The sequence below is a fragment of the Danio rerio genome, chromosome 4 (assembly GCF_052040795.2).
Source record: "Danio rerio strain M-AB ecotype USA chromosome 4, GRCz13ab, whole genome shotgun sequence".
NCBI classification, from domain to species: domain Eukaryota; kingdom Metazoa; phylum Chordata; class Actinopteri; order Cypriniformes; family Danionidae; genus Danio; species Danio rerio.
Window position 1 is genome coordinate 32,859,765 of NC_141024.2, and position 144,179 is coordinate 33,003,943.

General features: G+C 39.6%; 2 protein-coding genes and 1 long non-coding RNA gene across 7 annotated transcripts; 2 read left to right on the plus strand and 1 right to left on the minus strand.

Moving 5' to 3' along the window:
- Window positions 1-34,128: 34,128 nt before the first annotated feature.
- On the plus strand, window positions 34,129-89,730 carry LOC103910467 (NLR family CARD domain-containing protein 3). 2 transcript variants are annotated; one of them, XM_088650016.1, is made up of 8 exons: window positions 64,348-64,472; window positions 65,700-66,390; window positions 66,455-67,253; window positions 68,630-70,463; window positions 70,955-71,128; window positions 81,928-82,101; window positions 86,342-86,388; window positions 88,065-89,730. In XM_088650016.1, exons 3-8 carry the CDS (start codon window positions 66,995-66,997, stop codon window positions 88,592-88,594), a joined length of 3,018 nt encoding a protein of 1,005 aa, XP_088506142.1. In that variant the 5' UTR covers window positions 64,348-64,472; window positions 65,700-66,390; window positions 66,455-66,994; the 3' UTR covers window positions 88,595-89,730. The 2 variants fall into 2 exon arrangements, with proteins under 2 accessions (XP_088506141.1, XP_088506142.1); XM_088650015.1 differs by lacking the exons at window positions 64,348-64,472; window positions 65,700-66,390 and adding an exon at window positions 34,129-34,169 and having other exon boundaries at window positions 66,975-67,253.
- A 12,765-nt stretch (window positions 89,731-102,495) lies between these two features.
- LOC103910472 (uncharacterized) lies at window positions 102,496-131,865 on the minus strand. 4 transcript variants are annotated; one of them, XM_087249001.2, is made up of 3 exons: window positions 130,656-130,719; window positions 116,034-116,181; window positions 102,496-104,454 (listed from the first exon to the last, which is right to left on the minus strand). In XM_087249001.2, the coding sequence occupies exons 2-3, from the start codon at window positions 116,116-116,118 to the stop codon at window positions 103,445-103,447; spliced, it is 1,095 nt and encodes a 364-aa protein (XP_087105127.2). In that variant the 5' UTR covers window positions 116,119-116,181; window positions 130,656-130,719; the 3' UTR covers window positions 102,496-103,444. The 4 variants fall into 4 exon arrangements, with proteins under 4 accessions (XP_087105127.2, XP_087105126.2, XP_087105125.2 ...); XM_087249000.2 differs by lacking the exon at window positions 130,656-130,719 and adding an exon at window positions 116,864-116,955; XM_087248999.2 differs by lacking the exon at window positions 130,656-130,719 and adding an exon at window positions 116,769-116,892.
- LOC148680257 (uncharacterized) lies at window positions 110,764-114,851 on the plus strand. Its single transcript, XR_015942510.1, has 2 exons — window positions 110,764-112,033; window positions 113,838-114,851. It is a non-coding gene; the product is annotated as an uncharacterized LOC148680257 (long non-coding RNA).
- Window positions 131,866-144,179: the final 12,314 nt, after the last annotated feature.

Sequence of the window (144,179 nt, forward strand, 5' to 3'; positions counted from 1 at the left end):
CAGCTGGCCAATAATACATGCATGTGTACATGCTTTCTGCCAGCAAACAATACACAAATACTTGCAGGAGTGTCTTCTGGCGTGGGAGGGAAAAGAACATTGTTCATTCCTTGTAGTGCACATTTGTGCAGCACACATGCTCAAAATATTCTGCTGCAAGGTAGCCCGTATAAAACATCAAAACCCACCAAACAGCTTTTCATATACTCGATGGCATTGATGCAGAATGCCACAACACTACAGGAGATTCAAGCACTGGTTGGGGACATTTTCACTGTTTTTACAGAGGAAAAAAACAGCATGCCGCCAGGATAGTCTAAAAAATCTGCAGAATGCAATCCAAAACCAGGCCATAGTTGTGGATTGGGGAAACTTCAGAAGTGAAAAAGAAGGATTTCTATGCAGACATCACAAAAGACAATGAGGCATGACTCTTCCTTTGTTCAAATGTTTGAATATATCCTCTCAGATAGGAGAAAACATTTGAAACATAAAACCGTTGTAGCTCCTACCACTGTCTACTTTTGATTAATGTGCTTAGGTCATACATAGGCACATTACTACTCTGGACAAGCATCATGTTGAAACACCTTGGCTAGACTCGTGACACTAATGCAACAGCCGAAAATTGGTTCAGGACAACAACAAAAATGAATTTCAATTTCTTGAAAAATAAACTACACAGGCGGTCAGGAAATTTCATACAGGAAATGCATGAATTCATCTGTGGTCGCCTGTGTGGTATTCAGATAACTGCAATCTGAAAAAAAAAATACTACTGAGGACAAAAATAGACGAAATTGACCAAACACTGAGTCTGGAGGAGAAGTACTGAAAAAAGACACAGAAAAAAAATACTACAACCCCCCCCCCCTCAAGGAAGAATCTTTCGCATCTCCTCCATGGTCTGGTCATGGACAGCTGGAAGGTCGCTCTTTGACGCTGACCAACACATGTACCATTTATAATCTGTTGTACATCATGCACCTAACTTTCAGGGACAGGCCACTCATTCTTTACGACGTAGAGGAAACAAAAACAAAGAGAAGTGGATAGATACATTGCTTAAGGTTCATCAGAAGTTCATGGCAGGCCAGTGGTCTCAGATGAAGATCTTATGGCTAAAGGGAATGGAGAGATTTGAAGGAAAGGATCGATGGGATGCTTTTGGAACAGAAGATGACTTTGTTGTGTGTCGCCTTGATTACATTCATGCTACATCATGGAGAACCTACACCAACCAGAGGTTTATTCATGAAATTCCTCCTTTTGTGGTCATATCAGTTTATTCAACAGTCTACAGTTATGGTCATCCGGAACTGCAGCCACCAATGCTTTCCTCATCGGTGTTAATTTGTGGCCAAAGGCAAGACTCCTTTTAACTGACAGATTATACACATGTAAAGATTCAATTTAAGTTTCAACACAAGTATAAATACATATAATTTTTACTAACAACAAAAAAATACAATAATTACAAGTTATCTTATACCTTTGTTGACAATCATTAATATAAAAAAGCTAATTATATAAAACTAAGGTACAATATTACATTTAAACAATATGATGTTATGTCCCTTCTCCTTTTTGGTACAGGGTTGGTTAAGGAAAATAACAAAAAAAATTAAAATTTAGAATTTGAGAAAAAGAAGACCAAATTAATTAATTTTGTATAAATTCAATAAACAAAAATTGAGGGAACACTTCAATTCTGCCTCAGAAATGTAAAACAACCACACGAGTAAAACTTAAATATTTGATTATTTGGTTCTCTATCAATAAACAAGAAATGAAGCATAAATCTTCAGGAAAAGGATTAACCAAAAAAAACAAAACAGATCTAGCTCCGGAGGAGTACCAAGTAACCTAATTTCAGGTAAAAGAAAAGAAACAAAGGCTTTCCTCAACTCCCTTACTTTGAATAAACACAGTCAAACAAGTACCAAAATAAAAATGGCACCCTCTCCCTACAGCTTCAATTTGTAAACCAAAAAGTCAGACAAAGAAACAATACAATTACCTTTTACATGCCACACACAAAAAACATATATTTAAAATCACACAACTAAGAAAACAGACACACTGCCTTTAAAATTCCACAATGCAAAACAAACAAGTTTCTCAACAGACAGAAGTTAAATTGAACTCAGTAGCCTATTAAACTTCTTTCTATAATTAACAAGTTCAAAACCCACAACGTATGACCACAAGTCTGGAGCAGGGGAAAAGTGAACCTCTCCGTGAGTTGAGACAAACTGCTCTTTTGTAGCAGCGCATTACTGCAGCACGCTCCAATGATGAGCACCACCTGGGCCCAATCAGCTCTACCTAGAGCGCAGGTAGAGAGACACATTGGAAGTAAAAGAGAAACACACAACATACCCACTCCCAATGGCCAGTAAACACACAAATAAACAATAATAATAAATAATAATGATAAATACATCCAAGGGATATAACAATAGTTATAGGTAAATTTTATATTATTATAATTAGTCAGATTTTTAAGTAATATTGTACCTTTGTTTTCAATCGTTTTTGCATTATTATGAATAATTATTATTATTACTTTTATGTAATCTACAACTTTTGTTCATAATCAGATATCAACCTGCTGCTGTGACATAATCTGGAGACAAAAAGTCTTTTTGTTTCCTTTTACAGACTTACTGGTGGCCACTGGAATTTCTATGATGGCATAAAGGATCTACGTCAGCCAGGCTCTGGGGACCGACAGGCAACAAGTCAAGTGATAAAAACAGTGTTCCCCCAAAAATGCACTGTGGGTCATGTTGTGCTTGTGAGAGTAAGTAACCACTTTGCTCTGGCAAATGTATAACCCTCTACGAACATTATGTTATTGATTCATCATGGCTCTATAGTTTGATTAAACAATGGAGTTTGCAAGGCATAATATCCTTCTGTTTCATCACTACTGATAATGAATTAGAAAGTTTAACAACTGTCGAATACATACAGATGTTACTACTTCAATGTGTTCCTTATGCCGCCATTCATACCGCGGCGACGGCGGTACTTGATGCGCCAGCAGCTTTTGACCGCTGGGTGGCAGTTTAACCACAGATATTCAGCTTTGCCTTTTCACAACACTAAACAGACTTTTCTGTGCGTACCTTATGTGATCAGATGTGGTCAATTAAAATATAATTTTGATTTAGTTTTCTTAGTGATAAACATGATCTTACCAGGGCTTAAAGTATTCCGGCACCATGCCGGTTCTCCAGCGTGCGGCCGTGAGAGAAAAAAAAAATAGAGCTTGCACATGCGGTTTAGTTGGGGATGCTCAAAATAACTGATTAAGCAGTAACCGAAAGGGTGCGTTTGTAACCGATGAATGGTATCAGTTAAACGATTAAAATATGCTTTATACATTTTTAAAGTTTGGCTGCATACGGGGCATCTGTTTAATGGTTTACTGACTGCCGCCAGTGTTTTACGCTCTGCTTATGCTTGCTCAGCGCGCTTAAAGTTTTGCCGTTGCGCGCTGTGTGCTCGAGTGGAAAAAGCGTGTTACCTCTGTTTCATTGTTCAGTCAAATGAAAGCACTGCAGGGTTTCTGTTGAGGTGACAGCGGGGTTTGGGTTGTCAATGTGAGTACAGTAAACTTTTAAAAATTGAGGAGAGACTTGTGGTCGCTGTTTCAAGTTATCCAGAGCTGTATTTATAGATCTTGAATATCACAATATTATTAAAATTACAGTTATAACATCGACAGCAACTCGACTCGCGCACACCAGCTGATTCAGTCGTTTTCTAGTGACATACAAAAGAGGCTTCTTTTTTTCTTGTCAACCATAAAAGGCAGCGCGGTACGTCGCGCGTTTTTGCAACGTAAAGGCGTGCGCTTTGTGATCGGCCCCTAAATGTACAACAAATATTTGTTAACTCTTGGGATGGTAACACATGCAAACACACGTTTCTACAGACACATTTTGCCAAAGAAGCAAAATGAAAGAAGGATATTTCTCGTCACAGTTTCACACAGTGTTGACAATAACCAGTGCTGATGCAGATCACCTCTGTGCTGTCTGGAGCCGCTTCATAAACTTAAAAAAAGCAGGCTGTTGATGATTTAGGGTGGGCTACAACCAACAAACCCCTTTTTTATTTAATTTTTTTTTTTTGAAAATTACAGTTATTAATAGTTTTTATATAATATCAGCTTTTAAAATAGCCTACAATCTACGAATCAAACAAATCCAAAGATTTTCTTGATTTTTGTATAATAATAACTCCGCACCAAACTGAGGCTTTCATTTTATAGCTTAAAACATGTATGCAAATGTATGCAATGTCATATGTAAGGGCTGTGACGGTCACCGTGACGACAATCACTCTAGAACACACATTTTCTGTTTTGTTGCCAAATAGCCTATACATTTATGAACATAACGTTAACTTAGACGTGATACAGCAAGTTCAAGTTCAGCCATGAACCTTGCTGGAAAACTTATATTAAATCGCCAATCTAGAAACATTTTGGATTCGTGGCGAACGAGTAAGGCGAATCAATAATTAGGATGAAGCTATTTGTAGGGCTTGTTTAGAAAAAATAAGTGTTAAATGGACAAACACGTCGAACCTCCATAGCCATCTGTGGTAATGTCACCCAGCCATGACATGCGGAGCCAGCTCCGGTGTCATCTACTGAACGCAAATGCCCAGCTAGTCAGCCAGGTATGGTAGGGAGGCCTTTTCAAAAATGGGCAAATACAAAAGAGAAACTGATAAATAGTAGAGGTTGATGAGAAATGGAGCAGCATATTTGGTAGTTGAGAATGTAGAGCTGGTTTCCGAGAAATGCGGGCGGCGGAGCAAGATACTCTCTTTGCAACGGTTGCGAAAAAGTATCTGTATGGGCTACAGGCACACAGTCTCAGTGCTGCTGGAAACATTGTAATCTCAAATAAGTCTCCGCTGTACAAATATTTAGCATACTTCGGTCTTTTTTTATTTCTTAATTTTTACATGAAGTGTAAATTAACTTAGGTAGGCTACTTGGGTACAGGGGCGTAATTTGTTGCTAGTATACCGAGGAATGTTTAGACAGTGAATATTGTTATGATTATTTTAAAAAATTATAAATAAATAAATTAAATAACAAAAAATAAATAAAATAAAACACCTTACGGAAAGGATGCAATGAAGGAAAAGCATGCTCTTAATCATTCTTCATAATCTGATTCGTACCCTATACATGCAATAAACTTATATTGCGCCAACAAGAACAAGCTCTAAAAGGTAAAGTCTAAAGCAAGAGGAGTTATTGATATGATATTAATATTAGTAGTATTAATGTTAGTTGTTAATATCAATGATCGTAAACACGACCTGCGTTGTATAATAAACGGCGTCATTGTGTCCTGTCTGCGATTTTTTTTTTTCTCGTTGAAGAACAGAAAATTCATGTTGTCACCATCTTCCCAGCCAGGTTTTCATCCAGTTTCCGCTTTTGTTTCTTCTCAAACAATAAAGTTTCGCTACAGCAGGCCCGGCGGCAGGATATCATAACTGAGGGCGCAAGGGCGCAATCCCATTGCACTTGACTGAATATGGTCCTTTCTTGGTTCTTTTATTTAGGCTATTTATTCATTCATTACTTTGCATTACCGATATAGTCTTTATATATACTTTTTATAGTAATAATAATATGCAGTTTTGCTATTACCGATTTTATTAATGAAGGCAACGATACCGTTTACATTAATGCAGAAAGATAATGTTTAAGCACCAAACAAGTGGTTTAAATTATGTTAGTCTCTTTATTTCTTTCCGTTTTATTTTAAATATTATAAATGTGTAAAGTTTTAGGTAAAGACGTCAAAATATGCCCACACACGCAAGCTAAACTAGATCATATCTGAGTCATCATGCTTTATTACTCAACCAAAATCAGCGAGGAAAAAATAAATGTTTTAAATTAAATTATATTTAAATGTTACATTAAATAAAAAATAAATTTAAATGTTAAATGCCATTTAAAAATAGTTTCTAAAATTAATGTGTTACTTAGTTACATTTTTAGGCATTAGTGTAGCCAAACAGAAAGCCATGTCTACCTATATTATTCAGCCAGCAGCGCAAGAGGTGGATCCGCGGTAAATCCACACGCACTAAATAGCCTACCTTTTTCTTTTACAACACTGTAAACATAACTTCGCAGGTCGATCATCTTTAAACGCAAAAGACATTTTTAAGTGTCCTAAATTGACTGCTGCTGTAGAAGGGGATGTTTTTTTTACATAACTGTAAACGTGTGCTTTAGCTATGCCAAAATGAAAGCAAATATTTTGTTCTGCGTTTTGTCAATTGTATAGCTTAATAATAATAATTAAAATAATAATAATAATAATAATGGATATAATAAATTATAATATTATTTATAGTATAGACATTTTTACTAGGCTACTTTAATATTAATCCCTAACTCAAAAACTAATGTGAAAATGAATGGCAGCTGTGCTAAAATTAATGTAATGGGAAATTTCTTCTGCGTTTTCCCCCTTAATAGCTCAATAGTTTTATTCAAAGAATTAGTTAAGCAAAACATGAAATAAATTAAACTGCGTGTCTTTGTGATATCCACTAGTCCAGTTTTCTCCAGTGTGAGTTTAGAGTGCGCCTCCACCACATGCGCATTTATGCCTGCACCAGATCAAAGCAGGTGTAAAGTCTTAAAGTTGTGCGTTCAACTAACAATACCCGCTCCACTGTCTCCAACACACAAATACTCGAACTCTTTATTTGTGAACTTACTTTTGATAATAGGCTACCATCATTACCTTTATCATGATTTTATTTTTATTTTTATTATTCAATTTTTTATTTTATTTTCTTTATTATATGTTATATCCATAATTGTTTGCACTACTGCCCTTTTTGCACTGTCTTTGTACGCAGTGACGCTGCACTGCTTTGGCATTACGAATGTACAGTTATTTGTCATGCCAATAAAGCACCTCAAATGTGAAAATAGCCTAGGCAACAAATAACAAATCGGAGTCTAATAATAACAAATGCCATTTTCATTATCATACACGTGTGGGTTTTGACAATATGTGTTTAATTAAGCTATAAAGATTAGCATATCAGATGAAATGCATAGTGAAATATGAAATAAATGTCAATTTTGCTGAATAATTAATTAATCTATATCTTTAATATTTTTAAAATCACCTGGCTTTGGCCCAGAGAAAGAGGCGCGCGGCACTATTAACCCTGCTTTTATTTATTAAATGCTTCCCAACGCCGCATTTCTGTTGCGCGAAAAAAAGCTGCTGAAAATAAATAAAGTTATGCCAATGCATTGAGAACATTGACGTTTTGAAAAAAAAAACTGAACTGAAACTAAATTATTAAAAATAAACCTGCGAGACTTAATTTATGTTATGTCCTGCAGCAAAATTAGTTTTATTATACTTTCAGTGATCTCCTTAAGGTAGGTCAATTTATTTATTTATTTATTTGCTTTTGATGAAGCAGCATTCAACTTAAGCTCTTTAGACCATGCCCCTGACCGTTTCTCAGTGTTTTGCCGCAATATCTTTAAATAAATTATTTATTTAGGCCTATTTTCATTATTAATTAGTTTTCATTATTCGTTTATTATTATGTGCAATTGTTGAGACATAAAATAAGATAGTAAAATATAATCAACAACGAAAATTAAAACAAAAACAGAAATAAAAACATAAATGAAAATGTCTTGTCTTAGTCCTATCAAAATAGCAAACACTGAACATCTCTCTATATTTAGGCTCAAAGACTGCTTTATTTATTTATTTAAGACTACTCATTTGTACTGAATGTTTGTGCTTTCATGTTAGTTGTCTTTTATTTCTTCAATTCTATTTTCCAAAACTAGTCCTCTTTGCACTTAAAAAGTTTACAATAAAGTGTGTTAACAAATTTTAAATGATTAATGAAGGAATTATAATGCTTTGACTTATTGTTTAATCTCATTTACAAGCACAGTAGCATATTTAAAGCTGCTGTGAAGGCTATTTCTGTCCGTTCGCATCCCGTCCCTTTGCGCCCCCTGGCGGCTCATTCACAAGCTGTGGTCATATACTAAAAACAGAGCGGCAGTTATTTCAAACGGCGGCGGTATAAGGCGCGGCGGTAATAGTCACTTTGAACTCTCACCTACTGTATAACTTAGATAAACAAGACTTTTTCCCTTACCTTCAAGTTAGAGACTACTTCAATAAAAACATAAGAGATTCAGAAGAAAAACAACAGTAGTGCAGGTGTTTATAGATGCTTACAAAAAGAAGGTTAATGAAAAAAAACTAGTATCAAGAATTTATTCCTGTCTGACATTAACAAAGAAACACTCAACAATGTATATCAAACAGAAATGGGAAAGGGAAGCCAATATAATAATAACAAATAAGGAATGGTTAACTATTTGGGAAACAGATGATCACAATTAATTCAGATTTATAAAAGGAATTTATAAATGTAATCAGGTTCTTTATAACACCTAAAATACTTTCAAACTAGAGAAAAAAATGGTGAATGCTGGAGAAAATGTGGAAATGTATTGGCAGATCATTTCCACATATTTTGGAAGTGTAATATGCACACGCCTATTGGCAAGATTTAAATAAAGAAATAAATGCTATAATTGGATTGAATTTGGAATGTAATTTTAAAAGTATGTACCTGGGAATTTACTCTGCAGAAATAACAAAAAATTATGTTTCTTTTTAACACACTACTAACAACTAGCAAAAAGGCCATTACAAAGAAATGGCTCAAGAAAGATCCTCCATCTGTAGGCGAATGGTATGATATTGTTAAAGAGGTGAATGACATGGAAGTACTGACATTTACCCCGAGACAACAAGCCTATAACAATTCTGCATACTGGGGCAAATGGTTGAGAAAAAAAATCTTGTTTTAATTTTTGTTGTAGTGCTTTTATTTTAAATATGTTTGGAGCCCTTTGACATGTTACCCTTTCAAAATTTTATATAGCAACATTTTATCAACGATAAATACGACTTTAAATAAGATTGTATTTGGTGACCTTTGCAGAATCGCGCCACTTTTCAAATCTCCCCTTAGGTAATCCAAGAATCCCCTCAGGGAAGGGGGTGTGTAGATAACAAAAGGCATTCGCATTTAGTGCTGCCTATGGGAAAGGCACACCCTTCACAATGGTTCAAAAGATGCCTGAAGTTATATATTTATTGTTTTGATTATGTCTATTTCTAAGAGAATGAGACCATTGTACCAGTCGCACTGAGACATTTCAAATGATATCAAACATGATAGATAAAGTCACTTGGGTTAATTTAGAACGTTCAGGCCCCGTTTACACTAGTGCGTTTTAGTTTGAAAACGGCGTTTTAGATCAAAAACGATCCGCGTCCACACTAGCGTTTCACCTAGCGTTTTAGAAGTTATCTCCGTCCACACTACGCCACCAAAAACGTATATCATGTGACCATTCGCGCACTCTGGGCATGCGCGTCCTAGTATAAACAGGAAGCATGTGTCTCGCTCGGCATTTGGTTATTGTTAGTCAACAAACACCGCTTGAACAATGAACACGATGGCAAAGAAAGCAAGAGAGGTATTTTTGTGGAGAGACGACGAGGTCGAGTTACTAACGAGTTACTAACGAGGTACTAAACGTAACAAATGAATATAAAACGGCCATGGCTATCGAAAATGTCGACTGGGAGTCATGTCAGACTAAATACAACGACATACTCAACCGATTTTTGGAGAACTATCCGACATCGGAGGAAGCCATGGCTACGGGAAAAGATTTTCCTCACAAAAAGGAGGACATAACAAAAGGTACGTTGTTTATTCACTCGTTTTTTGTTTTTGTTTTTTTGCTTATAAATACTACAAATCCAGACAAACATATGTAAATTTAAATGGAAAACTATTAGTTATGCAACAAAACATCTGTTGTGTTGTCGAGATGGAGAAAGGGGCTAGACCACGTGTCTTTGTTTGTATCAGTATGTGTTTGTTTCAATAATTATTATAGTCCAATAATAGAAACATCAAAACGATTTCAAGTGTTTTTGCTTTGAAATGTAGACTGCACACACACTGTCGTGTGATTTCTATTGTATAAATATATTAATGGTAAATATGAGAAATATACCATTCTCTAATCTCATGCTTACAGTATGGGTATTTTACATTGTTCAGGAAAACTATGTAAAAGAACAAATTTAACCAGTTTGTGTAAGTGTGTGTTTTTATTTATTTAATGCTTGCTATGTAATATTTTGTATTTATTTAAATGTGTATTTATTTATTATCTGACCTTATTCAATTGGTTTGTGTTTTGTGCTTATAGGTCACGTGACAACAAAACTGAAATCAATACGCCTCCGTTATCGGCAAGCTGTTGATTGTGGCCGGAAAAGTGGGCATGGACGGGTGGTCCTACTCATCTTTGAGCTTTGTGAGTCGGTTTGGGGAGGATCTCCAGCAACAGTTGCTTTGTTGGAAGGCATAGAGACTTCTTGCATTGGTTCAGAAGTCTCAGAACAGTCATCTACAGGGATGTCAATTTCTGCTGGAGAAAGTGTTACAGAGGGTTCTCCGTCCGCAGTAAGTGGTCATCGTCGCCAGAGACTTGATGCCACTCTCAGCGGTCACAGAACCGAAAGGTTAAAGCGCAAGCTCTCATCTGATGCCCTTGCTCAGGAGGACCTGGAACTGAAAAGACGCCTTCTTCAGCAACTCAAGTCTTCTGACAATGAGTTTGTTCAGACGTTGAGCAGGTGGTCATCAACCATGGACCGCCTGAATACAAACATTGAAATGCTGGTGCAGCATATTGTAGGTTCGGGAAGCCGTGGTCACATGCCTCCTCCATCACCACACCCACCATTTCCAAACCAGTACTCATACGACCGCACGCCCACAAGAAGACCACTTGGAGAGTACAATCCACCAGCAGCACATACAACCCAACACAGCACCTCGCCATATGGCGACTACACAAATTTGTAGTTTTTTTTGTTTTGTTTCAGAGTGTACATACACTTATGCAACTTATATGCACAGCTGTACATAGTTAAAAGTGTGATTTGTTTAGAAATGTTTAAAGTATTTTGTTTATATTTTATTTTGTTTATATTTTAACTTTTACTGTATACATTTGATGTGTAATGTTTACTGTTTATGCCACTGTTTATTGTACTAACTTGCACATAGTACATACTTATGCACAAACCAACTTGCACATATCTCTCTTCATATATATATATATATATATATATATATATACACTTCTATAAAACTTATAAGTGCGCTTTTGTTTTAAAATGTTATGTGTTATATTTTCTTTGTATTTCATTTAAAATGTATACTTTTTTGTATTTTTTTTTTGTGTGTGTTGTGCAATGTTTACATTATATCATATGCAAATTGTTTGTCTATAAACCACTTTCTATTTATTTTAGTGTTTATGTCGTTTTTGTAATTAGATCTACGTGGTCTGTACTAAATGAACTGCAAAACTGATTGTTTTGTTTGTATTTCATTTTGTATTTATACTCAACACGCCTTAATGCTTGTTGCGATGTTTCAAGTTTACTTATATTCACTCTAACAAACAAATTATATTGTCCATGTAATCAGGTGTAATATATACAAGCACACATCACTTTGTCATGACTTTATTTTGACAGTATATTGACATTGTAGTAAAAAGACAATACTCATGATGAAAAGTTAATACAAATTTCAAACTTAAACATGTACATGCTTTAAAAAAAAAGGCAGACAGCTAAAATGGCTCAGGGGTCAAGAAATCTTGTTAATACGCATCTCACTCGTTTTCCTTCAGCTTCTTTGTCTGCTCTCTCAACTATTCTGTTGGATGGCTGAAAGTCCCTTTCATATTGTAATGCAGCATCTATGCAGTGTTCGATTATGGGTTCGTTAAGCGTTTCACAGTAGTTTTGTAACACAAAGCACGCATAAATAACAAAAGGAAGATCATATTTATGTCCATTGCCCTTCTCAGAGCCGCAAATCGTGCTTTCAAACGTCCAAACGCACACTCGATCACCATGCGTGCCTTGCAAAGTGATAGCCCATAATACTGCTCTTGTGGTGTAACTCCGCCGTTTGGGTATTCTTTCATGAGATACGGCATCAGAGGATAAGCACGAAACACGGAAACAGCCTCCTCATCATCCAACAACTTCTTAGGACAGGGGGGTATCGTTCCATCCTTTAGGTCGCTACTCAGTTGAGAATTGGCAAATATACGCGCATCATGTACGCCCCCCCCATCTCGATGTGTGTGCAGTCAATTGCACCCAAGCACTGCGGCATTCCGTGTGTCTTATAAAAGTTGGAGACCAGTTCATTAACTTTGGCCTCTGTTTTCGGTGTCTTGATGTATTCGGGGCCCAGGGTGGTGGTAATAGCTTTACATACTTGTCGAATGATGATTGAAACAACCTGTCTGGACAGTCCAAATGCATTTGCAGTTTTTCTGATCCTTCCCTTGTCACTCAGGTAATACAAGGTACACGCAACCTTTGTGAGTACATCCACTGGCGCCCGCAATCTCGTCGTCTGTCCTTTCACAAACGGACGAAGTTTTACGCTGAGGTGGATCATGCCCAACTTAGACATCCGAAAGTTCTTATGCCAATCCTCGGGAACAACTACTTTACTTACAAACATGTCCCACCATGCACTGGTTCTTCCCGGTGTAATCCAAAATCGGCGTTCTAAATAGGGCTTACGTCGCTTGAAACGCGAGCGATTAGCGAGAGCTCGAACGATAGCTTGCCTTTTGCGAATATATGCAGCTGCTGTAGCAAAAAATGCAAAGTTTAACTGCACAATGGCACCTAAAACAGACAATAATGCAAACAACGCTCCCATTTTCGTGTCCATGTTGTTGTTTACAGTGAAGGCTGGTCAGCTGTCTTCATGTGTTATAGTCATGTGATAGGGGCTTGACGAATAGGGGAAGGATACGCAATGGCACTAAAGCCCCAATCAGGTAGCGAATCTTAGCAGCCCCGCCTCCGTTTTCAGATGTCTCCGTTTTTCCTCATCCACACTGCGACGGAGCAGCAGCGTTTCAGAATGAAAACGGCCTCTCCAGCGTTTTCGAAAAGCTCCGTTTTCGCCGCTTGAGAACTCCGGCGTAGTGTGGACGGATGGCGTAACCGTAGCAAATCTTATGCGTTTTAAAACGAAAACGCATTCGTGTAAATGGGGCCTCAGACTTTGAAATGACCATATGTGTGAGTTGAGGTGGTTAAAGTCGAGTTTCAGGGGATTCAAATGTAAATGGAGTGGGAGCTGGTTCTTTCCCGCACTCCCGCCTGTTGGGTTGTGGAGTCAATTGTCTTTGTTTTCGGCTCATGTTTGAATTGTCAAAGACATCAAAGTATATGTGATATCTCATGCCTTACATAGCATAGACCATTTTTCGAAAAGTGACTTTGTCTTTTGACTTTTACCTTTCACATACAAACAGCAGTATCAACAACAAAACAAACAATATAACAAAAAACACAACGAAACACACAGCACTTTTAACTCAACTGAAAGTGAAAAAAAAATGCTAATGATTGTAGGCCAGCAGATTTGTAAGATTTGAGAACTGAGAAAAATAATAATGTTAATAATAGTACAAACGTGTATATATATATATATATATATATATATATATATATATATATATATATATATATATATATATATATATATATATATTTATATATACATATATATATATATATACACATATATATATACATACACATATATATATACATATATATATATACATATATATATATATATATATATATATATATATATATATATATATATATATATGTACATATATATGTTCCCTAAAATTAAAACATTTAATCATTTATTTAGATTTTGTTAAAAACTAAAAATCCTTTTATAAGATACTGGAAATAATTCCTGTTTTTAAAGAGTTTTATTTCTTAACTTTTTGAAATGTAAAATAGACATGCTATATAGTCACCCATATTGCTTTTAATGCATATGATAATCTTTACAATAACTGTAGTGTTGCCACTACGCTGGAATTTACAACTTTGAGATGATACCTTAAAAAATATCAACATTCCATACCATTTTTTTATATTTTATGATTTAAAAAAATCTTTATATTATTATTAATTATTATTTAATGCACCTGAGACAATATAAACATTAGTATTTTTTATAACTAACAAACATTTTTATGAATAGCAGATCTTTGCATATTAGCCTACTTGTTAGTGGTAGATAGCTAATACAAAACCATTTAGCATATCAAAAACATTTTTTAGCATATTTTTTGCATATAACATGTTTTAATCGACACGCATATGGAGTTTTGCGTGAATATTATTTGAATATTATTAATATTCTATTCATTATTGAATCCTGATTTTTCAGTATTGCATTACACTACCGTTAAGCAGTGAACAGTAACAGTTTAAGACATCTTGTGTACATTGTTTTTGACGTTTTTCCCTTATAAGTTAAAAAGTCAAATAACTGAGATCACATATGATAATTTGAGAGATTTAAAGGGAAAAAGGGCAACACGTCAATCGACAGCACTTTACACAGCTTTCGTATTTAATTAAATGAGTCAGTGATATTGAAATGTGTTCAGTTACTAACTTCTCGATATTGTTTATACAGATGAGGGACACACAGTAGTGCGCGTCAACAGAAAAGTGCGCGTTTAGAAAGAGCAAAGCGAAAGCAAGATTGTGTGGATATCTTTTGAAATATTGATATTTTTACTCAAACAGCAACAAATTGTTTTGCTCTCGTGTTTAAATTTTGTATGTGGCACTTTGACGAACTTTACTACTGAAACTGCTTGTGATTTTTCCGTTTCTGTGCGTCATTAACAGATAGTGAACTCAATATCTGCTCTTTCCATGAGAAAAATGCTATAATGTTTAAGCGGGCCCAATACATGTCCCGATTATCCTACTCAGTGCTGCTAAACTTTTTGTGTTCTTTAAGACTGTCTATTGTGTGAATTAGGGTGCGACTGCATAAAAGGATATAAAAGTGAAGTGCGTTTTATGCACGTTTAGATGCATTATGCACACAGAAACCTGCGCTCTATGCTGAATTTGTTTGTCTTTCATCTTTTGAGGCCTGAATGGTTTAAAATTATTAAAAATTAATACTTAAATCAAGATTGTAAATGAGTCTGACTTGCCAAAACATGTTTTTAAAGCTCACGGTCACATCTTATGCTGCATTCACGGTTATGAAACGCATGGCAAAAAAAAGAAAAGAAATTGTTGTTATCTGATGTTGGGCCAAGCTTCTGATTGGGTGGGACACACGGTGGACTGGACTGGACTGGACTGACGGTTTCAATTTACTCTAACTTTTATGTTAAGCGGCTTTGACACAATTTACATTGTAAAAGCACTAAATTTATAAAGATGGGTTGGATTGAATCTGCTGAAATGTGCACACGTTAATGGAACGAACAAAATATGATCTGATTTATTTTACATTTAATGTACATCAAATTTACAGTGTGTAGCCAATGTTTCCAGTGTCTTTTCACTTTTCAGCTTTTGATGAGAGTTTTAAAGACTTAATGAAAACTAATGTTTTATTTATTTCAGACCTAATTGAAGAAAATGAGGGGAGTAAAGAGGAGGAACATCATGTCAAAATTGAGGAAAAAAGTAATTTACAGACTGATGGTATTTTGGAAAGAAGAGACAAGAATCGTTTCACCTGCACTCAGTGTGGAAATAGTTTTGGAAAAGAAGTGATCTTAAGATTCACTCGAGGATCCACACTGGAGAGAAACCATTCACATGCACTCAGTGTGGGAAGAGTTTCAGCAAATCATCATCCCTTAATCAACACTTTTTAATGTCTAATCATCTTGTTTAATCCCCCCCCCCTTTTTTTTGCAATGCCTTACAACAGAATTTCGCATGCTCAACGGTGTTGCCAACTTAGTGACTTTGTTGCTAGATTTAGCGACTTTTCAGACCCCCCTAGCGACAAATTTTCAAAAATGCGACTAGCAACAAATCTAGCAACTTTTTTTGTGTTTTACTCATGCCGCCGGCCCCTCCCCTGCCTCAGAGCACTGACAGGTAGCCCAGTCCTCGTACAGCAGTCTCTCTCAACTGTAGCCTGAAAGCAGATCACATCTCTGCGCACGACGGCAAATGATTTAGCACTGGTAGTGTGAAGGTATTTCCTTGGTACAGTCAAACCGATCTGCTTCTCATTTATTTTAAGTTTAATTTGACCGTTTATTATTTTCTTGTTTACAATCACAGATATTTTAAGTGAGAGTGTCAGAACTTGTCTGATATTATTATGCCTAAGAGATTACTGCAAATTCACTACACATTAGGGATGCAACAATACGGTTAGCTCACGATTCAATATATACCTCCGTTCTTTAACACGGTTTTCAGTTCGGTTTCCATGGCTTGACACGTTTTTTTTATTTTTATTCTATAGGCCACAGGAACGGTAAGAAGTTTAAAAGAACAAAAATGAAAACAAAAGCCAATCTTTAGCAATAAAAACCCTCAATGCCTTTGTTATTTTTATGTGTCTCTCGGAACCAGTTGGGTATGTTTGGTTGAAAGATTCAGCGTATGATTGTTGCTTTATGGAGGACTTTATTACCTTCTCTGCTATCCTGCCTTCAGACAGTGATATTGCTGGGTGATGGTGCTAAAGAGGTGCAGTAAAGGTTAAACGTGTAAAACAATGCTTGCACAGTTATTTTTTGTTCACTGCTTTTATCTTTTATTGGCATTATGCTTACCGGCAAAACCCGAAATGTCCTCACTCCGCAGATTTGAAAGACGCCGGCGATTTCTCGTACTGTTGCCTCACTTCGCCGGCGCTTCCTTGTTCTGTGGCCTCAGCCTCACTTCACCCCCGCTCGCAATGTTAAAGTGTGGAATGATGGTCAAGTGCCCCCGAACTTTATAGCATAGTGATTGGATATTTACTCACGGGGAGGAGTTTCCTTATCTCAGCTCATGGATTTAGAGGCACACACAGTCAATTCAGGGAGATATAAAATGCACATAAATTATTTAAATGCAAAACCGAGAAAACACAAGCGCTAATTGAACCGTGGAGGGCGTACCGTACGGTTCAATATTATATTGAGAACTGTGGCATCCCTACTACACATCTATACTGTATTCAAACAGCAATAAATTTAGTTACATTGACATGCTTGCAATAAGCATAGTGCAAATATAAATACCCCTTTATTGACCATAGGCTGTTAAACAGAAATGGTAGAATGTGATGACGGTAGTAATATGCAAATTAACATATGATGTAATATATAGACTTTTAGCGACTTTTTGGGCAGAGTTTAGTGCCTTTACGTTAAAAATATTTGACAACAATGATACTTAAAATCTAGTGTGACGGCAACTTCGGTGTGGGATGGGTTTCAGCAACTCCTCAGACCTTAATAAACACATGGAGACCCACACTGGAGAGAAACCATTCACATGCACTCAGTGTGGGAAGAGTCTCAACCAATCAGCAAACCTTTATGAACACAGGAAGATCCACACTGGTGTGAAAGAGTATGTGTGTGCTTGAGTGTGAGAAGACTTTTGTTACAGCTGCAAAATTGAAACTGCATCAAATGATTCACATTGGAGAGACCGTTCAAGTGTTCACACCATGACAAGAGATTTAATCAGTTAACACATCTGAAAACACAAAAGAGGATTTACACTGTTAAGAAACCGTACAGATCTGATAAGTGTCTACAGAGTTTTGCTCCTTTGGCACATCTTAAGAAACGTATGGATAAAAAGTTGCACACCTGACATGAATGCAGCAAAACATTCTCTCATGTGCACAGGATGTTTCATGTCTAAATAGTGTTTGAAAAGGCTGAGTGACGGTATACTGTTTTCCAACACTCCTACACTGCAGTAGGTGGGGTTGTAAATGTGTTGCGCTCCTCGCTTTTATCGTAAACACGTTGGTGGCGGCTGAGAGAAGAACATACAACTGGCAAACAGCACCTCTGCGGCTTAAAATCTCTTTGCAAGTGATTGTACAGGTGCGGATACATCTGTACTCTACTCTTCAGTGTATTCATGTAGCTAGTGTTGTTTTGGATGATGTTCTCTGTCTGACTCCCTGAATGAGAAACAAATCACTAGGAAGACACCGCACATCAAAGAAGGTGGAGCTCCAGGACAGTTAGTTTGCAATATACCAGGGCCTCAAGTTTAGAAAGCCCATTCAATTGTCCTGTTGCAGCTTTTATTAGTGAAGTTTCTTTACTTTTAGATTCAAGATTCATATTAGTTTACTACATTTACTTTTTTTTAGTAAAATACAAACTTTATGAATATTTTATGATTTAGGCAGAGCGACAGATATTAAGTTTTACAATATTAATACACTGTGGTGATCCCAAGATTCTAAATTGGAGTATGTGGTAAATCCTGATTGGATGCCTGCATTACTCATCAATGGGTATATAAAAATTGTTTGGGCTAGCTACCCCAGGGCGCTGTGGTAACTCAGGAGTCTTCCTGTCATGACCTGAAATCTCATTGACTCTTTAACCTTATGGTTTTGTTTTACATTACTCATATCATGTAGTTAAAGTGTTGTTGTGATTATATCCTAAGTTCTTTATCTTCATTATTATCCCTAGACATTTCTTGGTTGCTTTGATTGATTGTTTTATGAGTTAAGTTTTATAATAAATAATTTGCATTCAGGCTATTTTGTTGGTTCATCTCTCTTTTATGTTGCGACTCAAACAAGCGAGTCATAACACTTTGTAAAATGTGTCCGGTTGTATCCAAGATCTTGTCCTTTCAGTCATGATCGTGAGTGAGAGTAGGAACCTAGATTGAGCAGTAAATTGAGAACATTGCCTTTCGTCTCAGCTCCTTCACCACAACAGACAATCACATCAACTGCATTACTGCTGCCCCTGCACTGATCCATATTTAAATCTCACATTCCATTCCTCATGAAAAAATAAAATAAAAAAAAACGCAGATACTTGAACATTTGGGGTATGGACTCTCTTCCAAACTGGACATGGCCACCTTTTTCCAGTTAAGCACCATGGTTTCTGACTTAGAGCTGCTGTTTCTCTCCCTGCCATGGCACTCAGCAGCAAACCGTCCCACTGCATGCTGAAGGTCCATATCCTATGAAGCCAAAAGGACATCGTTATCAGCAAATGGCAGAGACAGTCCTAGCCTGCACCTAAAATTATGCCAGTAAAAATTATTATATTTTTGAGATCAGCCTAAAAAATACACACTTTAACAAAATAAAATAAATAAATGGATGGATGGATGGATGGATAGACATTGTAGTGGTGGAAGGGGAAGTAGGATGGCTTAATCAACCATAAACCAAAATGGAGCCCTCTCAGGAGGGATGGACCAGTGTGGAAGATGTCTCAGACTGAAGGTATAATAATGAAATAAATGCTCAGAAAGCCCCAACCCTTTTTTATCAACTGGCTGTTTCATTGTACTTCTATGCAACCAAGGGTGCTCATTGTTCCAGAGAAATCAATTGACTAAATTATCAAACTTTTTAAAATATTGTAAAGAAATATTTACAGGATATACTGAAGTAGAGAAGTAATTTTAGGAAGACATTTCATTTTGAGTATGATAGTTTGTTATTTTGAGTAGTCAGAGCAGTGGTTCTCAATACTACTGCTTGTGCAAAATGAGTTGACAACCAAATTAATTTTAGCTTTTATTTCTAGATCTTAGAATGGCACCTGAGAAACCACAAAAGCTGAGATTTGGCTTATCTTTATCTGGTTATCAATTTGCACCAGATCAGCAAGAGACAACATATGTTTGTTTCCTTCGCCGACTGGCCTCGACGAAACACGGCGTGTTTCTTACTTTTGTAAGTTTGTTACTATTTTGCATTAAATGTTACAAACAAATACTGTTTCTGATACTAAATTGTCATTTACACCAACGTATTCCAAATATCACTAGCTTTTGTTTAGTACCAAACTTTATACATTTCAGACACATACAGAAGGATTCATCTGCAATAAGGGTTAAAAAACAATTAAATAACTTGGTTGCAATAAACACATGTAGTATTCAAAGAAAGCCACTGACCCAGAGGGACGAATTTAGTGATCTTCTTAAATCCCTGGAATTTTTTTGAAGTAGCACACAATTCTTAAATTAACAAATCCAATATTTGTTAGTTCAAAAAATGTCTTGAATTTATGGCTAGAATTTTGTAAAGGAATAGTGCTGTGCATGGATTAATGTTATTTTAATATTTTTAAGACTGAGAATCTTACATTTACATTTAGTTGGGAATGGGAAGACATTCCTCCAGCATGGAACAGTCAATGAAAAGGTTTTGGTTATTGGAGGCTCCTGGAGGTAAAGGTAAGAGGGTGCAGTGCCAGTGATTTGAACTTGATACGAGCCTTGAGCTTTAACTAATGCAGAGAGATAAAGAGAGGAGTTACATTGAAGACCAGGGGCCACATGTATCAATGCTTGTATGCACAAAAACCTTGCTTATGCCAGATTTAACGCTCACGTTTGGATTTACTAATGATGAAATTAACGTGAGACTGTGTTCCACACCAACTTCATGTCTGGCGTACGTGCATTTCTTGTGTGTGTTTGTTTTATTTCCGTTGGCAACTCCTAGAGGCAGTTATGTTAAATTCCAAACTACAAGGTATGTTTGAGCTGTGCAATGGCAGCTGTATGGGACGGGATTATCTGCATGTCTAGCAGGTATATAAGGTTTCCTTGCCATGCTGTTGAACCACGGTAAAGTTAATTTGACGTTTGACAAAAGATGGCAGCGGCAGCACTTGCTCTTAGTGGTTTGGTTGGCGTCACTCATGAGCTTAAAAATTATATATTTTTTATCATAATTTTTATGTTAATTTAAGCTCTCTTAAGCTTATTTATTGTCTTTTGTCGAACTCATTGTGTAATAATTTGAAACGAAGCAGCAAAAGCAAAGGCAAACAAAGCAAAATCGGCTTGTACCTTGTTTTCTGTGGTGTCCTAATATTAACGCCTGTTTTACTCAAGTGCAGCTCACTGCCAAGTATTAACACAGACAAAGGATTGTATCGGTATAACAGGTTGGTCTTTGGCATTGCCTCAGCACCCGCGTTACAGCAGAGAGCCATGGATCAGGTGCTTCAAGGCTGCCCTGGTAATCAATGCTGTCTCGACGATATCATAGTGACAGGGGAAAATGACCGTAGCCATTTGGAGAACTTGTCATATGTGCTAAAGAGAAGATTATGGTTTACGCACAAAACGCAACAAGTGTGAGTTCTTCAAGGACCGCATTAAGTACTGTGGACATCAAATTGATGGAAATAGCCTGCACAAGTGTTCTGACAAGCTGAAAGCCATTGCCGAAGCTCCACCACCAAAAGACATCTCACAATTGAGATCGTTCTTGGGGTTTGTCAATTACTACAACAGGTTTTTGCCAAATCTAGCCACCGTTCTCCATACCCTTAATGCTCTGTTGCAAACAGGAAACAAATGGATGTGGACAAAGCAGTGTATGGAAGCTTTTCAGGAAGCGAAACGACTGGTGATGGCAGATACTGTGTTGACTCATTATGACCCCAGTAAATAACTGAAATTGGCTTGTGATGCCTCACCATATCGTATCGGTGCTGTGTTGTCCCATGTGATGAGTGATGGGGCCGAATGACCTATAGCCTTTGTTTCACGTTTTCTCACCTCTGCGGAGAAGAATTATGCACAGATAGAGAGGCACTGAGCTTGGTCTGGGGGATTAAACGATTTAATCAGTAACTGTATGGAAATGAGTTTACCTTAGTCACTGATCACCGGCCTCTGGTTTCCATTTTTTGCCCACAGAAGGGAGTGCACACTGACAGCTGCAGCCCAAATGCAGAGGTGGGCTTTGTTCTTAGGAGGGCACAGATACCAGATTGAATTTAAGAGAACAGACATGCAAATGCTAATGGACTTTCATGCCTGCCGATGGACATGCCTAGCACAGGGTCAGAAGAAAAAAGTGTACCATTGGATGTGTTCACACTGGCACAGCTGGAAAGCTCCCCTGTTACAGCTGAAATGGTCTAAAGAGGTACCAGGCAGGATCTTACTTTGTCTGAGGTATACGCGGCTACACAAAATGGCTGGTATGCTGAAGCAAAGCACAAGTTCGTGCAATACTATCAGCGCCGTGATGAACTGAATCTGGATGGAGGGTGAATCATGTGGGGTGCCAAAGTAATTATACCTCCGAAGTTGTGAACTAGAGTTTGAGGAGCTTCACGTTGGACACCTCGGAGTTGTAAAAATGAAGTCACTGGCTAGCAGTTTTGTCTTGTGGCCAGGAATAGATCAACAGATTGAGCAGCTCGCCATGCATTGGTCAGAATGTCAGCATGTTCAGAAGATGCACAAAACTGCCCTGTTACATCCGTGGGAGTGGCCTGCTTTGCCATGGCAAAGGATACATGTTGATTTTGTTCAGTATGACCTCCACCACTGCTGCTCAAACTGTAACAGTACTGAGAGAGCTTTTTGCAAGAACTGGTGTTCCTGAACAGCTGGTGAGTGACAACAGGCCGCAGTTTATATCTGCTGAGTTCCAATTGTTTCTCAAGAACAATGGAATTGAGCATGCGACCTCAGCGCCATATCATCCTGCATCTAACAGCTTAGCAGAGATTTTTCCAAAGCTTGAAAAATGCACTGCGTGCTATGACTACTGACAGAATAACACTAAACCAGAAGCTGCAAAACTTCCTGTTTGCCTATCGAAATGCCGCTCATGCTACCACGAATCGTACCCCTGCCATGATGTTCTTTGGAAGACCCTTACATTTTAAACTAGATTTGCTGAAACCAAATCTGAAAAGAACCGTATAGGACAAACAATTGAAACAATCGCAAGCAGGAGGAAAAACTTGTTGGTTGGGGATACTGTGCTTGCAAGGGATTACAGAGGGGATCGTAAGTGGATGCCTGCAAGAGTCAAAGAAAAGACTGGTCCACTTTCATATACTGTGGAAGTTGCTCCTGACACCTTTTGGAGACAACATATTGATCAATTTAGAAGTTCAAATGTTCATCTGGAAAGTGTCCCAGTGTATGTTCCTTCTACACTGTTGGACACTACTACTGATGGAAGTGACACACCACCATTACAGGATGGAACTGTAATTGTCTCTAAAGATCCACAAACACAAATTACTCCACAGTCACCAATTACTGTGTGTGAAGAAAGACGTTACCCTATCAAACCTCCAAACCGAGTTGATTTATAAGACTTGGAAATAAAAGAAAAACATTAGAATATACATATACACACATTCTGGAAAACTTCCACTTTTTAGTGGGGAGGAACTGTATTGAGTGTGAAATGGAACTCACATATGGAGTGTGTGTGTTTTGTGATTTGAGTTACTTTTAGGTTGGCCATCTGCCTGTTCATCAGTCCAGTTTAATAAAAGATAAAGAAAAGAAGAAAATGCCCACATGTGTTAAGCCTCTTTCTAAAGGCAAACACAACAACCCCTATTTGGGAACCGCTGGTTTAGATGATACAATGACCAGGTCTCTTTTCAAATAGGATTCTTTAAGTGTCTCATTATAGAAGCATTATATAAAAATAATGTACAAGAATCTTTGAAACTAAGTGTTGTTAATTTATGAGCTGGGAATAGTGGGCTGTATAAAACTGTGATAAATGTAAATGCATTTATATGACTAGGTGATCTTCTTAAACAGATACAGTCTTTAAACTATTATCTAAAATTATTTGTTATTCTTCTGTTCCCTCTAGTAGAGCTTGACATGTTTACTAAGAATGAACGTGTTTATGAAGTTTTGAGAAAGTATAAATTTAAACACTACAACTGGTCTGCCTTTATAACTCAAGCTGGTCATTTTAAATGTAGCAGTTAAAATTGACACTGTTATATTCACATCATTTTTGTATTTATCCTTTATGTCTGTGATACACACACACACAAACTGGAGAGGTTCTCCTTCACAGACCACCTCGCTAGTGCCACATTGCTGCAGGCAGACAGGTTTGAGCAGTATACAGTAGCATTTCCAGAAGATGCACTTAGCAGGACTTTGAAAGCCTATCCAGTGCTTGATGGAAGTAAGCTAAAGACAGAGCTTAGTCTCATCTACTCCAAGGATGAGTTCAGAGCCTATTGTGGTGATTGGACCTACTCCAGCTGTTTATGGAGAACAATCTTGAGGAAGTCTTTTCAGAGACTAACTCTCCTAAAGATTCTTGTAACTACACCTTTGACTACAGCAGAACCTGAGAGGTGCTTCTCAACCTTAAAAAACAGTGACATTTCTAAATTTAAGACACACACATACACACTTGTTAACTAGGGATGCACAATATATTAGTGCCCATATCGTTATCGGCCGATAAATGCTATTTTTAAGATTATCGTTATCGATCCGATGTCATAATTAGGGCGATATATTTAAGCCGATAAATTACGTAATTGTACAGACCTGCTTGCCGCGCACGCGTGGACGGAACTTGTTCAGACTTGCCCAGTGCACTCTAATGGAGCTCTCCTCACACTGTTTGTTCCTTCAAAGTCCGCCCTTTCTTCAGGTGGCATTGCTGTGCATTAATAACTCAGTAAGTAACCACGTTCCTTATCATTGTAGATATGTTTGATTGAGTGTTATTGTGTATTTTGCTTTAAATCGCCTCAGGAAAAAATATTACATGTGTACATGTGTACACCTTTTCTGCTCTGTCTCTTTATTGTGTTAGATATAGCAGGGGAAATTCACATATTACTCCAGGGCCGAATAATATTAGTTTCGGGGTGACCTCTTTTCGTTGAAGCTAGTGAATGAAAGAGGACACATGTAACTTGTTCCAAAATATTTATTACTTTCTGTGTGGTACAACAAATAAGTCACCAAAGAGGAAACATCACAGAAAATTGTCTCATTGCGTAAAAACAGCTCCTCTTTTCTCTCTCCCTCTGCTTCACACACACCCCAAACTGCAGCCCAGTCCCTTAAAGGATCCGCACATTTTACAACACATGTAACGGTTGTTTGTAATCTGATTATTTGTTATTATCAACGTGTTGCTTGCCAAGTGTTTTGGATGTATAATTGTATTCAGTTTTTGATTATAACGAGCTCGCGTGAGAGCTGTCACCACACAAACACACACACACACACTGTAGCACAGGTGAGAGGTAAATCCAGTCAAAGGGGCTCTTAACTAGCCGCTCATTCTGTCTGTATATTCAGCTCTGTGTTTGTCATAAAGTCAGCTCAATGCAGGCTTTGTATCAAAATCTGACTCTGAAAACTCTGCCTCTACACTTAAGTAACACTTTCAGCGGTTTATCATTAACTTTTAATCGACCATTTTTCCCGCAATTGACAGCAAGAACAAGCGCAGAAGTGTTGTCCGATTGACAAGCAGCACCTACATGTGACATGTCAAAACGCCGAATAGGATGAATCTGGGCCGCATTTTCTAAACGTACTAAAATGTACTATCTGTGTTTAGCTGTTCGCTTGTACGGTGGCTCTAAACTGTCCAAACACCTCTAAAAAAAGGCTTTTTCGGACATGACATATTTGTACATGTGTACATTACTGTAACACATTTTATTCAAGACCATTTGAGCTGGTTTCAGTCCTTAGCTCTTTCATTTTCATCTTATTTAAATATATTTATCTTGCTTGTTAATTAAATACCAGTTTGTTATTTAAACTATTATTTTTATGCAACAATCAAGTTGCATGTTAATTTGCTATGAAGAAAAGGAAATCATTTTTTGCATGCTGATTTATGTGAAATGGTGAATATAGGTCTATAATAACCTTGCAATTTTGAAATTATAGCTTTTTTGCTTTGAGTATAGACTTTTAAGTTCATAAGAGCATTTCAATCTTTAATGAAGTTTGCTGTAAAAATATAACCATTTAAAATATTTATAATTATCGGCCTATACATATCGGCTATCGGCCTCCAAGTCTGAAGAATTATCGGTTATCGGTATCGGCCAAAAAATCCATATCGGTGCATCCCTATTGTTTTTTTTTTGTATATATATTTTTATTAAGTTTTTGCTTTTATATACATATAAACAAATAAGAATAAATAAATAAAATAACATCCTTGCAAAATAATGATGATTCAATGGCAACAACAGTTAAACAAATAACAAAAAAAAAACAAAACAAAAACAAAAAGGTACAGTTCAACTCACAAACAAAAATAGGGCTTTACAGGTGCCTATGTACATACATGGGAGTTCAGTAGGTCTGGAAAATTTAAAGAATATTGAAGTATTAATAGTAAGTGTGAAACAATCAATAAAACCAACCATGACATTCTTAATTAAATCCTCTTGTCAGGATTGAAGCAATGTCAAAATCAATATATGCCAGGAAAGGTTCCCAGATTTTATGAAAAACTCCACTTTTGTTATGTACAATACAGGTCAGATAATCTAACGACACATATTCAAGAATAGTTCGGTGCCACATCCTAACAGAGGGAGCCTTATCTGAGATCCATTTTAAAAGTATACATTTTCTTGGATTAAAAAGAAGGAAATTGAAAAGCCTCATTTTGTACTTATCAAGACTTACAGGAGGGGACATTCCTAACAGAAAAGATGCTGGATCTGGAACCACAGAAACACCCAAAACCTTACTCACTTCTTCTGAAACCCCCAACCAGAACCTCTGTATTTTGTTACAAAACCAGAAACAGTGGGTAAGGTTACCCATTTCTGTCTTGCACTTGGGACAGAGTGGAGAGAAATCAGCTCTAAATTTACTACGCTGGAGAGGAGAAATATGAGCTCTATGAAGAATCTTAAGTTGGATAGCTCTAACTTTATTACATATGCTCAAATTCTTTGCATTTTTCCAAACTATATTCCAATCTTCATCTGTTACTTGAATATTAAGTTCCTTTTCCCAGATTATTTTAAGAAAATGAGTAGATGTATTAGCATACTCCGATAACAGACTATAGAATGAACTTATAGATTTGATCAAGTGCATCTTAAATAGCTGCTTTTCAATTTCTGAAGAAATTGAATTAGTAAGAAGTGTTGTATCTTTTTGAATATAATTTCTTATTTGTAAATAGCGGAAAAAGTCTCGTCCATCCAGAGAATATTTTTGTGAAATCTGACTAAAAGACATGAGAACATTATTATCAAAGAGATCTTCTAGTTTAGAAAGTCCCTTATGATCCCACTGTTAAAAAACGTGAATCACTAAAACCTGGGGGAAAATCTAGATTATTACAAATTGGAGTATAAATTGATGTTAAACATGACTTACCATCTAGTCGTCTAACCGAATGCCAAGCCTTGACAGAATTCAAAGTTATAGGGTTTGTGGAAGCTACTCTAACAGTCTTCATTCTTTTGAGAAAGAGCAAATTGCAAAGGGGAACCTGTGATTGGGAAGACTCTATATCCAGCCACAATGAAGCTGGGTCTTCTGAAATCCAAGTATTTATGTAACGTAAATGGGCACCCAGTTGATATCTTCTAATATCCGGAAGACCAAGACCACCCATATCCTCCGGTAGACGCAATGTATTAAACCTAATACGAGGTCTTTTACCAGCCCATATAAAATAACTAAAACATCTGTCCAGATCTTTAAAAGTTTTCTGCAAAAAAATTACTGGGATCATCTGAATCGGATATAACAATCTTGGAAGAATGTTCATTTTCAAAAGAGCAATTCGCCCCAGCCAGGATAGAGGAAGAGTATTCCATCTCTCTAGATCAAGTTTAATCCGATTAAAAAGAGGGGTAAAATTTGATTTAAACATCTGGTCAAATTTAGGGGTTATTTGTATTCCTAGATACACAAAGCCTAGTGGAGACCACTTAAATGGAAAAGAAACTGAACTTGACGGGATAGTTTTTAGACTACCTAAAGGCATTGCTTCAGATTTACTAAAATTAATCCTATAGCCTGAAAAGGCACTAAACTCTTTAATAACATTAATAAGATTAATTATAGATATTTCTGGTTTTGATAAGAAAACAAGAACATCATCAGCATAGAGATTAATCTTATGCTGGTTATCAGCTATAGTTAAGCCATATATGCCTAAAATCTGACCTAATTGATTCAGCGAGAGGTTCTATTACTAAAGCAAAAAGAAGCGGAGACAATGGGCAGCCTTGTCGAGTTCCTCTACTGATCTCAAAACAAGAGGAACGCAGACCATTAGTTATTACTGCAGCAAGAGGGCCAGTATATAACAATTTGATCCAACTAATGAAATTGTTACCCAGACCGAATTTAGATAGTGTGAGGAACAAATAAGGCCACTCAACTCGATCAAATGCTTTTTCTGCATCCATTGAAATGACAAGACTCTCCATCTTCTGCTGATGTGAAAGTTCAATAATATTTAATAATCTGCGAATACTGTTACCAGAGCTACGTCCTTTAATGAAACCTGTTTGATCTTCTTTTATAAGTTGAGGTAGTAATATATGGAAGCATATGAGTAGCATAATTCAATTCAAAATGTAATATGCAAAATGGCAATGCAATATGTTAAATGGCAATGTATTTCTGTATTTGAATTTGCATTTTCCAAGACATATGAGCAATGTTTGGTGCAGAATGAAAATGTAAATTAAATTGCATTGTTTGCATTTCTCATTTCAAACACTGTTTTAATATGTAAATTGTATCCACATTTTAAAGCTTTATAAGTAGCAAAATTAAATTGAAAATGCTATACACAAACTGAATTTGATGTGAATAAAGTACAAGCAGAAACTGTAGCAAAATGATAATTTAAATGTTATTTGTCCTAAATGCATTTACACTCGCGTCTAGGAAACGCAGGATTACATTTTCAGCATAACAGCATGGGATGTGTGTAGCAAAATTAATTTTGAAATGTAATATGCAAAACGATAATGCAATATGTAAAAGGCAGTGTATTTCTGTATTTCAGTTAGCATTTTCCAAGACATATGTGCAATGTTTGCTGCAGAATGAAAATGAAAATGAAAAAAACATAATGCATTTTCATTTAACACATCGCGATGAATGAAAGCCGATTTGAAATTGAAAATGCATTCTGGCCTGGCCACGCCCACAGACGGCCACCGTTGCTGCCAGGCGGGTTTTAGGTTATGTCGTCACAGCTGCCGCGAGGACTATTTGGGACATTTGGCAGCATAAACATGGCGAAGTCTGTTCCTCAGCGGCTTCGTGAAGCTGCACGAGCCCTCGAGCTTGAACTGGGAAATACTTTAGAAAACCAATCACCTCCTAGCTCAGTAAACTTGGCTTAAGGTTTGATATTCGCGCACGCAGTTTTAGGGATCATCTGCAAATTACATCAACAGAACCAAAACGCACAGTAACGCAAAGCAGAAAAAAATTGAGGAGATTCCAATAAATGGTTAGAGGCCAGACTGATTTAATACAGGTAGCAAAGCTACTATACCTCTAACTATATGGTACATACAATGCAGAAATAGTCAATAGCTCTTGTCACAAGCATACAGTACACATCAGCTAAAGCCCCTTTAGGTTCTGTCGATGTAATTTGCAGATGATCCCTAAAACTGCGTGCGCGAATATCAAACCTTAAGCCAAGTTTACTGAGCTAGAAGGTGATTGGTTTTCTAAAGTATTTCCCAGTTCAAGCTCGAGGGCTCGTGCAGCTTCACGAAGCCGCTGAGGAACAGACTTCGCCATGTTTATGCTGCCAAATGTCCCAAATAGTCCTCGCGGCAGCTGTGACGACATAACCTAAAACCCGCCTGGCAGCAACGGTGGCCGTCTGTGGGCGTGGCCAGGCCAGAATGCATTTTCAATTTCAAATCGGCTTTCATTCATCGCGATGTGTTAAATGAAAATGCATTATGTTTTTTTCATTTTCATTTTCATTCTGCAGCAAACATTGCACATATGTCTTGGAAAATGCTAACTGAAATACAGAAATACACTGCCTTTTACATATTGCATTATCGTTTTGCATATTACATTTCAAAATTAATTTTGCTACACACATCCCATGCTGTTATGCTGAAAATGTAATCCTGCGTTTCCTAGACGCGAGTGTAAATGCATTTAGGACAAATAACATTTAAATTATCATTTTGCTACAGTTTCTGCTTGTACTTTATTCACATCAAATTCAGTTTGTGTATAGCATTTTCAATTTAATTTTGCTACTTATAAAGCTTTAAAATGTGGATACAATTTACATATTAAAACAGTGTTTGAAATGAGAAATGCAAACAATGTAATTTAATTTACATTTTCATTCTGCACCAAACATTGCTCATATGTCTTGGAAAATGCAAATTCAAATACAGAAATACATTGCCATTTAACATATTGCATTGCCATTTTGCATATTACATTTTGAATTGAATTATGCTACTCATATGCTTCCATAGTAATACTTCAAGCCTTGTAGCAAGGATTTTAGCAAGAATTTTTAAGTCACAATTTAATAAAGATATTGGCCTATAAGAGGCACAGTCCTCTGGTTGTTTCCCTTTTTTAAGTAACAAGGATATATTAGCTTCCCTTAAAGAAGGGGGGAGAATACCATTCTCCAAGGAATGATTGAACATTTCTAAAAGAGGATCCACTAAAATGTTTTGAAACTCTGTGTAAAATTCCTTACTCAATCCATCTGGACCAGGAGCTTTCCCAGTTTGTAGGTTCCTGATTGCTGTTAATACCTCCTCCCTTGTAATAGGACCATCAAGAGTGATTTTCTGATGTTCAGCTATAGAGGGTAATTTAATTTTAGAAAAAAATACATCCATAAGTTCTAATGAATTACATGGGGATTCTGATTTATACAGGGTTTTAAAAAAGTTAGCAAATGTATTATTGATGAGTGTAACATCAGAGGATGGATGCCCCCGATCATCCTTGATAGAAGACACCAACTGAGAATCTGCTTTTTTCTTAGTAAGATAAGCCAGGTATTTCCCTGGCTTATCACCATGTTCATAGAACCTTTGCTTAGCAAATCTAACTTTCCTCTCAGCAGACCTTATATGCAATGACTCTAACGCAGAGCGTAAGGCAGTAATTTCTTTTAATTTATTTGATCTAGGATTCTGGACATAATCCCCCTCTGCCCGCCTAAGTTTTGCATCTAGAATGTCCTTTTGTTCTGTTTGTCTCCGCCTCTTACTAGCTGTAAAAGAAATTATAAGACCCCTTGAAAATGCCTTAATCGTTTCCCATAGCAAAGATTTATCTTCTGTAGAAGAAGAATTTATAGTAAAAAATGACTGGAATTCGGACATAAAATAAGAACAAAATTCACTATCTTTGAGAATTAAAGGGTTAAATCTCCAATACCTAGTTTGATTTATAGAGCTCCGTAACCTTAATTGTAGGAAAAGGGCAGCATGATCTGATATTATAATATTACCGATGCTGCTTTTATCTATAAATTGTAGTATCCCTTTAGGCACAAGAAAATAATCTATTCTCGTGTGGCTACTATGTTGTTTCGAGTAGAAAGTAAATTCTTTATCAGCAGGATGCTGTGCTCGCCACACATCCACATAGTCTAAATCTTCACATAAGGAATTAATGAATTTGGCCTGAAATGAGGGAGCTAAGCCTGAAGGAAACTTGTCCATAAGTGGGTTTAACTGACAATTAAAGTCTCCTCCCACCACAGAGTGAGCGGTGTTGCATTCCAGAAATTTACCAAATGCACTTGTTAAAAAATCACATTGATGGCCAGGGGGAAAATATACATTCATAATAGCAATTTCTTCCCCCTGCAACATACCCTTCACAATCAAATAACGCCCATTTTTATCTTTAATACAATTTACCAATCTAAATGGTAAAGACTTTTTGAATAGGATGGCCACTCCTCGGCTCCTTGATGTAAATGAAGAAAAAAAAACTTGACTAAAACCTAACTGTTGCAACTTAAGATGTTCTTTATCATCAAGGTGAGTTTCTTGAAGGAGGGCTATATCAACGTTCTCCTTCCTAAGAAATGTGAGCACTGATTTCCTCTTCACAGGTGTATGTATCCCATTAACGTTCCATGAGCAAATCCTAAGCATACTAACTGACATGTATAAAATAAAAGAAATAAAGGCAAAATCCGACCAAAGAGATTTCCCATAAGAAAGAATATAGACCCTTATTTATATTGGAGGTGAGCTGAATAGCACAAAAACAGGAAGAAAAAAAAGAACAAATAACTATAATACAAAGAACAGTGCAAATTGGATTCAAACTCAAATCGGTCATTACCCTGAAATGGTTAGAATAAACGCAGTTCAGTGTAGGGGAGATCCTGAACGACAAAAGAAAGTCACTTCACCTGTAACGCCAGCAGACATGTGCACCTTTAACACGTAGGCATGTCCAAATGACAGAGGGCTTAATATACAACAGACCCAGTCAAAGACGCGAAACAAAATAGAGACTACCAGCATAAGCACACATGGCATTTATTGTCTCCATGGCAATAGAAAGGAGTTAAACGCATAGAAACAAGATCCTCGTCAAACATATGGGGATATTTATTCCAGTGATGATAAAAACGTGTCCACTTCAGCTGGATCCTGGAATACTTTAGTAATTCCCTGATGTGTAACTTTGAGAGACGCAGGATAAAGTTGAGCATAGGTCGCGCCGGCCGCCCTCAAACGCTTTTTGACCTCGTCAAACTGCCTCCGTTTACGCAAAACCGCGGCAGAAAAATCTTGGAAAATCTTCACTTTAGCATCTCCAAACTTCAAAGCCTGGTCGCCGCTCCCTAACCCCCTCGCTGCTGTGATGACCCGTTCCATATCCGCGTAGTTATGAAATCTCACTATAACAGCCCTTGGATACGGAGATGTTGCCTTGACAGCTCTGCTTGGAACGCGATGGGCTCTTTCGATCTTCAATCGGTCGGATTTCGTTTGAATGCCCAGAGAGCTCGGTAGCCAGGATTCAAAAAACCTGAGAGGGCGATCACCTTCTACATTCTCGGGAAGCCCAACGATACGTATGTTCTTCCTTCTTCCTCTATTTTCCAAATCGTCTAAGTGTTCGGTTAATTCCAGAATTCGCCTCTCTATCGCTTGTAATTTACCCTCTGTTGGGGCAGCAGCATCTTCCATGGCGGAGATTCTGTTCTCAGTTTCGGCGATTCGTTTTTCATGGTCATCAAGTTTTTCGTTCTGTTGTTGCAATAGTTGAGAGAGTGGACTCAGCTTTTCATCGATTATTTTGGAGATGTTTTCCGTGATTTCCGTAATAACCTGCCGCGTGCCAGGTTCAGGGACGCTGGTGTTAGCATCCGAGGTGATAGTAACGTTAGCATTATCATCCTGACGGTTACTTTCGGTCTCTGATTTGCTGGATTTTTTAGTGTTCCGTTGAGGCATGGCGATCGGTTGCTTCAAAAAGTATGCGTCCAAACTCATAGCAAAGTGTGCTGCAAGTCCCACAGAGGATAATGAACTCCTCCGTCAATAATAATGATAATTAAATTTCAAAGCATGCACCGTCTGATAAACGTGACCGTTCTCTAAGCCGCCATCTTAGATCTCCCCTGCATCCCTATTGTTAACTGAATAAAGATGTTTATTAAGTCTCAAAGAGATGTGAAAACACTTTCATTCTAACCATTTTATCGTCTGAGAAAGACTTTGCTTTGTAGGTAACCAGTATAGTGGAAAACAGCTCTGCTTAATGCTGTGGTTTATCTGAATGCCTATACTTGATGAGGCCAAACACAGCTCATATGATAACATAATCTATTGTCTGTGAGCTGTTGAACTTTATACCTCTCATTATACCCTTCCTTTCATGACACATATCCTTCTTGCAATAATTCATTAACCAAATAACATACAGCAGATGCACAGATATATTCAGCTCCAGTGGTTTGTGTGTTGTCTTAAGGACAGGCCCACAGTCAGAAGAATCTCATGAATATTCATGTCAGCACCACTCAGTGAACCAATAATATTTTAGATATACCTGAAGATCACACAGGAGTATTTTAGTGAAGTAAACAAGTCAAAGAGCTGAGATTGTGTTCCTGCTGCACGAGCGTCTGTACTTCTGCAGGTAAGTTTATTACTTCTACCATTACACTTATTTGTGAAGATGATGAAGGGATTTTAGATGTGTGAGTGGGATTTAAATGTCTGTCTGATCCATGATTAAGTTAAATAATATATAGTTAAACTCCAACACATCAATGTAACATATTGTAACCTGCATTCTGGAAATAAACATTCCATTTAACATTCCAGAAAACAATCTGGGTGAATCGCCAGGACAATAAAATCACTTGGCGACGAAAAGTCTGGCTTAGTAATCCGTGGTGACATGTTAACAAGTCTGGGAGACTTTACAGAACCACTCTCTGCCTACTTCAAAAGAACATGACAGATAAGATAAGAAAGAAAAAAAAAACTCTCTTTAGCCAACGTTCTGCTCACAGACAAGACATTCCTCAAAATTAAACAAAGACATTTAGAACCCAAATCTCTTGTTTAATTTCATTTAACTTTTGTAATGTGTACAATCCCTGATATAGACTATACACATTCGTACTTTCAGGCCTTTTTAAAAGCATCAATGATGTAAGGATATGGGAACTATGTTAATGTACCTTTAAGGTGATGTACTTGTAGAGTGTTTGGTGTCAATAGAATGCCCTCGACATTTTACAACGCATGATGCATAGATCGAGACCATAACTCGCATTGCTTTATTCTTTAAAGCCCTGTATTAAATGCCTGTCCGCATGCTTTAGGCGGACGCTCAAATTTGCATACGCGCAGCCCAGAGACAAAGGAAGGTTCGCGCGCAAACTTTCCCCTGAAATCATTGGTCAGAATGTTGAACGGGTCGTCACGTGACCCGCAGGTATAACTCATTCTGCCCTCCCAAACATCTGTGCAGAAAGAGAACGTCCCAAAAAAAGGAACATCATTGACGGTGGTCCCTTTAAGGGCCACACGGCTCTTCACAGCCGCATGGACTTTCCCGCCACGCTTTCTTTATTTTCCGGCAAAAGTAACTCAGTTTAAAGTTTGCGATCGTGTTCGTCCGAACTGCATTACAAACTTCACGCATCAAAGGACATCAAGAGTAGTTTTCATCACGACGGAAGAGAGACGCATAAGAGAGACCTCCAGACATGAAAACCCAGGTGATTTTAGTTATGCGATTAAGCTGTGCCCCTTTTTATCAAAAAGGTGTTTTTTATTACCTTGGTGGTCCTTAATGGTGCGGGGGGAACTGAAAGTTTTGTCACTCCTTTATCTGAAATCTCTATCTCCTCGCTTTACTATTCCTCTTTGCTGTTACACGTTCTTTAGACCCGATATCTCTGCGTGGTTTACCTTTGTTCTGTGTTAAATGTATGTTTGTGCGTTTGTTTGTTCGTTACGTCTGACTAGTCAATAAATTCCATTATAATCAAATGAATTGTATTGTTTGCCTCACGAGAAAATGTCACTGAAATACAGATTCCCCTGCCTAGCTATTATAAGTTGTTTAAAACTTTTGAATGATTAATCTACTTCACAAGAAGTAGCAATTAAATTCCCTTTTTCTAAATGAATAAATTACAGTGTCCGCTCGGAAGAGCGGCGGCTCTGCTTGTGTTTGTTTGGTCAAATTAACAATAAATTGATCCGGAATTTTAATGATTAATAATAATTCGTTATTGTTGATAATTAATATTCATAATCTGGGAATCCGCTCGGTCGCGCGAGCATGATCATTTACAATCATATGTTTGTTTGACCAAACTGACTGAAGCTTAAGCCGGAATATTAATAATTAAGAATAAACCGTTATTGTTGATTATTAATATTCATAAAATGAGCTAATTTCATGCTACATATATTGGTGGAGAGAATGCGGGCAGTTTTCCAAACATTTTCTGTGAAACAAACTTTTCAATTCATGGTGATTTATTAAGCGCGCTATAGAAGAAAAAAAAGGACCGCGAGAAGCATTTCCTTTTCTTAGAAACTGGGAGGACGAAAATCCTGCTCCAGCCATTCTGTTCACTAAACACAGCAGAGAGCTGCCCGTGTAGAGTGTAACAATTTAAACTGCAGTTCATATATATTTTGAATCGATTTTGCTGAGACGCACGTTCTGCAAATCATTTAAATATATTAGTGTGCCTGTCGGAGGAAAAGACACCTCTCTCAGCACTTGTAAGACAGTTTGGAAACCCCAAACCTGTCCGTTTAAAAGGCCTTTATAGCTAGAAAACCTCTAGACTATTTTCTCCCGTGGTTTCAAACTGTTAGATTAGCTGCCTAACGTTTAACCTCTTTGCTTCGCCGCCGTGCGAAATTAATTTCAGAACTGCTGGAGCTGCAAGCTTGCCTGTTAACCGCTTTCTGACGAAAGGAATTCTCAGAACCATAAGCGTGTTTTTAAATGGTACCAAAATCTGATATGGATGTGAATTCCCATATTTCAGTTATGTTCGTCCGGACCAAATCTGTGTACAAACGTGCACCGCCTCGAGAGACGTCTCGCATTTTATGTTTGTTTGTCTAATTGTAATGGTCGAATATTATTATCAATGTTACGGCAACATGATATATAATGACCGCTTGTGCGAATCTTAGTGGTTCGCGCTTTGCCTTCGTGAAGTCAGCCGCATACCAAGTTATGAATGAGAACTCCTCCCATTCATAAATCGGCTCTTCGAGCGCTCATTGACTCCTCGTCCACGTAACTCGTGCGCGCGCACGCATGCGTGAATGACGTAGTCACCACCCCAAAGCATAAGATCCGCCTTTCAGGAGGCAGAGTTGGTGACGCGGTTTACTTCACAGGGCAAAACCACTCGCTAGCTTCTAACGACTAGCCTTAAAGTAAACTAACCCTTCGCGTCTTAATATTACCAAACTGTTAGCACAAGGCTAACCGGATGCGAAGCGTAACTCGTAACAACTTGCTAGCGGCTAACGCCAGCTAATGCTTAAGCAAACCAACCCTTCACATTTTGTAACATTAACAAACTTTAGCACAAGGCTAACCGAATGTGAAGTGCAACTCGGAAACATCTCCCCGTCTCCTCCTGCTCTTCTCACATCAGTTCCGCCCACCATTGTGTCTCAAGTGGTCTGAAATGGTCAAACAGTTTAAAGTTAATTTGTTTTAATTTCGATTAAGCATTTTATTTTCCCTGTTATCATTTTATCCAAACAATAGTTTAGTTACCTAAGTATAGATTATTGGTCTGTTTTTATTTCTTTTGGTATTATGAATTATTTTGTTACTTTCAATTTTTTTTAATTAATTTTCTGCCTTCTGTCTTTTTTTTTTATTTTAATACCGTTGTCCAGTTTATTTTGTTATTACTTGATTTTTAATCAAGTTCCAAATAATCTATTCTAAACTTAGGTCATGTTTAATTTTAATTTTGTTGGTTTTGCTATTTGGGGAATAGCCTTTAATCTCTCTATAATTATCATTAATAGGCATAATTTTTCCTCCCTTTTGATTTTTTTTTTTTACTCCATCTTTTCCTCATGCCTTATTCATTCCCTCACCTCTTAGGTTATAGGGAAAGTATAACTATATTAGGGCAAGTATTAGTCTGAAGCTAAATTCAGAGCTATCAATCTATAGATCCCACATCTGATCAAAACATGTTGGGCTAACCCATTAATGTTTGTAGATGCCCCTGAATACTAAGGCACTCTTTCTACTTTTTCTAAGCCGTCCTGTACTGCTTTTACCTATAGGGGATTATTATGATTATTCTTTTAGATTCTTTTATGCCGATTTAATTTTCCTTTAGCCTCCCTCCATCACAGGGTGATAACCTTCTCTATCCATCAGATACTACAGCATACTAAGATTCCTACTCCAACTGGCTCGCCCAGAATAGTAGATCCATAGTACTGCCCGTATCCGGACCCGAGTCCTCTGTGCTTGTGTGGTTAAGCGTACAGGTTATTCAGGTTGCAGATCAAAAGATGGGGTTATCTGTCTGACATAACTGACCCCTGCTGAAGGATGCGTTAGATACCTTGGCGTTTTGTCTCTCCGGCTTGTGTGGATCACAGTGGCATCAGCAATCGTACTCCAAGAAGCACCGTCCGTGTCAACTGGCATACGATCAATCTTGGTTAATTACCCTGTCATGATTCTACACACGTGCCCGCCTGAGTGAGATTGGCCACCTCATTCTACAGGCCTAGTGCGGCACCGGAATCATCAGGCAAAACCCAATTTTGAATCATGCCAGGCGGTCAGTGACTTTCTTGAGTGCTACGTATTGTGCTAAAAGCCTACGCTGTGTGAGTTCACAACCGAGTTACATTATAGGCAAGTGATCTGATAGCGACTGCAGTAGGAGTTGGGGAAAGTCTAACCAGATAGCACGCTCTTGCGACCTTCTTGCGACGATCTGATTGCCTTTCACTCACCACCAAGTGTAAATAGCATGTAAAACCTAGTCTAAACCTAGCCCACTACAGGACTATAAAACGAACATTTTAGACATGCCCATAGGTTTTGCTATTCTCTCTCTCTCTCTATCTCTCTCTCCCTCGTTTCTCTTCCTTGTCTGTCTTTCAGTTTTATTTCTATTCATATTTACTGATATCCATATTAGTATTTTCTTTCATTTTTCTTTCCCTGTACACTCGTTCATCCGAGCGAGGTGCCTTTTTGTCTAACTTATCGTTAGTATTATTCATTTTTGTTTTTTGGGGTTACTGTTATTTTTATTTACTTAATTATTTTTATTTACTTTGACCTGCTCAGAGACCACGCTATTGAGAACCACCAGGGTGATTTAAATAATTGATTGATAATTTGCACAGCCTGGCGCATGACTAAAAGCCTTGAGGCCAGTACGTAGATATCAACTGTTATTTAGTCACCCAAATTCGGCATCCGAATTGTCCGGCCCCTAGTGGATCCTTAGAAGGACCAACGTCTAGCCGGCACATACCCCCTAGCTGACAACCCTGTCAGACTAATAATATAGCACAATGCTAACATCCACTCGATTTGGCCATGTGGGTCTCTCTCTCTCTCCCTTGTGATCTCTGTCTCACCCAACAGACCAGCATGTCAAGTGCGCCCAGCCCGCTGCTCACTGGGACCAACTGGAGGCCTGGTTAAGTGCTTAACCCACAACCTCCTGCCCAACAACGCCATGGAGCTGCAGCGGCCAAGCAGAGAACAGCTGGACGTCTGCATTAATCCGCTGAGGGCGAACGACCTAGCCCGGAGCCATGACAGCCAAGCCCAGACTCAACTCTCCAGGGCCCTGACACACCTCACCCTTGCACCGGCCAGACCCATAGGAAAGGGTCTCAACCAGCTGGAGCATCGAGCCCAGGACGCCTGCAAGACGACGAGGGAAAAGGACGCCGAACTTCTGGAGCAAATGGACGGACTACACGCGCCCCGATGGAGCTACAAGCGGACAACGCACACAAGGAGCGACGAGAGGAGAAAGCCAAAGATGAACTGAGTGTAAAGCTACAAGCTGAAACACTATTGTAAAGAGCAGAACTAAAGACAATGAAGCTCGGGTCAAAGCCTCTAAAGTCAACGGCTGAGGGCCCGAGCAAAATTCCAACACGGAACCCAACGAAGAGACTTTTGTGCATGAACTTGACAGAGTTCACCCAGAACTGTCACATTCCTACAACCCATGTGACTACCTGAAAAGGGAAGTGCCACAGTCAGCCCCAAAAGCCAAGACTGGATAGACCAGCAGAGGGGGGTTCATCCAACTCATGCTGCCCCGCCAGCCAGCATTCCAGCAACGCCCGTCAGCAACACAGGGCCAGGACTCCCTCCAATGGGGTCCCCCACGACAGACACCATCTGTCAGCCAAAGACTTTGAACCAGCTGGCCAGGGAAATGCCAACTTTCACCCCAAACCTTGCTGAAGGCGACGACACGCACTCCCAATTCTAAGACATTGACTTTTACACTTTTACACAGAGGCCAAGTGCCACTCTGTGACAAACTGTATCTGCTAAGAATTACTTCGAGCCGTGAGGCAAGAAGTTTCCTGAATCAACAGTGCCGTGCCATCAAAGCAGATTACGAGCCGATGCAAGAGCTCTTACTAGAGTGTTTTACCTGACCCCGTGTCAGAGTAAGGACTGATTATCGCCATGGGTCTCAGAACAGCCACGAGACCTCACAAGCATACTGCAGTCGACTACACCAACCCTACTTCAAGACAGGAAATGAGCCACGGACGGAGGAGGATTTCAACTTCCAGATCCTCTCTCTCCCAAAAAACCTGCTTTCTGTGGTGAGTCCGCACTCGGGCAATGCCCTGCCCCCACGCCCTGACCACCCAACAGCGGCAGAGTTTAGCTCACAAAATCTGTTCAAAACAAAGACTGCTTTGAAAGACTATCAAACACCTACGAGCTACCCTGTCTCAGAATCTCATCTGGAGCTGACTTTAAAAGGCACGTTACTGTTTCCCAGCCGCAAGACTTCCAAACAGTGAGTTAAAGCCTTTCTCCGCTAGCAGAGGACAGCACCACCAGGAAGGCGCATGTCCCAACACCAGACAGGATGCTCAGAGACACACTGGGACAAACCACTCACCACAAGCAGCCCAAAAGGAGCCTAACAGCAACCAAGGAATGAACAACCTGCAGCAGCTAGGAGCTCAAGCAACCAGCATCCAGCTAGTTACACGCCAGAGAAAGCCAAAGGTGAAAACCTGACACCAAACAACGGCACAGTGGCGTCATGAGCAGCAGAACTGCTAAAAAGCTTGAAGGGGCCCTACAGGAAGTCAAGCCAGACTCCTTATGACTAGAGGGGGGTCCAAAACCATTTAACCCCCCTGAACACCTGCTTTCTGCTCCATCCCCGCAGAGTACTGCGAGTCCAACACAAGCTAAAGACTGTGTATCTAACTGCAGCATCACGCTTCCCCCAAGAAGCAGCCAGTGCCACCATGCTTGCAACCTCAGGTACCAGGAAACACTGGTCTGGTTGTCTGTTTACCTCCCGAGCCACAGCCCACCAACCAGCCACACCTGAGTACAAACAACTGCTCAGGCCCCTGCACTTCAACTCTTGGGGAACCTGAACAAAATGGCGTGGCAACAACGCGCTACTTGGCTGTAACCGTGGAGATGAAAGAAAGATGAAAAACGTGCGTCAGCACGGGAGCAGACCTCACATTAATGTCATCTTTCCTGTTTGAGTAACTCAAAGCAAGAGCTCAGAGACTAAAACGAACACTTAATTGCCAACCAGGCAGGCTGATGGTGCAAATCATACAGCCAAACTGAGGTTCAACTCACATACATCGCTCCCATTCAAGTAACGACTGTCCCCATGACTGCAGTGCACCCCGTGTACCCGTCGCCAATGGGCACATACCTGCTGCTGAATGGTAAAGATCCGCTGGATATGTTTGAACCTCTTTCGAACTTTGAACCCCTTTAAATCTGGGCCCAAGTGCGAGAACTTGCTCACAGCCGTCAGGTCAACCCCAACAGACTGTCAGGTCACCGAGGTCGCGGAAAACTGCTGGAACCCGCGAGAACCCAAATTCAACAACATAGACGGGGTCAAGGTCGCTACTCTGCAGCCTTCAAACCAGCTAGCAACCCCAACGCTTGCTGCCCCAGGCCTCAAAGGGCTTAATGTTGAATAACCGGACTGTGAATGACACTGTACTTGCATTGTGAGCAGACAACCCAGCAGCCATCAGCCTCGCACTGTGCGACACTCTGCCTGAACACACCCCCAGACCTGTGTTCAACTAACAAGCATACACACTACTGTCCAAATGCTGAACTCTCACACATGACAACTGCCAACAGCATTTGCACATTGAACTTGAATCGGAACGGCGGATGGTTGACCCATCCCGTCCTAACTCTCACCGCCCCGCCGCACGATGTTTACATCAGAGCTAATAGCCTGATACATCTTCAGGCATATATATAGACACCTTTAATGACCGGTGATAGGCACCCACACTTCTCACAGCCAACAACGATGGCTGTCACCCTCAAGAAGCCCCACTCAGACCAGACCATGCCAGAGGCCTGCTCTGTCATCATCAAACAAGACTCTGTGGTGCCAGCCTATACAAACAGGTGCTCTATATGGCTCTCCATACGAAAGGCCGAACTCTAAACCATACATTGGGTTTCTTCCAACCAACGACAGAAGGCATAAAACTGGGCCTCAACCTGGAAGCCGTACCCTAAATTGAACTGTCCTCATGAACAGTATGTGTCTTGTGTAATAGCTGCATGGCAACTGACATAAAAACCCCCAAAGACTACCTACTGGGACGATTGGTCAGCTACGAGTTCCATGACTTTGAACTCTTGGGCCAATTAGTGGCCTCACCCTACATGCAACGACACCAGAGGGGAGCTTAGAAAACACAGACTATACTGTTCCATTCCAGCTCGCCACACTCACGTCTGTCTTACCAGTAAACAAAGAACCGGTAGGCAGAAGTGAGCTCACAGAGGACTAACTCCTTGCCGTGTGCCCAGCCACTCGTCACCCCATCACTAACATGGATGAAGACAGGGCACTTTCCTCAACAGAACAGACATGCTGAGGCCACGCAGGATGAGGCCAACCGACAAACGTCAGCACATCCTGTATAACTACCACGGTGCCCTCACTAAAGACTCTTTAGACTGCAAGTCCCACTGACCTTCACATGGAAATATCCAACTCCATGCTGGAAAAAGGACATCGGGCTACGCAACAAAACCTGCTCGGCACCCATCTGGCCCGTCCTCAAGCCCAGGGTCGAAGGGTGCCTGACCATAGAAAGCTAAATCAGCAAATGCCATTGTCACAAGGGCCAATGACACCACTGGAACAGGAAGTGCCCAGAATTTAAGGACCAACCATCTCCTCAACGCTTAATGTGGTCCCCGCCTTATGGACAATACCTGTACATCCAAATAAGCTAGCTTTCACCTTGAACAACAGACACTAAACGATCATGAGGTGCCCTGTCGGCTAGGCCAACTCACCAGCCGAAAGCAACACCCTCCTGAACAAAGCATATCCCGATGCTTATGTTAGAGGTAACCTCATCTACGTTGATGACATCCTTAATGAAAGTACCACCGTGTCTGGCCACTCAAAGGAGATAGACCATGGCCTACAACAGTTGACTGTGGCTAGCGCAAAGACTACCGCCTAGCAAGGTCTCTGAACTGAGCGGCTCCCTAAGGGGGTGCAACTACTCCAGACACGTCATTAAGAACTGTTCAAAGACTTCTCGACCCGTGACCACCCTGTCAAAAAGGGCTGTCCTTCTGTTTGACGGAAGGTCAACAGCTGGCCACGATTGAAGTGAAACAACGTCTGGGCATATGCAAGTAAGACACTCCTTGCACCAGAAGGCAAATACTAAGACTGTGTAACAACATCGCTCTGCACGGTGGGTGCCATTTCAACAGCTATTCTCCAACTTCTTTGGAGCACAAAAACCATCATAGACACCTGCCACCAACCTGTCATGTTACCGAACAGTCAGCACATCCGGGATGGCATAAAGACTAACGCCAGTACGGCCATGCGGCCGATGGCCCCCTAGGGCCACTGTATTGACACGCGTTACACCTTAAGCCACAAATCCACGCTGGGTAACAGCCTAGCTGTTTACCAAGACTGTACAACTGACAGACCAAGTGCAACGCCGTAGAGGAGGAACCCCAGCCACTTTTGCCAACCTGTCATTCTAGTACTCCAGGGACTGGGATGAGAATGCGTGCCAAGGTATGCCCACAGCCCGTGTCGATGGATGCTCCCACAAACATCGCAGTATGGAGAAATGGCAGTCAACACTGCAACCCTTCAAAGCACAGCAGCCCATGACATCAGAGTGCACTTAGCTGCAGACTCCAACTTGCTAGACTCTGTTTCACGTTCCACCACCCAGGGTGGAAACAAAAGGCTTCAGAACTGCCCACCACAAGCCCGTGAAACGGCAACACTTTTTCTTCTTCCCAAGTAGGCGACCACAACACTGACAACCACATCATGGTCGTCTACAGAAGAAGATAAGAACAGTTCAAACTTTCAGGCACTGACAAGGACCTGAATGACTGGACCGATGCCCTTACCAAGAAGGTGCATCACACGGTGGACCATGGTCACCACCCAACCAAAACCCCGAGATCTGGCAGCTGTAACAGGCAGCCAACAACCCTGCCTAGCCTAGCTGCCACATCCAATCTCACCAGCCCGACAAATGTCGCAAACGACATTGCGACCACGTAGGCATCTGACTCCTCACGTCAGACCAGTTTTATTTTTTACTTTTACTTTGTCTCTTGTTTTGTTAGTTTTCCACCACTCACCCCACCTACCACCCGATCCTTCTGTCTGACCTCTGCTTCAACACAGATGTCACTCAACACCTCCTACATCTTAAACAGGTGCGTGTGAATCATTTTTGGGTTGTCCCTGAAGACCCCACGACACCACAGTTCGTGCTGCCTCAGAGCCAGAGGGGGGTAATGTACTGACCCTGCACACAGCAAAACATGCCCAGGGCGCTGATTCACCGAGCACCACAGCAACAGAGAAACCATCCTCTCATGATCAGACACCCAGATGGATCGGGCGGGACACTTCCATGGGCTCACAAGGAGCAACAATTTTTTTTTTTGTGTTTTCCTCTCCTTTGCTTTCTCTTCCCCTTGAACTCATATGCCAGTACACCAAATGGGTAGAGTGTCTCTCAGCACCGACGACACAGCCCAGACCATGGCATATCTTCTGATGATGTAAACAACTTGGACAGAGGCACCCACCCTGCACTACCAACATCACACAGGAAGGGCAAAGACTCCTGGTTGTATACGCTCAGCTGCATAGCAGCCAACCCTCAAACCTACGTATCACAACCAGAGTAACAAACACTGGGCCACAAGCCAGGAAAGGGGGTAGAGACCCTGCAACCGGTGTCACAGTGGAATGCCCAGCCAAGCACAGTCATCACAGACACCACCTACTCTCTCCCCTGTTCCCTCTCTCTCTCTCTCTCTCTCTCTCTTCCTTTCCTACACAGGATACAGCCACGATCCTGTACCTCAGTCTCACCAGAAGACCACTGCAACCTCACAACTATACTCCTCTATCACTCATCTCTGGAAAACTGCGGAACAACTACCACTCTGTGCCTCCCGACAACAGGAAAGCACACATTAACAAGGGCCTCGCCATTCAATAAGATGCAAGCACCAGTGAACAAGTGCACCGCCGTACTCCCACGAGCCTTTCAGCGGAAAGCTGGGAAAGGAAAGGAACGCCAAGGAGCTGTACCCACGTTGATTGAAATGAAACTCCGTCCAGCCGACTCAGGAACGGACATGGAGGGGCCCTCACTTCCTGCCCAACCAACAAGTTAAGTTAGATCCCAACCAACCGGGTTTTCTCCGAACCACGTTGTTTGGGAAGAGGGGGACTGTAACATATTGTAACCTGCATTCTGGAAATAAACATTCCATTTAACATTCCAGAAAACAATCTGGGTGAATCGCCAGGACAATAAAATCACTTGGCGACGAAAAGTCTGGCTTAGTAATCCGTGGTGACATGTTAACAAGTCTGGGAGACTTTACAGAACCACTCTCTGCCTACTTCAAAAGAACATGACAGATAAGATAAGAAAGAAAAAAAAAACTCTCTTTAGCCAACGTTCTGCTCACAGACAAGACATTCCTCAAAATTAAACAAAGACATTTAGAACCCAAATCTCTTGTTTAATTTCATTTAACTTTTGTAATGTGTACAATCCCTGATATAGACTATACACATTCGTACTTTCAGGCCTTTTTAAAAGCATCAATGATGTAAGGATATGGGAACTATGTTAATGTACCTTTAAGGTGATGTACTTGTAGAGTGTTTGGTGTCAATAGAATGCCCTCGACATTTTACAACGCATGATGCATAGATCGAGACCATAACTCGCATTGCTTTATTCTTTGCATACGCGCAGCCCAGAGACAAAGGAAGGTTCGCGCGCAAACTTTCCCCTGAAATCATTGGTCAGAATGTTGAACGGGTCGTCACGTGACCCGCAGGTATAACTCATTCTGCCCTCCCAAACATCTGTGCAGAAAGAGAACGTCCCAAAAAAAGGAACATCATTGACGGTGGTCCCTTTAAGGGCCACACGGCTCTTCACAGCCGCATGGACTTTCCCGCCACGCTTTCTTTATTTTCCGGCAAAAGTAACTCAGTTTAAAGTTTGCGATCGTGTTCGTCCGAACTGCATTACAAACTTCACGCATCAAAGGACATCAAGAGTAGTTTTCATCACGACGGAAGAGAGACGCATAAGAGAGACCTCCAGACATGAAAACCCAGGTGATTTTAGTTATGCGATTAAGCTGTGCCCCTTTTTATCAAAAAGGTGTTTTTTATTACCTTGGTGGTCCTTAATGGTGCGGGGGGAACTGAAAGTTTTGTCACTCCTTTATCTGAAATCTCTATCTCCTCGCTTTACTATTCCTCTTTGCTGTTACACGTTCTTTAGACCCGATATCTCTGCGTGGTTTACCTTTGTTCTGTGTTAAATGTATGTTTGTGCGTTTGTTTGTTCGTTACTTCTGACTAGTCAATAAATTCCATTATAATAAAATGAATTGTATTGTTTGCCTCACGAGAAAATGTCACTGAAATACAGATTCCCCTGCCTAGCTATTATAAGTTGTTTAAAACTTTTGAATGATTAATCTACTTCACAAGAAGTAGCAATTAAATTCCCTTTTTCTAAATGAATAAATTACAGTGTCCGCTCGGAAGAGCGGCGGCTCTGCTTGTGTTCGTTTGGTCAAATTAACAATAAATTGATCCGGAATTTTAATGATTAATAATAATTCGTTATTGTTGATAATTAATATTCATAATCTGGGAATCCGCTCGGTCGCGCGAGCATGATCATTTACAATCATATGTTTGTTTGACCAAACTGACTGAAGCTTAAGCCGGAATATTAATAATTAAGAATAAACCGTTATTGTTGATTATTAATATTCATAAAATGAGCTAATTTCATGCTACATCAATGTTCCTTAAACTCTGAAGTGACCTTTTTCGGTACATTACAAACACATCAAAAACTTGTAGGGACGGTTAAATCTCTCCAGGAACATGAGAATTCATCTTCTCAGCAGACCCTTGGCCTCTAAGAGCTTGATTTAGGATTTTTAGAAAGTTTCAATTCAGCATTTGATTTAACCCTGACTGTGAATGTCTTGTGTGCACGTGTCGTGAATGCGCGGCGCTCATGCAGGCAGGCATGGTGGATATGAGTGAACAGAGATGCGCTGAAGTCCAAATCTATATTTGTTGACAGGCAGTTTAAGCTACTTATCAGAATTATGGGAGATGTCGGCCCGACAATATTTAATTGGATAAACATTTTTTTTTGTTTTATGCCTTACCCAGAATATAAAAATGCATATAAATACATTGATATCATTTACTGTAATCATTGCTATTGGACTGTGAAGAGATTTTCAACCAGCACAACAAAACATGTTTCTGAAGACAATTACCTACTGCATCTTTAGTTTATTCTCTTAAATAAAGAAAAAATTACCAAGTTTTAAGTGTCAAATAGTCTATGGAAAAATTTATGTTTTAAGTCTCTCCGGAACATTTAGACTGATTGTTTGACAGTGTCTACCAAAGCGAGGATGTTATGAAATACATTTTATACCGAGTTATTACTACAGAACTTCTGTGTTTTTATATTATGGATGATGCGCTGGGTCATGCCTCTGTTAGGGGCGAGAGCACTCGATGCACAAAGCCAACAGTCAGTCAGCGAGTAAACAAATATAATGAATGAAAACACATAGGCCTGTGTGTGTATAGACATATAATGTAACATGTCATTTGTAGTCTCGGTTGTCTTCATTTTAATCGTTTTGGGATTGTGCGATGGTGTGCTTTATCTGCCTGCCTGATTCCTGCTGAACTGGGTGGGTTGTGTGACATTTGATTCGGTGAAGAACAACAAAGAGACATTTGATTCTGGGGTCGGGTGACACGCTGTGAGCTACTAGCCGACAATGGAAATGCAACATGATTTCAGCCTCATTGCTCATGCTCCTGGGCTATTGGCATGGCCGGGCCCGATAAAGCCCTGGCTCACACTGGCCCGATAGTGGAAATGCGGCTAGTGACAAACTTTAGCCAGAAGTTAAGTGGTGTTACTTATAGTGTTGTGTCTCTGATACTAAATGTCTAAGATAAGAGAGTAACAGAGAAAAAGAGTAAAGTAAAATGAGTTGAGGTGAGCAAGTAGCAGTTCCCCTTCGGATGGGGAACTTCAATGCTATAAGTGCATTTTAATCCACGAAATAGGGAATTTCGTTTCAGAAAGCCAATTGTCTGAAAGAGTATATAAAAGGGCAATAAATGCCAAATGAGTTGGCAGCGTAAGCTTGTGCACATGTGCCTTATTGCCAATTAGCTCTGCATATAAGCACAGGGAAAGTAAGCAAACGCCATCTTTTTCGCTTCAGAGACTATTACAGCCTTCTGAGAGAGTCAATGAGGGTTCCTCCTGCTGTGATCCAGCGATTTCGAGCGAACGAGAGCATTCTCCCAGTCCATAGTGTGTACACGCAGTGGCAGACGGTTGAGCTGTGTTTCTCCCTTGCCTGGCGATCTTTGAGTCCGGTCCTCCAGAGCGGTGCGTATAAAGCGCAGCACGTCCTTTTCAGGATGGCGCTCCGACCTTGCGTTTCTGGATGCGGTGGTTTCCTGTCCCCGAATGATGGGCAAGAGCACTGCGTTGCATGTCGAGCATGTTAATGCTGTGTTTGCAGGCAGTTTATGTCGTCATTGCGATGCCATGACTTTTGCGCAGTTAAGATCGCGGCTAGCCTTTGCAAAAGGGTAAACTACCCCAGCTGTCCCCTGCACTGCAGCGGGCACTCGGGCAGATCTAAGGGTTCCAGTGGGAGATTATTCGCCTCTGGGCCCGCGGACCTCCCGCTCCTCCAAGTGCTCCATCCAAGCTTCGAGTGGAGGAAGTGATCTGTCTAAACAGATGGTAGCCCTTACGTTTGATGACACCGGGGACCAGACGTCCACCGCTGAATCGGAGGGTGGGCTTTCATTGTCCTACGGGAATCCAGGCCCGCTCGCCCCCCTCGGGCAGGTAAGCGCTGTCAAAACGGATCCTGAAACGGACATGTTAGCCATGCTTTCCCGGGCGGGACTGACTAGATGGGTGCTCTATAGAGGACCAGAGGGCTAAGTCTTCGAAGCCTCTCGTCCCCTTCTTCCTGGAGGTGCCCGTGCTGCATGTCCCTCTGTCCTCACCACTCTTGACAGTGGAGCGGCCAGGGGGTATGTGGCGATTCCTCAGGTCTAGCATGTGATTGTGGTCAATCTTTGTCCGTGTGGTGCCTCTTCTTGGCGGGGTCCGCCTTGTCTCCCGTCCAAAGCCTGTAAGTTATCTGCCTCCCTCGGAGCTAGAGCTTACAAGGCTGTGGGCCAGGCTGCTTCCGCCTTGCACGCGATGGCCACCTACCAGCCCTACCAAGCGCTGGCCGAGCTGCACGAGGGTGGTTCCAACCCACGCTTGTGAGCTTCGCACCGCATCTGACTATGCTCTTCGGACCATTAAGTCCGCTGCTTGTGCGTTGGGGAGGACAATGTCCACCTTAGTGGTTCAGGAGCGCCACCTCTGGCTAAACTTGGCTGATATGCGCGAAGTCGACAAAGTCCGCTTTCTTGACTCCCCATATCCCAAGCTGGCCTGTTCGGCGACACCGCCTATGAATTTACCCAGGAATTCAATCTGATTTTATGAATTGAATCGCGTAGCCGAGTATGATTGTGCATATGAGCCACCGCGAAGGGCTGGCTCGTGCTAACCAGGCAGGCAAAACCCCCTGCTAATGGACTCATCGCTACAATCACTGCAAACCAGCAGTGGGGCAGCACGGAGTAGGTGTGCTGATCCAGGGAGCTCGAGGGTCCCGTGGAAGAGCTGGAGGCGGGAGATTCACTTTCACCTCGCACCCAAATTCTGGAGGGGGGCCTCGAGGAATGGGAGAAAGGAAAGCGTACCCCCAGTACCTGTGAGTCACTGGTGAAATGCACGGAACCTGCGAGCTGGAAGGCATAGCGTTCCAGTCTGGCAGAGTTTGGGCTGTCACATCTAGGGAAGTAGAAAAGGTGCTCTTTCTGAGGAGCCCGGCCCCCACCGGGGAGAGGGCAAGTTCCCTCTTCTCCAGATGGCCTGCCTCAGGAGCGCTTTGTGGTCGATTTTACTGGACTTAGCGGCGCCCTGGGGTGGGGAGCACTAGTTGTCTGCGAGGTGCTTGATGCTGCCATTTGGCAAGAGGCACAGGCGGGGCAGGTCTCGTAGGCTAGTTCTCATGGCGACAAACAGTGCATGTGAATGGTTCGGCGGGGATGTAAAACCACTTTCCCCCGCCGAACCATAGATAAAAAACTCCCATCGTATCCGACTGCACCGCCGTGAATTCCTGGGTGAATCTACTGACAGTGTCACCGAACAAGCCAGCCTGGGATATGGGGGAGTCAAGAAAGTGAACTTTGTTGATTCCACGCATATCATCCCTTTCATTTTCCAGTACTTCCCTTTTGTTTAATCTTTCTCTGAAAAGTAAAAGTAGCTACCATCAACAAAGCCGATCTCAAATGTGATAGAACTGCAAGAGCTGTTCAAGAGAACTGTGCTTTTGCTTTATTTTGGATTGAAAACACGTTAAAATGAATTAAAAACCTCTGCGTTTACTTACTTTCCATTACAGCTGTGCGTCGATTGTCACAATTTCTGAATCAGTGTAGCCTGCATGATGACTGACAGACGCCATCTGTATAATAAACTTAGCCAGATCAGCTTCTGATTTTGGGGGTAGGTTTAGGAGAGTATAAAGAGTGTGTAAAATTACAGGAATTAAATGATGAAATAGCAAAAATGTAATAATGTTGCTAGGAGTTGCATATTATATTAAGTCAATATAAGCACAAATGGTTTTAATGTAGAGTTATATTTAATAATCAACATTCAGAATGGATGATCACTGGACTAAGTCTACTAATTCAAGCAATAATATAATCTTTTTAAGGATAGAATGAGGTTTGTGAAAAAATTAATATTCAGGTAATATTTTGATGAGAAACATCGGAGAGATTGAGTGTGCCTGTGTCCACAATGCAAGTCTTTTGTGTGAGAATAAACAATACTAATTGTAATTGGCAGTATATATCTGCCCTACATGTTGTCTATTGAGGAGAGAATCTGATAATGACAAATTTCTGATTTGAAAATAGTCTATTTATATGTAGTCAATGAGTGCAAGAATATGTGTATAGCATAATTAATCATCTCATAGTTTCATTTTGAAATTATTCAGAATTATGCATTGTTGTATTCTGATGTCATTACTGTTTTTTAAACTGAGGACCAGGACCATGACCTATCCTCAAAAGCCCCCCACCCTCCATTTATTTGTAATATTTTTATAAATATAAATTAAAATAGTTAGATTTATTTTAAATAAAGTATTGTTATCATTATTATTATTAAACAATTAATATTCTAAATAAATAACAGAATTTTGTCCTAATTGTAACTGGAACACAACGACACAACTGGAGTGAAATAAGATAATTTAAGAAGTCTTTTGCAAGAATATTAATTTTATTTATTTGACAATTCCATAAGATACAAAAAAAATGTTTTGGGCTGCACAGTAGCGTAATAAGTAGCGATGTTGCCTCACAGCAAGAAGGTCGCTGGTTCAGGCAACAGCTGGGTCAGTTGGTGTTTCTGTGTGGAGTTTGTATGTTCTCCCTATGTTGGCGTGGGTCTCCTCTGGGAGCTTCGGTTTCCTCCACAGTCCAAGCACATGTGCTATAGGTAGGCTTGGGTGGTATCCAAATTTTTATACCCTCAAACCTCTTGGCTATTTTACCCCGGTATCCGGTATTACCAAGCATAATTAAAAAAAAATGATGTAAGGCTCAGACAGCGTCACCAAGCTTTTGGCTTGTGCCTAAACCATTCAGAATCTGAATACCGTATATGCGACCTTATTCGCGGTCACCTGTTTGTCTTGTTTGTATTCTTCTGCACGGGACACTCCTCTCATTCGCACACACACAAACACATGTACATACACAGAAAGAGAGAGAAAGAGAGCCTAAGCGACGCACATCACCGCAATTTATTCAGAAATTTACTCCTGCACCACAAGAAATCTGCTCAGCTCCCGTGGTACAGCAGCATGAATGCAGACTAGAGCTGTAATCGAGCCATAAAGATTAGGCCTGATGGGGCCCGAGCCCGACAGGTACATTTTGACTGACAGCTTTTTAAAAGCCCAAACTCATTTATAGTCAGACATTATTCAAATGTGCACAGGCAAACAGCTCTTTTGCCTTTTTTCAAGAATGAGTCATTTATATGTTTTAACATAATTTATTCGTAACAAACGTAGACTATATGCCACTTGGAAGCTGGAACAAAGAAATAAAATAAGTCCTCTTTAACATCGTAACATTTCAGCACTCTAAGGGCCTACTCACACTATGCTATCCATACCGTGCCCAGGCCGTACCGTGAGTGCGCTGAATCGAGCTCAGGCACGGTTCACTTGGCCTGCCCTGGCCCAGTTGGAAGAGGTTGGTCTGAGCGCGGTTAACTTGGTCTTTGGCGTGGTACGCTTGTAGTGTGAGTGCAAAACGCACCAAAGCCCAAAACTGAAAGAGAGACGTGATTTTTAAGGGACTTTTTCATATGGATTAATTAATCATTCTTACTGTTCAATGAACGCAAACTGCCGTAGTTTATTAAATACGCAAACCCCTCACTGCACCACAGCTGCGCACCTTCAGCAGACTTCCTCATTCCTGCAGCACGAGGGCTTTATGATTGTTTATGAGCGCCAAAAGTGGCGGATCTGGTCGGCGAAATATCTGACTGGGTGTCACCGCAACCCTAAGGGCTGTTTGGTGAAATATTTGACTGCATGTCACTGCATATCAAACGACTGAAACGATATAACTAGAGAAATCTCCACTGTGGTGAGTGCTCTCGCTCACTGAACAGCGCAGCATCGATGATGTAAGTGCGCCCAGGCCTGAATGTAATGTGAGTGCGGGCCGTCGGGGGAGACGGGAGTGGGGACAAGCGTGCTTTGGCCCGGTTCGAGGCAACTGTACATAGTGTGAGTACAGCCTCAATAGGCTTAGGTACATTAGTCTTTAAATTGACTGACACACCAATGAAAAGAAGTCTTTCTTAACAAATTAAATTAAAATAAATTATGACGGGTATTTTGGCAATAACGAAATTAACATAAATGCTGTGCAAGATTTGTTTCGCCCCTTCTCTTCACAATCTGGCCTTAAGGCAACGGTGAAGCTGAATATTTAAAGAATAATGCCAACATTATCCTGTATACTCTGTCTACAATATAATTATATAGTTTAATTAATATTCATTTATATTTTTAAAACCCTCTACTCACCAAGATTAGGCTACATGTTTTTGTGGAGGAACATTATTGAATCCACTGGCTTTAGTGCAGTCCTGTGCTCAGGATGATGCGTCCAACAGCACTGAACACACTTTCACTGCTGCTCCTATACAGGCCGAGATGCAGAGTTCTGATCTGGCTAATTTTGCCAGTTTTGGGTAGGATTGTTTGTTCATTTTCTATCAGCCAGAAACATCCATTTAATTTTCCATGACAGCAGTTTCAATGTAGTAAGTGACCTCGTCTTTTTACCTGTCAGCTTGCGGTTTTGTGCTCTACTGTAATACGCAGTGTATGAGCGACAGCCGAAATACCTTGGCGGCTAGAATGACCGCTCTGAACTGGTGACTGGCTTGACCACCGTCAAAATTCGCTCTTTTTAACTTCTCCGTCATCATATGTTTTATTTGGACATGCTGTCCCGGGAGAGAACCCTGAGTGCAGAGATAGTTCAGCCCAGGGCTCCCACCTGGTCCATAGAACATCCGGACTCCTGCGGGAGTCGAAGCTCGTGGGCACTCCTGCGGGCTGTAAGTGCCATCTCCAACTGGAGTCGGGAAAGAGGGAGGGCAGGTGAAGGCCCCAGCTGAGAGGTGAGTGGCAGTTGGGCGATGACTTAGTCGAGTGCTCGGGACCAACTCCTGCTAGAGTTAGAGCTTGAGGGTGACGGCACTATATATAAATATTTATTTATATGAGTGGGTGCATTTAGATGTATATATGTATATTATATATATATATATATATATATATATATATATATATATATATATATATATGTGAATTAAGATATATAAAATATAGATGTAAAAAAAATGTAAAAGAAAATAAATGTAAGCTTGGCAGCTCCGGTGGAAGTCGGGAGAGAAGAGGGGGAGGTAAGGATTCCTGCTGGATGGTGACGGGCAAAATTGGTGCTCTGGGGGTGTTCCTGTGGGAACAGTGCGTGAGGGTGGCAGCACTATATATAAATTAGTATTTATATGCGTGGTTGCATATAGATATGAATTTATATAAATAAAATCAAACAGAGAAAAATAAATAATGCTAAATTGTATATCATTATTAGAAATTGATGGGGGGGGGGGGGGGGGGGGGGGGGGGGGGGTTGGTTGACTGGGGTGCCTGGGCGGGAGGAACTCCTGCTGGAGTTAAGTGAGTGGCTAGGGAGAGAAAGCTAAGTGCAGCTCAGAGCTAGAAGGAAGAAAGAAGGGTTAGGTGGCTGGGTTGTGCCCGCGCCGTTGCGTGGTTGGGTAGCTGTTCCGCCCTTGGGGAGCTGGGATAGCTGGGTCTTTTCTTCTCCCGGGATTAGGCCCGTGCCCTTGGCTGCTGGGATTAGTCTGTCTGCTGGTGAGAGTCCTCTGGGCTTCCTTGAGATGGCTGTGGCTCGGTCGAATGTAAAATTTAAAGGTGTCAGAAGACCACCTTCCAACTTTTTGTATGTGTTGTTGAGATAGCCCTTTGTGTGCAGCTGTGGTGGCGGCTCCGATTCTGAATGAGTGACTGGAATATGATTCTGGTGGGAAGCCTGAATTGCATCAGCGTAGTTGGTGGAGACATGGATTTGTAAGGTCTTTCGGGTTTAATGCAGCGGCTTGGAATTATGGTTGCGGCGTCTTGGCATTTGAAGGAGTTCAATGGCAATCGTTTGTTGAATATGAGAGACGCATGATGATGCTGGAGAAGGTATGTGGCAGAGATGGGGATTGCATTGTGTTCTGGCTGGAGTGGATAGGCCTTAGGCCTCTTGCTGGAGCCTCGGTCTCGAGCCAACTTCACGGCGTCACTGTTGTTGTTTTCGTGGATGCTGACGTTGATGGTAATGGTGGTCTGGTATTGTAGTTGAATAATAGTAGGAGGTTGGTTTGTCCGTGAGTAGCTTTCGAAGGGGCTAGAACTGACCTGTCGACCGCATCTTCGGAAAAACGAAGAAAAGGGAGTAGTTCTAACTAGGCTACTTATAGTGAGTTTGGATCAATCTGATTGGCTAGCTAATGAGTGTGGATAAGTGGCCAGCTGCAGTCAATCATATCACGTGCTTCTCTCTAAATAAGTTTGTGAATGTTCACCTAATCAAAATACATCACACGATTATTCATTTACCTACTGCTCAAGCAAAGCCAAGCCCGGCCCGACCCTGTCTAATCATCATCGGCTTCTGGTTCAGGTGCATGCTGGCACTGTTAGCTGCCGCTACCCACGGAGAATATTTTTAAATAACTTTTTAAATAATTTCTGTTTGGACTACACAGTTGACAGTACATATACTGTTTAACGCCTAGCACTATATGCTAAACATCTGCACTTTCCACTGCATCGGTCTTCTTTAAGGTGCTAATCGTGACTTTCTTGTCACAGCCACTGTCACTCAACTCAAACTCATCACACGTAGGACTAGAGACAAAATGACAATGAAAGCTCCTGACCTTCTTGTTCGTGTCATAACACTCTGCATCCTCCTCGCTGCTGTGTATTGCCCTGCGGAGCTACTACAGTATTCGGCAGAGGAACTTCTTCAACTCTGCTCCCGATTCTCTGAGACTCCGTCAACGCTGCACATTCATCCTGACATCGCGGTCCAGCTGCGTCGGAGATATATATTTACCGTGGTTCACGACAGTCCTACAACATTGATGACTCATCCCAAATACAGTCTTTCTGGTTGTCCAACCCTCGATAAGCATCAAGTTCAGTACGATCCATAGACCGTAGTGTACTCACATAACCAGCATAACCGCTTCCAACGAAGCATGCAAAAACAATCTATCTTTTGGACTACTTAAAATTTGCTTGTTATCTAATAAAAGTCATCTGCTGCAAGATGTACTGTCTGACCATAAGTTTGATTTTCTCTGTCTTACTGAAACTTGGCAAAGACATGACGATTTCTATTATTTTAACCAAGCTGTTTTACCAGGATATAAATACATTTGTAAACCCCGCACTACTGGACCGGGAGGGGGCATGGCGTTACTCTATAAGGAGAAATGGAAGGTATCTCAAGTAACTGTTTCTGAATACCCCTCTTTTGAGTCAGTCATCATAAAAATTAATGGGGCGGTTCTGAATATTCTTGCTACTATATACGTTCTCCTAAAAGCAATTTAAGCTTTTTAATTGAACTTTCAAAATTTTTAACTGAGCTGTGCTCCTTGTCTTCAAATGTTATTATACTGGGTGATTTTAATATTTATATTGATGCAACCGACAAAGCCTGGAGGTCACCAACCCTTTTTTAAGGAAGAAATAGCTAATAAAAAAGCTGTTTTTAGTGTCAGAAACTTATCTGACGCCTCCTGCAGTGGCTCAAATGGGGGAAGAGAGATGCCCTCGAGCACCAATGTTAAATCCCATGTCGGTACCCTGTGTGTGCTGACAGGCCTTAGCCTTATGGCTCCACAAAGGAAGCGACAAAATAGCGGATCATGTCCTAGTGACTCATCATCTAGGGGGGAATGGTAAGCTGATATAGCTGACACGTACACTCTCAGAGTAGATGCAGCTAACCCAGCAGACAAGCGATCTTGGAGAAATTCCAGCACTGAGGCTACCTGACAGCTGACTGGGTTCAGCTGGTGTTCTTTGCACCAAGCTGAAAAGAGAGCCCATTTTAGGGCATAAAGCTTCCTTGTGGAGGGAGCCCTGGAGCTTAGAATGGTCTGAGCAACCTCGGTTGACAGTCCATACTCTATGAGGTGGGCCCCCTCAGAAGCCACACCCACAGTTGAAGTATCATTCCTCCCGCCTGGGACAGAAGGTCCCTCCTGATGGGGATCTCCCACTGAGACCTGCCAGCAGGGCTATCAGGTCTGAAAACCAAATTCTGGTAGGCCAAAACGGGGCTACCAGCAGTAACTGGACTCCGTTTTGACGGACCCTCTCCAGGACTCCTGGCATCCAGTCCCAGAGGGACTTGCGAAAGAGAAAACCACAGTATGCAATGCATGGTCTCTTGGGAAGCAAACAGGTCTACCTGCGCTTTCCCGAATCGTTCCCAAATGGTCTCCACCACCTCGGGTTAAAGTTTCCATTCCCCGGATCTCACCCCCTGCCTCGAGAAGAGATCTGCTCCTATGTTCGGATGGCCCGGGACATACATTGCCCTAATGGACAAAATTTTGTTCTGGGCCCACAGGAGGATCCGATGTGCTAGTTTGCATAGCATCCAAGACCTCAGACCCCCCTGATGGTTGATGTAAGCGACCACCGATGTATTGTCCGTGCGGACTAGAATATGATGACCCCTTAGATCTGGGAGAAAGTGTTTTAAGGCCAGACACACGGCCATCATCTCCAGGCAGTTTATGTGCCAGTAACGATGATGTTTTCCCCATCGTCCCACTGCGGGAAGCCCCCTCAGGGTTGCTCCCCTGCCCGTAAGAGAAGCATCTGTTATAAGCATGACGCGATGACAGACAGTTCCCAACACTGGGCCCTGGGACAGCAACCAGGGCATTTTTCAAATACTTGAGGCTCGAAGGCAGCGCCATGACACCTTGATCATGCGGAAAGGATTCCCCTTGAGGGAAAACCCCCTGGATTTGAGCCCCCACTGCAGGGGTCTCATGTACAGCAGACCAAACAGAATCACGTTGGCTGCTGCTGCCATGAGACCCAACAACCTCTGAAAGGGTTTCACAGTGATGAACTAGCCTAGTTTGGCCTAGTGTACGGCTGACTGAATCGAAACGATTCGTGGCGGGGACAGACGTGCTTGCATCGTCATGGAGTCCCATAGCACACCTAAAAAAATGGTCGTCCTGGCTGGAACAAGCACACTTTTTGTGGTGTTCAACCGAAACCCCAACCTTCTGATATGGGTGAGAACGACATCTCGATGTCGAACTGCCATATCGTGAGTCTGAGCTAGAATTAGCCAATCGTCTATGCAGTTTAGGATACATATACCCTGCATATGAAGTGGAGCTAGTGCCGCTTTGACTATTTTGGAGAAGGTTCGAGGTGACAAAGCTAGGCCAAATGGAAGAACCCGATACTGGAACGATTCGCCCCCGAAAGCGAACCTCAGGTACTTCCTGTGTTGGGGAAGGATGGATATATGGAAGTATGCGTCTTTCAGGTCTATCGTCGCAAACCAGTCCTCGGACTGAATTTAGACACCACATTTTTGATGGTTAACATCCTGAACCTGAAGGCCCAGACAGACCGATTGATATTTCTCAGATCTATTATGGGACGCAGTCCCCCATCCTTTTTGGGACCTATAAAATACCGGCAGTAAAACCCTGACTCTCTGTCGAGTGGGAGAACACGCTCTATTGCGCCTTTTATAGAGCCAGTTCTTCCTGTTCCATAACCAGCGCCTGTTCTTGCTTCACTACGGTAAGTGTAATACCGTTGAAGTGAGGTGGGCGTGCACAAAACTGTATTTTGTAGCCGTGTTCCACCGGGAACAGGACCCACTGGGACACCATCGGCAGGTGTTTCCACGCTGCCAAAACATGTGCTAGCGGTACCAGCCTCTCGAGACTGGCCTCTGGTTGCTCTTGGACCCCCCGAAGAGGGGATGGGGCCCCCAATGCCCTCAGACACTGAGGAATGCCCACCCCGGGAGACAGAGCCCCCCACCAGCATAAGTGGTGAGGTGGTCTCTCCCTTTCTCAACGGACCCTGGTTCAGTGATGGTGGCGAATGGTCCTCTCAATGTCCAAGGGGGGGCATGGGGGGGGGGGGGGGTTCCTGGGAAGCCTGACTCCCAACACGTCAGGACTTCCTTTTATTCTTCGCCTTCCTCGAAACTACTATTGTCCTCGTGGTAATTTTTGAGGAAGGCTCAGGCTGAGAGTGTGCTCTCCAGGCCCTCTTTTTCTGAGGGGGAGCCCGAGAAGCCACGCTCTCCTTTTGTACCGCACGGTATGAGGAGCTGGTTGACGGCTGGGGTTGTCTTTTAACAGCCCCTTGACTTTTTGGTCTTGGGGGAGAAAGTCCCAGAGGGAGCTAGAGCGTTTTTTAATTAGGTCAAAGGATTCGGGGACCCCATCAATAGCTCAGAGCCCTGAGCTCGATATTGGAGTGTCCAAAAAAATTGCTCTGTCGGTTTCTGACACCTCTGCTTGCGTCAGCCAGAGGTGCCGCTCAGTAGCCACCAGGGTAGCCATAGATTGCCTCAAACTAGAGGCCGCCTCTTGAGTAGCTTTTAAGGCTAAATCCGAGGCTCGAAGAGCTTCTCGAAGCTGTTCGGGTGCCGCTCCCCTGCCATCTAGGCACTCTTTAATTAGGTCAGCCTGATATGCTGACATAGTGTGCAGGCATCCGACAGACAGACCAGCCATCATAAATGCTTTGCTGAGTAGACCCTATGTTAATCTTAATGGTCTAGAGGACAAAGGAGGGACCCTTGCAGATTTTAAATCTGGATGCAAATGACGCGCTAAATCCTCTTCTATTAAAGGCATTTCTGTACATGCTTTTTCCCCCAGCCCACGAACTGCTGAATAAATAACCATTTTAAGTGTCTTTAAAGGTGCTGAATACAGATTTTTCCATGATTTAGAAACAGCCTCATGTTGCTTGGGACAAAAGGGGAGGTCCCTCAGTGGAGGATCTACTCTGCTGGGTAATTCCCTTTCATCCAGCATTCCTGTCAGACACAGCAGCTGCAGCTGCTGCTCACTTGCTGGCTGCCAGTCTATTACATCAAACCTGTCAGCAGCACGTGAAATCACCTCCACTAACTCCTCATATTCCACTGACTGGGGCGGCAGATTCCCCGACCCTCTTAGCATTTGCTGCTGCAACGCCTCTGTTTCCTGATGCTCCCGAAGGAGGATTAGATCTCGCGGATCCAGAAAGAGAAAGGACAGAGTCCGTCTCCATCTCATCCGCCAGATCTAGCTGCGAACCCCACGACCGAAGTCGACGCTCAGCCTCAGCACGAGCGGGACCCGAACCGCGAGGAGCGCGCGACACGGGAGCTTTATTAAAGAACTCCCTCCGACTAAGCAGCTCTTTGCGGGAGAGAGCGTCACAGTGTCCACAGTCAGCATTCTCAAATGCTGCCAGGGCATGCTCCTCTCCCAAACACTCTAAACAAAAATCATGCGAGTCACCAGCCGTGATAAAGCGAGGACATGGAGGCACACAACGTTTAAAGTTTTTCTCTGCCAAAGTTCACAGAAAGAGGGTGTATTTTCACGTGCGTGCTTCTTGAAAGCAAATAAGTTAACACTAAATGCTTAGTGCAGGCTTTTATATGCTCTGGTCTGACGACACCTGCTTAATTACATTAGATTGATTTCACATGTGCTTCAAGACGTGTATAAAAGAGGTGATCCCATAGCATTCTGGTTAGATGCAGTGTTGAAGTTCCCTAGTTGGGGAATGTCAGTTTAATAGTGCTAATGTTATTTTTGAGTCATATTTACGTGTGATTTCAGTCATTATATTCAAAGTTCTATGGTAAACAATACAGAGAGTGTCACACAAGCTGTCACTAAACGAATGTGCGAATATAAAATCCACTTTACCTTAGTTGAGGTTACTCTGTGAGCCAAAATGAAGCACAGTTGAGCGAGAGGCCCGTGAAGAGAAAGCCTTCAGCTCCGGGCCAGCGTCACGGTCTCCCAAAGCCTAACACACCACAAAGCAAACAAAGTCTCAACGCTGTAACTACACAAGACATTTATTATTTTAGCAAACTGATGCTACCAGCCATCTTATCATATGTTTACATTTTTACATGCTTTAAAAAAGTATATTAAATATGCTTAACAGTACAAGCTAGCAGCAGTGCTATAGGCTACTCCATAGTAAACACATCGCATTGCTTCAAATTACTCAAATAATCATGCATACGGACTTGAAAGTTGACAAACATAAATGAACAATGAGTCGTCTTACCGTGTACAGCTCTCGTTTTCATTGAGCTGCATCTCCGACTGATCCAGGAGTGTTTCTCGCAGTTCGCATCAGCTATCAGTCTTATCGGATTCATTCCATTTCACGAACCAAAATAGCAAGAGGAAACTTGTGGACTTGATCTGTTGACAGGCTGAAGTTTGTGCAGTTCCCATAAACGCAATAATATAGCACGATGATGATAAATTACGCCAAAACTAACAATCATTTCTGCTATTAGCTCCTCTCCTCACTGACTGAACACAGCGCGCGCCTATGTCCCGGAAGTAGAAAAACAGACACATTTTCTTTAACATTTGTGCAGTTGCACTTCGTAAAACATTTTAATATGGTATTTTATGGTATTATAGAGTATTTTCACAAACGATTCTATCTTATATTGAAACAGTTTTTTAACCTAAAATTCGCTCTTTAATGACCACAGGCTGTTGCTTTTGCTCTGAGAATGTCTGCAACATATGCAAAGGTTGACATCAAAGTTTTCACTTCAGGTAAATTTTAAGTAGCTTAAATAAAATAAAAAGGCCCACAGGTATGTATGAATAAATGAATAATACAGGTGTGTTGATCATGTCATTGCATCGGTCAGTCCAACTTTTGTACTTCCAATAAAACCAACAATAAACTAAAGTTTATGATACTTTTGGGAAACGCTGGATCATATCTGTCTTGCGAGACTGATTAATTTTCAGTACTTGAATGGATTGTACAAGTTCATTACAGTTGCTATAGCTATGACAGTTTTTTTCAATACATTTAACAAGTTTGCTAAACACTCAACGCACCAAAACACCTAAAACACACAATTGGCAAAACAGTTAATGTCATGCTCAAAATCACATATTGTAAACTAAACCTCTAAACTACTTTTCAAAATACAATAATAAACGAACACACTACACCATGTCTAACAAAACACTACAAACATGATGGTTGTTCATTTGTTGTATTGAATTTCTTCAGCAAAAGAAACAAAATTCATGCATTTACTAAACCCAACAAAACTAACATCTAAAGAGTCTTCAAATATAAGGGCAGAGCTGACAAATCAAATAATGCATTTATGCAGAAAATAATGTTTCTGTAATGTCAGCTGATGGTAGTGTTTTTATTGTCAGCGTGTTCTGATTGACTGAATGTTTCTGTTGGAAGAGAACACTTGTTGGTGTTTAGAATAATAATTTCATCTTGAAACATGTTTGTAGTTATTTGTTAGACATGGTGTATTGTGTTCGTTTATTATTGTATTTTGAAAAGTAGTTTAGAGGTTTAGTTTACAATGTGTGATTTTGAGCATAAAACTAAAACATTGAACATAAAACATTAACTGTTTTGCCAATTGTGTGTTTTAGGTATGAAAATAAAAACACTATCATCAGCTAAAATTTTAGAAACTGCATTAGTTTATGTGTTAGCTTTGCCCTTATATTTAAAGTGTCTCTACAGTTTTGTTTTGTTGGGTTTAGTAAGTGCATGCATTTTCTTTCTTTTACTGCAAAAATTCTATACAAAAACGAAGAAAAAATTGCTTTATAAAATTCACAGTTTATGTAAAAAAATAGGGACACAGAATTGTTGCAGTTCACTTTATTTGTCTAAAAAGGACATCACTGCAAACAGAAAAAGCACCACAATTATGATAAAAAAAGTTAATCTTCTATTCTGCCCGGTCTTTTGCGACATGTTTTCATCCACATTAAACTTGATATCTTCTATGGCCCGGCACGGTAACTGTGGCCCTTTGGCCTATTATGTTTCTCCCACGGCGACATCACCAGCCTTGTCAACATAGATAATTTCATACAAGACTTGATTGGCCTCAAACTTCATGACTCTCTAAAAGTAATTAGACTCAGTTAATGCAAATGCTACTGTATGTACTAATGAACTCCAGGTTTAAAGGGTAGTTTACTACAGTAATGACTGTATTGCGTAATCTTACCTGGACGTATTGGTGACAGAGTTCTTTGATGTGCTCACTGTTCCTTTCGAAAACCTTGACTCCTCTATTAGAACATATGATCATGTGATTGGAAAAACCTCAACATATGAGTATATATATATATATATATATATATATATATATATATATATATATATATATATATATATATAACCGCAATAAGCTGTTATTCATTGGCAATTGAATAAAATACAGGGAATATATTTTTGTTTCAATCCACAATTAAAACAGCTGTTCACTTTGACTTTATCCTATATAATTTCTTTTTAGAACATGGTGTTATCTGTAACATACTGTTTTAAAGCATTTGTAAATTTGACTGTAAAATGAAATTGTTTTGCTTTTGGTTGTGCTTGTGTGTGAAAGAAGTTCAAGCATTTTAAATTTGTGTTAACTGGATGCATTTTGTGTCAAGGCAACAAGAAATGTGTTAATAGTATAGCCCACTAAGATGGATGTTGTGCCAACTGTGCTACAGTTTTTTTACAATGCTATGACAGTTTTTTCAATACATTTAACATTCTTAACATTATTATTATTACTATATATATATATATATATATATATATATATATATATATATATTATTATTATTATTATTATTATTATTTACATTTAATATTACATTGTTTTTGGTCGTGGTCGAGCTTGTGTGTAAAAGAAGTTAAAACATTTTAAATTTGTGTTAATGGATGCATTTTGTGTCAAAGTAACAAGAAATGTGTTTATTGTTTAGCCAATATAGACGGATGTTGTGCTAACTGTGTTAAGAGTTTAGGAAACTTGTTAAATGTATTAAAAAAGTGTCATAGCCAAACTGTAATACCCATTAATCATCCACACATGACGTCACTGTAAAGGGTAGGGTTAGGAGTGGTGTTTGCTGTACACATTACAAAGCATGCATGCAGTCTCAGATTTCCTGTGCACCCACCCACTTCAGGAAGCTCAAAAGTATTTTCCAACCAACTGCTCTATTATCAAGGTTTTGAAATGACTGCCTGCACTCGGTGGATGTAGGGTTGTAACAATATACCGGTATGACGGTCTACCACGATTTGAACGTGCACGATTATCATACCATGAACAAATGCATATCAACGGTTTTAACCCTTAAAGACCGAGACAGCCGCCCGCGGCTAAAAATAAGTATTGCTCTTAAATGTTTAATAACTTTTGATCCGCTGATCCGATTCATACAATTCAAAGATTGGCATAAAGAAGAGAATCTCAGCTTTCCAGTGCCGTATCACATAACATTCGCGGAATGAGGCTCAGAGAATCAGAGGCTCCAGAATCAGTGCGGTTACGTCATCAAAATTTGACAACGCTGATTTGACAAAGAAACGCTCGTCACTGTGTCTCCGGACAAACCAGACATAATACATTGATGCATTGTCCCTCCTCCATGCCCAGATTGGTTCAAACTCGCTATATCACAACCAATAAGCATAGGTTTCGCTTTTGTTTGTGGACCAACAATGAGCTTTTTGAACAACACGGAATGAGAGATAGGCATACATTTATGCGCGGCTAAATAAAACGCAAAAAAAAAAAAGTTTTGCATGAAATAATTCTCATACTAAGTACTTTTGCATGCACAGCAGCACAGAAACATGACAAAACAGTGACACAGCAAAGACGAAGTGCTGCTCTTGCTGTTTTCAAAAGACGCAAATGAAGGTGCAGCTGTTTGTCTGCATTGCAGACAACCATATCCAAATCCATATCCACAGACAACCATATCCATGCTGGCACATAAAACCTAAGGATGTTCCACATTGAATCTAGTTTCGTTATGTAACTATTTATAGTATAGTAAATATTTATATCTATTTTTTTTACTGAGGATTTGCACCATGTTTATTTGGACTTTGACACATTATTTATTATTTTCTTATTTTTTATTTGTTCATTGTAAGTGGTGTTGTTTATAGTAACTGAAAATATATTATTTGGAAAAAGTCAAATTTGCTTCACTGTTCTATTATTTTGTAACATTTTTTTCTGTTTAGTTCATTCCCAGACCTTTTGGGCAAATACATTGTCAGTAAATAAATGCATTTTTTTCCCCCCATAGAAAAACCTTTGTTCAGTCAGAAAACGTGTTCTTATTCTTTTCAGGGTCTTTGCTATGAGAATTACTATTTAATACCGTATACCGCGAAACCGTCAAATCGTGGTATTGTTTTAGACGATTATCATACTGTAAAAAATTCATACCGTTACAACCCTAGGTGGATGATATGTACCCACATAGCAACATTTCCCCTGCCCAGCTCTGGCCCACAAAATCAGGTTTTGCTTGGCCCACATGCTGCAGTGAATTACAGTACATAACTGGACCAAGTCTGGCTTCCATATAAGGGCCAAACATGGACCATATCTGGGCCTAGTCTTAGTCAAGTTAATTACCTATAACTTGCCCTAAAATGGCCGCATTGTTTGGCCATTTTTTGGAAGCCAGATTTGGTGTGTCACGACTGCAGTGAAATTAATAAACCCATGAGGCATTGTGCTTTAGGCACATTGATAATAGTAATGGTTGATAATAGTTAATAATAATAAAATATGTTTATTACATGGGCAATGTTTGGTCCACATGCTGTAAGCCAGTGCCGGATGAATGCCTGCTCTACCAGCTTTATAACAAATCTGGGAAAAGAATTCTTTGCTACCTGTATACATTCTCGAGCTGCTGCAATGATCATCCAGTTCTTTTGCCATGTCTGCATTAAACAGCATAAACTGAGGTCTAGGTGGCCATGTGTGTCACAATAAAAACATTTGATTCAGTGGATTCTGAGCATGTACAACTACATCACAAGAGCTTTCATATTATATTAGTAATCAGTTTTTTCAGTGTTTACTTTTTTATAATAATTCTGCAACACCGTCAGATAAATATGTACCAATAAGTTACATTAAGTATAACTTTATAAAGTTTTATGAACTTTATAAAGATAAATATGTACCAATAAGTTACAATAAGTATAACTTTATAAAGTTCCATGATAAGCCTTTATTTTGTACTCTGTATGAATTATCATATTTAAACTAGAGGTACAGAAAGGTCCCTTTCAGGAGACCACCACAATGATGGGTAATTGTACTCATATTATGTAGTATGCCAGGGTCTTTTAACAGTGGAGATATGTGTGTGGTTCACCACCGGTCTCACGTGTCATCTGAAGTCTTTTCTAAAACTGGTTTTATTAGTTTTCTGAAATGGTTGTGTTTAACTAGTTGAACATCTAAATAAACACTCCTCCATGATGATACAGAAAGAAGAGTTACAGAGCTTCTGCTCAAGACACAATTTAAGTAGACGAACAAGAAACATATACATTATTTCTGGTTAGTAAGAGCCACTGAAAATAGTGACAATCAATTTTCAAAATGCAGCTTTTTGAAATGTCAAGGTTAATTTCATTATTCAGATAATAAATAAATGCTTAGGTCCATATTTTAATTGTGAAACTAATGCAGATGTTGTTGCTCTTGTCCTGTAGCTGTGAATGGGTGAAGCACCATGGCGAATGTTAAACAGCTGCTCAAGAACTCACTGGATGAACTGAGAGAAGCTGAACTAAAAGAGTTTCAATGGTGCATAATAAATGACTATAGAGATATTTCAAAAGCTGAAATGGAGAATGCAGACAGGTTGAAGACAGTGGATAAGTTGGCATCATGTTTTGGACCAGAAAGAGCTGTGAAGATCACCGTGGACATCCTGAGGACAATAAAGCAGAATCAATTGGCTGAAGAGCTGGAGAATACACAGAAGCAAGGTATTGTTTAATGTCCTGTCAAAATTTACAAATGTGATCATTTGACTCATGTTTTTATGTTCACATTTTACATGTTAAAACCCTGTCCTAGCAATGGTTTTTGAGTCAGATGTATTGTCATAACATGTTGTAATGGTGGCTCTACATTAAGCCCCAAGTAAAAAACAAAATACACATAAAATATACACAAATTCATGTATTGAAATAATTATATTTTCCATCACTGAAATATCACCACCAACAAATCGCTTACAACCAAAATTGAACATAAAAAGTTTTATGACAATATCATGATCAATTTATACCACACTCAAAGAAAAATGTATCCACTGCAATAATAATAATAATCAGTATCTACTACATAAAAGACATCAGAGAGCATTTCATCAATATACAAAAACAAACCCCAAGAAAGTTACACCCCTCACAATCATTGACTCTCTGGCCATTCAAAGGTAAACAACATGTAAATAATTAATTCATGGAAACAGTTCAGTCGCATCAGAGTTCAGTTATCTCTCAATTAACAACCACACTGGAGGCACTGCTGGGATCTGAGTGTTAAACAGTTTGTGCAATGTGTGTCCAGCGGTCTGTATGCACTGAATGTATATGTGCACTAACAGTTTATTCAATGAGTAGCTGCTTTGGAATTGCTTTGGAAGTCAACCCATCAACGAAGCTGGTATGCTAGCATTTTGTTTTCCTTTTTTGTTGTGAAAAGTAAAGTACCTGAAGCTGGTGAACTAGAGGGAAATCACCTACGGCCCGCGTCTATGTAGAGCAACGTCAATCAGCTCCCTTTTGTTGTGGAAACCGCACATAATCTCGGGCGACGGCTAAACCCACTATCTCAGCCAAAACGTCTCTCCAAAACGCTTTTAACAGCGGTCACTCTTCGCTGGATACGGTCACCGCCGGCACACTTGTGCAGCCACTGGCTCTTTGGTGTTTACACTTTGTGGCTTTCAACCAGAGCCAAACTCATTCGACTACTCTGTTTGCAGTGCTCTTCCTCGTACCGTTCTTCCCACCTCCTCTTCCGCTCTTTTTTTCCCTCCCTTTTGTATCCGTCCTGCCCTTAATTAATCTTTAATCATTTTCCTCCAAGTGGTATGGATTTGAATCCTAATTGCCACAATGTATTGCACAGCTTCAGATGAACAGTCTTAAATTCAGCATTGGTTTGGAAAATTGTGATTGTCAATCATAATGCTAATGCATGTAAATGGGTGCCTGAATTTCATATTATCAACATTTATGTTTGTCTTCGTTCATCTAAATTTATTTATTTGAGTTATAGTTATTTTTTCATAAAGGGAAGCACAGGGCATAATCATGTATTATTTTATTGTTTTTTCCTCTTTCTTGTTAAGGTGCAGCTTCAGAGGACTGTAAAACTCCTCCCTTTAATTACACAAACATCAGCTATGAACTAAAGAAGAAATTAAAGGAGGAATATGAGCAGATATTGCTTGGTAATTCACAGACGGGTCACCAGAAATATCTGGATGATATTTACACTGATCTATATATGGTGGAAAACAAGACTGGAGGAAGAGAGAATGACCATGAGGTGATACAGATGGAGTTTAACCACAACCAACAGAAAGCCAAAGATAAACCGCTCAAGTGTAATGACATGTTTAAAGTTCAGCCTGACACAGGTCGACAAAACAAAAGAGTGCTGACACTGGGGATCGCAGGAGTGGGAAAGACTGTCTCTGTCAACAAATTCATCCTTGACTGGGCTGACGGAAAAGACAATCAGGAAATAGTATTCATATTTCCACTGCCATTCCGTAGACTGAATCTGATTAAAGAAGAAAAGTACAGTCTTATAGGTCTGCTTAACAAGTACTTCCTTAGTAGACCAGGAGGACGACTGAGCTATCTTCCTGAAGAACAAGGTAAGGTCATGTTCATCTTTGATGGACTGGATGAATATCGCTTTGAATTAAACTTTAAAGAGGAGGATGGATTTACAGATGTTGATAAGGAGATGACAGTGAGTAAGATAGTAACACACCTCTTAAAGAGACAGCTGCTGTGCTCTTCCCTCATCTGGATCACATCCAGACCAGCAGCAGCCAGTCTGATACCCCAAACCTACATTGATCAGGTCACAGAGGTGCGAGGATTCAATGATGAGCAGAAGGAGCAGTACTTCATCAAAAACAGCAGTCCTGAGGTTGCTGGAAACATCATCTGCCACATAAAGAAATCCAGGAGTCTGCATATCATGTGCCACATCCCCGTATTCAGCTGGATCTCTCTCACTGTTCTTCAGCCTCTGCTGGGTCAAGAGAGCAATGAAAAAACACCCACAACTCTCACAGAGATGTACACCAGCTACTTACTGTCTCAAAAGCAACAGATGAAAGAAAAATACAGAAATGATTCTGAACCTGAAGCCAATGCCTGGTCTTTTGATGACATTGTTCTAAAGCTTGGGAAACTGGCCTTTATACAGCTGCAGAAAGGAAAACTGATTTTCTACAAAACAGATCTGGAGAAGTGTGGGCTAGATGTCAAGGAAGGGTCTGTGTTCTCTGGATTATGTACTCGAATGTTTCAGGAGGAAAACCCCATTTCAGGGGAACAGGTTTACAGTTTTGTACATCTCAGCGTTCAGGAGTTCATTGCTGCTCTCTATGTGTTTTTCACTTATAAAAACAAGAAAGAAAATCTATTTCTTGATTCCTGGAAAAAGGAACTGACATGGAAACTCTCTGAAAAGACCCTGTTTAAACTGCATAAGGATGCAGTCGAGAAGACTTTACAAAGCAAGAATGGACACCTGGACCTTTTCCTTCGGTTCCTGCTGGGTCTCTCTCTGGAGTCTAATCAGAGTGACCAGAGTGGCCTGAAGAAGCTCCTGCCAGGACTGAAGTGCAAAACTGGGAACATCAAAGACACAACTGATTATATCAAAGAGAAAATAGAGGAGGAGAAATCAGCAGAGAGAACCATCAACCTCTTCCACTGTCTGAATGAACTGAAAGATGACTTTGTGGAGGAACTCCAGAAGAGTCTGAGCTCTGGAAATCTAACAGCACAGGATCTGTCCTCTGCTCAGTGGTCGGGTCTGGTGTTTGTGCTCCTGATGTCAGAAGAGACTCAAGAGAAGTTTGAACTGCAGAAATACAGAAGATCTGATGACGCACTGAAGAGACTGATACCAGTGGTCAAAAACACCAGAAGAGCACTGTAAGAGTTTTCTGTATACACTTATGCCCATTTCACACTTCGATTTGCAACACACCTTTAATCCATGAGTCATATGTGTGCAGTGCAGAAACAGCACAGACTATTTGTGCTTTCACATCAAATATGTATTACTGATCTCCTGCTGTATACAATATCTGTTCTCCTTATGTTAACTCTATTTTCAGACATTATTTCAATACTTTGATTATTTTTTACACAATACAATAATATAATCACTCATTTCTGCTAACACATTAAAATGTTTAAATATAGATAGTGTGCATTTCAAAACTGATAGCTCTGATCTGTTAACATGAGCTTGGAAAAGGGAAATAAAAATATAGTTTTTTTGTTGACGTTTTTATTAATTATAACCAATAATTAATTATCACACAAAAATGTGAATTGTTAGTGTTTAAATGTTTTTGTCTCTGCTCTGGATTACCCTTGCTAGATAAATGCAAAATCATTATTTCTGTTTTTCCTCACAGCCTACAGAGCTGTAATCTCACTGTTCAGTGCTGTAAGAGTTTGTCTTCAGCTCTACAATCCTCAAACTGTGTCCTGAGAGAGCTGGACCTGAGTAACAATGACCTGCAGGATTCAGGAGTGAAGCTTCTCTCTGATGGACTGAAGAGTCTAAACTGTAAACTGGAGACACTGAGGTAAAATAAAAAAAGATGACAAAAGGAACAAAAAAAAAAGGGAACAAAAGTCCAAAACAAAGTATGCTACCTAATATTAAGGATCTCTTACCTAAAACAAAAATAAAGTCCTGTAAATAAAACACTCCAGTTACTAAAGTAACCCTCGTTATCCGAAGGGGGAATGTCAATGCTATGTGGAAACTTCCACTATGGGTATTTAGTCAGAATCCAATCACCTGAAAGTGTACATAAACAGGCTAATGAAATGCCATTGAGTTGGCAGCATCAGCATGCATAGCTGGCGCTACTTACAAATCAATTTAGAATAAAAGTGCAGCGCATGCCAAGCTGAGGCGTTCTCTTATAACTGAAGAGACTTTCATGCCCAACAGGTAAGGGGCAATCATTGGGGCAAAGGAACATAGCATTTCTCTTTTCCCCCTCTCAGGGAACTAGGGTTCCCTTTCGGATGGGGAACTCCAATGCTATGTGGAAAAACCTTCCACTATGGGATTTCGTCAGAAACCAATCATCTGAAAGAGTATAAAATTGGGCCAATAAAATGCCAAATGAATTGGCAGCGTCAGCATGCACAGGTGGCATAAATGACAATCAGTCAAGGATATAAGACGTGGCTAGTGCAATGCTCGACATCCTTTTCGCTTTCAGAGCCTTTCACTAGCTTCTGAGAGAGTCTTTGAGGGTTCTCCTACCTGTGTCTAAAGAAAGAGATCGAGAAGCAGCTTCTCCCAGTCCAGAGCGCGTATACGCAGTGCCAGACGTTGAGCTGGGTTTCTCTCCCTTGCCTGGCGTTCTTTGGGTCCGGTCCTCCAAGAGTGGTTTGAATATAGGGAAAAAGTTTTCCTAAAAGAGCAACACGGTTCTGCAGCGCATCTTTTTCAAGACGTCGCTTCAACCGTGCGTTTCTGAATGCGGTGGTTTCCTATCCCCGGATGATGGGCACGAGCACAGCGTTTTATGTCTGGGGGTCCAGCATGTTAATACGGTGCTCGCGGGCAGTGCATGCCGTCTCTTTGATGTCATGTCTGCGGCGCAGTTAGAATCGCGGCTCGCTCTTGCAAAAGAGTGACCCACCCCAGTTGTCCCCTGCACTATGGTTGGCACTCGGGCAGATCTGAGGATTACAGTTGGAGTAAATCCGCCGCTTTCGGGCTGCAGACCTCTCGCTCCTACACGCGCTCCATCCAAACTTCAGGTGAGAGTAGCGCTCCCTCTTCGGATGGTCGCTCTCACACTTGATGACACCGAGGATCAGATGTCCATCGCTGCATAGGAGGATGGCTTGATGGCCGTGCTCTACCCGGCTGCTTCGGCCGTGGGCCTGGTGATAGTTTATCCCCCAGCCCCGCAACCGGACCGACTAGATGGGTGTTATGTGGAGGATTCAAAGCCTTCCGTCCCCTTCTTCCCAGATGTGCACAGTAAGCTCACGCAGTTTTGAGGGTACTTTTTTCTGCCAGATCTCCATACGCGTCCATCCTCACCATCCTTAGAGGGTGGGCTGTCAAAGTCTGATGAGGATTCGAACCCGCTCCTCCCTCCGGGTTGATGAGCGCGGTGTCGAATCTAGAAGCAAACTTTGTGGCCGTGCTTCCCCAGGCTGCTTCGGACTGGACCGTGTGGCCGGACCGACTAGAGGGGTGTAAAAACCTTTCTTCCTGGATGCGCACAGTGGGCTTACGCTTTGTGCTGCGTGCGCCTCTACCCTTATCTTGCATGCTATGGCCACCTACCAGCGCTATCAAGCGCAGGCGCTGGCTCCGACCCAGGAATGGGCATGAGCCCCGCACCCTGGGAAGGACGATGGCCACTTTAGTGGCCAGAAACGCCACCTCAGGCTAAATCTGGTGATGTGTGTGATGTTGACAAAGTTTGCTTTCTTAATTCACCCATATCCCGGGCTGGCCTGTTCGGTGACACCGTCAGTGAACTTGCCCAGGAGTTCACGCCGGTGATGGAGCAGTCGGAGGCGATAGGTTATAATCTATCAGCGGGATCGTAAGATCGCTCCGTCCCACTCAGCCATCCACGGAGCTTTTTGCTCCGCTGCCCCGCCTGTGTCTCCGGCCAAGCGGCTGCGCCAAGCATCTCGCAGGCAGCCAGCGCCCCCCGCCCCAGGGAGCTGCTAAGTTTGGTAAACGTACCGCGAAGCATAGACAGGCCATCCGGAGAGGAGGGAATTTGCTCTTTCCCCACTGGAGGGTGGGGCTCTTCATTTAACGGCGCAAAAAAAGGGGGAAAAAAGCCATCAAATCTTTAAAGAGCTTTTTCCTCTTCCCTGGATGTGACAGCCTGAACACTGCCAGTTTGGGACGCCATGCTCTCCAGCTCACTGGATCGGTGCATTTCGCCAATGGCTCACAGAGCGCGACAGAACAGTCTCCTTTCTCTCCCTCTCGCAGCCCCTCCTCCGGAGTTTGGGTGCGAGACCAGAGCAAGTTTCTTGCTTCTCGCTCTCCCGTGGGACCCCAGCACTCCCAGGGCCAGCCCACCCACTCCACGCTGCCTCACCGCTGGCATGTCAGCAATTGTGTGGGCAGGTTCACTTGCGGGGGCTCTGCCTGCCTGGTTAGCGCGGGCCAGCCCGTCGCAATAGCTCATCCATACGATCAGACTCAGCTATATGATACAGCTCGCGAAATGGCTTCCCAAGTTCACGGGCGTGTATTTCACCAGGCTCAGTCCTGCGTCCACCCCTGTCTTGCGAGTGGAGATTGCTGTTCTCCTGGCGAAGGATGCAATCGAGCCGGCCCCTCCAACCGAGATGGAAAGCGGGTTTTACAGCCTGTAGTTCATTATGCCCAAAAAAGAGCGATGAGTTACGGCCAGTCCTAGATCTGCACGGTTTGAACCACTGCCGTCACAGGGTGCGCTTCGAAATGCTTACGCAGAAGCGCATCAACCGATGCATTCGTCCTCAGGATTGGTTTGCAGCAATAGCTCTGACGGACGCGTATCTGCATGTCTCCATACTTCCATGCCACCGGCAGTTTCTGAGAAACTCCCCCTCCCCCTCGGCCTGCGGGCATCCGCATGCTCAATTCTCTCGACATTTGGATAATTTTAGCCCACTCTCAGGGACAATTGACTATGCACAGAGACAATGTGCTCCGGCACCTCCACCTGTTGGGGTTTCAGATCAACCGAGGAAAGAGCTGGCTCGCCCCCATGCAGAGCCGCTCCTTTCTCGGGTTGGAGCTGGACTCGATCACCATAAAGGCGTGCCTCTCACGAGAGCGCGCTGAGCAAGTGCTGGACTGTCTGAGAGAGTTTGACAGAAAAATGTGGTCCCCCTGAAATCTTTTCAGAGGCTCCTGGGGCATATGGCATCCGTGGCTGCGACCTCACCGCTGGTATTGCTCCATAAGAGACCACCACGGCATTGGCTTCACGATCGGGTCCCCAGACACGCATGGCACGCAGGCACATACCGAGTGACTCCACTCCGCTGTGTCGCCGTGCCCTCACCCCCTGGAGGGACCCCTCTTTCCTACGGGCCAGAGTGCCCCTGGGCTAGGCGTCCAGGCATGTTGTCGCTGTGACAGATGCTTCCAGTACGGGTCGGGGGGCCGTGTGTTGCGGGCAAGCTGCTGCAGACCTGCAGAAAGGAACCCAGCAGCATTGGCATATCAACTGCCTAGAGCTGTTGACAGTGTTTTTCACTCTGCACCGCTTTTTACTGGCGCTGAGGGGACAACACGTGCTGGTCAGGAAGGACAGCATGGCGACGGAAGCATATATCAACTGTATGGGGGATATGCGCTCCCGCCGCATGTCTCAGCTCGCTCGTCGTCTGCTCCTCCGGATCACACATGGCCGAAGTCGCTGCGTGCTGTTTACATGCCGGGCGAAGCCCAACCACGCGGCCGATTGGCTCTCATGGCAGCTCCTTGCCCTGGGAGAATGGCGACTCCACCCCGAGTCTGTTCAGCTGTCATGGGCACTGCCCCACAGATGACCTCGGAGCACGCGCAAACTTGCATTTTCCCCATTGAGCCTGATTGCGCAGTTACTGTGCAAACCCAGGGAGGATGAGGAGCAGGTCTTGTTAGTTGCACCTCTCTGGCCCAACCGGACTTGGATTTTTTAACTCTTCCTCCTCGCGACGGCCCCCCCTGGCGGGTCCCTTTGAGAAAGCACCTACTCTCTCAAGGACAGGGCACCATCAGGCACCCTCGTCCAGATCTGTGGAACCTCCACGTGTGGTCCATAGATGCGAAGACTTAGGTAACCTACTGATGGCGGTGGTTAATACAGTCACTCATGCTAGAGCACCCTCTACGAGGCATGCCTACGCCCTAAAGTGGAGTCTATTCACTGAGTGGTGCACTTCTCGCTAAGAAGACACCCGATCTTGCCAGATTAGTGTTGTGCTTTCTTTCCTTCAGGATAGGCTTGAGCGAAGGCTGTCGCCCTCCACACTGAAGGTCTACGTGGGCGCTATTTCCGCTCATCATGATGCGTAGATGGCGGCACCATGGAAAGGCATAACCTCATCATCCGGTTCCTCAGCGGTGCGAGGTGTATGGTTCCACCCCACCCCCCTCTCATGCCCTTTTGGGACCTCGCGATAGTGCTATGAGCCAACGTGAGAAGCCCTTTGAGCCACTAGATTCAGTATCCTTGAGATTTCTGTCCTTGAAGACAGCTCTGCTGGTCGCGTTGGCATCGGTTAAGAGGGTCGGGGACCTGGAGGCACTTTTGGTCAGTGACTCGTGCCTAGAATTTGTATGGCTAAAAAAAGCTATGTGGCTAAGGTTCCTACCACACTGTTTTAGGATCAGGTAGTGAGCCTGCAAGCGCTGCCCGCGGAGGCAGACCCAGCCCTTTCATTATTGTGTTATTCGCGCTTTGCGAACCTATGTGGAACGCACTCAGAGCTTTAGATCCTCTGACCAGCTCTTTGTTACGGTGGTCGCCAGAAGGGATGTGCCGTATCTAAACAGAGGTTGGCCCACTGGAGAGTAAATGCCATCTCCCTCGCTTATCTGAGCCAGGGTGAGCCGTGTCCACCAGGGGTGAGAGCGCACTCCACACGGTGCATCGCATCCTCTTGGGCGTTAGCACGCGGCGCCTCTCTGACAGACATTTGCAGAGCTGCGGGCTGGGCAACACCTAATACATTTGCTAGGTTTTACAATCTGCGAAAGGAGACGGTTTCCTCAAGGGTATTAGATAACCCTTGGTGATTGATGAAACAATTTGGTTGGTATGTTGAAACACGCTTGCTGTGACATTTTCCCTAACACGAAGGTACGTGCGCTTTTTCAGTTCAGTTCCCCGTTCGGTGAACCCTACAGAGTTCCTCCGAGGTCCCCAGCATCTGACTCAGCGGAGAAGTCAGACGTTGGCCCATTACGTTGTTGGCATGCCCGCTGGTCAGCCCGCGTTCTGGGTATAGGTGCCTGCTATGCGTGATCCCCTGCAGGTGATCCCATATGCTCACTCAACCACGGTTTACTCTCCCCTGTGTTAGGGTGGGCTCGTGTCTTCCCTCCCCGCTAACCATCCTCTTATGTACCCCTCCCCCGTTCCGGGGCTGGGCCACAGGCTGTCACCAGGTCCCCCCTCCTTGGGTAGCAGGTAAACTCCGCAGCGTCCTCCCTATCGGGACTGAACACTTTCCCAACGTACAGTTGTATTAAAAGCCTTTTTTCTGGATTATTTTCGACTCCCTGAAAAATATAGCTAAACCTGAACAGGTAAGTAAGGGCCAGGGGACACGTTGGAAGACTGCATCTCGCTGCGTTGTAGGTGCGCTCGCTCTACTGCGTGGCACACCCTTCGCCAGTGACGCGTTAAGGTGCTTTCATTGTGGCGTTTTCCATAGACTTCCCCATAGTGGAAGTATTGGAGTTCCCCATCGGAAGGGGAACGCTACGGTTACGGAAGTAACCCTCGTTCCCCGAGGAGGGGAACGAAAATGCTATGTACCTTTGCCACAACGATCGTCCTTTAGCTGTTGAGCGTGAAAGTCTCCTCAGCTCAAAAGGATGTCGAGCATTGCACTAGCCGCGTCTTATATACTTGACTGATTGTCATTGACGCCAGCTGTGCATGCTGACGCTGCCAATTCATTTAGCATTTCATTGGCTTGATTTTATACTTTTTTCAGATGATTGGTTTCTGACGAAAACCCATAGTGGAAGGTTTTTCCACATAGCATTTCCGTTTCTCTCCTCGGGGAACGAGGGTTACTTCAGTAACCGTAGCGTTACTTTAGTAACCAGAGGATTGCCCTTTGGGAGGGGAACTTCAATACTATGTGGAAACTTCCACTATGGGGAAATGTATGGAATATGACAATGATTGAACCTTACTTTGCCCCCTGTGAGAGGTTATGCCAAGCCAAGAGCATGAGTGCACCTGCATCAACGGAGGTGCGGTCTTCCAACATGTTTCCTGGCCCTTGTTTATCATACTTCAACAGAAGTGTTACAGACTTAGATATAATAGTGTGATTTAGAAATGGAAGTGTGAGAGAAGGGAGACCGTCCTCCGACACATTGTGAACCACTGGAGAAGTACACAGAAAAAAATGCTCTTTCTTTGAGGGTTTAATGGCATTTTTTAAAGTGCTGTTGGATGATGAACCCGGCCCCCATGGGGAAAGAGCAAGTTTTCTCTTCTCTCTTCTCTATATGGCCCGTGTCAGGGGCACTTTGCGGTCTGTTCACCAGACTTAGTTGCGCCCTGGGGCAGAGAGCGCTGGTTGGGTTCAAGGTGCTCGGTGCTGCTTCTCACCGAGGACATCCGCCTCCGAAAAGCAGTGGATGTGGATGGTGTGGTGGGGGGAAGCGGTCTTACATCCCCGTCGATAGATGACGCAGCCCATCACATCCAACTTCACCGCTGTGAATTCCAGGGTGAATTTACCGATTGTGATGCCGAACAGGCCAGCCTGGGATATAGTCCTTTCCAGGGCATACACAGCAGACTTGTGATCTGTAGAGCACAGTCTGGTGTGGTGCGTGGCTAGTGTAACAAGCCTGGGTCGGAACCACCCTCATGCAGATGGGCCAGCACTTGGTAGCGCTGGAAGGTGGCCATAGCATGCAGGGTGAAGGTAGCCCAGCCCGTGGCTGTGTGGGCTCTGGCTTCACGGGAGGCAGATAACCTGCAATGGCACTCTCAATCTGGGGAATCAAATCGTACCTCCTGGCTGCTCCACCATCATGGGTGGAGAGGGCGGAAGCACACACAGATCAGGCAGAGAAAGGTGCCCTCCAAATCTTCATGAGCCCACTGTGCACTTCCAGGAAGGAAGGGATGGGAGGCTAGAAGATCTTGCACCTCCTTCACATACACCTTTCTAGTCGGTCCAGCAGTGGGGTTAGGGGATATACCATCTCAAGGCCCACGGCCGAAGCAGCCTCTTCAGGCTGACGACAGGAAAGCACGGTCATCATGTCTGCACTTGATACCCCAGTGGGAGGGAGCGGGTTTGAATCTTTTATCAGACAATGACAGCCCGTCCTCAGATGCAGAGATGGACATTTGAGCCTCTGCGTCATGAAGTGAGAGGGCGACCATCCAAGGATGGAGCGCTTCTCTCACTCGATGCTTGGATGGAGCGCGTGGAGGAGTGAGAGGTCCGCAAGCCCGAGGGCGGCGGATATACTCCCACTGTAACCCTCAGATCTGCCTGAGTGCCCACTGTGGAGCGGGGGACAACTGGGGTTGGTGACTCTTTTACAAGAGAAAGCCGCATGCTGGACCCCAGACATAAAACGCAGTGCTCGTGCCTATGATCCAGGGACAGAAAACCACTGTATTCAGAAACGGACAGTTGGAGCAACCTCGTGAAAAAGATGGCTGTGGTGCTCTTTTAGAAAAGTTGCAACAATACATACCGGTCTGGGGGACCGGACCGAGCCCATAGAATGCTAGGCAAGGGAGAAATCCAGCTTGACCGTCTGTTGCCACGTATCACACACTCTGGACAGGGAGAAGCAGCCCGCTTTCTCCTTTTCTCTCTGTTGTAACAGTCAGAGAAAACCCTTATCGACTCTCTCAGAAGCTTCATTAAGGCTAATGAAGCTTCTAAAAAAAGAATGCCTCCGAATTGCACACGCTACACTTATATTTCTAAATTGATTGTAAGTAGTGCGAGCTGTGCATGCTGACGCTGCCAACTCATTGGCTTTTCAATAGCCTGTTTATGTACTCTTTCAGATGATTGGATTCTGACGAAATACCCATAGTGGAAGTTTCCACATAGCATTGAAGTTCCCCTTCCGAAGGGGAACAACAGTTCTATCCTCCTTATCTCTCCTTTAAACATGAGAAAAAGTGGCAAAAGAAAAGGGCCTTTCCATTATTTCATTCAGCAGTAAATAAACATTCAGCCACAGCTAATACATAATACCATCCTATTACTGTATTTAACAGAGTAGCTCACCAGATGACTTTGAGAAAGGGTTTCGGACAGAAAGATATCACTGCCACACAGAGTACTTGAAAGAAACAGGAAAGAACTTGATGAACAGCGCCAACAACTTGCTTTTATAATTGGCGCCGCCCCTCTAACAGTTGCACCTGATTTCGGCTCATGTGGAGAGAAAGAGACAGATAGACAGAGACAGACAGAGGATACAACACACAAAAACAATACACACCAGCATTGTCAAAATAAGTTACTCAATATATAACAACCAGCTATAATATTTCTCTTAAGTGTCTGTGCACTCACTTCAAATAATCAAACTATGAACTGAAATTTATCATTTTGAATGAAATCTGGCCCAAACAAAGTTCTTTTGTAAGTTTGTTAGGGCATTTCAAAACAGCTTTGACCTGCAACTCATTCCCTCCTGATTAATTTCTCATTGCCCGGTTGTCATTGTGTCATTGGCTTAGTTATGTCATTTCAAATGCAAATCCTTGCTTTATGACAACTTGACAACAACAAATACATCATAATGTGTGTGTGTAGTTGTAATGATGACTTGACAACAAAAAATACATCACGACATGTTTGTGTAATAGTAATGACAACTTGACATTAGCAAGCAAACATAACTTCAGGAATCCGCCATTAACGTGATTGTCTAGTGGACATTATTGTTGTGTCATAAATTGTATAACAGCGACATTATAATGTAATTAATGTCATTAAACATTTATGATGCTGTTCTTCATTTATTTGACAGCATACTGACAGCTTAAATGACAAATTTAGTTTGTTCCACTAAAAGAAATGATCATAATAAAGTTCATGACACAATTCTAATGGCTTCATGACAATCATGTTTATGACAGATTTATGAAGTTGGCTTGTGTAACGGAGCAAAGAAGTATGTTAAATTAATGCCTAAATGGGGACAGCGCCCTCTAGAGTGTGCGTGCTGTAATAAGCGTGTGGAGTAGAGACCGCCCACAGCAGAGTTAATGAAGCATTGCTGTGGGTAAGTCGCACGTTCCTCAATGGTGGAAAATGAAGTTTTATAAGAGTTAAAAGCTGTCGCAGTCAAATAATGTTCATAAAGGGTTCAGGTGCGAGTGAAATAGTTTATTTGGCAAAGTCAAAATAACTACTGTGAAAAAGTGTGGTGCTAGGACTAGGAGATAACAGGGCAGGAATCAGACAGGAGAACGGGGTCCAGTGGTCTCTCCACACAGTCCTGAGTACAGACAAACACACACGAGCACACTTAACGAACTGACAAAGAAACATACAAAATGTCGCCCAGATTTAGGCACAATAATGAGCCTCAGCTGGGAAGCTAATCGAACCAACTGAATGCAGTCATAGCACGTGACCATAACAAATACACGTGGACAAAAAAAACAAAACAAACCCACGTGACCAAACAGACACTCCGAAAAAGCGAACAAACCTGCAACCGTGACAAAAGCACATAAACATTAGCTTTAATGTGAATGTTTCAGTGAATATGTTGTGACACTGTTGAGTTGTGTTTAGCGTCGAGTGTGTCGCTCAATCTTAAGTTATGACGTGTTTATATAACAAGGCCTGATTGCAATCAATTTGTGTGCTGTCTTGTGTTTTATATAAAAGTGGTCATTTTCTTTATGAACCTGCAACTATTTTCACGTGCTGTCTGTCTACATTGTACAGGAATGTTGTTAAATGTTAATTAATTGGAATTCTTCTTATTATTATTCAAAACGAGTTGCTAAAAGTCTCCACTAGGTGGGGACGTTTCCTTTCTTTTGGAGTTGAATTGTATTGCTCTGTGTTACTCAGTGATTGTACATTGAGTATTGATTGTGATTCATTGATTTGTCATTTATAATTCAAAGTGTGTTATGCTTTACATACTCGGACTGTTAAAATTTACACTATACGATCACAAAGTCAAAAATAATTTTTTGACAAATAAAAAATATATAAAACTTAACGAGGCATTGCTGTGGAAGTGGTAATTTTCATTATGAACCAGCAATTTACACGCGTTGTCTGTCTCCATTGTACAATGTGCAGTAAAAAGAGAGCCCAGGCAAGACCGTCACACTTGGCAATGTCAAGTTACACACACAGAGGTCTCAAACAATGTCATCTCTGCATTTATAATGGCATAACTGAGCTAATGAGACTTAATGACAATAGTCTAAAGCATTCATAACATCTCATCCATATTCATGACATATTACAGCATGATTATAAAGCTGTCGTAACAGTCTTATGAACACTCCTTTAAGTAAAGTGTTTCCGCTTTTGCTTTTGTGACTGAAACTAGAGCAAATATCAGCTTCTGCACAGGTGACTGTGTGTTAGTGACGTCTGGCTGTCAGACTAATGTGACGTGGACTGTTTGTGTGTGTGTTTGTAGATTGTCTGGCTGTATGGTGACAGAGGAAGGCTGTGGTTTTCTGTCTTCAGCTCTGACTTCAAACCCCTCACACCTGAGAGAGCTGGATCTGAGCTACAATCATCCAGGAGATTCAGGAGTCAAGCTGCTCTCTGAACAACTGAAGGATCCAAACTACACACTGGACAAACTCAAGTATGTGGAGCATATACATGTTTTTTTTTGGGGTGATTTCTGCGTTGAGATAGATAGCCAATAATCAGGTCTATATTTCTAGAATCTGGAGACGGTTTTAGATATTAACCCCTATGTACTGTTGGGTCATTTTCATCCACTCTGGGGTAATTTTGAGTCTTAGTTTGACTTTCTCTGTGTTTCAGCTAGCGGAATGATTTTTGGTGATCAATCTTATTTTGACACACATTTTGAGAAAATGCTTTAAAAATACAGAAAAACTCAACAATGCACTCTGGGCAGATTTACTAGCCTTTTATTGTGTTGGAGATGAACACGTTCACTAAATTAAAGTGCTGTAAAAATGTGTCAGAATTTATTTTTATTTTTTATTTTTTTTTTGTGTAAATCAGTTATTCAACGTCAGTCTTGAACTACTGAAGAGTTTTTAGAAAATTAAAGGATTTTAACTCTTTAATTGGCAAATTCAGAAATGATGTCACTGATTTGGTGAAAAAGACACACAAAATGACGTATATCAGTATAAATAGTAATTGTGGACTGGATTTATTTGAGCTTTTATGAGTGTTGGACATGTAAAAAATTAGTAACAACACTGGCTTTAATGGGTCCGTGTAACACTTTGCAGTACTTTGTTCAATTCACACCGTCAAAATTTAACAAATGAAAAATGCATCTCAAACTTTCATTTTCCATTTTTTCTGAGTACTTCAACAACGCATAATTGTCACTCTGTTTAATTTTCGATTCTACAAGTTTGGGTTGTTGCATTTGAATCTGATGTCAGAGCATAACTTAAATAATGACACATTATTGTGATTTTTCATTTTTCTTTTCTGCGCTCACAATCAGGCCGTACCATTACCGCCGGAGGGGTCTGGACTTCTGGATTAGCGCTCAAACTAGCAGATACCGTAGTAAAATAACACAATGTCATGTTATTTTTGAGATTCACGCTTTTGCATTGATTTTGTGTGTAATCTCCTCACGAGGATACTGAATTCATGCTGTTAGTGTAAATCCAGCATAAGGCCAGTCACCAGCAGAAAAAGAATCAATCTGACGATGAAATATAATGACATTTCTAATCTGTCACTCATACACACATAACATGTAGCAGGGTTTCCGCGGAGTCTTAAAAAGTATTAAAAGTTGATCAATTTAGAGAAAATTAAGGGCCTAAAAGTACTATATATATGCAATTTTGCAAGGCATTATTACATTTTGTATAATTTTCAATTATGTAATGTATTGTTGTATGGGAGTGCCTCAACTTAATCTGCGAATATTGAGATGTATTTTATAAAATAGATAAAATCCTGCTGTGTTTCACTGTTTAGTTTACTGCAGTAACCAAGGCAACAGCGTTATTTCTTCTGGTCTACGGGCGCCCCTGCTGGAAGACAGTCAATTAACATTTTTATTCAGTATGAATATTCAGTTTAGGTGAAGGTGTGTTTTATATGACATTATTTCACAAAAACAGATTTTTTTTTTTACATCATAATTTCTGACTATATTTATCAGCTGGTATACTATGCATATTATAATTTTTAATAAGGGGTTTTAAATGACCTAAGTCAAGTAAAAGTGAAATGTTAGCATATTAAATAAAATTACCTAACAGTAAAATTGTGGCTAGTGAAAATGCAGAGTGGCTAGTAACTTTGGAAAACTACTAGCCACAGTGGCTGGTAAGCAAAAAAGTTAACGTTGAGCCTGTTATTAAAAACAATTCATAACATTATATTATACCCATATTATGTAGTGCACACTCAAGTTTGTCTTAAATCATTCTCTTCTTGTGCTTGATCCATAATTAATTCATTTTCCTTTGACTTTGACACCACAGCAGAATGAACCGCCAACTATTCCAGCAAATGTTTTACGCAGTGGATGCCCTTCCAGCCGCAAACCAGTATTGGGAAACACCCATACATGATCCATAATCCACTTTATTTTATTTTTAACATAGAGGCAGACACACAATCAGATTGAGTAAAACTTAATACAGTCACATAAAACAGATTGTACAGTATATTAACAATAACGCACGTGCATGTATAGGGCTCAACGATAGGTCTCTGCACGGCCCTGATAGCAATAAAAAACTAGAATGTCCCAAAACAAGAACAAACCTCTCTCTCTCCCTCTCTGTTTGACAGTAGCTCCCAAATCACATACTTATGCACTATTCTACGCCATTTTGTAGTATAAATAGTGTAAGTAGTGTGTTCACACTGTAAACTCAAAAAATATTAAGTGCACTTTAATTACCCGGATGATGCACTCATTCAGCCGCTAAAATGAAGTGTGTAATGTTGGACACTTCACTCAACGACCGCAGGTTTGCCTATGTAGCGGAAGGGGTGGAGCTTTCGGACGCACATGTTGAATAACTTTATTTATTTGGGATGGTGAAAGCAAAATTCTCCTATGAGAGTGATTATAGCGCCTACCGATGGTGACTGCGGCAATACTCACGGCAGGTATCATTTGATAATTCGGTCGTTTATTTCACCGATTTGGCAAACGTCAAACGTCATCAGGGAAACTGTTTGAATTTCCGCTTAGTAAAAAAACATTAGTGTGCCATTTGGGACGACACTACATATATATACTATCCTGTTGAGTGTGTAAGTGCATAAGTACAAGTGCATAAGTGTATAGTGTGCCATTTGGGACGCAGCTAGTGTAAATTCTGCAGACGTGAGGACCCCTCAATGTAACACTACAGTCTGCATTTAAAAAATAGATTTGTGTAACTTAAGGCCAAAATCCGCTTCTTCTTTTAATGTGTGCTCATGCATTTACAGTAACTGTGATCTTTTTACTTTAAAAAGCCACACTTACACACTCCTCTGCATACATGCTTGAGATAGATTACATTATTTAAAACTTCACTTAACTGGATATGTTCTTTTAATCTTCCTGCATGGTTATAAGCAAGCTGCCTACCCACTCCTGACCTATCCTCTTTTCCGGTATGTTTAGTTAGTGTTAAAGACTTTGACCCTCCAGGAATCACCCAATATGCAATTAATTGCTATTATATACACAATTAACACTGATTAGCACTGTCGCCTCACACCGAGATTTTAAAAGGGACTAAGCCAAAAAGAAAATGGATGAATGAATGATGACATTAAATAAGTAAGTAATATTTGACTAGATATTTTTCAAGACACTTCTATACAGCTTAAAGAGACATTTAAAGGCTTAACTAGGTTAATTAGGGTAACTAGGCAGGTTAGGGTAATTAGGCAAGTTATTGTATAACGATGGCTTGTTCTGTTGATTATCAAAAATATATATATATATATATATAGCTTAACAGAGCTAATAATATTGACCTTAAAATGTTTTTTTTTAATTAAAAATTCCTTTTATTCTAGCCAAAATAAAACAAATTAGACTTTCTCCAGAAGAAAAAATATTGTTAGACATACTGTGAACATTTCCTTGCTCTGTTAAACATCATTTGGGAAATATTTGAATAAGAAAAAAAAAATCAAAGGGGGTTGAATAACATTTTATATATATATATTATATTTATATAGCACCTCCTGGTGCTCCGGTTTATATATATATATATATATATATATATATATATATATATATATATATATATACCGGAGCACCAGGAGTAAACCCATGGCAACATGGGGAGAACATGCAAACTCCACGCAGAAACGCCAACTGACCCAGCCGATGCTATGATAATAATTAATGACTAATGAAATAGCTATATGCTAATGAATAATAAAATAACTATATGCTAATGCTTAATGAATAATGAAATAACTATATGCTAATGATTAAGGATATAACTATATGCTAATGATTAATGAAATAGCTATACGCTAATGATTAATGAATACTGAAATAATTATATGTTAATCATTAAAGATATAACTATATGCTAATGAATAATGAAATAACTATATGCTAATGAATGATGAAATAGCTATATGCTAATGATTAATGAAATAACTATAAGCTAATGAATAATTAAATAACTATGCTAATGATTATAAATAATGAAATAACTATATGGTAATGAATAATGTTTAATGAAATAACTATGATTAATACAATAACTATTTGCTAATGAATAATGAATAATAAAATACGTCATCAAGATGGCGCCGAGCATGTGTGTGTGTGTGTGTGTATGTGTGTGTGTGTTATAAGCTGATGTTTGATTACTGACTGAATGTCAATCTGTCTGTGTTTACAGTCTGGATCATGGAGGAAAGAAGAGGATTACAGCAGGACTGCACAAATGTAGGACCACACACACACTCTTTCTCTCTCTCTCACATACACACACTCTCACACACACTCTCTTACACAAGCTCTCTCTCTTTTTACACACACACACACTCTCACTCTTCCTTTCTCTCACACACACACACACACACACACACACTTACACTCACACTTGCACGCACACACACTCATACAAACACACGCACACACACTCACACATGCACACAGACAAACACTCTCCCTCTCTTTTTCTCTCTCTCTCTCACACACACACTCTTCCTCACAAACACACACTCACTCTCTCACACACACACACACACACACTCTTTCTTACAAACACACACATAAGCACATACACACACACTCTCTCTCTCACACAAGCTCTCTCTCTTTTTACACACACACACACTCTCTCTCTTCCTTTCTCTCACACACACACACACACACTTACACTTACACTTGCACGCACACACACTCATACAAACAAACACACGCACACACACTCACACATGCACACTCACGCATGCACACAGACACACACTCTCCCTCTCTCTCTCTCACACACACACACTCTTCCTCACAAACACACACACACACACACTCTCTCTCTCTCTCTCACACACACACACACACACACTCTCTTTCTTACAAACACACATAAGCTCATACACACACACACACTCTCTCTCTCTCTATCACACATACTTGCATGCATGCACGCTAGGGATGTAACTGTATTGTAAATACCGTCATACCGCAAAAGCAATTTTTTCCGATATTACCGTAGTCGCATGACTCGATAAAACTATAGGTCTTCTGAGAAAATTTGCTCAGGCGAATTAGCAAATTTTGATCATTTTGGAAAGGCATTTTCTATCCAAGACTAAAAAGGGCATGTGCACTGCACAGGTTGAGCCCTATGTGTGCACGTGCCTGCAAGTTGGGGAATACGACTAATAACAGTCATGGGGACTGCAGAATACAGCACACTGTTCAGATTGATGCAGACATTGACTTGTACCGCAAAGAGACCTCTATCTCACTCATGGCTTGTCCTCTCAAGTGGGGGAAAGACAATGCACAACGTTACCCACTGCTGTCAACCTGGGCCAAGTCATATCTCTTTCCCAGAAACCTCAGTCCCAAATGAGAGGGTTTTTTTCTGTTGCAGGGGACATTGTAAATGCCCAGAGATACCAGCTTTTACCAGATTATATTTATATGATAATTTTCCTTTAAACCCATCTCTATCTAAGTGAGTGAGTGATTGAATAAATGTTGAATGTGATGAGTTTTCAACAATACTAAATTGAAACTTTATTTTTTTTTTTTACATGGTTTAATATTTTTTTGTTATTAAAATTGAAGTTCCTGTTTCAAAGCTTACAGATAGATGGCTAATTTGTATGTCATTGACACTTTTTGCACTTTTTTGGGGTATTTTCATAAGTTTTGTTTTTCCTGTAAATGATTCAATAAATACCATACCGTGACATTCATACCGAGGTATTATCGTACCGTGAAATTCTGATACCGTTACATCCCTAATGCACGCACACAGTCTCTCTCACACACGCGCACACACACACTCTCTCTCTTTCTCACACACACTTACACACACACACACACACACACACACACACACACACACACACAGCTGTGGTTATAAATGTGTGTGTTCTTGTGTTCAGATTCCTGTTCCCTCACACTGGATCCAAACACAGCACACACTCGTCTCATTCTGTCTGAGGAGAACAGAGAGGTGAAGCGTGTGGAAGTGGATCAGCCGTATCCTGATCATCCAGACAGATTTGATGTTCATCCTCAGGTGTTGTGCAGAGAGAGTGTGTGTGGACGCTGTTACTGGGAGATTGACTGGAGTGGAGATAATCATAGTGTGTTTATATCAGTGTCATATAAGAGCATCTGGAGGAAGGGAGCAGGTGTTGAGTGTCTGTTTGGATGTACTGCTCAGTCCTGGAGTTTGCTCTGCTCTCCCTCCAAATTCTCATTCAGACACAATAACACATGGACTGATCTCCCAGTAGAGCGGCTCAGCAGTACAATAGGAGTGTTTGTGGATCACAGTGCAGGAACTCTGATCTTCTACAACATCTGTAGAGACACAATGAGCCTCATCCACTCAGTCCAGACCACATTCACTGAGCCGCTTTGGCCTGGGTTTGCTGTTTATACTGGGTCATCAGTGAAACTGAGCTGAAGACTGACGAGATTTACACAGGATCCTCTGCAGGAGCAGTCAGCAGTGTGTGTGTGTGTGCGTGCGCATGTGTTTACTGTTGTGTGTGTGTGTGAGAGAGAGAGAGTTTGTGTATGTGTGTCTGTGTGTTAGAGAGTGTGTGTGTGTGAGAGTGTGTGTCTATGTAAGAGAGAGAGAGAGAGAGAGTGTGTTTGTGTGTGTGTGTGTGTGTGTGTGTGTGTGTGTGTGTGTGTGTGTGTGAAAAAGAGAGTGTGAGAGAGTGTTTGTGTGTGACAGTGTGTGTTTGTGTGTGTGTGTGAGAAAGAGAGAGTGTGTGTGTGTGTGTGTGAATTGTAACTCAGCAGATGTAACAGCAGCTCTCTTTTCTCCACATTCCAGATAGTGTCCTTATAACACACTGTTGTTGATCAAAGGTTTCAGCATCATTTCTGCTCTTGTAATACTTCAGATCTGTTGTAATTCTGGACCTAAGGAATGCTTTAAAACTCTAAATCTCTAGAGCGTGTTCATCGTCTGTTCTGTTTCTTCTTGTGATAAGTAGAGCAAGTTTTGCTGGAGCAACTCAACAGTGAATGAGCCGCCATTTCAGTTTGTGTTTCTGACTGTAGCCAGCTCCAGAATAAACTTACATTGAGTCAAATTCTGTCCACATTTCAGGAAAACTCTGCTCAACATATCAAACTATTGTGTCTAGCGTCTACACTCCAGATAGCCATGATGATCCACAGTCTCTCCATGTCCACAGAAGAGACACTCGTCATGGACACTAGAGTGAACAACACATATGAAGCGTTCACTGCCACAATCCCCTGCAGAATCATCCATTGTAAATCCCCAACACGTTTGGTCAATGGTGCTTTATACAAAACTCTCCACACCGCTTTTCCCCTACAGCATCATCACATATCCATTCCTTCTGTTCATTTGCCTTCGTCTTCTCTCTGATCCCTAATAATCATCAGAATATTAGACGTGTGTTTGGACATGATGTGCTCTCTTCAACAAGCAGCTGTTCTTTTCATTCTGCAGGCTGTTTGCTCTGGTAGTCAGATATGTGTAAGTTGGTCTATAATAAAAAGCAGAGTTCTTCTGCAGTCGGGTGATGTGCTCCATCAGGCACAGTCATCTCAATAGTATACTGTAGTGTGCTGTGCCGCAGTGTTCAGATCTTGTAATGTGCGCACGTTAAGGATTTGAGATCATATAAGGGTCATTCCTGGCATTGGCTAATATTCCAGCTTGAGCAAACTCATGTTTAAAAGTGAATTGATAATATTGGTAAATAGCCTACATAATGAGGCACAATTGAAACATTCACAACATCATCTTTTCCCACCTCAAGCATTAAAGCCTTTATATTATTTTCTCTTTTATTCTTATTTGGACAGCCATAATTCTCAACCCCGTAACGGACTAAACGGAGTTTAATAATAGGATTTCACAAAGCTTTTGCTGTAAAACCAACATTTCCCTGTTGCTCATATGTCCCTCCAACCAGTTTAATGGCTAAAATATCACATTTCTGAAGAGTTTTAGATTCAGATGTGATTTAAGTTACAATTATACAACTTATGCATTCTTTTCTCTCTTCATTTCTCTAAAATAGCTTTAACTTTAGATGTCTTACCCAAACCACATGTTCACAATGTTAGGCCTTAACATGGCGGTTGGTACTCAGCAAGAAGTTTTTCTATATTTAACCATTTTTCTTAAATGTGAATGTCACTGGGTCGAGAATACAGTGACGGGGTTGAAGACCATAACAGGGTTGATGAGACACTTTAATTTCACATTTAATTTGTTTTAATTCTTTTGCAATTAAATCTAAGACTAAACCAAAACACTTATTTATATTAATAAAACATTTAGCAAAGGCATTAATCACACTGAGATGACCTTAAACCTCATTAACCCAAACTACAGTCAGAATTCAGAAAAGTGAAGTGCTGCAGGTAACTGGAGCGTTAGTAACCTTTGTAAATGCTGATAAAGGCCTATGTTACCAAATATATTGCTGAACAGAACCTACAGTAAACAGGAGCAACAGGTAAATCGTCACCTTAGAATTAGAAGGTTCTATCTGCGTTCTGAATGATTTTGAGATATTGAGCTTCAAAGTTTTTGCATTCTATATAGCAAACAACATGTGTGTAACAGTTCTCTTTTTCATACATTAACATGACAGAGACCTTAAGGGTTCTCTAAATGCAAATGATCAAAGTTCTCTTACATTTGCAAATTGGAGTAAATAAACCATGGTAAATGCAGATAGAACCTTCTCATTCTGAAAAGTCATTTTCCACTTGGAATTATAAGGTTCTATCTGCCAGATCATTCATTGAAGCATTACTTATCAAGAAATACAATAAAAAAAAAACTGTATACAAAGCAAATTCATTGGTGTTAAATTTCAAGTGTTGTGGTAATTCAGAGTAAAGTGTTAAAATTCTAGAGTTAGATAAAGGTAAAATAAACCTCTCAGCGTTAGAAGCTGATTTGCCTCCTTGTCATACAGAGTAACATGTATCTACCTTTGTAGAAAACCCCTGTTTTTGAGAAACTAATCAGAGTGTCTGATCTCGCCATACACCCTCATTCACCTGGCCCTTAAATTAGTCAATTAGTTTAGTCCACTAGACAGAGTGAATGACCACAAATAAGTGAATTCAGACACCTGCTGTTAACAAGCACAATCACTGAAGGAATAAGAAATAGAGCGGAGGAACTATAATGTCAATTTGTATGCAAAAACCGGAAGCGAGTTAGCATTTTAGCACTAGTTCCCTCGTCCCAAAGTCAATGGGTTTTTTCAATGGGATTTCAGTAAAATCGCTTAAATAAGGTTCGTGGGTAACTTAAACTTAAAATACTTTCACGTTTTACTCTATGACATAAAACACATCAGTTACAGCACACTCTTGACTTTTTTAATCGGTTACGCTTCTTTAAAAAGACGGTTGCTATCAAGTTGCTAAATGGGACTACAGGCGCTGTCGGAGACATTATACGTCATTGAGCTGACGTAGCCCACCGCTTTTACAGCTCGCAATCTTGTGTGGTTTTAGTTATTGTGGATTCGATTTATTATACATTTAGCATTTTCTACTAGTATTTCCCCTATTTAAGTATTTAATAAGTGTTTTCAATTTAATTCGGATTTCATATAATTTTTCTAATTGTGGAGTAACAGTTTATTTTTTTAATAATTTGTTGACAATGGTTTTTTGCTTTGCCCCTAAATGCAAACACAAGTCTTCGGATGGAAGATGTTCATTTTACCGCTTTCCGAAGGATACACATCAACGAAGACTGTGGGTTCGTATCATAAGGTAAACTAATAATTATAAGATTTACTGTTAAACATGTCAATTGTTTTATTGTCGAAAGTAGTACATTGTATGCATTGTGCATAAAATCACGCGAAGGTTACCGTTAAATGTTTAGGTAAATGTTTACAAGAAGCTGTAGCTGAAAGATAAAATAACAACTTATACAGTAGCCTTAAAAAATAATAGATAAAATGTTGTATGCAAAACTTGCGTACCTCTGGTACATTAAAATTATATATATATATATATATATATATATATATATATATATATATATATATATATATATATATATATATATATATGTATGTATATATATATGAATATGTATTATTAAAATATGGTTGTTATATATATATATATGTGTGTGTGTGTGTGTGTGTGTATTATTAATATATGTTTGTTCCTTTAAAACTTATATTAGATATTATTAAATACTATTATAATGTTGTTTGGAATTAGATTTTTTCAGGATTCATTGTAAATTAATCTATAGTTAAGCTATAGTTTTGTAATTTATAGCAGTTTTTGCATGCAAAATTTGTCTTATATGAAACTAATATTGCATATTTTATATTTTCCTCTAGACGAGCAGACAGGAAGCCCGGTGCCCATTCCCGGATCTGCAGTTGCCATTTTCCTTTAGGAAAAAAAAGGTCCCAGTGTTATTTCCAGATCCTGGTGTTCTTCAATTGCAACATATTGACCATTCATACTCTGTGTGTAGAAAACACAGTGAATGAAACTATTCATCTTTTCATGGATGAAGAGCAGGAGCATGCTACAGATGAAGTGGAGGACCCTCAACCCCACATTAACAACGTTGAGGAAGAAGCAGGTAGGAGTGAAACTTAAGAGAGGCTGCAGTCAGAAAGAAGAAAAATAAATCACCTTGAGATGAACTTGGAGAATTCAATGGCAGAGTTCAAATTTATCAAGAACAAGCTGCAAAAAAATAGTCATGAGAGGTATTCTGCCTTTCAACTTAGTGAAAGTGTTGTGCGAATGGAGACAGGATTGCCAGATAGGGATACCTTCTGTGCTGTTTGTGATTCTGTTGCTCGCTTTAAGGATTCTATTACATACCACTATGGTTGGACACCAAAGAAAATTGACCTTGAAGACCAAATTTTCATGACCCTCATGAAACTTCGACAGAACTATACAAATCTCCATCTGGCTGCACTCTTCCACTGTAACTTCACCGGTAGATCTCAAGTGGTGAGAGTTGGCCAATTCACATTAAATTCCATCACTCTGAACATAGGAGCCCCACAGGGCTGTGTCCTGAGTCCCCTACTTTACTCTCTCTACACGCATGACTGCGTTTCCTCTCATAGCTCCACATCCATCATCAAATTTGCTGATGATACTATGGTTTTGGGCCTCATCTCCAATAACGATGAGACCACGTACTTGGATGAGGTTCAGAGGCTCACATCATGGTGCCAGGACAATTTCCTTTTTCTGAATGTAAACAAAACTAAGGAGTTGATTATGGACTTTAGGAGGAGACAACAGCAGCCCTACACTCCTCTTATGATCAGTGGGACCCCCGTGGAGAGGGTGAGTAGTTTCAAGTATCTCGGTGTAATTATCTCTGAGAACCTGACTTGGACTACACACATTGAAAGGCAAGTAAATAGAGCCAGGCAAAGACTGTACCATCTGCGACAGCTGAGGAAATTCAGGGTCTCTCCAGCAATCCTGAAAACTTTCTATGCAGGGACCGTAGAAAGTGTTCTGACTCAAGGTATCTCAGTGTGGTATGGAAACAGCTCAAACCAAGACCGCAAAGCACTTCAAAGAGTTGTGCGTTTAGCTGAGCGCATTTCAGGGTCTGCTTTCCCCTCCTTGCAAGACATCTATATTAAACGCTGTAAGAATAGAGCTGTTAAAATCTGTAAGGAGTTAAACCATCCTGACAATTATCTATTCACTTTGCTTCCATCTAGAAAACGATTTCGTAGCTTGATGGCAAAAACTAAGAGACTTAGGAGGAGTTTCTTTCCCCAGGCCATCAGGCTACTAAATTCTAACCCGGTGTTACACATTACGTGATTTTTTCGTATTTATCATTGTAGTAGTCATATTCATAAGTACATCATATTGCTGCTATTCTTATTACCTTGTATAGTTTTTTGCACGTTTTTTCTTTTTCTTCTTCTTCTTTAATATTTAATTTTTTGTTTATCTATACTTGCACTATCTCTGGAGCGGACCTGACCTACATTTCACTGCTGGTCATACTTTGTATAACTATGTATGTGACAAATAAAACTTGACTTGACTAATTTAAAAACTGTCAGGAATGTGCTCAAAACTTTCATTGAGGTTCTTCACAAGCTGCTTTTTAAGGACATAATGAGCACTGTTCCCAGTCGGGAGAAAAACAAGACCTGCATGCCATCTTCATTTGTAAATTTCCAAAACTGCAGAATGATAATGGATTGCAACGACATCAAAATTGCTATTCCCAAGCAAATGGAGACACAGAAAGAAACCTATTCTTCATATTGTGGTATGCACTCTTTCAAAGTACTCATTGGGGTGGCACCAAATGCTGCGATCACTTACTGAGGCAACCTTTACCCAGGAGCAACAAGTGATAAAGAAGTCGTCCAGGATTCTGGTGTTTTGGATCAATTACAGTCAGGAGACCTTATTTTGGCTGACAAGGGATTTTTAATTCACATCATTTTGCCGGATGGAGTCACTGTAAACATTCCACCATTTCTCAATCATGGCCAACTTACACCAAGTGAAGCATGTGCAACAAAGCTGATTGCACAGAATAGGATTCACGTTGAGAGTGCTATTGCTTGCATAAAAGAATTCAAAATTTTGAAATTTATCCCATCTCATCTGAGACAGATTGAGACACGAACATCATCCTCCTGCTCTTCATCTAGTGACACAAACATCATCCTCCTGCTCTTCATCTAGTGACACAAACATCATCCTCCTGCTCTTCATCTAGTGACACGAACATCATCCTCCTGCTCTTCATCTAGTAATACAAACATCATCCTCCTGCTCTTCATCTAGTGACACAAACATCATCCTCCTGCTCTTCATCTAGTGACACAAACATCATCCTCCTGCTCTTCATCTAGTGACACAAACATCATCCTCCTGCTCTTCATCTAGTGACACAAACATCATCCTCCTGCTCTTCATCTAGTGACACGAACATCATCCTCCTGCTCTTCATCTAGTAATACAAACATCATCCTCCTGCTCTTCATCTAGTGACACGAACATCATCCTCCTGCTCTTCATCTAGTGACACGAACATCATCCTCCTGCTCTTCATCTAGTGACACAAACATCATCCTCCTGCTCTTCATCTAGTGACACGAACATCATCCTCCTGCTCTTCATCTAGTGACACGAACATCATCCTCCTGCTCTTCATCTAGTGACACGAACATCATCCTCCTGCTCTTCATCTAGTGACACGAACATCATCCTCCTGCTCTTCATCTAGTGACACGAACATCATCCTCCTGCTCTTCATCTAGTGACACGAACATCATCCTCCTGCTCTTCATCTAGTGACACAAACATCATCCTCCTGCTCTTCATCTAGTGACACAAACATCATCCTCCTGCTCTTCATCTAGTGACACAAACATCATCTTCCTGCTCTTCATCTAGTGACACAAACATCATCCTCCTGCTCTTCATCTAGTGACACAAACATCATCCTCCTGCTCTTCATCTAGTGACACAAACATCATCCTCCTGCTCTTCATCTAGTGACACAAACATCATCCTCCTGCTCTTCATCTAGTGACACAAACATCATCCTCCTGCTCTTCATCTAGTGACACAAACATCATCTTCCTGCTCTTCATCTAGTGACACAAACATCATCCTCCTGCTCTTCATCTAGTGACACAAACATCATCCTCCTGCTCTTCATCTAGTAATACAAACATCATCCTCCTGCTCTTCATCTAGTAATACAAACATCATCCTCCTGCTCTTCATCTAGTGACACGAACATCATCCTCCTGCTCTTCATCTAGTGACACGAACATCATCCTCCTGCTCTTCATCTAGTGACACGAACATCATCCTCCTGCTCTTCATCTAGTGACACAAACATCATCCTCCTGCTCTTCATCTAGTGACACAAACATCATCCTCCTGCTCTTCATCTAGTGACACAAACATCATCTTCCTGCTCTTCATCTAGTGACACAAACATCATCCTCCTGCTCTTCATCTAGTGACACAAACATCATCCTCCTGCTCTTCATCTAGTGACACAAACATCATCCTCCTGCTCTTCATCTAGTGACACAAACATCATCCTCCTGCTCTTCATCTAGTGACACAAACATCATCCTCCTGCTCTTCATCTAGTGACACAAACATCATCTTCCTGCTCTTCATCTAGTGACACAAACATCATCCTCCTGCTCTTCATCTAGTGACACAAACATCATCCTCCTGCTCTTCATCTAGTGACACAAACATCATCCTCCTGCTCTTCATCTAGTGACACAAACATCATCCTCCTGCTCTTCATCTAGTGACACAAACATCATCTTCCTGCTCTTCATCTAGTGACACAAACATCATCCTCCTGCTCTTCATCTAGTGACACAAACATCATCCTCCTGCTCTTCATCTAGTAATACAAACATCATCCTCCTGCTCTTCATCTAGTAATACAAACATCATCCTCCTGCTCTTCATCTAGTGACACGAACATCATCCTCCTGCTCTTCATCTAGTGACACGAACATCATCCTCCTGCTCTTCATCTAGTGACACGAACTTCATCCTCCTGCTCTTCATCTAGTAATACAAACATCATCCTCCTGCTCTTCATCTAGTGACACAAACATCATCCTCCTGCTCTTCATCTAGTAATACAAACATCATCCTCCTGCTCTTCATCTAGTGACACAAACATCATCCTCCTGCTCTTTATCTAGTGACACAAACATCATCCTCCTGCTCTTCATCTAGTGACACGAACATTATCCTCCTGCTCTTCATCTAGTGACACGAACATCATCCTGCTCTTCATCTAGTGACACGAACATCATCCTCATCATAGTTGCTTTTTCTATTTATTTTAGGCCTGTATTTCTGTCGTTTATTTTTCATTTCCTACTTATTTTATGAATTTGTTGATAATAATATAGGTATCCACTTCTACGAAGTTTTACTGGTATTATTAGATGGTTAACAAACTATGAACAACTGATCTGTAAACTGTGAGTAAATATATTAGTTAAGTGTTAGTTATAAGCTTAAGTATGTTATTGCGATGTTATTCTAAAGTTGCAACTATTCCTCATTTATTAAGAGTTAATGAATATAGAATAGTTGCAACTTTAGAATAACTTCCCTAAAAACATATATAAACTATTAACTGATACTTATTGTCACTCTCCTATGATCGCTGGTTCTCCCACATTATCCATGGACTACACTTCCGCCTTCTCTTGGACTACATATGCATACATGAGCTGCGTCCCAAATCGCATACTTATGCACTATTCTACGCCATTTTGTAGTATAAATAGTGTAAGTAGTGCGTTCACACTGAAAACACTAAAAATAATAAGAGCACTTTAATTACCCGGGTGATGCACTCATTCAGCCGCTAAAATGAAGTGTGTAATGATGGACACTTCACGCACTCAACGACCGCAGGTTTGCTTACGTAGCGGAAGGGGCGGAGCTATCGGACGCACATGTTGGATAACTTTATTTATTTTGGATAGTGAAAGCAAAATTCTCCTACAAGAGTGATTATAGCGCCTCCCGATGGTGAATGCGGAAATACTCACGGCAGGTTTTATTTGATAGTTTGGTCATTTATTTCAATGATTTGGCAACCGTCAAACGTCATCAGGGAAACGGTTTGAATTTCTGCTTAGTAAAAAAACAGTAGTGTGCCATTTGGGACGACACTACATACATATACTTTCCTGTTGAGTGTGTAAGTGCATAAGTACATAGTGCATGAGTGCATAGTGTGCCATTTGGGACGCAGCTATGCTCTCCGATCACACTCACGCCTGCTCATTCATCTAGACTGATTACATTCACACACCTGAGGACTATCAGAGACTCATCATACACCCTACATAAGCCACTCATTCACCCATCCAGTTGGCCGAATCTTGTTAGCTTCTAGTGACATTACAACGCGTTTCTCCTTGTCTTGTTTTCTCCGTGTTTAGACCCTAGCCTTGTTTACCCTTGTTCTCCTGTTTAGCCTTATGACCTATTGCCTGAATGTTGATTACGATTCTGGATTTGCCCGAATATACCTGTTAATACCCGATTTGACCATTGCTTGTTTGACCCTGAATAAGCCTGCATATTGGATCTTACCTCCAGTTGAGTGTGTGTCACCCCCGGCGTTACACTTATCAAGTCTTTAGAAAGTAATTTACTAACTGCAGGTTCATGATCTATTACTAACTTATTAGGTATAGTTATAATTCATTAAAATACAGTTAACAAGTCATTTATAACTTAACTAACAGCTTGTAGGTTATCTATTGGCCATCTATAAGGTGCAGTTATAAATAATTAACAAACTATTAACTTTTATTTAACAAGTAATTTATAACTCATTAAATAACAGCTTATTGATGATCTATTAACTACTTCTAAAGGATAGTTATTCTAAACTGTTACCCGTCTTTGCAATACTATATGTAAAAACTAAACTATTATATAATTTTGGGAAACTGCAAAATCAACAAACTATGTTTTTAATGACATAATTTGTGACTTTAGTTGGCTAACAATGGTGTTGGGAAACACATCCCAGGTTGTACATTATATTTTTCCATGCTATAAGCTAGCTTATGCGATGCAACAGGTAACAATTTTGCTTTTGACCTAGATATCCAGTCAAAACACCACGCATGCTGGCATTATGGATATATTAGCTAATTATTATTATTATTATTATACATTAGTGGACATAATGTGCTTTTTAAATAAGCAGATTTTTTTTCTTTATCTGCATGCGTATGAAAGAGAAATGAACAGAGAATATGGATAGACAATCAATAATATGCGGCTCACTTTGAATGCAGATTATGCCCATTTTTTAAATTCATAACTGCCGCTGTGCCGCGGTTTTCATATGTGCACGTTTAAGATTTGAGGTAATAACATCGCCATGATGGTCAACGAAATCTAAACATTCTTTTCACTCCAACGCAATTTAATAGGGCACTATAAAGGCTAAAGAAATTCTTATATTTGCTTTTTGAAGCCTAGGGCTATACTTCTCACCATGTATCTTTTCTAAAACATACATTATAGTGTAAAAGCATGTTTATTACGAAGAAAACTAAAACAATTATATTTTCATTGAACACATCACATAAGGTACACATACAGAACCGTCTATTTAGGATTGTGAAAAGGCAAAGCTGAATATCTGGGGTTAAAGTGCCACCAAGCGATCAAAAGCTGTTGGCGCAACAATTACCGCTGCATGAATGGCAGCAAAAGGAACAAATTGAAGTAGTGACATCTGTATAAATAAATAAAACACAGAACCCAGTTAGGTGCTAATGTACTGCAGCAACAGTGTTATTGGTAGAGTTCAACTGTTTCATCGAGGTAGGAACAAACGAAAGCTTTAGTATATTAGTTTTACACATTGGCATTCTCAGTCTTTTTCCTGATGGTAACAGCTGATATTCACCGAAAAGAGGATTCTAACACGTATTGCTCTTCTCATAACAGCCTGTTCATAGAGAGTCTGTATTGGCTCATATAGTTATATTCCTATAATTTTCATGGCTTTTTTTTAAATAAACCAATTTATTTTTCGATTGACAGGTTTTCAAATCAGACTGTGATTCCATAGCGAATAAGACTTTCAATCACAGCTCGGTAAAACACAAGCAAGATATTGCTACCCACCCCATACAATCTCAGCCTTCTTAAAAAATAAAGTCTCTGTTGTAGTTGTGTACATAAGCTGTCAATGGGTGTTCTCCAACAAAAAACACTGTCCATATGAAACCCCAGGTATTAGTAAGATGTAACTTGCTGTGTCACTGTGTCTTTAATGATCACAGGCCTGTGTTCAGAAACACTTCGTGGGTCAAGGACCCTTGTGTCTTTTTTACATTTATGCAAGACAGTTCTTATCACACCACTGAATGAAATGATCGATTTCACTGTGGTAGGATGATAGGTCCATTTCTTTATGTAAAAGACTGTGGCAGTGTCATCAGCATATTTCATAATATAATTATTAAAATGTGTGCTTCTGCAATCATTCGTGTACAAAGCAAAAAGCACAAGTGATGAAACACAACCTTCTGGCATTCCTGTATTACTACACTCAAAAAATGATATGTTGGCTTTAATTAACTTTATGTCAACAGGTTCCACGTAACCGAGTTAAGTTACCTTAAAAAAAGAATATTTATTTGAGTAAACTTAAGTTAGTTAAATAAAGGTAAGGTAATGTTGTTTAGTTCAATCAACACAATATGTATAATTTAGCTTTAATTTATTTACACTGCTAAAAAAATCCGTTAAATTTACTGAAAAATACCGGCAGTGGTTGCCAGGAATTTTCTGTAATACGGAAGTTTTGAAGGACTGTTTAAATTTACTGAAAATAACCATATTTCATCAACTGATACAATGCTTAGTTAACAAAAACCTAGTTTAGCTCACAAAAACATAAGGTCATTTAATGCACTAATGTGTTCATGTATGTACAATTAGCAAACAGATTTTCACTGCATTTGTAACTACACAGTTTCTTATAAACAAAAGACGATGCAACAAAACATCAGCTAGCCTTAGTTTATATTGGACTTGCACACAGATGCTACTATCCTCCACAATGGTGTAACCTCAGAAAGTATCCCATTGACCCTGACCTGCTGAGCGCTGTTGCTTAAAAAAAAAAAAATAAAATAAAAAAATAATAATTAAAAAAAAAAAAAAAAAAAAAAAAAAAAAAAAAAAAAAAGAGTAAAACCATTTAATTAAGAGTGTAATGACACCCATGTTATGCAATTTCGCTAAAAGTAGATGTGGCTGCACTGTATTAAATGCTGAACTAAAATCAACCAATAAAATACAAGCATAAGCTTCAGTATTCTCAAGATGCTTGGACACAAGATCAACAATGCTAAGAGCGGCATCCTCAGTGCTCTTGGTCTGCCTATAGGCAAACTGACGTGTCTAAAAGTGGCTGTACTAGGGCTGCTTGATTATGGGAAAAATCATAATCACGAATATTTTGGTCATAATTGTAATCAGGATTATTCAAAACGATTATCAGTTGAAGTCAAAATTATTCGCCCTTCTGTGAATTTATTTATATATACAAATATTTCCTAAATGATGTTTAACAGATTCAGGAATTTTTCACAGTATTTCCTTTAATATTTTTTTCTGCTGGAGAAAGGCTTATTTGTTTTATTTCAGCTAGAATAAAATCAAGTTTAAATATTTTAAAACCTATTTTAATAGCTCGATATTATTAGCCCCCTTAAGCAATATATATTTTTGATTGTCTGCAGAAGAAACTACTGTTGTACAATGACTTGCCTAAATACCCTAATTAAGTCTTTGAATGTCACTTTAAGCTGAATACCAGTATCTTGAATTAAGTAAAATATTGTGCTGTTATCATAGCAAAGATAAAAGAAATCAGTTATTAGAAATGAGTTATTAAAACTATTGCGTTTAAACTGTGTTTTAAGCATCTTCACTGTAAGAAAAACACTTTAGCTACAAAAGTCCGTCAGTCAAGAGCAGTGAGGGATTTTCTGCTTTTGTTGTTTGATTAATATTAATAACAATCAGTAGGAATATCGCATGGTCACTTTAAGAATAGTGCGGCTCTGATATGGTTTCTCTTTCACGTGTCTTTTGATTCTCAACTTGTTTGTTTAATACACAAATGAGGGTTAATATGAATAATCATTAAACACCACGCTGACACAAATGTGCATGTATTTGACCATTAAAGCGCTCCCATTAAGATGGCGTTAAGACGTACTCTCACCATGTACAGTTGCCTTGAACCGGGCCAAAACACGCTTGTTGCCCCTCCCGTCTCCCCTGACGACCTGCACTCACATTACATTCGGGCCTGGGCACACTTACGTCATCGATTATGCGCAGGTCAGAAGCGCAGCTTTCTCAGCACAATGGAGATTTCTTAATTTATATTGTCTTTTAAGTCATTTGATATGCAGTGAGTGACACACAGTCAACTATTTTGCCGAACAGATCCAACATTTTTGACGCTCATAAACAATCACGCACACACACACTACCTGTCCGAGGCTAGGCGCAGTGTGCACACACACAAGAGCATGTGCTCTTTTGGGCTTAAAAAATATGAATGATTTGCATCCCGTGCTGCAAAGTTACATTACAGCACATGCTTTTAGTCATTTTCATATGGAACTGAGCTTTGCAGAGCAACAAATGTGTACAACTGGAAACAACACTAGCTACACAAATACACTGGAGAGTAAAGTACAGATGTATCCACACCTGTACAATCACTTGCAAAAAGATTTTAAGCCGCAGAGGTGCTGTTTGCCACATGTTTATTAAGCTGTTCTTCTCTCAGTAACCATCATTGTGTTTATGGTAAACCCGAGGAGCGCAACACATTGCTACTGCAGTGTAGGAGTGTTGAAAAACAGTATACCGTCACTCAGCCTTTTCAAACATTATTCAGACATGAAACATCCTGTGCACATGAGAAAATGTTTTGCTGCATTCATGTCATGTTATCCAAGCGTTTCTTAAGTTGCGCCGAATGAGCAAAACTCTGTAGACACTGATCATATATGTACAGTTTCGCTCCAGTGTGAATCTTCTTTTGTGTTTTCAGATGTGTAAACTGATTAAACCTCTTGTCGCAGTGCGAACACTTGAACGCTCTCTCCAGTGTGAATCGTCTGGTGCAGTTTCAATTTTAGAGCTGTAATAAAAGTCTTCTCACACTCAAGCACATATACTCTTTCACACCGGTGTGGATCTTCATATGTTCATTGAGGTTTGCTGATCGTTTGAAACTCTTCCCACACTGAGTGCATGTGAATGGTTTCTCTCAAGTGTGGATCCTCATGTGTTTATTAAGGTCTGATGAGTTGCTGAAACTCATCCCACACCAAAGCTGCTGTCACACTAGTGTTTGAGCATGCAAAATTCTGTTGTATGGAGCAACAAAAAGGGGTGGGATTAAAAAAATAACTAGACATTAAAAAAGTAAGCGATTGGTCCATATTTTACATTTCTGTCCAAAAAGGGCATGTTTTGATCTTCGATTGGTCTCACACAGTCAAGTGAAGCGATTTCATAGGTCAGAGTTCACCAAGCTTGAACTTTGCAAAGTGAACTGCAAAACTTGACACAAGAACTTGCGTTTTCAGTCTGACGCATTAACGAGCGTATGAATGGAAGTCTTGGGGAGAAAAGTCCAGTGTGACCGTGGCTCAAGTGCAAATGAATTGTTTCTCTCCAGTGTGGCTCATCATGTGTTGACTAAAGTGTAATGATTGGCTGAATCTCTTCCCACACTGAGTGCATGTGAATGTTTTTTTCTAGTGTGGACCCTCATGTGTCGATTAAGGTATGATGAGCAGGTAAAAGTTTTCCCACACTGAGTGCATGTGAATGGTTTCTCTCCAGTGTGGCTCATCATGTGCAGATTACGGGATGATGATTGACTGAAACTCCTCCCACACTGAGTGCAAGTGAATGGTTTCTCTCCAGTGTGGATTCTCATGTGTTGATTAAGGTGTGATGAGCAGTTAAAACTCTTCCCACACTGAGTGCATGTGAATGGTTTCTCTCCAGTGTGGACCCTCATGTGGTGATTAAGGGATAATGATTGGCTGAAACTCTTTCCACACTGAGTGCATGTGAATGGTTTCTCTCCAGTGTGGACCCTCATGTGTTTATTAAGGTTTGATGATTGGCTGAAACTCTTCCCACACTGAGTGCATGTGAATGGTTTCTCTCCAGTGTGGACCCTCATGTGGTGATTAAGGTGTGATGATTGGCTGAAACTCTTCCCACACTTAGTGCATATGAATGGTTTCTCTCCAGAGTGGATCCTCATGTGTTCATTAAGGTATGACAAACATTTAAAACTCTTCCCACACAGAGTGCATGTGAATGGTTTCTCTCCAGTGTGGATCATCATGTGGCGATTAAGGGCTGATAATTGGCTGAAACTCTTTCCACACTGACTGCATGTGAATGGTTTCTCTCCAGTATGGATCCTCATGTGTTGATTAAGTGCTGATAATTGGCTGAAACTCTTCCCACACTGAGTGCATGTGAATGGTTTCTCTCCAGTGTGGATCCTCATGTGAATCTTAAGATTGCCTTCTCTTCCAAAACTCTTTCCACACTGAGTGCAGATGAAACAATTCTTGTCTCTCCTTTCCAAAATACCATCAGTCTGTAAATGAGTTTTTTCCTCAATTTTGACATGATGTTCCTCCTCTTTACTTTCCTCATTCTCTTCAATTAGGTCTGAAATAAATAAAACAGTTTTCATTAAGTCTTAAAAACTCATCAAAAGCTGTAAAGTGAAAAAACAATGGAAACATTGGCTACACACACTTTAATTTTGATGCACATTAAATGTAAAATAAAACATATTTTGTTCGGTCCATTAACATGTGCACATTTAAGCAAATTCAATTCATCTTTATTTTTGTAGTGCTTGTATAATGTTAATTGTGTCAAAGCCGCTTAATATGGAAGTTATAGTAAATTGAAACTGTGTCCGTCCAGTTTTAGAGTTTCTTACATAATTGATTATAAAAGTCATTTTGGTCATATTGATAAGACAGAGATTAGAAAGCTGTAAATGGCCTATTTTTATTAATATATTCATAATTACAACAAAATGTTTTTCTAAAATTTGTAAAGCAGACAGGGAATACTTCAGAAAAAAAGAAACACTTCAGAAAAAAAAAGTTCTGGGGTGTCAGCTGAACAAGCAGCTGAATATTTGCCTCGCAGACATGAGACATACCTGTACAGCATCTGCATAAAGGCTGGAATGTGCACCTTTCCCCAATATAGTATAAGTTTGTAGATGAAGGCCTAACTTACCCACATTTAGATTGGTCTCAACAATATTTTGTTGCTCTAAACAGAAAACCCATTATTGGCCTTTTACAGTCTAAATATACTTGAATTAATTAAATTAATGCCAATGTGTTAGTCGGACCTCTAAGAACATCATATAGTCCGTTACTAACTTGTACAGAGGCTTGTATTGCTATGGACTTAAAGTATAATAACACAAACTCTGTTTGAATAATTCAAAACATAACAATTTATTAGTCAGATAAATATGTATTTTGCCAATTTATTCAGTCAATTCATAAACGATCAATATCTGACATTAAATTATCTGACATTTAATTAAGACCAATTCAAGATTAAAAGATGCATACCCGACTTCAAAATATACATAACATGGAGCGTAAGCTCCATGTTACGGGCTGATCTGGGTAAGCAGAATCGCGCCGAACATTTTTCAAACCTTCCCTTAAGTAATCCAAGAATCCCCTCAAGGAAAGAGGTGTGTGCATAACAAAGACATTTGCATTTAGTGCTGCCTGTGGGAAAGTCACACCCTTCACAGTGGTTCAAAAGATGCCTGAAGTTATACATTTATTGTTTTGATTATGTATATTTCTGAGAGAATGAGACCATTGTACCAGTCACACGGAGCCATTTCGAATGACATCAAACATGATAGATAAAGTCACTTGGGTTAATTTAGAACATTCAGACTTTGAAATGACCATACTGTGTGAGTTGGGGTGGTTGAAGTTGAGTTTCATGGGATTCAAATGTAAATGTAGGGGGAGCTGGTTCTTTCCCACATTCCCACCTGCTGGGATATGGAGTCAATTGTCTCTGTTTTCGGCTCATGTTTGAATTGTCAAAGACATCAGAATATTTGTAATATCTCAATTCTTACAAGCTTTTCGAATATTCATGCCAAATAAGCAAGTTTTGACAACCAAACTGGATCTTTCAGGCAGTGGGCGAACTCCATTTTAGAGTGTTTTAAAAACGAGTGCACTTCTTCTTGAAGTTCATAAAATCACGCGAGTGTCTCCCTTGTGATAACCACTGGACTTCGATGTAAAACAGCAATGCTTCGTGCTGTGAGCCCATCTCGTTGCAAAGTGTGGCTAGTAGTCTGACATTTACTGGACGAGATTTTATGTGATTTATGACTTTGATTGCACATTTCAAAACACTGTTGAGTTCGGAATCAAGTGCTTTGCTAGCAAAAGCTTCGCGGTGTATTATACAGTGTGTAAACTTCACGTGAAGAACCACTTCTAAAACCTTTGCCTTAAGTTCCTTGTTTTTAACCGACCATTGCATTAGCACCATCAGTACATACACCAATACAATTATCCCATGAAAGTCCCATCTCTTTTATTTTAGTGTCCAGTTTGATGAAAATGTCACTACCTGTACAAGTCCCTTTGAGTGTGGAGCAGAAGAGCATATCCTCATGCAGTTTTCTGCCAAATGTTTATTTGACGAACCCCAGCAACTGAGCGAAGTTAGATGCATCAGTATATTCGTCGACTTGCAGTGTTTTTCCATTTATCCTATCAATCAATTGACTCCTAATGTAATTTGCAATATCATGTACGAGGCAAGCGACTGTGTCGTTCGACAACGAGACAGCTCATTTGCTATTTTCTCACCATGCATGGCCCGACACAGCCACAGGCTTTATCAGGATTTCCCCAATTGTGTGTGTTTTTTTGATCCACGCAATCAAGTATGACACCTTATAAGATGCCTTTAGGCCATTAGATGTAATTTTGGCTTGTTGCGTGATGATGTTTCTGTTCCTGCAATTCCTTCTTTTTTCGGCGGAAAAAGTCTATATGCTTTTCAATAAAAGAAGGATGTTTCGTCTCCAAATGCCTTTGCATTTTGACGGGCTTCATACTTTCATGAGCAAGCACATCTGAACAGATTACGCATTGAGGAAAATCTATGTTGTTAACAGCAGAGCAGGTAAGTCCATACGTTATGAATTCATCCTGAAATTTCCGGCGTTCCCTACTTTGGTCTGACGAGGTCTTGCTCTTATGCTTAGTGGAAGTAGATGTTCCGATGACTCAGGCAAACTGTCCAAAATTTCTTCAACATTTTTAGATTTACGAGTGACAAATTTATCTATCTTGGCAGGTAAGGGTTTTCACAAGCAGATGCATGCTCATGCTGTAGTGATAGCTAGCGAGCTAGCCGCTGCACAGTGATGACGTTAGATTAGCATTTTTTAAACACTTTAATGGTTAATCAGTAAAATCTTTGTAAAAATCTGAAAATATTTGTAGCATAAACTTGTGATATTGAAAAATATATATTACAATCACAAAAAAAATACACAATTTTTAAATCCCTCTCACGACCCCCTGAATGGGGGTCGCGACTCCCAGTTTGAGAACCACTGCCATAGAACTGGTACACTCATCTTCTGTATGTATTAGACATGGTCTTCTTCAGTTTAAGGTGCTTCATAGGCTTCACCTATCTAGAAGCAAGCTGGCAAAAATGTATCCAGGGTCAGATTCATCTTGCCCTAGATGTGGTTTGGAGCCAGCAGATCTGAGTCATATGTTTTGGGGATGCCCTAGATTAAATACATTTTGGGCCAATATTTTTAGATAATTTTCATCTATATGTAATAAAGATATGGATCCTAATCCTTTGACCTCAATTTTTGGTACAGTGCCAGAAAAGTATCTACCTGTCAGCTAATTACGTAGAAATCATTGCCTTTTCTTCTTTATTGGCCAGACGCCTGATTCTTCTCAGGTGGAAAAAACAAACCTGCCATCTCACAAACATTGGATATTCGAAGTGTTATCACATCTTAAACTCGAGCACCTTAAGTACACCATCCAAGGCTTTACAAAAAAGTTTTGAGGTTTGGCAGCCTTTCCTCTCCTACATTGAATGCTCAGGGGTTATTATATCCTAAGTGAGAGTTTCTCCCTATTTTCCTAATATGTTTTATGCATTTTTATTTATTTATTTATTTATTTAATTTTTATTTTTCTCTTTCGCCCTTGTTCTATATGGGGTGTATGTTGGTAGCTATATACCATGTTAATTTTTTGTTCAATATGTGTGTTGTAAAGAAATTGAAGACTTTTGAAAAATATATAAAAATATTTGAATAATAATAATAATAATAATAAATTGAATGAGTAATAAACCCATTAATCTTGTTACAGTACATGTCCAGTACATTGTTCTTTGTGTGACTGAAATGTAGGCAATAGCTATGTTTCCATCCAAAAATGTGAATTAAATTGATTTGTAAAACTGGAATATTGCATAAAAGATATGCGAATAAAGCAGTGTTTCCATCCAATAAATCAAAAAGAAACAAAATCATCACTTCCTGACTAACTGGTGCCAAATATCAACAGTAAAAACAGAATTTACTGCGGTAGGAGAAGCTACATGGATCTTTTCTTTTTTTTTAATAAATGGCTTTCACCTCAGAGGACAATAACGACACACAATGAACATGTGGTGGCGTTTGAAGACATGAGACGCGGAAAACAGATGCTCTTGACACACTCCAGACGCTCTGGAGCTCATTAATAATAAAATATCATTAATACTGAAACAGTTAAAGGTGTTTTAGAATGACCAAAACAACATTTCAGATGTTTTACAGTGTGCTCAGCCTGCTGGTTTGTACATTCACACACATTTTCATCATCATAATGATCTCTTATAACAAACCTTTTTTTAATGCACATACTGGAATTTGTTCAGTAAAAATACTTGCGTAGTTTACAGAAGTTTATCCTTTCTTATCGAATAAAAAGTTTATCCTTCTCAGTTATGCGCATGTTTTTTAAACCTATTTCAAAAGTTTTGTGCATCATGATGTTTCCATCAACCAATTTATTTTTTTTTGCTCATAGCCTAAAACGCACAAAAGAGAAATACAGCTTCATCTTTAAAAAAGGACACTGATAGAAACTTAAGAGTTCAGAAAACAAAACCTGCTACTGATCAGGTTAGGTTCACAGAGTAAGTTACCACAGTAACTGAGTTAAAGTTACCTCTCTTTGACTTCTACTGTCTTCATTTGTTTCATGAACACTGAATTCTTTACGATTTAAAACTGCTTTTTTGGATATCTTTTCTGCTGGAGATAGTGTTGGCCTGAAAATCTTAAAAAAAAAAAAAAAAAAAAAAAAAAACTTACATATACCATAGGAAAGGTACAGCAGAAAATATTGGCGGTCTTAAAACCTTCACTTTTTTCAAACAGCTCTATACCTTGAAAACGGTTGTCGTCCCATGCCTAGAGGCAGAACATTGTTTTTAGGATCTAAAATTAATTCTTTAAAAAAAGTCTCAAGCAAAAAGATTCCAATAGCGACGCCTGCTGGTACATAAAGAATATGGTCAATATTCTGACAAACTTCATTCTCATTTGTTTGCACATCATCAGTATGCTGTGATCTATTTCTTAAGCAGCAAAAGTCATTTAGACTAGTTTGTTAGCCAGTTGTAGTCAGTGCAATGCTAAACGTTATTGTTCCACTATAATTTGTTTGTTTTGTCTCACATCGTCCCACAACAACATCATAGTTTAGAATACTGTACAATGTTTTATAATAATTAATTACTTTAGTGTCCATTTCATTCAGCATATTTCAAATTAGGGGCATCCACGTTTTCTGACATAATTTAACCAAAGTTTCTAGAGGTGTCACCAAGTTAAATTTAAGACTTTAAGACATTTTTAAGACCATTATGAATGAAATTTTAAACCAAAGAATTTTTCAAATGGCCCAGATGAAAAAGATTTTTATTTTGTCCTATCAAAAAATATTTTAATATAAAATATTTAATAATACAATAATAAATCAATAATAATATTAATATTAAAATATCTTAGATATTTCTTAGCAAAAGATCCTAAATATTGTGTAAAAACAAGAGCTCTACTTGGATCCACGCACTCTTTTCCAAAATAAACTTTTTTAAAATAAAAAACAAATGTTTTAAATGTTTAAAAACTATAATAAACTAAATCTTTGTACAACAATCTGTCCAGGTCAATGTCCTCAGCAATTAATACATAAAGCAAATTTAAACAAATGTTATCGTAAGTAAAATAATTAAACCATTATGATAAATAGAGTTAAAATGACCTTTTTGAATAAAAAGTTTAAGGTTTTATTGTGATGGATTGTTGGTGATTGTATGGGTTTTGGCCAGATTTGACAGCAAAACATGAATAAAGGAAAATGAAGACTTGTCTAAAAAGATTTAAGACCTACAACACAATATTTCAGTAAATTTAAGACTTCTTCAGGCCTAAATTTTAGATTTTGGAATTTACAACATTGTATGATTCACAGAAACCCTGTTTAAACACAATATCCCTAGAAATAAGTTATTATAATAATGATGTAATTCTAACTCATACTATCTGTAAGAACTAGTAACAACTACTAGAAACAAGTTTAATCCCATAAAGAAGTTGATGGAAAAAAAGGGAATTGTGATCAACGTGACATATGCAAATGGAAAGTACCAAGCCAACACTATCACTGTAATAGCAGATATCTTCTATTCAATTCAATTAAGCTTTATTTGTATAGCGCTTTTACAATGTAGATTGTCTCAAAGCAGCTTCACATAAATGGTCATAGTAACTGGATCAGGGTAGTTCATTTTCTATGAGAATACTGTAGGTCAAATATCGTCAGCTCAGTTAAACTTTTTTAATTTATTGCTTTTATTTATTTTATATAATGCCAGTGCTCAAGGACGCTTAACAAACAGTAAAAGAACAAGAAAAGCAATAACCTTAAGAGGGTAGAGAAAATGGGAGACTAAAATCTTCAGAGTAAAATTTACTCAGTTCAGAGAACATTTGGTCCCTCTTTAAATTCAGCAAAATTTACTCAGCAGCATTGCTTAACCGTTTTAGTTCTTCACATTTTACAAAAAAAAAATATGTTTTTTTTTTTTTTTTTTTTTCGCCTGATGTCACCATCATGGAGAAAAGTGGTTGATTTACTTGGACTCGATTTCTAATGCTAATTTTTCTTTACTTGCAATGACAAGTATAAAGAAAGCACATGTGATCAAGTTGATTAATCCTGTGAGGATTCTTACTCTTGATAAGAGTAACTGTACAAGAAATTATCTTTAAATGATGGTTAATCATAAGAAACAAAATTTAGTGTTTTTTAAGAGAATGGATCTCAGCTGTGGTGTTAAATTTAAATACACTGAGCATCTGTTTCACTTTAGAGACACAGACATCAATAATCAGCGTATCTATCTCAACAGTGGTTAGAGTTTTATTTATTTTTGGCTGCAGTGCATGGTAAGACAATCATATGACATTCATCCATAGTTCCCAGCATGCACTGTAGGAAAAATAAAAAAAAACCTCACCATAGTTGAGAAGCATACGCTGATTCTTTATGTCTGTGTGTTTTAAGTGTTTCAGATGTTCAATGTGTTTTATGATCTGAAAAAAAGTATTGGTGAGCTCAATTTTCTTAATACAGTGCTTGTTTTATGATACAACATTATTTAAACTTAATAGGTTAAAACCAATTTTACTAAACCACCACAGATTCAATTATCCAGAGCACAAGTGCTCTCTTTATACAATATTTGCCACAATACACTATTTGGCAAACAAAGAGAAACTAACATTAGAAATCGAGTCAGAGTCCAAGTAAAGCACTTACTGTTCTCCTCAATGGTGACAGCTTAAACACAAAAAGTGTTTTTTTTTTTAATGTTGTAAAAAAATTCTTAATAATATCAATATATGGAATTTTATAGAGTGTGGCAGAAATAAGGCCAAACAGGTTGTTAATAAGTAAAGCTGCTGTTTGTGGAGTTACTTAATAATCTTTTGCTGAGATTTTGAGAGATTTGGTGTGTTTTATTTCAGTTTATTTAATCTACGGCTGTGACTGAAGGTAGATGTAGTTTTGTTGTTTGTAGTTTCTCTTCTCTGTTTTTGCTCATTAACAGCAGGTGTACATCAGGGACAGTGGTTCCCAACCTTTTTCTTTGGGGCCCCCCCCATGAACATATACAAACATTGGAGCCCCCCCACCATATAAACACACACACATATGTACTGTATGTATATATATATATATATATATATATATATATATATATATATATATATATATATATGTGTGTGTGTGTGTGTTTGTGTAATATTAATATATATAGTAATATGTATAGAAAATATTAATTAATCAGTTTTAACTTGTCTTGGCCTTCAATAAAACCAAAATCTAGGTAGGCTTTGTCATACTGTCTAATCTTTTTCTTCGCCTCTGAAGAATCACTGCATTTACGTTTGTCTGCCATTTTTGTTTTGATTTTGCCTTTACGACACGTTGACAAGCACATTGCGCGAGTGAGCAAAATTTAAATAATTATTTAAAGTTATTTATTTTAATTATTTTCACTATTATGTTGAAATTTTAAGCATGTGTTTAGATTTTTTTTTTTTTTGGTACTTAAAAATACATATATAATAGTAGGGCTGCTCGATTTTGGGAAAAATCATAATCACGATTATTTTGGTCATAATTGTAATCACGATTATTCATAACCATTGCCAGTTAGTCAAAATTATTAGCGCTCCTGAGATTTTTTATATATATATATATATATATATATATATATATATATATATATATATATATATATATATTTCCCAAATTATGTTTAACAGAGCAAGGAAATTTAACAGTATTTCCTATAATATTTTTTATTCTATTTGTTTTATTTTAGCTAGAATAAAGAAAGGTTTAAATATTTTGAAACCAATTTAAGGTCAATATTATTAGCCCCCTTAAGCAATATATATTTTTGATTGTCTGCAGAATAAACTACCGTTATAATGACTTGCCTTATTACTCTAATTAAGCCTTTGAACTGCACTTTAATCTGAATGCTTGTATTTTGTAAAATATCTAGTAAATTGTTATGTGCTGTCATTATAGCAAAGAAATCAGTAATTAGAAATGAGATATCAAAACTATTATGTTCAGAAATAAGTTAATAAAATATTCTTTCCATGAAACAGAAATTGGGCAGGAAAAGGTTTGTTAATATTCAAGAGGGTTAATAATTCTGACTTCAACTGTATACATACAGTTATTTTCCACCCTGCAAAGGAAAGAGAAATAAATACAATAGAATAAAAATATGAAACAAACTGTGCTTTAAGCATCTTCACTGTAAGAAAAACACTTTAGCTAACAGTTACAGCAGTCCTTCAGTCAAGAGCAGCGAGGGTTTTCTCGCTATGTTTGTTTAATAATGATAAAAACAGCCGGCAGAAGGATTATAGCGCGCTGTCTCTTTAATGGTTTCTCTTTCACGTCTTTTGATCCTCAACTCGTTTGTTTATTACACAAATGAGGGTTAATGTAAATAATCACTAAACGCCGCGTTTTGACACCTATTTGACCATTAAAGCGCTCACGTTAAGATGACTTTAGATGTCTGCGCTCCTCTGCTCGTCTCAGTGTGTGAATGAGAGTGAATGCTGACCGGCCGCATGCTTCTGACTGCGTGATCGTGCTGCACACACACATAAGCTCTTTCGCGCTTTTAAGAGCAACACGTGTACAACTGGAACGTGGCAAAATATGATGCAATAATCATTTATCTCGATTAATGCTTTTTTATAATCGTTTGAAACCGAAATCTAAATCGGATTTTCGATTAATTGCAAAGCCCTTTATAATAGTGGAGCATTTTTATGCCTTTTTCTACCTCAATACTTATCCTCTCCCGCGCCCCCCCTGTGAACTCTGGCGCCCCCCCAGGTTGGGAACCACTGACTTAATTAACCCCATCATTGTCTCATTAACTTTAACTGCTGCTGAGTAAATTTTGCTCAACTTAGAGAGGGACCAAATGTTCTCTGAACTGAGTAAATTTTACTCTGAAGATTTTACTGTGTAATAATAGGGGTGTAACGATACACCAAAGGCACGGTTCGGTTCACGGTTTTGGAGCCACGGTTCGGTTCGGTACGGTTCGGTTTCTGTTTGCTGTGGGGTTAGGGTTGATGTCATGTTAACAGCAATGCTAAGAGACAATTCACTTAATAAAAAGAACATCTTAACTTTTTCTTTATCAACTTTGTGTGTGTGTAAATTTTTAGTACAGTCAGGATACCCGAGTAAACAACTAAAATTAAATAAATACCTCCAATATAGACTAGTCAGAAAAAAAACTATTTTCTTTAGTGCAGCCACCTTAACTAAGTAAACTAAAATTAAATAAATAACTGCAGTGTAGACTAGTGAAAGATCTTCTTCAAAAACACCATAATATCCACATTCTCCAATGAGAGACTTGATCGCTGTGCAGACACAGACGCTCATTTTTGATTATCTATGGTTTCAGTTAGATAGATAGGTTTCCGTTTAAATTAATGAAAAAATATACATATAATGTGTTTGTAAAGTGTTTTTACATGACATATTCACCAGTAAAATACATTGCGGTTGTGTCTGAAACTAATGTTAGGGTTGTAGCCGGCTGTATGTTTGCCTCCCGATCTCTCTCTCTCTCTCTCTCTCTCCCGCTCCCTCTATGCCGGTCATTTATGTAGGTCCGCCTTCATGACAGCTGATTGGTCAGGAGACCGATCTATCATCATTTGGCGACGCAGCGCGGGAATGTGAAAAGCATGTCAGGAAGAGCGGGAGAGAGAGCGCTTTTTCCTTTGATCTCGTTTTTCGTGTATTTTTCTGACATGATTATGATTTTCGTTGTTTTTGCTTAACTTTCGTTTGGGTAAAATTATTTTGCATTACTTTTGCCCACTTTAAGTAATTTTGTGAGGTTTGTACATTTTTATTTCAATTGATTTGTATATTATTTTTTGGCTCCGCTCCTTCCCGACAATCCTCAAGTTCACTCTTAGTGTAAGGTGAATAGGGAAAATGTCATACGATTTCCATTTTGCAAACACGTAGAAAATGTATTGTTAAAGACATCAGGTAAGAGGTGAAGGTCATCTTTGTTTATTTTATTCAGTATAGGGAAGAATGCGGCGCACGGCGCTGAAGACCTTTTTTTTCTTTTCATCAGTTTTAGCGAGGTAAGAGGGGTTATTCATGAGTTAGAATTGTTTTATTATATTTATTTATTTTGTTTGTTCTCACTATCATCCCCTTGCTCGAGTTTAACAAATTTTTGTTTGATACTTTTGTTTGAATTTGCTACTTTATTATATTATTTTTATTAGTGTAAGTATTTCTCTTTTTTTGTATATTTGGGCATTATTCTGGTTTTACTTTTGTACATTAAATCACTTTTGTTGGCAGTTCTGTTGCTTACACCCTCACATTGTGAAATTACCACACTTTTTAAATGTTTTTCCTTACAAGTAAGTTTCGTGAAACAGTTAAGACAGACAGGCAGGCGCTTTGTCTATGACACGAATTCTATTCCTGTACTCAACTGGAAAACCAAAATGTTTTCACACAGATGACTTAAATGTGTCTGGGGGATCTGCAATCTCAGTACTATGTGAAGCAGCCATCCTGCGTCCAGTAGTAACGAGTGTGATGCTCACTCAAGTCACATGACATGACATGCACTAAAATACTAACTTTAGAATATAATATTTAGAACAAAACCTCATCATTACTAAAACAATTTAATTAAATGTGATAAAGATGTGTTTAAATTGGTTCAATTAGTTAGAGACAAGTGACGTCAACCTCAAGAATGGGCAGCAGGGGGAGTGAGAGTACCGCGATACGCCACGAGAGTTTCGCGATACGTATCGTGGCTGGTGTATCGCGATATTTCGGTTCGGTTTTAATATCTTTACACCCCTAGTAATAATACATAAAATTAATGACAAAAGACCAAGAACAAGTATTGAAAGAAACTCATTCCTATTTTTCAGCGAGTACTTATGTGCATTTAGGAGAACTAGGTAGCACACTCAGGGCTTAATTTAGTATTCTTGTTATAAAAAAGATGTAAGTATGAAAACCAACCTGTTTGTTCCTGTGGATCTTCCTGTTTGACTCTGAATGCTTCTTCAATCTTCACATCTTCACTCTCCTCTTTAATAAACGCCATCTTTATAAGTGTTAAGGTCAGTTGCTTCAGCAGGAGTTTTCCTCTGTGTTTGGACACTTTATCCTGTTTAAAATGAACAAAACAATAAAAATGTCCTGTTTTAAATAAATAAAACAATAAACAGAAACAAAATAACTTCTCTTCAACACTTGCTTCAACAGAAATTAGGTAAAAGAGTAAGTCAGAGCAAGAAACAATAGCCACAAATTAGCTGAATAAAACTACGTTGTTGAATTTCTTATATGATGTAAAGCCTACTTAGAATTGAATGACATTATGCTATTTAATAAATTAAACCTTCTTTAAAACACTAATTACAAACGTTTCTGTTGCTTCAGTCAAACAATAGTCTTCAATTAATGTTAGTGAAATAGTACTACGTTATATAAAGGGGTAAAATAATAGTCAACAACATAGGTAAGTTAAAGTTTGTTTTATATTCACACATTTGGACTTTCCCTTTAAAAATATAACTTCATGAAAGTATTATTGCAAACTCTAAATAACAAAATCATATAGCAGTCAATGACTATCAAAGTACAACATTATTCACAGTCAAATAAACAGTGTTAATGTTGTTTTCAAGTCATACTTGCATGCTAATAGAGACTTCTAAATGAACGAATGCGCAAATATAAAACCAACTTTACCTCTATCTCAACAGCAGGTATATAATGTAGCATCTGGTGAAACTCTGAAACTTTAATCAATCCGTTTATATGTGTGTAAAAGCTTTAAAACAAACCTTTATCCAGTTGAATCACAGTGCAGTAGAGCCGCAGCCTTATTATGTCGTCAAACGACACGCCAAAATAAAAGTCTTCTTCTTCTTCTTCTGGGGTTAATGGCGGTTGGCAGACCAACTTACATGGTGCATTCCCGCCATCTACTGGATAGAAGTGTGAAGCGCATAATGTAGAAAAGGCATGAAAAAAAAAATACTGGAGGGGATGAGATTACCAGAGGGAAGAGAGAACAGGGGGCTTTTCCATAAAACTAGCTTACAGAAAAAGCCAGGCTTATTTTGGTAAGTCAGGTTTATTAATGGCGGATTTGGTTTCATAAATCAAATTTACGATAGTTAAATGTATAATGCTTTACATGAAAAATAAACAGACATGTCTTCTGCAGGAGTGGAGTTTTTCCTATTTTCAACCATTTACAAAAGGTCATCAATAAAACAAAAAATATACTTAAACATTGAATAAAATCTTTACATTATAAGATAATGCTTTACATAAACAGACATGTCTTCTTCAAGAGTCTTCCTTATTTTCAACTATTTACAAAGTCTCATTAATAAAACAAAAAAATATATATTCTTAAAAACTAAATAAAATCTTTACATTAAAGGATAATGCTTGACACAAGAAATAAACAGACATTTCTTCAGCAGGAGTTTACCTTATTTTCAACCATTTACAAAAGGACAGCCTTGTTATTTCTGGCAGCAAAGTCATCAATTAGCTCATCATATGATAATGTCTTTGCTAATTCAGAGTTGATGCTTATTTTTGCCAGTCCACTGAAGTGCTCTTATGCCACCATTGAGGAGCGCACGTATGTTTTGATGAGCTTCATCTTAGAAAAACTTCGCTCAGCAGAGGCAACGGTCACGGGAAGTGTTACAGCGATGCGCAGAGCAATCCAAAGGTTTGGGTACAACTCTTGCAAGTGGCTTTCATGAAGAAATGATAGCATCTCCAGAGCTGTTGTAGTGGTGGCAACTTTGGGATGCTTATGATTTCTTGAGCCAGCTCTTGACCATCAATATCAGAACCTGCTTCCCCCAGTGTCAGAGTTTTTTCTAAGTCAGTGCAGTGTTTCTGTAATGTTTCTATTGACATTCCTTGAACTTGGCTGAAATCAAGGAGCACTCCAAATCTTGCTTTGACAAATCTCTCTTGGAGTGATGCCAAAGCAGAGTCAACAATGCTATAAAAAAACATTACCTCAAGCTTTTTGAGGGCATCACTGATGGGCTCATCTGCAGTTTCGTAGGCAAAATGTCTTTTTGTGCTTCTCAGCCGCTTCTCTTTAAGCTCAGGCTCTGTGTTTAGGGTCTCACAGAGTTCCTTTGCAACTTTGCAACATCCATTTGCATTAATTTAGACTGCAGCATCTTGTTCTCCTGGTTAATATGTGTTAGGATATCAAACCATACAATTGTGCATATCAAAAACCTGAATGAAGCCAGTTCTTTTGCCAGGGCCTAAGCCTCTACTTTGGCAACGGGTCTTAAATGCGGTGAGTCTGTCAGCAAACAATCACCAGACGAATTAAAGAAATGGGGAATAATGTATATGTCCAGCTTCAGGAGAAGGTGAAAAAATTTATTTATTTTGCTTTAGCTCTTGATGAGAGCAATGACATGTAGGACACGGCACAGCTGCTAATTTTTCTTCGCGGAGTTAACTCAAACTTTGAACTGTCCGAGGAGCTGGCAGCCCTACAAAGTCTAAAAGGCACAACGACAGGGGAGGATATTTTTGGTAAAGTGTGCCAAACGATGGAAGAGCTGGGGCTAGACTGGTCTAAGCTGGTCAGCATCACTACTGATGGGGCACCTAGTATGGTTGGCACGTCAAGGGGACTTATAGGACGCATGAACAGAGAAAAGGAAGAAAGAGGTCTCACCCACCCATTACAAGTGCACTGCCTGATTCACCAGCAAGCACTCTGCTGCAAAGTTTTAAAGTGGGAATGATCGGTCATGAAGGTGGTGGTGTCATGTATAAACTTTATCAGAGCAAACGGACTTAAACACCGGCAGTTCCAAACCTTTCTTGCGGAGCTAGAATCTGCTCACGGAGATGTGCTTTACCATACTGAAGTCCGATGGTTAAGCCGTGGCAGAGTTTTGAGGCGTTTTTACGAGCTGCTACCCAAAATTAACGCCTTCTTTCTGACAAAGGGTAAAACTGTCCCAGAACTGATTGACGCAGAATGGAAATGGGACCTCGCCTTTTTAACAGATGTGACAGAAATGTTGAACAGCCTCAACTTGCAGCTCCAAGGCAAAGGGAAACTAATATGTGGTACGTATTCCCACATAAAAGTATTTGAGGTGAAACTAGCACTGCTTGTGGGACAAGTGCAAAAACAAGACTTCACTCATCTCCCAGTAACCCAAAGTTTTTCAGCGGAGAAACCAGTGGCTCCATTCCCAGTTGAAAAGTGCGTGGAAGCGCTGGAAATGCTGATGGCGGAGTTTGACGCGCGATTCCGTGAGCTACACGTCTACGCTAAAGAAATCCGCCTATTTCAGAACCCATTCGCTGCTGACATTAACAAAGCCCTGCCTACGTATCAGTTTGAGTTGGCTGAGGCCCCGTTTACACTAGTGTGTTTTAGTTTTAAAACGGCGTTGTAGAATGAAAACGATCTGTCTCCACACTCGCGTTTTACCCAGCGTTTCTGAACTGCTCTCCGTCCACACCTAAACGCTGAAAACGCACATCACGTGACCACACACACACTCTCGGGCATTTCTACCCAGATGAGAGCTATGCTTGTCGGACTGCTCATCAAGCATATCCCGCTGGATCTAATCTCACTATATTTGCTAAACGTGATATTTCATTCATCTTGTTGTCTTTATCTAACGACATAGGCCAATTCCCTGACTTTGGTCATTGGAATCTATTAAGTTACTTGTTCACGGGTAACATGTTTTGGTTAAGAGCAAAGATAAGTTAATGATTAATCCAGGTACTGATCGCTTGCCTTTATTTCCTACAATGTATAAACTTATTATATGTTATACTTTTATAATTATCGATTATTAAAACTGATATTCAGCAAAAGAGAGGGTGCGTTTCGTATTTTTACTGAAATTGAAAGGAGGCAGTTGTTATAGGCTCCGTTTTGTTATAAATATCCACACAGTGAAGATGACGCTCATATATGCAGCACGGCGCCTCAACATTTCTGCTGTCTGTTAAGTTGCTAATATTAAAAAGAAAATAGGCAGTTCCTTAAATCATGTTTACATTTTATTGTTGAGAAAGTGAAACAACGTAGCCAAGGTGATGTGAATGAAGTTATAAAGTACACTGTTCCCTTTGAAGATTTACCCATGTCCTCGGTATGTTTTCCATATCAAACTGAGAAGGGGGAGACTGCAGCCTTGATCAAACTTGCGAAGTCTGAACTTACAAGAAGAGGATGCGAGACTGAACTGTGTGTGGGCTACTTAAAATTGAGGAAAAGCCCCAATCAGATAGGCGAATGTTTGCAGCCCCGCCTCCGTTTTCAGATGTCTCCGTCTTTCCCCATCCACACTGAGACGGAGCAGCAGCGTTTCAGAATGAAAACGGCCTCTCCAGCATTTTCAAAAAGCTCCGTTTTCGGCGCTCGAGAACTCCGGCGTAGTGTGGACGGATGGCGTAACCGTAGCAAAACTTATGCGTTTTCAAACAAACCTGAGTTACAGAACTGTGATGTTCTGAAAGACCCATTTAAGCCCAACACTCTCACTGAATTCTATGCTGCCCTCCCCAACGAGACATACCCAAACATCAAAAGGCATGCAATAAAGATGACCACACTTTTTGGCAACACGTATATTTGTGAGCAAACCTTTTCATGCATGAAACTGATGAAAACACAGACGAGATCAAGACTCACTGATGAACATTTGCATCAGTCTTTGAGACAGGCTGTGACAGGAAGGGAACCTGACATTGGACTTCTCACCAGTCAGAAGCAAGCCCACAGTTCACACTAATATGCAATTAAATGTTTGAATTTGATAAGCACTGAATATAAAAAAGTCATTATAATGATAATCAACTATTCTAGCATTAGAAGGTATACATACAGTTAAAATCATAATAGTCAATCCGAACCATGTAATTCTCCATTATACTGTAAGGTGACCCGGGCCCCCATTAAAAAAGGAAAAATTATGTGGCCATCTAATAAAAAAGTTTGGGGACCCCTGCACAAGAGTTTGAGCATGCGATATTTTGTTGTATGGCGCTGCGAAAAGGGGCGGGAATAAACAAGATGATTAGACATTAAAAAAGTGAGCGATTGGAATATATTTTTTATTTGTCCAGATAGATCATGTTTTGATCTTCGTTTGGTTTTCGCAGGTCAGAGTTCACCAAGCTTGAACTCTGCAATGCAGTGAACTGCAAAACTTGATGCACAAACTTGCGTTTACAGTCTGACGCATTTGCGTGCATATGAATGGGAGTCTATGGGGAGAAAGGTCCAATGTAACCGTGGCTTAGGTGCAAGTGAATGGTTTCTCTCCAGTGTGGATCCTCATGTGTAGATTGCAGTTTGATGATTGACTGAAACTCTTCCCACACTGAGTGCAGGTGAACGGTTTCTCTCCAGTGTGGATCCTCATGTGTAAATTCATGTTTGATGACTGGCTGAAACTCTTTCCACACCGAGTACATGTGAATGGTTTCTCTCCAGTGTGGATCCTCATGTGTCGGTTAAAGTGTGATGATTGGCTGAAACTCTTCTCACACTGAGTGCATGTGAATGGTTTCTCTCCAGTGTGGATCCTCATGTGGTGATTAAGGGATGATGATTGGCCGAAACTCTTCCCACACTGAGTGCATGTGAATGGTTTCTCTCCAGTGTGGATCCTCATGTGTTGTTTAAGAGATAATGAATGTCTGAAACTGTTCCCACACTGAGTGCATGAGAATGGTTTCTCTCCAGTGTGGATCCTCATGTGTTTATTAAGGGGTGATGATTGGCTAAAACCTTTCCCACACTAAGTGCATGTGAATGGTTTCTCTCCAGTGTGAATCCTCATGTGGTGATTAAGGTGAGATGAGCAACTGAAACTCTTCCCACACTGGGAGCATGTGGAAGGTTTCTCTCCAGCGTGGATTATCATGTGGTGATTAAGGGATGATGAGTGGCTGAAACTCTTTCCACACCGAGTGCATGTGAATGGTTTCTCTCCAGTGTGGATTCTCATGTGTATATTAAGGGATGATAAGCGGATGAAACTTTTCCCACACTGAATGCATGTGAATGGTTTCTCTCCAGTGTGGATCCTCATGTGAATCTTAAGATAGCCTTTTCTTCCAAAACTTTTTCCACATTGAGTGCAGGTGAAACGATTTTCGCCTCTACTTTTCAAAATACCCTCAGTCTGTAAATGAGTTTTTTCCTCAATTTTGACATGATGTTCCTCCTCTTTACTCTCCTCATTCTCTTCAATTAGATCTGAAAAAAAAAACATCACTTTTCATTTAACCTTAAAAATCTCATCAAAAGCGTAAAGGTGAAAAGACACTGGAAATATTGGCTACACACTGTAATTTTGATGCACATTAAATGTAAAATAAATCAGATCATATTTTGTTCAGTCCATTAACGTGTGCACATTTAAGCAGATTCAATTCAATTCATCTTTATCTAGTGCTTTTACAATGTAAATTGTGCTGAAGCCACTTAACTTAGAAGTTCTAGTAAATTGAAACTGTGTTAGTCCAGTTTTCAGAGTTTCTCATAAAAGTCATTTTGGTCATATTGATAAGACACAGATTTGAAAGCTGTAAGTGGCCTATTTTAATTTGTATATACTCAGCATTTTAACAAAATGTTTTTCTAAAATTTGTTAAGCAGACCGGGAATACTTGTTCATTGTGTGCCTGACCAGTAAACACATCAGAAAAAAAAAGTTCTGAGGTAACAGTTGAACAAACAGCTGAATATTTGTCTCGCAAACATGAGACATACCTGTTCAGCATCTGCATAAAGACTGAAATGTGCACCTTTCCCCCTGTGTGCTGTTGGGTCATTTTCATCCATTCTGGGTTGATTTTGTGGATTAATTTGGTCAAACTTTCTGTGTTTTAGCAAACGGACTGATATTTGGGAACATCATATTTTGACATAATCTGGGAAAATGCTTTGAAATAAAAAATGAATCTCTCATCCGTTTCTGTAATAGTTAAATTACAGTGAGTTCATGCATCTAGCATATTATTTTATAGCTATATTCTACTGTAACATGCTACGTCAGTTAGCATTAAATTATAAATCGACTTTCTTTTAAATATACCTAAGATGGCTGGAAGTACACATATCAACCATTTATCGGCGCAGTTGAAGCCTTTTAATATTTATTCAGATCTTATTTTCATTTAACAGCAATAGCTGGATGCCTTCATCCATATTAGGGATTTCCTGGAATGTTCTGCTACTTTTGTGAGGCATATATGGAATTTTTGCTCAAGTGTAAATGAAACAGGCATTGCATGCATTTACATGCAAGATTTTCTACCTTGTATTATTTGTCACTAAATGACTTTCCGTGCTCAGAATGAGCATGATGTCACTTGCATGATGACAGCGCTCAGAAGTTGGTTAAGCTGCTCTGTCACAGAAAGCTACAAAATAAGCGACCTGAATACAGATATAGAGGAACAAGCTTCCACACATAAGAATGCAGACAAAGTAGTTGATGTGGACGTTGTTCGGCTTTTTAAGTTCCCATAAACGTTTTGTTTCGGCGCTCTGCAAACTGTGCGGGAGAGCGATGCCGACTAGCATCGGGAACACATCAAATAGGTTCATCCACCTTCCTGACACCAAACACAGATGGCTATGAGGCGCAGTGTAGGATTTCGCATATCTACACATGAATATACACCTATAAATTTCTCGCATATAAACATATACTATGTTCAAAACAAGTATGACACTTGCACATATATAAACCTACTGCATGCATACACCCACATACACATGCACAGACATATAAACTCGATCCGAACATAAACTTGATCCTCGAATAAACACCCAAATTAACACACACACACACGCACACACACACACGCACACACACACGCACACACACTCTCTGAATGCTGGTATAGCACTCAAGGAAACTTACAAAATAAAATTCACAAACATATGTATCAGGAATCTGGTTATTGCAAAGCTGATGAAATAGAAAGAATTTGATTAATAGAAGTATTAAATCTGTTAAATTATGAAAATGTGTTATACAAAATATTAGTTTATAAGACTATATACAAAATATAAGAACTATTTTATGTTAAATCCTTTAACTTAATTAGGTAATTACATACACAAAAATAGATAGTCAGAAAGAACCCTTAAAGGACATTTAGGATAAAAAGCAACCAGAACTATAATTATACTCAAACAACTCCTTTTCTTTTGCAAATATTAATGTATCCTATACTCTTTTTGATTTGTTTTTTAATTATAATTCTTATTCTTTTTCAATTTTTTTTTATTAAATTTTTTTTACGATGTGGATTTTGGTATTATTTTGATTGTTAAATATTCAGTATATACAAAAAAAACTCTGATAAAAGTTTCTGTCCATCACGTTGGTTAAGCTAACCCCCATGAACTAAGTCTATATATATATATATATATATATATATATATATATATATATATATATATATATATGTCTGTTTGCAAAGGAAAAATACAAAGAGAATTTTATTTAAAGAAAAGTTATAAGAGCCTGGAGGTATTATAGAGTTTGCAAATTCAGTTTGCAGACATTTGTAGGTACATACATCTATTGTGTGCGTTTTTGGCAGTTTTTTCTTGTCTTTTTAATATTGTTCATATCGATATCAGAATCATATCGTATCGACTGAAATTAAGAAGTATATTGTGATATAAATTTTTGCCATATCGTCCAGCCCTAATCTAACAACATATTCCCCGACTTTGGTCTTTTGAATCTATTACTTGTTCTCGGGTTATGTGTTTTGGCTGAGCGCAAAGATAAATTAACAATTAATGTAACCTCATTCTGTATATTGACTGATCGCTTGCCTTTATTTCCTATTATGTATAAACTTATTGTACATTATACTTTCATAATAGCCATTATTGGTTAATAAAACTGATATTCATCAAAAGAGAGGGTGTGTTTCGCATTTTCAATGAAAATTAAAGGAGGCAGTAATGTTACAGGCTCTGTTTTGTTATGAATATGCATACAGTGAAGATGACGCTCTTATACGAATCTACATGATGCCAAAACATTTCTGCTGTCTTTTAATTTGTTAATATCAAAATGAAAATAGCAGTTCCTTCTATCATGTTTTCATTTTATTGTTAAGATAGTGAAACAATGTATTGGATGATGTAAATAAGGATTTTAAAGTACACTGTCCTCAGGAGTCTGTTTTCCATATCAAACTTGCGAAGTCTGAACTTATAAGGAGAGGATGCAGGACTGAACTGTGTGTAGGCTACTTAATATTGAGGAAAAGCCCCAGAGAGGCGAATGTCTGCAGCCACGCCTCTGTTTTCAGAAGTCTCCGTCCCGCCCCTATCTGTAATGAGACGGAGCAGCAGCATTTTAGAATGAAAACGGCCTCTTCAGCGTTTCCAAAACGCTCAGTTTTAGGCACTTGAAAACTCTGTAGTATGGACGGATGGCACAACCGTAGCAAAACTTAGCGTTTTCAAACTAAAACGTATTAGTGTACTTACATAAACTTTATTATTAACAATTATGCAAATAGCAAAGAAACTATATTTTAACACTATCAACCACAAATAAGATAACCATACTCGCATGAAAAAAATTATTAGTAATTTATTGTGAATAATGCTGTCGTTTTGAACTATACTTAAGTACTTGAAGTAGTTTGTTTTAATTCAATAGTTGCTGTGGTAATATAACCACTAGCCTGTGGTAATATGATATACACATGTATAATTGTTTATTATAATTGTTTATTTCATATAACATTACATTTTATTATATAGGCCTATGTTTATCATTATATGCTATACGTTATAGGATACACTTTCCATAGCAATGAAACTATAAGTGGCCTGTAAGAACATATTTAATATGAATTATGAAGGTAAGAATAGATTTACCCGACAGGAATTCTATCTTCCACTGGGTCTAGATGTTGTCATGTGTTCGTCATCATCGTCATCAGAGTTGGTTGATGCAAAACTAGACATATCAAGCTTTCTATAGATATATCTCTCATGCCTCTTTGTTGAGTATTTGCTGAGTTTCAGTTTATTTTAATGGCGTCTTTTTTCTGACCACAGTCTACATGTTGTGCGAGTCTCTTGCAGATGATTGTAATAAAGCTTCGTGGGCGTGGTAGCATTAACTATAATGAGCTCAGACTGAGAAACTAAACATAGCGTTGGTTTCATACTAAATACTTTATCAAACATTGTTTGTTTTCAACATGCACTCACTGCATTTAAAAGTACACACTTCAAGCTTACTATAGATATGCGTCTCATGTCTGCGTTTTGTTTTCGTGGAGTTTCAGTGCATTTTACTCACACATTTCTCAAAACAGTTCATGGAGAGAGGAAAAAAAAAGAATGCCTACACTTTATTATCCTTATTTTGCAAAAGCACACACACTTTTGTTGTCATTAGCCCCTTTCACACATACAGACCTTTCCAGAAAATTACCGGCAATTTTGTATGTGTGAACGGGCCCTTTTTGAAAATACCAGTAAATTCGTTCTGGCTATTTTCCGGAAAGAGTAGTTGTAACATTACCGGTAATTTGCCGGAATGCTGCGCTGTGTGAATGCAAAAGGAAGATTGCCGGAAAGAGCGCGTACATGTCTAGAACGTGCTGACGTGAGACGTCTACTTTAGCCAATCAGAACAGTCAGACGCATTCACATGCGCGCGGTTTATGAGAATTAAAGCCTTCGAATATTTTTCCAGGCACCTTTAGCTGCTAGATGTCAGTCAGATAACGTTTCTATGTTCCTTCTTAATGCTAACTGTGTAAACAATTATCGATAAAATGTTTATGATAATCTGTTGTTTGTTTACCTTCAAGCTTTGCGTGTGCCCGTGAGCGCCCATAGCGCCAGCACACACACAAATCATGAACATCTCGACATGCGAAAGTGTTTCTCTATGTTTTCATTGGAGTTGTACTCAATACTGATCCATCCGAAGAGTTTGTAATGTAGTCAAATGTTTACAAACACAAGCGCAGCCGTTTAGAGGTCATTTCTGGTTAATGATGTCAGAATTTACCGGCATTTTGCGATGGATGTGTGAATGCTCTTTTCCGGAAAAATTGCGTAACATCCTCGCCTGTGTGAACAGCGCTTTTTTGAATATACCGGTAAAGTAGTTCCGGAAATTTTCCGGATATTTACCGGTATTACTGTGTGAAAGGGGCTATTGTGAGTGTACACAATAAAAACTAGACACTTAACTGGTTCGATTGATGTATTGATCTTATCTGCACAATCAAAACTGATCTTTTTGAAAAAGTTCTTTGAAAAGTTCTCTTTTCTTTAAAAAGACTTCACAAAACGCGTATACGCGGTCTTCGACCTCTGGGGGTTAAACACCTATAAAAGGGTTAATGCTGCCAACTGATGAGTAAACAGTAAACAGTAAAAATGACACATTTTACTTCTTCCCAACAGGGAAAACACCCAACAGTCTAGAATGCATGATTATTTGGTGTCATGGCTTTAAGGTTAAAAAAATGTGGTTATAATGGAAGTCAATGGGTCAAAAACAGCCAAGAACATAATAAAAGGGTATAGGGCTGCACGATTTATCGATATTATCATGATAATGATATTTGTACCCCACAATCAATAATTAAATATAGTCAAGATTTTACAGTATTAACACCAAGCCATTATTTCAATAAGTGCAGTTTACGGATTGTATAGCAACTCAAGCATGAGTTGACTGCGTCTAGATTGCAAGTGTTTTTTTCGAGGAATGTAATGGTGATCAGGTAGCCTTTGCTCCTGTTCAGTCCAAACTTCCCAAGATAACACAGCAAACCTCATTAACCACCTTAAAAGCAATCACAAAGTGGTTGTCATCAGTGGGTTAATGAGCTCAGGAGAATTCTGCTTTGCATGTTTCTATGCATTACCAACATTACTCAACCAGACCACATTTGTTTTAGAAGTTAACCAAATGTTCACAGAGATTCAGCAGTTTTTATTTTCTAACGTGTTTGCCAGTCATGTAGACAGAAGACACTATCCAATTGTTTCAATGTATATAAAAAAAAAAGTCATTGTGGCCCTGTTCACACGGGTATTTAGGTTTTCATCTATATGATGCAACTTTTATTATTAACAAAAAAAGAAAATGCAATTAATAGTTTCAGATCAATTAACTTAATTTACAAAAAGACTAGCCTATTTTATGCATTAAATAATTAAATAGATAACTAATTTCCTTTATTTCCGATTAGACCATGCTCTTTATTCAGTTTTATATATGCTTTTTAAAAAGAACATTCTATTAACAAAAAGTGTATTTTAGCACATTGAAAGAAATTAAATTAACTTAACTTTTGATTAAAAAAATTTATGGAAAGTTCAGGAATTGATTGCACACACACACACACACACACACACACACACACACACACACACACACAAAACGCAATCATTCAACACATGCATTAATCTCATACCAAATTTTCAATGATATATTTGCGTCACTGCAGCTTTGAAAAGATTAAAATGATTAAGAAGCTCATTAAAGGTTATACACATGAAATGAAACATTCACAAAGGTGTATCGTATGGAAAAACACCAACTGATGGGCGCTGCTTTCAGTTTTAAAAGAATCAAGCAAATTTTAAAGAAAATCTTATTTGCAGAAGAGAAACGACAGAAAAAAAATATGCAAAAGGAAAAGATTAAACATATCGGGACTGTTAAAAAAAAATTCCACTTTATATATTCTTCCGACTCCGACAACAGCAATCTTAGCAACAACAGCTAAGATTATGAATGACTGACTGTAAAACCGTCTCACCTGCTTGTTTCAGCACAGCGTACTGCTGTTTATGAATAAGGAGGTGGAAAGAATGCTCAGTGTAGTTTCACCTCAAGATATTGAAATAAAAACTAACACTGAACTGCTCATTACACTCAAAAAGTCAAACTAAAATGTACAACTGTTGTTAGTTGCACCCGCGGGAAGCACAATGAACCTAACACGGCATTCTTTTAATTCGATATTCGTGAAGTATGTGAACCAACCGCATATGCTTTGTCATGTTGGTCGCGACACTCTGCTTTATACCTTATTAGTTTATTACAATAATTACACTTAGCTTTGTCATCGTTCTTCACCACATGTAGCCACTTTTTTGAGCACATCTTGCGGTCCATCTCTAAACAAATTTTTAGATTATTATTGAAGGTGCTCTCCAGAGGCAGTTCCTGGCAGAGTAGCTGGTGGAAAAAAATGTGCATGCAGAAATTGGACAAGACGAATCAAAATTTAAATTATATAACAAGTATGGGATTCTTATTATCTAATCACCACCCAGTTTTATTACAAGTTGTGTTTTTTATAGTTGTGGCTGTAATCAATTGGATAAATAACCTTTAAAATCCTGCTCATTTAAGGCATAATTTTCAGCAGATTATTGTTATAATAAAATAAATGAAGTAGCCTACCCAATATAAAACATCAGTAGCAGACCTAACTTTATAGCTACAGCCCGGCAGATTCAGTTTTATTCCTGATGAGAATATTCATTGTTGTCAGACTTTACTTTCACATAAATACACCTGAATGAATTAATCAAAACTCACAGCTAATCAGAAAAGCCTGTGTGTGTGGCATCTTGACAGATCATACAGAACTGACAGTCAAAATCTGAGGTAAATCTCTTAAATGTAGCAAGACAAGAGTGCCTGACTCTCTTGCATGTGTAGTTACAATAACAACCCAACATTCTCCTCAGAATTTCCATCAAGCTAACTTTAATACGAAATTAAAGCCGGTAACAAACATGAAGTACAATTGTGGTGCAGCGATGAGATGAATCCGCTTGTTAAGTGACGTGACGTGGCTTCCGGGTCCAAGCGCTCTATTCAACTGAATGGGGAGACTCATGAAATGGTAATAATAAACGTTTACAAAGCGATTTAATGCTTTCGAAAATCACGATCGCAGTATATATGTCCAGCCTAATATCTGATGCCCAGAAAGTGCTAAATTTTTTATAAATTGCAAAATTTTAGGTATTTGTTATGCAGCAAGTCCAGAGATTGTTGTGTATACTATGATTTTATATAAAATTAACTTTAATGTGTGATAGGAATAAAACGTGATCATAAACAAATGATTTCTCCACTCAAATGAATGGCAGCTTGGACCCGGAAACAGTATACATACGTCACAAACACATCACCACTTAACAAGCAGATGCGTTGAGTGACTAATTAGAGGCGTGGCTTTGTAGGACCACGGTGTGTGTGTGTGCAAACTCGCTTTCAGAAAGGAGAGACAGAAAGCGCTTACTGCTGTGGGGCTGCCTCTGATAACAATAAAAAAAAAAAAAACGGTTAAATAAGAAAAGAGGTAGAGAAAGCACAGCTGATATTGCTTTATTGATCCTGTGGGAAAGCAATAATGAATCGGTTTTAATATTTCTGCATAATGTGTTGAAAAACTACATTTTGACAAAACTTAAACCCAAAAGATTCATGGCAAAACATGACTATCAAGCCCAACAACCTCCCGTGCCACCCCTGATCAGGAATAAACACCAACCTATTTGTTGTTCAGAGACTTCATTTTTAATTTTGCAGGGTTCTGGATCACTCATGTTCTCGCTGTCCTGCAATAAACTCTTCACTGAAGCATGATGGGAATATTCCAGCGTTTATAGCTGAACCGGAGGAGGAGGAGGAGCTTCCCTGAAGTAGAAGACAATAATTGTAATTACATACTGTTTGCATATATTTATATTTTAATGCCACATCAGCAGCACTGGCTATTTTCATGGCAACACTTGTAAATATTCAATATATAATTGACAATCATAACTCTTTCTGAAACATCACTAAATATTTCTTTTAAAACACACAAATTAAAATAACAACGATAAGTTCTTATAAGCTCTCTCAGTCTGATCAATGATAAAAAAAAAATCCTCCAGAAAACACACTTTTAAACATTTGCCTTAAAATATTTCCTGAATAAAAACATTCTCTAATATCATTTAAAAATATACATTCTATTAAAATTTTTTTACCATTAAAATATTCTCACACAAGTTGTAGGTTTTTGCCCTGTTCAATAGATGTGTGCAAGTCTTGAGTGGCTGATTCTACATCTCTGAATGTGCAAATATAAAACCAACTTTACCTCTATCATCTTGTGTGTGCAGCGTGATCATGTTTCCAATTGCTTACATTTCTATAGAAAGTTGGTTTTATATTCGGAAATTTGTTCATTTAGAAGTCTCTATTGTTTACCATGTTACTTTGAATATTCGATCGGAATTAGCATTAATGTGGCTTGAAAACAACATTAGCACTGTTTATTTGACTATGAACAATGTACTTTGATAGTCATTGGCTAATGTGATTTCGCTATTTACAGTTTGCAAATAATATTTTTATGAAGTTATATTTGAAAGTCCAAATGTGCGAATATAAATCCAACTTTACCTCTATTACATTATAGAGGTAAAGTTGGATTTATATTGTCACATTCGGACTGTCCCCTAAATAATATAATTTCATAAAAGTATTATTTGCTAAATAATAATAGCGAAATCATATTAGCTGTTTACAGCGTAGCATCGAGCTAAAAACAAGAGAGTATATTAGCATTGAGCACATAAAGCAGTTCAACCTGCAAGATAATTGAGCAAATCTGCAAACACTACAAAGGTCAGATATAATACACTTACTTTAAATAGACGCACAACGACCGTAACATAAGCGGAATTAAACAGCAAAGACTCTGCCTCATGGGCGGAATATTTGCCTGCACGCTGATCAGCGAAAGCTGATTGGCTGCCTGCATGTGGTTCAGAGAAAGCTGACTGACTGTCTGTAAGCGCTTAGCGAAAGCTGATTGGCTGCCTGCTTCTCAATCAGTATCTTAACAACAGAGGAAAACGTTTGTGGACAAAGATTACTAGATTTTTTTATGCATTAGTGATTTACAAATAAAGCAAAAAAACAAAAAAACAAAAAAAAAAAAACAACAACAAACAAAAATTCCCAAGATAATTAAAATAAAAAAAATTAAAAAGACGAAAACAAAAGGAAGACGGCAAAAACAGATTCATAATAGCTTACAATAGACAGAGCTTTGGATTTTTTACAGCTTTGAGAGACTTCATTACCAAAATACATTTTTGACAAATACCTTGTATAAAGGAGATTTTGAAAGTCGACATTTGTGGATGAAGAATTTACCATTTAAAATAATAAAATTAACAAAATTGTTAATTTGTTTATCAGCATTTTCAAAATAACAAATAATTTATTTTGAATTCAATGTTATTGACATATTATTTTTTTGCAGAATAATCAGAAAAATAGTCTTTCCAACATAATTGCACACTCAACAAATCAACAAGTATGTGTAAAATCTTTAAATGAATTTCTATTACTTTCTATTCTTTATTTTCTATCTTATAATAAGTTAAATGACTGCACATTAAATTAACAAGTCCCAAGGGTATAGCTTTGATCACTGTCGAAAATTCTTTAAATTTAATAGGAAAAATTGAACTTAGATAAAAATGATTCATATGAATAGATCCTTAAAGTTAAATAAATCACTTACAAATACCAACCATTTCTCCTCATATAAACTCTTTCCTTTAATAGTAATCAATTTGTTATTCCAAATTTTCATTCTGTGAGGAGAAAAATAATGCACAAAGCAAAGCTTCCAAGCCAAGAGTGCTAGCTCATGAAATTTAGATAATTTTACTGGTAATTTTGATGGTGAAAAATTGCAAGTCAAAAGACAATTGAGAGCAACCACCTTCTTAAAGATACTGTGTGGAATAAAAAAAACATAATAAATCCAGGTCAATTGCACATTTTTTCATCCAATTAATTTTAAATGTATTGTTCATAATTATATAATCTAATATCTCAAAACCTCCATTGCATCTCTTCTTAGCCAATACTGAATTTTTAAGCTGGTGATGTTTGTTCTTCCAACAAAAAATTACTAATAATTTATTTATTTCTTTACCAACTGAATCAAGAATAAATAAAGATAGTCGTGGAAAAATTTATCTGGACATGCCTTCTACTACTTTTGTTAAAGAGCCCATATTATGGGTTTTTGAAAATTCCCCTCCATGTAGTGTGTAACACAGCTCTAAGTGAAGTGAAGTATCCAGCTAAGGCTTAAATCTGTAAGAATACAGTGTTTAAAACGGTTGATTATAAAAGAGTCGACTCATAGTGCTTCAAACGAGTCGCCTTGATACCGACTCATTAGGTGTTTCGCCATGACGTACAAACGAAACCAAGTTATTCACGTGCACGCGCAAACCCGGGAGATTTCAAACCTGAGGCCCCGCCCTCTGACGCAGAAACCCAGACACACACACACACCCACAAACACACGCACACCCACAAACACACGCACACAAACATGCCGGTCGATTGAAGTCACACTGCAGATGGACATTATATTGAGTCTCTACCCAAAGATGAAACATCAGCATTATAACCAAGCAGTTGGAAACTTCTGGAAGCTACATGCTACAAAGAATACTTCATCTGAGTTTGTTGAAGGAAGGATCAGTAAAGAGTAACTGATGGACGTCAGGATGGGTTTCTTCCATTTCTCAAGTGTAAGTACGTGCGGTTAAAGTTGTTGCCTCGTTTACTCTAGCTTGCAAATGTATTTAGTTGTGATTTGTTACTTGTAACCGCGTGTACTGTATCAGGTTAACTGGATATTTTATCTTATCGCGTGCAAAGTCACGTTAAAAACGCGACGCGTGCTGTTTGTTTATGGAGCTCCGTGCTAGAGTTCTGCTCCCGCGATTTATTCGGAAATTTATTCCCGCGCCGCAGAAATCTGGCGCGGGGACAGCCGCGGGAATAAATTTCCGAATAAATCGCGGGAGCGGTCGGTAACGGGTTTAATTTGGGACGGGAGCGGGCTGTCTAGCAATATCACGGATATTGCTATGCGAATTAGAAAGAGAGAGTCTGCGTGGTGCTTGTGTGTATGTTAGTGCGCACGCGCGCGTATGAGAGAGAGCGAGAGAGAGAGAGAGAGAGAGAGAGAGAGAGAGAGAGAGAGAGCGAACGAACGAACGAGCTTTGTGCTGTGTGTGTGTGTTTATACCAGACAGCTTGGCTGTCTGGACTGTATACTGGGTGATTTTTGGTTGTGTTCTCCGCTCTAGCGGGACCGGGCGCGGCGGGCAGAAAACGGAGCGGGTTCTCAGGCTAAAACCTGGCGGGTGCGGGCGGAAGCGGGAGCGTTGTCATCCGGAGGTGTGTGTGTGTTTTTGTGTGTGTGTGGTATGGCGAGTACACGACTGTCTCCTTCGTTCGGTTATCCGTGGCACTATCCACTCGCCATAGTGTGGCAGCTAAAATCCACGTCTACACTATCGAGCGTGTATGAACTGTGATTACTTTTTAAATTGCTGATTAGCTATTGGCCATTTCCCTCTCTGACTGAAGGCAGTCGACCAATCGCGACAGACTGTCATCGGTCCAATCAGCGCAGATTAGCTCCGCGCTAAGGAGGGGTTTGGGAACAAATGAATCACTGGACGATTCATACAGGAGTCGCTGGGATAATTAGCTAAAAATAAATGCAGATTATAAGACCATGAAAGTGTTTTTTGACCTTGCATGCATATTAGACTGTTGTTGGAGACCCTTACAACCAGGATATGACCCTATTTCATGTATAATATGGGCTCTTTAATAAAATTCTACCTAAAAAGGAAAGACCCCTTCTCAACCAGTTGTCAAAAATCATTTTGTTTTCTTAACTTTGTTGTTAAAATTAAGTTGCTGCCTCACTAATAAGTTTTTAGATATAAAAATTCCTGAATATATAACACAATCTTTAACTGGAATATTAAACAACAATTGCTCACCAGAATCATGCACTGGAAGAGTCTCACTTTTTTTTTTTTTTTTTTAGATTTAAATGAAGACCTGAGGCATTTGAAAAGAAAACTTTAACTAAATCAATTGCAGTTTTAATTTGAAACTTATCTTTCAAAAATAGAGTTGTATCTTCTGCCAATTGTGATATTTTTATTTCTCTATCAAAAATAGTTATGCCATTTAGATTTGGATTTTTAATTATACTAATTGCTTGTAATTCCACAACAGTCAAAAACAAAAATGGAGAAATTGGGCAATCCTGTCTCACACATCTATTAATAAAAAATCTTTTAGTTGTATTGTTCTGTACTTTAATAAACTGTTTATGCCTTTATAGACCATTTTAACAGTCTAAATAAACTTATTTCCAAAACTAAACATCTGTAAACCCTGTAACAGAAACTGGTGCTCAATTGTGTCAAATGCCTTGTAAAAATCAAGGAACAAAATAAGTGCCTCTGAAGTTACAAATTGTTTATAATCTAGTAAATCTAATACCAGTCTAATATTTGAACTAATATGGCGTTTTGCCATAAAGCCAGTTTGGGAATCATTTATTATGTCACTTAAACTACTTTTTAATCTAGTAGAACACATACCAGGGCTAAAATTTTATAATCGGCAGACGGTTCCGCATCGTCCGCTGCAGTTTCGGCCCTTGTTTTGACTCTCGAGGCGTGTCCAGCTGAATTCAATCAGCTAATGCTTTGGAGTTATATAAACAACTAGTTCACCGCGGCAGCAGTCGCGGCAGCCTCGTGTGAAGACCGCCTCGTGTGAAGACCGACTCGTGTGAAGACCGACGAGGGTAAAGACCATCGACTCTACCTTCGCCATCGACTCTACCTGCGGGACTAAGACCGACGAGTGTAAAGACCATCGACTCTACCTTCGCCATCGACTCTACCTGCGCGACTAAGACCGACGAGTGTAAAGACCATCGACTCTACCTTCGCCATCGACTCTACTTGCGCGACTAAGACCGACGAGTGTAAAGACCATCGACTCTACCTTTGCCATCGACTCTACTTGCGCGACTAAGACCGACGAGTGTAAAGACCATCGACTCTACCTTCGCCATCGACTCTACCTGCGCGACTCTACCGAGCAAAGACACCGACAAAGCACTTGAGTACTTTACTTTCTTGTTTTACTTTATCTTTACACTTATTTTTATTGTCAGTGCACGTTTATTATGTGTTTTCTAATTCCTGTTGTTACTAACACTCGCAAAACACGGGAGGTACGCTGCAGGCGTAATCCTCACAACCTTCGTTCAATACATGTATCTGCTATTTCACAACTCTCTCCGTGGGCCTCTGGAATTGTCAATCAGCTGTTAACAAGGCAGATTTTATTACCTCCATAGCTACATATTCTGACTATAATCTCATGGCTCTAACTGAGACCTGGTTGAGGCCGGAGGACACTGCTACACATGCTACTCTTTCTGCTAATTTCTCTTTTTCCCACACTCCTCGTCAGACAGGGAGAGGAGGTGGGACTGGACTACTAATTTCCAAAGAATGGAAATTTACTCTGATACCGTCCCTGCCAACAATCAGCTCCTTTGAATTCCATGCAGTCACCATTATCCACCCCTTCTACATAAATGTGGTTGTCATCTACCGCCCACCAGGTAAATTAGGTCACTTCTTAGATGAACTGGATGTTTTTCTCTCATCTTTTTCTAATTTTGACACTCCCTTGTTGGTGCTAGGTGACTTCAACATTTACGTTGAGAAACCGCAAGTTGCTGACTTTCAGACTCTGCTTGCCTCTTTTGACCTAAAAAGAGCACCTACCTCTGCTACCCACAAATCAGGTAATCAGCTAGACCTTATTTACACACGACACTGCTTCGCTGATCAAACAATTGTAACTCCACTACAAATATCGGATCATTTCCTTCTGTCTCTCAACATCCACATTATTCCTGAGCCGCCACACACTCCAACACTGGTTACCTTTCGCAGAAACCTACGATCTCTCTCACCCAATAGACTCTCCACCATTGTTTCAGACTCTCTTCCTCCATCTTGCAAACTCTCTGCACTTGATTCGAACAGTGCCACTGATACACTCTGCTCCACACTAGCATCATGTCTAGACCGATTATGTCCTCTTGCATCCAGGCCAGCCCGTGCCAGTCCTCCTGCACCCTGGCTCTCGGATGCTCTCCGTGAGCATCGCTCAAAACTTCGAGCTGCAGAAAGAATTTGGCGGAAAACTAAAAATCCTGCACAGCTCTTAACATACCAAACTCTTCTGTCCTCTTTCTCAGCTGAGGTTACTTCTGCAAAGCAGACATATTACCGTCTGAAAATCAACAATGCCACTAATCCTCGCCTACTTTTTAAAACATTTTCCTCCCTCCTCTATCCTCCTCCTCCACCCACATCCTCCACACTTACTACTGATGACTTTGCTACATTCTTTTGCACCAAAACTGCAAAAATCAGTGGTCAATTTGCTGCACCTTCAACAAACAAGCAAGATACACCACCAACACCACACACACTCATCTCTTTTTCTCAGCTCTCTGAGTCTGAGGTGTCCAAACTCGTGCTATCTAGCCATGCAACCACCTGTCCACTCGATCCCATTCCCTCTCATCTCTTGCAAGCCATCTCTCCTGCAGTCATACCAACACTGACTCACAAAATTAACACATCTCTTGACTCTGGTTTATTCCCCACTTCATTTAAGCAGGCTAGGGTAACCCCACTGCTAAAGAAACCCAACCTGGACCATACGCTACTTGAAAACTACAGACCAGTATCCCTGCTTCCATTCATGGCCAAGATTCTGGAGAAAGTAGTGTTCAATCAAGTCCTGGACTTTCTTACTCAAAACAATCTCATGGACAACAAGCAATCCGGCTTTAAGAAAGGCCACTCAACTGAGACTGCCCTGCTCTCGGTCGTGGAGGATCTCAGACTGGCTAAAGCAGACTCTAAATCATCAGTCCTCATCTTGCTAGATTTGTCAGCTGCTTTTGACACTGTCAACCACTAGATCCTGCTATCTACGCTCGAGTCACTGGGCGTTGCGGGCACTGTTATACAATGGTTTAGATCTTACCTCTCTGACAGGTCATTCAGGGTTGTCTTGGAGGTAGAGAGGTGTCCAACCTACAGCATGTAAACACTGGGGTACCTCAAGGCTCTGTTCTTGGGCCACTTCTCTTCTCCATCTACACATCATCTCTAGGACCAGTCATCCAGAGACATGGATTCTCCTAACACTGCTATGCTGATGATACCCAGCTATACCTCTCTTTTCATCCTGATCCTCGGTTCCAGCTCGCATCTCAGCCTGCCTGTTGGATATTTCACACTGGATGAAAGATCATCATCTTCAGCTGAACCTCGCAAAAACGTAAATGCTTGTAGTTTCTGCCAACCCGACTCTACACGATAACTTTTCAATCCAGATGGATGGGGCAACCATTACTGCATCCAAAATGGTGAAAAACCTTGGAGTAACGATTGATGACCAACTAAACTTCTCTGACCACATTTCTAGAACTGCTCGATCGTGCAGATTCGCACTCTATAACATCAGAAAGATCCGACCCTTCTTATCTGAACATGCAGCTCAACTCCTTGTTCAAGCTCTTGTTCTCTCCAAAGTGGATTACTGCAACTCTCTACTAGCTGGGCTTCCAGCTAACTCTATCAAGCCTCTTCAACTGCTCCAGAACGCAGCAGCACGAGTGGTCTTCAATGAACCTAAATGAGCACATGTCACTCCGCTGCTAGTCCGTTTGCACTGGCTGCCAGTTGCTGCTCGCATCAAATTCAAAGCTCTGATGTTTGCCTACAAAGTGACTTCTGGCCTTGCTCCTTATCTGCTCTCACTTCTGCAGATCTATGTGCCCTCCAGAAACTTGCGTTCAGTGAATGAACGTCGCCTCATGGTTCCATCCCAAAGAGGGAAGAAATCACTTTCGCTCACGCTCACGCTCAATCTGCCCAGCTGGTGGAATAAACTCCCTAACTGCATCAGAACAGCAGAGTCACTCGCTATTTTCAAGAAACGACTAAAAACTCAACTATTTAGTCTCCACTTCACTTCCTAATCTGCAATTGCCTCTCTGAATATCATACTAACTGTACCCAAAAAAAAAAAAAAATTACTAATACTACTAATACTTTCCTTCTTAGACTTTACAGACCCGAAACTTGCCTATAGCACTTATTCATTGTTTCTCTTAGTTGTGTAAATTGCTTCCTTGTCCTCATTTGTAAGTCGCTTTGGATAAAAGCGTCTGCTAAATGACTAAATGTAAATGTAAATAATCAACATTTAATAAAGTGATTGGTCTCCAATTGTCTATTATTAAAGGATCTTTATCTGGTTTTAAAATTAAACTAATAACACCTCGTTTCATTGTTGAACTCAATTCTTTCTGTTCTAAACATTCTTTATACATATTGAATAAAGGATTTTCTATCAGGTCCCAAAAAGCACAATAAAATTCCACAGTTAATGCGTCTGTACCAGGGGATTTTCCTTTTTCACAGAGTTGGTTTTATATTCGCACATTCATTTATTTAGCAGTCTCTATATTGTTTACCATCTTATTTTGAATATTCGGTCAGAATTAGCCTGCAAGTATGACTAAACAACATCAACACTATTTAATTTACTGTAAGCAATGTTGTACTTTGATAGTCATTTGCTGCTAACATGATTTCCCTATCTAAAATTTGCAAAGAATACTTTTCTGAAATTATATTATTAAGGAGAATGTCTGAATATCCAAATATAAAACCAACTTTACCTTTATCAAAATTTCATCCCCTTTCAAATGTTTGAATGTACATGCTGTAATATACATGTTGTTATTTGCTTTGTGAATATTTATGATCCACAAATATTTGTGTGCTGTTTAAAATGAAGGCTATACCATGGATGGATGGATATTATTTGTATATCAACGCTTTTTATAAACATAAATTAACATGCATGTTTTATTAGTACACATGTATCATTTAATTTAACTCTGAGATTAGAAGTTTTAATTAAAATTTAATCAAGTTTTTAATTATTAAAAAAATGTTTGTAAGTAATATTTTTAGTAATGTCTTTAACTGATCTATTTAATAGGTGATAATGGTGCTGTACTTCTGGATGAGGAGATGTCTGATGCTACTCAGAGCACAGACAGCAGCTTCGAAGAACCAACACAACGACTGCCTAATCCTGGAGCTCAGTCGCGCAAAAGAAAACACAAATCATCTTACCTTGATACTAAATGATAATACTCTACCTCAGTGTGGAAGAAATGACTTTAGGGAGATGAAATTTCGTCCTTGAATGGTGTACAGTGAGAGAGGCGTGTGCTCATTCAGATCCTCAGGGTCTAAGACAGTCAGATGAGAGGATTGGCTCTTCAACAACTCAAAGCAGCGCAGGTGCTCCACATACCATGCTGTGAAAAGTTCAACAATGAATAATGCTTTCTGCTCAACAATTAAGACTTTCTTTATTTGTTCAAAATCAGGAAGCCCACTGGTTTCTCCAAAAGACACAAACATGCCCTCAGAATATGTTGTGCCATGCAGACAAGCAGAAGAGGCCAGTTAAACCATCTCCACAGTATTGTATTTCTTTTGAATTGCTGATTTCACAGAGAACTCCAAAATGTCAAGAGAAACACTTTCAACATTTGTCACCTCTAATGCAGGCTTGAAGATACTGGGTGATTTCAGGTGGTAAGCAAGAAGAAGCTGGTGGTGTGATGCAAGGGTAAAGAGAATGTTTTTAAAGTTGTTGACATCTCGCACAACTTTTTTAAAGAAACTGTGCTTTGCCTTAAATCGCATTGTCCAAAACTCTAGCACAGGACCAAAGCACTGAATAAGGTGTGCATAGTGTTCTAAAAAATGATGCTTTGGGCGTAGTTTGAAATCTGGAAAAACCTCAAGGAGTAACTTCCTGTGGTCAGAGATTTTAGACTCCAGGTAACAGAGCGATTCAGATGTGAATTTTGAACTTGCCAAAAGTTCAACAATGTTTTTTAACTCCATTAAATTTTCCCATGCCTTGTGATGCTTATTATATCCGTGTGGATAATAAACGTTGCATAAGGAATAAGATGACACACAGACTGTTTTACTGCTCTCCGTTTTTACTTCGCTATATCCGATGACAACTACAACAACCGGCATTTCCGGTTAACATCACTATGCATTCTGGGTGCTGTAGTGAAATAACAATGCCACGAATATACAACAATGCACAGGAAGAAAACGGCCAATCATTAGGGGAAGCAAACGCAACAGAAGCCAATTTTCATTACCGTTGCCCCCTATTGATCCTTTGACATGAAAATTTATTGGAATTTTCTGAGGACGATTAAGTTTATCTGAAAATGTGTAAGGGAATTTCTGAATCACACTGTTGAGTTCATCTAAAGTGAAGAATTTGCCAGAAATCAAAGAATGCAAACAAATACCCAGTTCAACTGGAACAATGCCCTCTAATAAATCATGTAAAAAGTCTGGAGGGAATCCTTTAGCAGTTTGAAAATGAGACAGTTTGTTCAATGTACAATCTTACTGTACTCCAACATTGGACAGTTTGTCAGTGCACTGTAGTTTTGACACACATTCATCAATAGCCTGTTGAGTTCTAAGAGGGAACACACCACTTCTCACTTCATGACTCTGTATTGCCAAGCAAAATCTACAACATTTCTGGGTGTTAAAACTCTCCTGAAACCCAGCTAGTGAGTGTGCTCCAAGGTTATCAGAAGATACGTACTGTATTGTTCCAGTCACACTAGCACCAAGTCTCTGAACATACACACCCTGGTTTTCTAGCAGCTCTATATCTTTTACAAGAGGCTCTAGAATTCTATCATACCCAAATAGTTTGACATCAGTACTGTAACATAAGGTTGCAAGATAAATGGAAGACAAGCATGACCTGTACTTAATGGATAGGTTAGCAATCACCCAGTAGATAATGCAAACTTTGTGTTTTTTTTTTCGAAGTACCTAAAGGGTTACAGATTTCAAAATCATCAACATACAACCCTAAGGAAATATGAAGTTCTTCACCAGCAAAGAAATTATTCTCCTTGTAATACAAAATGTCATAAAATGATCTGTATTCAGTTTGTGAGCTTGAGCTAGTAGGTTTTTGGAGAATTATATCTATAACTTCATCTCGATTAAGCAACTCTGTAAGAATTTTTTAAATTGGTACATAAACAAACTTTCTATTTCTTGCACCATCTAAGACAGGGGTCCCCAAACTTTTTTATGAGAGGGCCACATAATTTTTCCTTTTTTAATGGGGGGCCGGGTCACCTTACAGTATAAATGAGAATTACATGGTTCGGATTGACTATTATGATTTTAACTGTATGTATACCTTCTAATGCTAGAATAGTTGATTATTTTGTTATGCACCACACAGACAACTTATAATTTATTTTCAAGCGATATATTAATGAACTTTATTACCATTATAATGACTTTTTTATATTCAGTGCTAATCAAATTCAAACATTTAATTGCATATTAGTGTGAACTGTGGGCTTGCTTCTGACTGGTGAGAAGTCCAATGTCAGGTTCCCTTCCTGTCACAGCCTGTCTCAAAGACTGATGCAAATGTTCATCAGTGAGTCTTGATCTCGTCTGTGTTTTCATCAGTTTCATGCATGAAAAGGTTTGCTCACAAATATACGTGTTGCCAAAAAGTGTGGTCATCTTTATTGCATGCCTTTTGATGTTTGGGTATGTCTCGTTGGGGAGGGCAGCATAGAATTCAGTGAGAGTGTTGGGCTTAAATGCGTCGTTCAGAACATCACAGTTCTGTAACTTAGCCAACTCAAACTGATACAAGGGCAGGGCTTCGTTAATGTCAGCAGCGAATGGGTTCTGAAATAGGCGGATTTCTTTAGCGTAGACGTGTAGCTCACGGATCGTGCGTCAAACTCCGCCTTCAACATTTTCAGCGCTTCCACGCACTTTTCAACTGGGAATGGAGCCACTGGTTTCTCCTCTGAAAAACTTTGGGTTACTGGGAGATGAGTGAAGTCTTGTTTTTGCACTTGTCCCACAAGCAGTGCTAGTTTCACCTCAAATACTTTTATGTGGGAATACGTACCACATATTAGTTTCCCTTTGCCTTGGAGCTGCAAGTTGAGGCTGTTCAACATTTCTGTCACATCTGTTAAAAAGGCGAGGTCCCATTTCCATTCTGCTTCAATCAGTTCTGGGACAGTTTTACCCTTTGTCAGAAAGAAGGCATTAATTTCGGGTAGCAGCTCGTAAAAACGCCTCAAAACTCTGCCACGGCTTAACCATCGGACTTCAGTATGGTAAAGCACATCTCCGTGAGCTGATTCTAGCTCCGCAAGAAAGGTTTGGAACTGCCGGTGTTTAAGTCTGTTTGCTCTGATAAAGTTTATACATGACACCACCACCTTCATGACAGATTCCCACTTTAAAAATTTGCAGCAGAGTGCTTGCTGGTGAATCAGGCAGTGCATTTGTAATGGGTGGGTGAGACCTCTTTCTTCCATTTCTCTGTTCATGCGTCCTATAAGTCCCCTTGACGTGCCAACCATACTAGGTGCCCCATCAGTAGTGATGCTGACCAGCTTAGACCAGTCTAGACCCAGCTCTTCCATCGTTTGGCACACTTTACCAAAAAATATCCTCCCCTGTCGTTGTGCCTTTTAGACTTTGTAGGGCTGCCAGCTCCTCGGACAGTTCAAAGTTTGAGTTAACTCCGGGAAGAAAAATTAGCAGATGTGCCGTTAATCTCATCATTATTCCCCATTTCTTCAATTCGTCTGGTGATTGTACTTGCTAACAGACTCACCGCATTTAAGACGTCTTTTTTATCGGGACACACCTCCTCCGCAACAGCATTCATACATTTTTTGACAAACTCTCCATCACTGAACGGCCTACCACTGGTTGCAATAAGTTTAGCTACCTGAAAGAAAGAACGGCTGACTGATTCAACTGAGTTTGGCACACAAATGTACTATGCTGAGCTGATAGTACACCTTTTAGCTTCAACACTTTGTCTGCTCTCATTTGGCCTTGCAAGCTTGCATACTTCTCTCTGTGGCGGGTTTCATAGTGTCTGCGCAGATTGTATTCTTTGAACACAGACACGGTTTCTTGACAGATGAGACAAACTG

Excerpts from the sequence above, each read along its gene's own strand:
- LOC103910467 (XM_088650015.1), top strand. The coding sequence starts at position 66,995 with ATGGCGAATGTTAAACAGCTGCTCAAGAACTCACTGGATGAACTGAGA. Across the intron at positions 82,102-86,341 it reads TACACACTGGACAAACTCAA|TCTGGATCATGGAGGAAAGA; the intron begins GTATGTGGAGCA and ends CTGTGTTTACAG. Across the intron at positions 86,389-88,064 it reads TACAGCAGGACTGCACAAAT|ATTCCTGTTCCCTCACACTG; the intron begins GTAGGACCACAC and ends TCTTGTGTTCAG.
- LOC103910472 (XM_087248999.2), bottom strand. The coding sequence starts at position 116,801 with ATGCTACATTATATACCTGCTGTTGAGATAGAG. Across the intron at positions 116,182-116,768 it reads TACCTGCTGTTGAGATAGAG|GATAAAGTGTCCAAACACAG; the intron begins GTAAAGTTGGTT and ends CATTTTAAACAG. Across the intron at positions 104,455-116,033 it reads AGATCCACAGGAACAAACAG|ACCTAATTGAAGAGAATGAG; the intron begins GTTGGTTTTCAT and ends TATTTATTTCAG.